Genomic DNA, 144179 nt, shown 5'->3' on the forward strand with positions numbered 1-144179 from the left:
GTCTTCTAGTCTTAGTCAATTATCACATGGATGTTTGCCCAAAATATTGTCATCTTCTGTTATTGTGCCGAAATTCTCCTAGTTATATAAGTATTCATATCCATTGGCTGCTCAGTTGGTGGATGTTTTAGTTAGCTTTTCATCACTGTGCAAAATACTGACAAGAAGAACTCAGGAGAGGAAAATTTTATTTGAGGCTGACGGTTTCAGAAGTATCAGTCATAGATAGCCAACTCCATTGCTCTGTGCCCAGGATAAGGCAGCACATCTTGGGGTAAGGACCAGTGGAGGAAAGTTGCTCAGCTCATGGTGGTATCAGGAAGTGAAGAGAAAAAGAGAGAGAGGAAGAGAAGGGGCTGCAGGAAAAGCCACCCTTCCAGGGAACATCCCCAGTGACCCATCTCCTTTGGCCATGCCCTGCCTGCCTACAGTAACCACATAGTCACTGCATTCAAACTAGACTGGACTGATTAGGTTGCAGCTCTCATAATCTAATCATTTACTTCTGAATCTGCCTATATTAACAGGAGCTTTTGGGGGACACCTTATATACAAACCATAATATTCTACCCGGGTAACCCAAAACTCATGTCTGTATCAAAATGCAAAATGATTTCAGTTCATCAATGTAAGTTTCATAGTCATAACCATTTCAACATTACCCAAAAATCCAACTTTAGTCTTCTCTGAGACCCAAAGAAAAATCTTAGCTGTGAGCCCCTGTAAAATATCAAAAGGAAATAATGTATATCCAGTAGAGAGTGGCACAGAGTAAACATTTCTATTCTGAAAGGGAGAAATGTGGCATAGAAAGTAGGGATGGGGCCAAAGAAGACTGAAACCTCGCTGGGCAAGCAGGTTCCCAAACTCCACCTATTATGCCACATTCAGCATCTATAGGACACGGCATCATAATGTGACCTCCAAAGGACTTGTATAGCTCCACCACTGGGACCTCTCTCTTGGCCTGGCTTTCTCTACAGCCAGCATTCTCAGCAGAAAGTCCATGTTACTGGCATCTCTTAATTTCTCAAAGCCTCCACTCTAGCTTTATCTTCACCTTCACAGCTTCATGCAGTGTCCTCTCAAGAGCAGCCTGCAGGGACTTCAACCCACAGCTTTGGCTAGTCTCCCAGACCTTTCTTTGAAATCACAGTGGAAGTCTCCATGACACCATAACTCCAGCATCCTGCATTCTTGCTGAACACTATGTAGATGATGCCAAGGTCTGCTGTAGCTCACCCAATACCTAGCCTGCTGGAATCTCGGCTGCAGTGGCCTCTGAATGCCTTCATGATTCAGTACAATAGAACAACTTCCTAGGCCCCCTGGTGTGACTAGGACACCCCCATGGTCTCTTCCCAAAGGAATTTTCTCTTCTCTTTCCCTTGACCCTATAGTTGGTGCAGTCTTACATATTCCTGAGATGCTATCCAGGAATCTTTACTATTGTCTCCATGCAAAGTGTTTAATATGTATAAGGCTGTAATTTCTTCAACAAGCACCTCTTCCTTGGCCCCAGGTTTACATATACTTTTCTGGACAAACTGCAAGTTTTTAAGATCCTTTAGCTCTGTTTTCTCCTCCCAATTCTCGTAGTAAATCTGGCTAAAAGCTTCCAGGAATATCTAAGCCCCTGCCTTAATGCTCTCCTGACTTAAATTATTTTCCTCCACAAGACTAATTAGTCCATCACTTTTAAATTCACATGAAGTCTCAGAATGTGGGGGAAATGTAGCCAGGTTCATTGCAAGAATGTGAGTGGCCTCTAGTCCATTTCCCAGTAGGGTCTTACTTCCCTCTGAAACCTCATGAGCACCATCCATATTTTGCCCACTTTCTGGTCTTCTGAGCTCCTGCCAGATTCACCCAGTCAGCTCAGCTTGCAACATTCTAAAGCTTTTCCAGATTGCATATTAAACTTTTCCAAATTCCTCCTGCCAGCCAACTCCAAAGGTTAGTCACCCCTGTACTCCTGGTACCAACTTCTATTGTAGTTAGCTTTTTATCACTGTGACTGGAACACCTGACAACAAACACTTAGAGAAGAAAATTTTTATTTTGGGTTTATGTTTTTAGAGATCTCAGTCCATACACAATTAACTCTATTGTTCTGGACCCAAGATGGGGTGGTACATCATGGGGTAAGGGCCCAATAGAGGTGAATTGCTCAGTTTAAAGAGTGTCAGGAAGAGTGGGGGGGGGAGGAGAGAGAGATAGAGATCAGGGGAGGGAGGAAAAAGAAGCCATTGAACACTGAAAGATCAACCATTCCAGGGTACACTCCCAGTGATCCACCTTCTCCAGTCATGCCCCCACTGCCTACATTTAAATTAGGATGGACTTAAGAGGTTATAGCTCTCATAATATACCTGAGAATATTCCTGTATTAACAAAAGCTTTTGGGGGATATCTTATACCCAAATCATAACAGTGACATTGGGCAAATACCCATTTCTTTTAATTGGTATCTAAGGAGTCATACATAGAAATAAGAGGCTTTATAACTAACGCATTCTGTATTTTCATTGCTCATTGAGCATTTCTCCATATATGCATAAGGAAAAGCAATATGGTAATCATTTTAATAGTGAATGTTTTCTGATAAACCTAGGTAACCATTAGAGTTCCCCAGAGATAGATGTCATTCTTTAAATGAATTTTCTTTTTTATATTAATAAAATGGTTTATTTGTCCATTCTTCAGTTGAGGTCAGTTGTGGGCTATTTAAAATCAAGCTGCTTTCAAATCTTGTTGCACATGTCTTAACATTGTCTTTTGGGAGACCAAAAACATTCATTCTTGTTGGGAGGGATCCTGGGTCCTAGGTACTTGCATGTTTAGGTTTAGATGTCTTTGCCACCATTACAAGGTGGTTGTCCCACCAGCAATGTATGAGAGTTACAGTTAATCCATAAATTCAAAAACTACTGTCTGTCCACGGAATGTCAGCCATCTGAGTATACACCTGGATGTATGTGGTATTTATAACTACTCTGCTATGTAATGGTGTTTACCATGTTTTCTTATGTTTCTTGGCCATTAGAATGTTCATTTTTGAGAAACATCTATTGAAGTCTTGACCATTTTTGGATATAAGTTTCTAGAAATACAGCTCTTGGGTAAGAGAACTTTCTTGATAAGCAACAGTATCTCTTACCTGAGTCTTCCCTAAATGCCTCTGCTTTAGTTTGGATCCTGAATGACCCTCAAAGGCTCATGTGTTCATGGCTTGGTCATCAGGGTGGCACTATCAGGAGGTAGTGGAACCTTAGGAGACAGGGCCTAGTAAGAGGTACTCAGGTCATTGGGGACTGGCCCTCAAAAGGGATCATGGGATTCTATCTCCAGAAGGACAGACAGCAACTCCCTGGTGTAGGGTGCTATAACTTAGAGCAGGACAGCACCTAGGGGCTGGACGACAGGTAGAGCCAGGACAGGTTTACAGAATTTCACGCCAGTTTTTCTACCAATTGTATACTGCCCTCATGTAACTATTTGCGGGCAAGGGCATGGGTCACTGACATGGGCTAAGGACATGTGCTAAGGACACAAAGGCTCGTGGGTGTTTTGGAGTTTCTTTTGAGACTCGTTCAGTCTTTCTTTTTCTGTATCTCCAAATTCCCATCTCAGGATTAGAGGGAGAAAGGAGGGCCAATAAGGCCGTGGGTATGATAGGGGGATGGACAGAAGAGAAAAAAATGAGAAGATGGTGCCAGAGCTGCAGGGGGTCTGGCCCTTTCCCAGGGCCCTAGCAGCAGGAAGAGAACAGGCTCCTCACTCCCTGATCCTATCCTTTCAAGGCCCTACTTGTTGCCCCGTGTAGCCACCTTTGGTACAGAGGTTTGGGGAGGAAGCAGCTGGACTTTATGTAGGCAGAGATCTTCTTCAAGCCCTCAAAGCGGGATACGAAGTCCTTCAGGTTTGAAAATTCATCCAGGCACTTAGGGTGAAATATTCGGTGCAGGTCAAGTATATCATAAGCAAGGAAATCCACAAAGGTGATCTTATCACCAGCAAACCATGGCTTCTTCCCGAGGAACTGTGAAAAGAGCTTCAGTACCTCTGGGAGGCGCTCCAAGTACTCTGGCTTCAGTTTCTCATTGGGAAAGTCCAGGCCCAGCTTGAATTTCTCATCCAGCCACTGGCTTCTGTCATAATCCGGAGCATCCCCCATCGTGTATCTCTTCTCCTCACAGCTTGAGTCTGTGTATTCCAGGAGCAGGCGGATGGCATGAGCCAGGCCGCGGATGTCCCAATAACCCAGTATCACGGGCATGGTGCGTGTGTTGTGGGGGAGCCCACTGGCCTCGGTGGGGCTGAGCTGTAACTTTTTGCTGGCGCCCAGCAAGGGAGGGGACGGGCCCTGGTGGCCGGTCCCGCCCCGCCCCTCCTAAAAGAATTTTCAATGCAGTTGAGCGGACAGAATTTAGGTAAGAGTATTTAATAACAGAAGAGAGAAGATAATAAATCTCAGATTTATGCTATAGATAGTAAGTGTTTAAAAATGTTGAGAAGGAAGATAAAATAGTCAGACACAAATAAATTATTAGGATGGCAGTCCTTTTAGACAGTATGGTACATGGAAGAGAAGGAATTATACCAACAGTCAACTAATAATAAAATTGTTTAATGTGCATGCTTTTGTCTAGAATTCACCAATTTTACTAGTTGTAATTTTATATTCTAAAGTGGAATAGTATAAACCTAGGCCAAACTTTGGTCATAAATTTATATAAAACACTGTGTGAGTTTGCATCGGCTAATTCTCAGCTTAGGTTCTACTGATATTAAACCATTCTGTGTTCGCCAAAAAGAACATGTTAGTTTTCAGTTTTGCTTATGTGATTCAAGCATCATCCATCCTGCTCCAGAGTCACCTTCTCTTTCTTTATTTGAGAACAGGGAATCTGGCTCACATCCATGCCTGAGCCATCTGCCTCTCAGCTGATTGGCGGTGCCATGTGCTTCTCTCCATTCCCTTCTCCCTCACAGACTATGGTTTGTTTGCTTTGCTCCTGACCTATTGGAACTGCTGCCTTGCACAGAATCTCAGTGGCAGGGCGAGAGGGCATAGGTAGCAGGACCTCTTCATTCTATTGCCTTCAACTTTTATTCCTACTGAATACAAATAGACAGTTCTTTAAGTATATCAAGTTTTACTGAGAAGTTGACACTTTATAAAAAGAGTGATCCAGCATACAAAGCAAAAATTTACTATTTTGGATCAAACATGATATCCCCCATTATTCTAGGGAAAAGCATTAAGAGTTGAACATTTCCCAAGTTCTCCCTCTGAATGTGCACCACTTCCTATCTTTCCTGTTTTTCCTTTGTTCTCTTCCTCCCTGTCCTCTGATCAGACTACAGGGTCAGCCATTTCCTTTAAACCTCCATAGTGCCAACCTTAATCCTTTTGTTGGGGCTGCACCTCTCACTGTAGGGTGTGATCCTAATCAGGACTCATTCTCTCTCTCCTTATTTTTGCAGTCTCAGAAACATAAATACCAACAGCAGAACATACATTATTGTAGAGCACACCCAGAGAAGCTTTGGTAGCACATTTCAGAGTGGAATTTGATGCTATAGTTTTTCAGTCTTTTTTAAAGCATTAAGTGCACACATATATTCTCATTCTTTCTATCTTCCAGCAATTTTTTTGTTTCTGTATTTGTTTGTTTGTTTCATTTTTGTTCTTTAGATAGAATCTTGCTATGTAATTCAGTATGTAAGTTTCAAACTACTGGGTTTAACCAATCTTCCTGCCTCCCTAGTAGCTGGGACTACAGACACACTGCCTTGCTTGGCTTTCCATCAGTTTTTCAAATAATATACACATATGTACACAGATCCCTTGCAAAATAAGTATTATTAATTTTCTGACACAGTTTTCCGGAACCATATTCATCACTTTTTCATGAATATTTATATATATGTATAGATTTTTTTAAAATAATAAAACCATTTACTCTTTGTGGACCATTTTCATCTACACCAGGACCTGGCTGAAAATTTGAAATTGCTGCTCAATTCTTCTTGTTATTGTTTTTGCTTATTTGTTTTTTACCCATGGGCCAGATCAGATTCTTAGTGACAATGTGTATTTACACTAAGCTCCATTTTCACAGAGGGTAAAATGAAGATTTAGCATCCCTGTGGCCAAAAAGTTTGAGGGGCTAAGTTCTAACTTTAACTCTTGAGCATTGTCAGGACTTTGCCTAACATGGTATTGTGACTGAATATCCGCAGATCATCTACAAATTTGAAATCTAGAGGAGGAAGTTTTTAATCTTTAAGGAATTATTGGATCAACCAAGCACACAATTATAACTTCCTAAGTAAAATGAAAATTTAAATGAAGCTTAACAAAGTTAGGCAGCCAGAGGGAAAGGTTTTAAAGAAATTGCTCTATAACTCCCTTCCACCAAAAGCATGACTGTATCCATGTTATGCTAGAAGGCATCACATGTGAGCTCTTATTACATGAGAACTAACAAGTGCATTTTATTATATTTCTTATTTGTAATAGAACTCATATCTTCTTTGGTTAGTTTCATTTCTCTTTGGATTTAAAGCATTTATTATATGGCTTCAATAGATCAACAATCCTTGAAGGGTCAAAATATTATAAAAGAGAAATCCCCTCTTTGTCTATAAAAGGAAAGTTTTAAATTAAAAACGTTAAGTAGAAAAAGGTTATGTCAGCAAATAGGTTATTTTTATGTCTATTTATTATAGATATGCCAATATGTACATAACAATGTTTAGAGAAGCTCTTTATTTGGATTAAAATTATAGTCTCCTCCCTCCCACACAATGTATTGCACCATCTTTAAAGCCAGAGAATATGTCTGCTACTCCTTCACATTCTGTTTAGCACTGGACAAAATACAAGACATGTTTTAGGTACTCCATAAATGGATATATTGATAGCCCATGAGCACCCAGATGTTGAATGATGTTATATATGGAAAAAATAGCTGATATGATTAGATGGGGAAAAGTTAGGTGGTATTTTGGAATTATTCATGAGTGACAAATTTTTAAATGTCTGATTACATATAAAACTGGAAGTCAGCATGATATTCCTTGTGGCAATAGTACTAGATAAATCAACAATGAGGATAAGGCGTGGAATGGCAAGGAATAATGTTATACTGTGCATTTTATTATCACACTTGGTTGCTATTTTTTTTCCTGCTTGGGCCTTAGGAATAGAAGTAGAGGTTGACTTATGAGTTGAGAGTCAGTGCAGAGTGTCAGATTTCTATAATGAGATTATATATTAAATCTAATGAAGGGAAAATATGCTTACCCAAACCAAATGACAGCACTATGATTAAACGACTCAAGATCCCTTGATGGATTTGTTTAGACAACACAGCAGGTAAAGTGACCTCCTCTTTGCTTAGGTTTATGATCAATTCCATGAAATGAAGATTTATGTCTTTTATTATTCTGATGACACAACAATATGATCACAGAATCAAACTTGAACAAGATGGAACTCGTAATCAAGTGATATGGTATGAAAACCATGGAGGTTTGTTTAGATTAATCATGTGTGTTATATTTTATGGTGGCTTCTGTCCTACAGCAACTCAGTTATGCTCCTTCATTTATTTTTTAACTTGAAATTTCATGTTGCAAGCATGTGTCTTGCACACACACCCACATGCATATGCAGCAGCAGAGGCATGAGCTCATGCTGCATCTGGAAAGTGACAGCATCTCAAATGGGTTGTGCCCCATGCATGTTCAATGAGAATGGCATCTAAATGGCATCTCCATATGGCTGAGGTCATTGCAGAAGCTATGGAGATTGCATGTGGAAGAGTGTGGGTAGTAACCAAAGTTTTCCAGGGTAAATAGTTAAAAGGCTTGATATATGTACTTTATGAGTAGCCCCACTTCCCCCAGTCAACAGCATCCATTCTCAGAGAGGAAAGAGACTTAGAGTTGGATTAGCCTTGCAGAAGAGAACTGCATGAATAAAGAAAACCATATGTAGGTACTTTTTAAAGATTTTTATAAACCAAAACTTCACCTAGTCTTCATTTTCTCATTTTTACCTGAAATTCCACTGTTGAAGAGTCTCTACTTACATTAAATCTTTTTTTCCCAATTAAAATGCAAATAACCAGCATCACTTTCATACACATACACTTAAAGTAATTATTGTCAGATCTTTTCACTGTTGGAAGAACATGATGATAGAAATGGAATGATTAAGGAGCCTGAGAAGGGTGAAAAGGTATGATGATGAATCTTAAAGAGAAGGTTTTATCTATCATGGTTTTACCTGGAACTGGCCCGATAAAGGAGACAACAAAAGTGATTTTTCCAGTAGCTTCTTGCACTCACTTTTGGTTGCTTTGCTGCTGTTTTCTTCTTTAATATTCATGTATTTGAGGTCTGTGATCTGTAACCGAGACTTCATGATATTTAGCATTACCCCATGCAGATACTTTTAAGAGCATCTCCATTAAAGATCGTTTTCTCCTGGAGCATTCTGTGCTCTCCAGTGGTGTTTATCACCCAAGCATTTAGTAGTGATCCCTGTCATGTATGCAGGACTGAAGATCCTCCTTCATCACTCTGATTCTGCTGGGAGTTGGTTTGTGTTGTAATACAAGGGAAATGGGAAGGAAGGGAGCCAGAAGGGAGCCAGGTTGCACATGTGTGGTAATCCAGCTAGATAAAATCATACCATGAGACTAGTCAGCTAGGGAGGAGGTGTGAGAATAAATGGAACCCTCCCCTTGGGACTATCTATTTATAGCAAACTCTAGATGACAACAGCCAACCCCCAGTGGCCCACTCTTCTGGCTTCTAATTTTTCTTTCTCCATTATCCGGGCTTAGAGCAAACCTCCATTCCCACCCCACCCCCACAAGTCTCTAGGCCTAAAGTGAGTATTTAGGACTAATCACTAGGTGATGGTCCTAGGTAAATAGGAACAGCAGCAAAATGACTAGTAAATTCCTCTGCCATTCCTTTTAACCTAAATACTGCAAGGCACAGTGCTGCCTGTCCCTCAAACAAGAGTCACCTCAAACAAGAAATGTTTATGAGATTCATGGGTGTAGAGAAAGGCTACTGACATAGGAGATCCATTGCTCATTTCTTATGGTTGAAGTGATGAGACCTTCTTTTGTGAGAATAGAGAATATCCAGGATGACTTTGAATCCATGTTTTGGATTAGGCAAGTTGATGCTGATGTCTTAGTTGCTTCTGGTTTCATTTAGGTTGGTATTCTTCAGAGGAACTTAGAGAGGAATGGGACCCATGTTAGTAGTGTTTGAAGGAAAGAAATTGCAGAAAAAGAGAAATCCATTGGTTTTACATTTACCTATGCAATGATTAGCTTTCATTCCCGACCTTCTACCATTTAGACTTACTACTCAGGTTCCTTTGCCCCCTCTTCTAGATTGATCTATCTGCCAAATGATCCCATACAGAACAGGGGACATCTGAAGAGCCCTGGATCAATCTGCACAATACATCAGATTTCATGTCAGCCCAGAGACCAGCTGAAATCCAACAACCTGTCCCTGGCTCACAACATTTCACCAGTTTCCTACTCAGTCATGGGTGAAGTACAGATTACTTAATAATTGAAATAAAATATATGTAGTTAGTTATTTTCTAATTTTCTCACTATACAGGTTGCTTTTCTAGGGATCCTAAATGGACCCCCATCAATGAATCGTGAGACTATCCTGACCAAGCTGGTACATTCCACTGATTTCCTGTTTCATGGTACCACTCTGGCCCCTCCAGATTCTGTGGCTGTGGACATAGCGTCATTTTGCCAATATCATTTTCTCATAAGAAAAAAGATAATGGGTTGCAAAACACATTTTCTGCTGCCAAAGCTGATTACTCTTATGAGCATGTTTCAATTCCAGCATTTTCCCTGTATGAAGCAAACACATTGGAAGTATGTGTCTTCACATCTCTTTTGTCTAAAAGAATCAAAAGGGAACAAAACAAAAGCTTTTGAAAAAACTGTGCACAGTCTTTTAGACTGATTTAAGGGAAATCTGGTTCTATAATAAGATGCGGTCTGGCAGCCCATCTGTAGTTAGACTTACAAACTAGACTGGAATAGTACAGGCAGGCCTGTGCTTTATTGAAGTTGCAGTAGTTCATAAAGCAGGTGATTCCCTCTGGTGATATTGCATTACTGCCAAGGTTGATAGGGATTGCAATGTGTGGATGAGAAAGTGAGCAACAACTCTCACTCTGTGGTTTGTGTAAAAAATATGAGCTTGAAGAGATGAGTCTTTGTTTAAAGCAAAATCAATATTTACAGGGGAAGGAAAAGGGTCACAGAGCTCCAGGATCCGAAAGGGAAGAGAAAGATGCAGAACCCAGAGCAGGAAATACCAAGTCCTCCCTTGGTAAATTCATCACACCCCTACTAATATTTTTATGTAAGAAAATATAGGCTGTATATGAACAGCTCTAAAATGGGAAAGAAGTCACAAACAGGCAATCTGCAGTTGCAAGTTTGCAGCAGATGCAAGGCTTTTTCCATGCATTTCCTTTAGGGCATCATGAAAGAGAGTTGCTTATTACTGGCCAGTGTGAGCAGATCCACCAAAAATGAGGCACGAACTGCAGGAGCTACTGATACATGACAGATACATTGCTCAAACTGAAGGAATAGAGATGACATGTCCCTAGTCTTTAGGCAGCCAAAGCCAGGTAGAAAATGTTTATCCAATCTTTTTAGCACTTCCTGGTCAAGCATCCTTTCTATCCTTATTCTAATTTGTTGAACCTTAAAAACAGACCCAGTGAGCTAACATTCCTTCTGGTCTCAGGCACCAGGCAGAGCTATTCCATTGATTGCAGTGGTGTTGTGGCACATTGGATGATCATAGCCTTTTGTCCTAAAGGTAATGTGAATGTTCATAACAAAATAAAAAAATCTATAGGAAGATAAGGAAGGTACCTTGGAACCTTGTTTGTAAGTCTGACACACTGGAGTGCTGGTTATGGTATTGTTGATCAGAGAGGTGTGCAGTGGTCACAGTGTGGATTGTTTAAGTGCAGGAGAGAGAAACTACAGGAGAGAAAGGCAGAAGGAGAGAATGTTTTACAATATAGGAGAAAGAATTTGATGATAATTATCTCCAAACATGATGCCCTAATTTCTATCCCAAGTACCATGTACTTCATAAAATGATTAAAAGCAACATTGAGAGGCTGTTTATTTTGATGTGCCCTTTTTGCATCAGAAAATGCAGATGAAAGGTGGTGGGTTTGAAAATACAAAGTAAAAAGCCTCTTACAAATTTTAATATTTAACAAAAGCATGGCTTATAAACTGAAAAGAATAGGATATAAACAAATAACTTGTGACCGCCAGCCAGAAGTTGACCTTTTTTTTTTTTCAATATTAAGCAGGTACAGTTTTATCTTGCATCCAGAGATGATTGATTGCTCTTGTGCAGGAGTGCAGACATTCTGGATGGGATGCTTGTGATGTTTGTGTACTCCACTTATTGACCACAATGGAAAATCAGATCTTCCTAAAGGACAAAATATCCTCATCCTAACTCAAGAACTACAAAGTTATTTTGTAGTTTGACCTATAAAATCATCACCACCCACCTGAAGCTCACAAACAAGCACTGTTGTCATTGATGATTCCCCTCCTGGTGTAAAGTGTGCTTTATTCTCAAACCAGAGACATTGTTGGCTGTGCCTTGCTTGAGTGTCTATTTTAGGTTGGGTGAGTCCACTCATCTAAGTCAATGGTCAATTCTTTGAAATGATCCCCCCTGCTTCAACAAGAACATGTATACAAAAGGCATTTGACCTTGAAAATCTGGATCCCTTTTTAAATCATTTTTTTGTATTTTTGATTTTGATTTTTTATATATGACATCAGAATGCATTGCAATTTATTTACACAATTCTTCATATTTCTGGTTGTACACAAAGTAGAGTCACATCTTTTGTGTCTTCACACATATACCTAGGATAATGATGACTATCGCATTCCACCGTCTTTCCTACCCCCATGCCTCCTCCCTTCCCCTCTCTCCCCTTTTCCCCTTTGCCCTATCTAGAGTTCATTTAATTCTCCCATACACCCCCACCCCAATAGCATATTATAGATCAGCATCCTTAAATCAGAGAAATTATTTGGCATTTGTTTTTTGGGATTAACTAATTTCACTTAGAATTCTATTCTCCAGCTCCATCCATCTACTTGCAAATGCCATGATTTTATTCTCTTTTAATGCTGAATAATATTCCATTGTGTATATATGCGACATTTTCTTTATCCATTCATCTACTGAAGGACATCTAGATTGTTTCCACAGTTTAGCTATTGTGAATTGTTCTGATATAAACATTGATGTGGGTATGTCCCTGTAGTATGCTGTTTTGAAGTCCTTTGGGTCTAGACCAAGGGGTAGGATAGCTGGGTCAAATGGTAGTTCCATTCCCAGTTTTCCAAGGATTCTCCATACTGCTTTCCATATTGGTTGCATGAATTTGCAGTCCCACCAGCAATGTATGAGTGTGCCTTTTTCCCCACATCCTCGCCAACACTTATTGTTGTTTGTCTTCATAATAGCTGCCATTCTGACTGGAGTGAGATGAAATCTTAGAGTAGTTTTGATTTGCACTTCTCTAATTACTAGAGATGTTGAACATTTTTCATATATTTGTTGATTGATTATATATCCTCTTCTGAGAAGTGTCTGTTCAGTTCCTTGGTCCATTTATAGATTGGGTTATTTCTTGTTGTTGGGTTTTTTTTTTTTTTTGGTGTTTAGATTTTTGAGTTCTTTATATATTACAGATTACTGCTGTATCTGATGTGTGTGGTAAGAATTTGTTCCCAATTAGTAGGCTCTGTATTCACATCACTGATTTTTTCTTTTGCTGAGAAGAAACTTTTTAGTTTGAATCCATCCCATTTATTGATTCTTAATCTTAATTCTTATGCTATAGAAGTCTTATTAAGGAAGTTGGGGTCTAATTCAACTTGAGGGAGATTTGGGCTTACTTTTTCTTCTAATAGATGTAGTGTCTCTGGTTCAATTTCTAAGTCCTTGATCCACTTTGAGTTGAGTTTTGCACATACTGAGAGACAGAGGTTTAATTTCATTTTGTTGTATATGGATTTCTAATTTTCCCAGCACCATTTGTTGAAGAGACTATCTTTTCTTCAATGTATATTTTTGGCAACTTTGTCAATTATAAAATATATTTGTCCTCTATTCTGTACCATTAGTCTACAAGTCTATTTTGGTGCCAATACCATGCTAATTTTGTTACTAATGCTCTGTAGTATACTTTAAGGTCTGGTATTGCTTTAGCTATTCAGGGTATTAAAAATAAGAGTATTTTTCCAGATAAATTTCATGTCTGCTTTTTCTATTTCTATGAAGAATGTCATTGGAATTGCACTGGGTTTGACTCTCACCACCACAACAAAATAAAATAAAGGTATTTGTCCACCTAGAATTAAGTGTGTGTGTGTGTGTGTGTGTGTGTGTGTGTGTGTGTGTGTGAATACAAGTGACAATAAATGTTGGCGAGGAAATGGGGGAAAGGGTACACTCATACATTGCTGACGGGACTGCAAATTGATGCAACTACACTGGACCAATTGAAGATTCCTTAAAAAACTAGGAATGGAAACACATTTGACCCAGTTATCCCACTCCTTAGTATATATCCACAGGATAAAATCAGTCTACTGCAGTGACATAACCACATCAATGTTCACAGAAGCTCAATTCACAATAGCTAAGCTATGGAACCAACCTAGGTACCCATCAACAGATGAATGGATAAAGAAAATGTGTTATATATACACAATGGAATGTTACTCAGCACAAAGAAGAATGACTTTATAATATTTGCTGGTAAATGAATGGATCTGGAGACTATCATACTAACTGAAATAAGCCAATCCCAAAAAACCACAGGTTGAATATTCTAACATGTGGATGCTAACACACAATGGGTAGGTGGGGGTGGGCCATGAAAGTTTAGTGGATTAGACAAAGGAGAATGAAAGGCAGGGAGAGGGGATAGGAATAGGAAAGACAAGGAATGAATCTGACATAACTTTCCTTGTACATAGAATATACCACAGTGAATCTCAGCATCATGTACATCCACAAGACTGGGATTAAAATGCAATATATTCTGTGTTTGTACAAATACATCAAATAGGTTCTACTGCCATGTATAGCTAAAAAAATGATTTTTTTTAAGAAGAGAGAAAGAAAGAAAGAAAGAAAACCCAAATTCCTTTTCCTAGCATGTTAATGGAGTTGTGGTTGGATGTGAAGATTTTCTCAATCTGCCATATTTCACTTTTGGTTCAGCTCCTGTGACTATACCTTTACCAGAGATTTCCCCAGCAGACTTTCCCTTTCATCTCAACCCTCAGAACTAAGTCCCACTCCCAATCTCAAACTGACCCAAACAAGGAGAACAGCACTGACACGCTGATTTGGGGGTGGAGTGAATGTTTGAGACCACCACAGCAGTCCCTTCTGAAGTTTGGATGTGGTTGTCCTCCTAGGTCCATGTGTTGGTATCCTCAGGGGGGCAGGATTGAGAAAAGGTGGATCCTGTAAGAGGTGAGGCCAAGAGGGAGGCCTGAGGTCATTAGGAGAGTAACCTTAGAAGCACACTCTGAGCACAGAAAAACCCTGGTTTCTGTCTGATGATGGGATTTTTTTCTTCACCTTCTCACATCAAATCACAGGATGTGGCAGAGCCAAGAGGGCCCTGACAAAAGCCATGCCTTTGAGCTTCCAAAACTATGAACTAAATAAAACTCTTTTTTTTTATTGTTGGTCGTTCAAAACATTACACAGTTCTTAATACATCATCTTTCACAGTTTGATTCAAGTGGGTTATGAACTCCCAACTTTACCCCGTATACCAATTGCTGTATCACATCAGTTACCCTTCCATTGATTGACATATTGCCTTTCTAGTGTCTGATGTATTCTGCTGTCTGTCCTATTCTCTACTATCCCCCCTCCCCTCCCCTCCCCTCCCCTTTTCTCATCCCTGTTTAATGTAAATCTTCTTCTCAAGCTCTTCGTCCTTACCCTGTCCTTGTTAACTCCCCTTATATCAAAGGGGTCATTTGGTATTTGTTTTTTAACGATTGACTAGCTTCACTTAGCATAATCTGCTCTAATGCCATCCATTTCCCTCCAAATTCTATGATTTTGTCGTTCCTTAATGCAGAGTAATACTCCATTGTGTATAAATGCCACATTTTTTTTATCCATTCATCTATTGAAGGGCATCTAGGCTGATTCCATAATCTTGCTATAGTGAATTGTGCTGCTATGAACATCGTTGTAGCAGTGTCTCTGTAACATGCTCTTATTAGGTCTTTAGGGAATAGACCGAGAAGGGGAATAGCTGGGTCAAATGGTGGTTCCATTCCCAGCTTTCTAAGAAATCTCCATACTGCTTTCCAAATTGGCTGCACCAATTTGCAGTCCCACCAGCAATGAACAAGAGTGCCCTTTTCCCCGCATCCTCTCCAGCACTTATTGTTGTTTGACTTCCTAATGGCTGCCAATCTTACTGGAGTGAGGTGGTATCTTAGGGTAGTTTTGATTTGCATTTCTCTAACTGCTAGCGATGGTGAGCATTTTTTCATGTACTTATTGATTGATTGTATGTCCTCCTCTGAGAACTGTCTGTTCAGGTCCTTGGCCCATTTATTGATTGGGTTATTTGTTATCTTATTGTCTAATTTTTTGAGTTCTTTGTATATTCTGGTTATTAGGGCTCTATCTGAAGTGTGTGGATTAAAGATTTGTTCCCAGGATGTAGGCTCCCTGTTTATCTCTCTTATTGTTTCTTTTGCTGAGAAAAAACTTTTTAGTTTGAGTAAGTCCCATTTGTTGATTCTAGTTGTTAACTCTTGCGCTATGGGTGTCCTATTGAGGAATTTGGGGCCCGATCCCACAGTATGTAGATCATAACCAACTTTTTCTTCTATCAGATGCCGTGTCTCTGATTTAATATCAAGCTCCTTAATCCATTTTGAGTTAACTTTTGTGCATGGCGAGAGATAGGGGTTCAGATTCATTTTGATGCAAATGGATTTCCAGTTTTCCCAGCACCATTTGTTGAAGATGCTATCCTTCCTCCATTGCATGCTTTTAGCCCCTTTATCAAATATAAGATAGTTGTAGTTTTGTGGATTGGTTTCTGTGTCCTCTATTCTGTACCATTGGTCCACCCGCCTGTTTTGGTACCAGTACCATGCTGTTTTTGTTACTATTGCTCTGTAGTATAGTTTGAAGTCTGGTATCGCTATACCGCCTGATTCATACTTCCTGCTTAGGATTGTTTTTGCTATTCTGGGTCTTTTATTATTCCATATGAATTTCATGATTCTTTTATCTATTTCTACAAGAAATTCCATTGGGATTTTGATTGGCATTGCATTGAACTTATAGAGAACTTTTGGTAATATCGCCATTTTGATGATGTTAGTTCTACCTATCCATGAGCAGGGTATATTTTCCCATCTTCTAAGGTCTTCTTCTATATCTTTCTTTAGGGTTCTATAATTTTCATTATATAAATCTTTCACCTCTTTTGTTAGGTTGATTCCCAAGTATTTTATTTTTTGGGGGGATATTGTGAATGGAGTAGTTGTCCTCATTTCCGTTTCAGAGGATTTGTCACTGATATACAGGAATGCCTTTGATTTATGCGTGTTGATCTTATATCCTGCCACTTTGCTGAATTCATTTATTAGCTCTAATAGCTTCTTTGTAGACCCTTTTGGGTCTGCTAGGTATAGGATCATATCATCTGCAAATAGTGATAATTTAAGTTCTTCTTTTCCTATTTTTATGCCTTTAATTTCTTTCGTCTGTCTAATTGCTCTGGCCAGTGTTTCGAGGACTATGTTGAACAGAAGTGGTGAGAGAGGGCATCCCTGTCTTGTACCAGATCTTAGAGGGAATGCCTTCAATTTTTCTCCATTCAGAATGATGCTGGCCTGTGGCTTATCGTAGATTGCTTTTACAATGTTGAGGTATGTTCCAGTTATCCCTAATTTTTCTAGAGTTTTGAACATAAAGGGATGCTGTACTTTGTCGAATGCTTTTTCTGCATCTATCGAGATGATCATATGGTTCTTATTTTTAAGTCTATTGATGTGGTGAATAACATTTATTGATTTCCGTATATTGAACCAGCCTTGCATCCCAGGGATGAATCCTACTTGATCATGATGTATAATTTTTTTGATATGTATTTGAATCCGATTCGCCAGAATTTTATTGAGGATTTTTGCGTCAAGGTTCATTAGAGATATTGGTCTGTAGTTTTCTTTCTTTGAAGTGTCTTTGTCTGGTTTCGGAACCAGGGTGATGTTGGCCTCGTAGAATGAATTTGGAAGTTCTCCCTCTTTTTCTATTTCCTGAAATAGCTTGAAAAGTATTGGTGTTAGTTCCTCTTTAAAGGTTTTGTAAAACTCTGCTGTATACCCATCCGGTCCTGGGCTTTTCTTAGTTGGTAATCTTTTGATGGTTTCTTCTATTTCCTCTATTGTTATTGGTCTGTTTAGGTTGTCTATATCCTCCTGACTCAATCTGGGCAGGTCATAAGACTTAAGGAATTTATCGATGCCTTCACTATCTTCTATTTTATTGGAGTATAAGGATTCAAAATAATTTCTGATTATCTTCTGTATTTCTGAAGTGTCTGTTGTGATATTACCTTTTTCATCCCATATGTTAGTAATTTGAGTTCTCTCTCTTCTTCTCTTCGTTAGCATGGCTAAGGGTCTGTCAATTTTATTTATTTTTTCAAAGAACCAACTTTTAGTCTTGTCAATTTTTTCAATTGTTTCTTTTGTTTCAATTTCATTTATTTCAGCTCTGATTTTAATTATTTCTTGCCTTCTACTTCTTTTGCTGTTGTTTTGCTCTTCTTTTTCTAGGATTTTGAGATGAAGTATGAGATCATTTAAAAAAAAAAAAGAAGTTAGACTGCCTCAGGTATTCCATTATAGCCATGCAAAAGTGACTATGTAGTCACCTTCAAAAACCTTAATTGGGGCTAAAAGAGTCAAACTCCAAACCACTACTCAAATGAGAAAGTAACCTCTTAAAGACAATGGTCATATCTCTTAATGGTTTCTATCTTTTGCAATGGCTGTGGGTGTTTGACTGAGAGATAATCTATTTCATAGATACAAGATATGGAGAACATACTTATGCATAAATGGTGAAGTGATAAAGGCAAAATGAAACTGAGATAAGAATAGCAATAGTGGGGAAAGGAAAGTTAAAGTCTGTGTTTATACTGTCTGATTTGCAATGGGCTAACCAGGAAGAGTGACCCTTTCTTTTTGTGTGAAGAGGCATATTAAATGTCAAGAAGCTAAAAGACAGGATGAAGGTAGCTCTCAAGTTAAGACTAAATCAAATTACTTCAAGGCCTGTTCTCTTAAGGTCATGTTGATATAACAATGGCCAAATTGCACTAGGCTAAAAAGTTTGGGCTGTTCTCTTTACTGTGGTCTTGTATTTACACCTGAGACATTCATTTGGAAATCCCAGTTCTATTCTGCAAGACAGTAAAAGAGCTTCTAAAAAATTGAATCAAGCGATGTTTGAGAATGAAATTAAAATTGGACACAATCATAACATTGGCTTAATATGTGATATTAGAGAGAATATCAATTCACTAAATAGAATAAGTCATAAACATTGTATTTGAAGAGGAAAGAATTGGACACAATGAGCCTCCCTGCCATCCCAACCCCCTTCTAGTGTTCAATCCAGGGGCTTTTGCATGCTAGGCAAGCACTGTACTACTGAGCTGCATCCCCAGCTACAGAACGTATTTTTCCCCCTTTCCTTTACAGTGTTTTATTGACAGTATTGAAAGTACTTTTACAATTTTATCCCTTTATTTTGTATTTTAGAAACATTTAAAAATCGACACAAAATAATTCTACATATATATTACATATAGTGAGATGTTTCAATATATGTCCTCAGTTTATCAATTTTTGTGTTGTGAACATTCATTTAATGTATTCTTTATAAAAATATTATTTTTTAGTTGTAGTTGGACACAATACCTTTATTTCATTTATTTTTATGTGATACGGAGGATCGAACCCAAGACCTTGCACTAGCTAGGTGAGTGCTCTACTGCTAAGCCACAACCCCAGCCCCATGAAATGTACTCTTAAATGCATATGTTGGCATAGATTTGGAGTGTAAGTATCTGAATTTATCTAAAACTGTTATTTGAACTTGGCGTTCATGCAGAATGCCAGAAAGTCACCAGCCACTTGGAATAGCCAAAGATACTGAGCCACAAATTTTTGAAAAATTAAGATATATAAAATCATGGACTTCTTTTAAAGAAAATTGAACAATTGATTGCTTTAAAAATTATTTTTTATTTTTTAGTTGTAGTTGGACACAATACCTTTATTTTATTCATTTATTTTTATGTGGTGCTGAGGATCGAACCCAGGGCCTCACCTGTGCTAGGCAAGTGCTCCACCACTGAGCCAAAACTCCAGCCTTGCTTTAAAATTACACAAAAATAAATAGTGCAAGTACTTTAGTGCTTTTTGTCTGTTTTGTCCTGTATGATACATTGATGAGACAATTGACTTTCCTGTCCATGCCACAATTTTAAAAGTGGGGGTGGGGGTCTCTTCACCCTGGAGCCTTCCTTTGACCAACCGCCTTGGCCCAAGTCCTTTCTGCGTCACAGGTTCCATCCACACGTCACAAAGGCTAAACTCCAGTTCAGCCTTTGGTCCAAGGAGGAGCTGGCTTCTCAGCCAAGCTGCTCTGTGCTGACCAGCGTTGGACTAGTGTGGACTTCTGCCTGGTGACGAGCCCCCGTGCCCTCCATGGGCAGTCTTCTCACCAAGTGCGGTCGCAGGCTGCGCCGCAGGGCCCTGGTGGCCCGTCAAACTCCCCTGCGCCTCGCCCGGGAGGCTCCCTCTCCTCACAGGGCCCACCCGGCTGCACCTGCCGCTCCCCCCAGCCCTGCCAGCAGGCGCTTCCTCCAGGATCCCCGACCTCCACCTCGGGGGCCTCCTGCTACTGGCAGGGACAGAGGCCCGCTCCTCTGTCGGGGGATCCTGCTGCCCGCGTCCTGGGGGCCGTTCCCCAAAAAGCAGGTGCTATCGAGGAACAACTCCCGGATGTTCGGCCCCTGGACAGCAGTAAGGGTCCCCCCTCCTGGGCGCTGGCCACTCCTCCTGCCTCCAGTAACTCAGCTCCTCCACCAAGCTGAGGGGCCCATGACAGCTGCTCGCTGCCCTCTTGGTGCGGCTAAGGAAGCTGAGCTCAGGGCCCAGGAACATCCAGAAAACACCAAGATCCATCAGGAGGAGGAGCAGGAGGAGGAGGAGGAAAAGGAGGAGGAGGGGGACAAGGAGGAAGAGCAGAAGGAGGAGAAGGAGGAGGAGGAGGAGGAAGAGGAGAAGGAGGAGGAGGAGGAGGAGGAGAAGCTGAAGGAGGAGGAGAAGGACGAGGAGGAGAAGAAGAGGGAGGAGGTCACTCGGGGAGACCTCAGTGCCCTGGAGGCCAGTTCTTGGCCCCCAGAGGGAAATAGTGTTCTCGAGAGGCCCCCCGTGTCGCCCAAGAAGTGGATCTGCCTGTCTGCCTCCCCATCCATCCAGGGAGAGCAGGGCCTGAAGCCCACCTGTGTTCTATCCCAGGGTTGGCCCTCACTAACTGCTGCTTCCAGGAGGCCGCATAAAAGAAAGCTGCTCATACCAGTGGCCCTGCCATCACTAATTGCCTGGCATGAGGATGGGCTGCCCCCACCTGCAAAGCGGCCACTTTTATGTTCAAAAGGCACCCTGAGGAGGGTTCAGAGTGCCAGAAGTAAGCACGTGAAGCCTGAGACACAGGTCGCCCAGGGCGGAAGAGAGGCTCTGGAGGACTGCACCACCACTGTCCATTCACCCTCCCCACCTGCAGGCCCTACCTGGAATGCAGGCCCCCTCCCCCCACCCACTGACCCCTCCCCCATCCCAATGGAATTCGAGCCTGCTGGGCCCCTGAACCTACCCATCCCTCCACCTTCCCCCTCATCTAATATTCCACTGCCTCTTCCCAGGAAACTTCCTTCTCCCTTCACCCCCAGTCCCCATGTTGGAATTACCCCTAATGTGTTTCACCTTCCCACACCTCCTACCCAGGTCCCTTTCCCCTCCAATCCTACCTCTTCCAGAATGGAATCCCCAACCCCCATGTGCATAGATCCTCCTCCTCCTCCTCCTCCTCCTTCTCCTTTTCCTCTTCCTCCCCCTCCCCCTCCTTCTCCTTGTGCTCCTCCTCCTCCTCTTCCATTTCCTTCTCCTCTTCCTTCACTTTTTTCTCCTGCTCCTCCTCCCCCTCCTCCTCCCCCCCTCCTCCTTCTCCTCATCCTACTCCCTCTCTTCCTCCTCATTCCCCTTCTTTTTCTCCTCCTCCTCCCCCTCCTCCTCCTCCTCCTAGTTCTTTTCCCTCTCCCCCTTCTCCATTTCCACTTCCTCCTGCTCCTATTCCTCCTCCTCCTCCCCCCCTTCCTGCTCCTCCTCCTAGTGTTCCCTCTCCTTTGGCTGCTCCTCCTGCTGCTCCTCTTCCTCCTCCTCCTCATTCCTTCCCAAGACCCACTCCTGTCCCTTCCACCCCAAACCCCAATACCCAGGGCCAGCACTCCACTAGGAGTGTCCCTCCCACCCTAATAGCCATGTCATCGGCTCACCTCTCCCAGAATCCCGCTGTGCTGCCTGAGGACACGGCCATGGACACCACTCCCCCTTCCATGGCGGTCATTTTGTCCTCTCCTGCATCCAGTGACAGCAATGTCCATGGCCATAGGCAGCCCAGGCAGCCAGCAAAGGGACCAGTCCTCCCCAGCCCTGCTGCTCCTCTTCCTCCTCCTCCTCATTCCTTCCCAAGACCCACTCCTGTCCCTTCCACCCCAAACCCCAATACCCAGTGCCAGCACTCCACTAGGAGTGTCCCTCCCACCCTAATAGCCATGTCATCGGCTCACCTTTCCCAGAATCCCGCTGTGCAGCCTGAGGACATGGCCATGGACACTACTCCCCCTTCTACGGCAGTCATTTTGTCCTCTCCTGCATCCAATGACAGCAATGTCCATGGCCATAGGCAGCACAGGCAGCCAGCAAAGGGACCAGTCCTCCCCAGCCCCCCAACCCTTCAGTTCTCCCAACCCAACCCCAATCTGTCCCATTCCATTGTCCCACCACCCACCCCTCAGCCTGCTTCTAGGAACCCTGCTGGACAGCAAAGAGCCTCTCTTCCCAATGCCCCCACCATTACCACGCTGCCAGTGCAGGACCACTCACCGGCCTCCACCCTGGCACAGAGGGCATCAGCACCACCAACCTCCCAGGCTGCCAGTGAAGAGCCCATGGATACGACCCCTCCTTCGAAGGCTGTCAAGTTCTAGTCACCTCCTGCCTGCCAAGTTTTTAGACTGACTCAATTTGGTAAGCAGGGCAGACACGTCGACAGCTATTTCTATATTGTAGGCCTGGTGCCACATATTTGCGATCTGTTGGCTTTTCACATAATAGCTGAAGACAATCACCAATGAAGCAGTGCATATGTGAACGTGCACACACACACACACATACACAGAAATGCCACAGTCTTCGTCTCTAAGTTTCAGAAGTAGGCAAACTTGAAAATTTTCTGAAACTATAAAGGTGACTAAAGAGATGTGATAAGTGTATGAACTGTGGGAGCCTGGACTTAAATCAAGCATGGAGGATGACAACAGGACAACTAAGAAATTGGGCTATATACTAGAGGAATGTATTGTGTTAATGTTAGTTTCCTGAATGTAGGAATTTTCCAGGGTTATGGGAGAGAATGTGCTGTCCTGGACAAGTCACAGCAGAGTAAAGGCATTAAGTGCACAGGGGTAGGAGACACAAATACTCTTCTCAAACTGTTCAGAAAGGTTGAATTAGGGAAAGAGGCAAGATAAAGTACATGTGGCAAAATGTGAAAAGTCTGTGACTCCTCCTAGACATTCCAAAGAACTCTCATGGAGAGACAGGAAACAAAGTTTGTCTAGGCAGTTTCAGTGGTCTTCCCTCCCCCACTAGGAAGAAAAGTTTGGCATTCATTTGCAAACACACTTCAATATTTCACATGTATAGATGAATCTTTCAACTATTATAATATAAACCTGTCTCCCTCAATGATGTGTTAAAAATCTGTAAAAGCTGTTTGCTCAACAAGATTAGTTCAACAAGATTGATTAGATCAATTAGGAAAGAATTCCCATATGGAATTCTCTTAACAGTATTTCTAAAGTTTGAAAATCCTGCAGAGTAGAAAATATCTAAAATTACTATAAAGAGTAAATAACAATGGATTGGAACTGATGTAACAATGACTGCAGATTGTGTTTACATAGAAAAACACAATTGGGCTTTACAGGAGGAAATGTGAGCAGGCCAGAAACAGGGCAGCAATGAAGTTACGTAAGTTGTCAAGAGTTTGATAGCACCATGACGTTGATCATAAAACTGTTCCATGATGTGTGTCCTCATGAGAACCCTGAGGTGCCCGTTTCCATGACTCTGTACACTATGCTTTGCTTTGCTTCACATTCTCTATATTGAAGAAGCTGGAGTAGAGCAGCTTTCTATTTCTCAAAAACATTAAATTTAATCTCAATCAGAGGAAGACCTTTCTAACATGTGGGGCATGAGAAGTCACACTTGGTCTGGCCTTGTGATCCTCAGGTGGGGTGTTTGTCATCAAATATAGCAGTTGTCCTTGGCAAGGATCAATACCAAGCAGCACAGAACTCAGCCCATCTCAGGTTGAAAGCAGAGCACTGCAGCACCAAGGGAATAAGGACATTGCTCTTTTACATCCACTCTCCAACAGTTTTCATTTTCAATCAGAGTACTTAAGTAGGATTGATTATTCTTCTAATGGTAATGTCCAGTTCTTTGTTCTTGCAAGAGCAATATGTACATATTGTAGCATAAAAATAACTATGTTGCCAAGAGTTTTCTTATTACATTGAGCCTTTATAGTGTTATACACTCTGTGCAAAACATCACATCATGTTATGTAAGTTTCACAATTCTCCGAACTAGATATTAGGAGTCCCATTTTACAGGTTCATAAACTGAGCTTTATGGAGGGAAGCTTCTTTACTTTTCTTCCAAAGACACTCAGTGGTAAGAAAGAGCAGAGGTGATTTCAAATCTGATTCCAAGTCCATAATGATTAACGTGTATACTCAACAAACTTTACAACATGGACTTGCTGAAAAGAGGCTTATAAACTGCTTTATGCAGAGTTTGTAATTAGGCATTCAAAATATGCTACCATCCATTTGGTAACCATGTGTGCCAACTGTCTTGTAGGACCCTGACAATGAAATAACTAGTTGAAATTAATCATGGCATAAACATAGAGCAAAAAATGCAAAGAAGAGATATTTTCACCGATTATTTAAAATTAGTATGAAAAGTACATTTTAAAAGGAACTAACAAATTGTAATACAATTCAAAATGCAAGATTTGAGTCCTGTTTGTGCTTAGCAATGACGAAAAAACTATATGAATACCTTCTTTCCAAGTTCTATGACTTTTCTGAGGATAAATTTAAATTTATTATTGTGAATGTTATTCAAACTATAGCTCCATTAGGCATCAGATATTTCAAAATATCTGATTTCCTCTTAAACACTAACCCTGTGCCTTTCATTTCTGATTTCATCTTCAGCACTAACCCTGTCCCTTCATTTAAAGGAAGTTCAGTGAAGTTCAATTCCCCCTAAATTACTGAAAAATATCAAATTCAATTTTTGAAAAGGTCTGAAAGAAACAAGGGTTTAATAAGATGCTGACTTTGGTTTCTGTTCCTCTCATCATCTCCTTGAAGGATCTTGACTCAGCTAACCATTTTTAATTTGGCTAAGGCTTGTGAGTATTTGTTGATACTTGCCGTCAACTAGCTTTGAACTATGAATAAATACCTGAGCAGCTAGCTCTGACAGAGGACAAGATGGAATCACTAAATAGGAAATATTAGGAACAAAATGTTTTTTTCCCTGGAAGTGTCTTTCTTACTCTGATTTTTCTACTCCTTCCCATTTGCAGGCCCCACATCCTTTGCCAAAGGAATGAACTCACCACCTAGACTGGCCCATCAGGGAACTCCAACTTCCCCAAAGTACCAAAGGATTCAAGGTGGAAATGTGTTCCACATGGAGACCACCCAAGTCCTGCAGTGGATGACTGCTGTGAAAAAGAAATGTCTCTCCATCTGACATCAAGAACTAAACAAGCCAGATATATGTGCCACCCTGTGTGGCTTCTGTGAATGGGAACACGAGGATGCAACATGGCTGCATTTTCCTCTCATGGTGGTGCTAGTCACCTTCTAGACTGCTCTTAGTAAGACCAGACAATCTCTCCACCTCAGCTGCTTCCTTCTTGTTCAGTAAACAAAGACCATGCCTGCTCAGGGAAAGGAGGGTGGGTATGGAGTTTTCACTCTGATCCAACCCTTGTTACAGCCTCCATTACCATGGCCAAGAAGGTGACTGAACATTCAAGAGCCAGACTGGATTTCCACACAACCTTGTTCTGACTTTTGTTCTATCAAGCACTGATGCACGAGTTAGTTCCATGTCACAAAGTTGGATGACATCTACCATTAAGCATTAATTTTGACAGACAAAATGTGTCAGTTGGGCAAAGGCTTTCCTACAATGCCATTGGCAGGCCAGATCTTTTCTTACTTGATGGAATACACCGCTTAGAATCTCTATCCCAATTCCTGAAATTTAGTACTCATAGGAAAATATTTCTCCTTTACTTAATTTTTTAAGCATACAAAATATTTCAATTGTTAACTAGTTATAGGAATTCTTCTGGTTTCTCCCTGTAATTAATTTAAATTTCTACAATAGGTGCTTCGGTCAACTCAGTGACAGTGCCATCATAGCTTTTAAACCAGATCACCCTGTAGGTGAGTGGGCTATGCCTTCAAGTTGCAGATGCACGAAGTAGACTGAGGACAATGATGAAAACTGCAGGTACTGAACCCAAATGTCCTCTGAGTAATCGACTGACTAAGAGCTTTTAATGCACTGCAGATCCATGCTATGCATCCTGCCAACTCTGGAATGGAGGAGTCAAGGTTTCTAGTGCCTACAGTGCTGGGCAACCTCTGTACAAGACAGACAAGAGTTGGGTGATATTTTATGATACAGGAAGAACAGCACAGATCATCAGGATGAGCAGCACAATTCATGTGCTTCAGTATTTATGCACAGAGTTGGTCCATCATCGTTTTACTATTTTTTTAAATGTGTGTGTCATATGTGAAGAAATGACAGATGCGACAATCACAGGGATCTTTGGACAATGACAAGGAGTTGAAGGTGCTCATGGAATGGTTTCATTTTGCATTACTACTAGTCCACATCTGAACCACTCCCAATTCATCTACAATTACATTTTTCACTTTGGGACAGCTTCTCAATGTGTTAGGGATGATGTTCAGATAAAGTTGTACCCTACCTCTTTTTATTGGCATGAACCTTGGTTATAGGTTTATGACTCTATTTATCTCAACTGTCTTGTATCAAAGTTCCTCAGGCACATTCCCACTGTGCAAACATCACCACCACCTACCACGCACTACTTTTTATTGCTACTCTATTTCCTTCCTGTGACATGATGCTTCTCCCAGGAGGTGGTGTTCAACTGTACTTCGAGTTCTGGGGACTTGCACACAGGTCAAGCCTTCATTATCCACTAAAGAAATAATTGAATAATTCACATGGACTTTCTTCAGTGAATTTAACTGACCTCATCATGTTCTACTCAGGAGTAGGGACAATTACTATGAATTTACATACTGAGCCTAGACCTCGTATGAGTCTTAAAAAGAAATATCCACACACAAATTGGAAAATTTAAATTAAAATAATTTCTCTACAAGAAAAAAATGACTGGTTATCAATGAAGCCTCTGAAACCGAGAGACATGAATTATTTTTGCCAGGCACTAAACCAGGTAGAAAGGTCAGAATGCTAGACTGTTTTATGCACTGTAGAGACTGTACATTTGGAAGTCCCATCAGCAGTGTATGAGTGTGCCTTTCCTCCCCACATCCTTGCAAATAGTTATTGATTTTGTTCTTAATAGTTGTCATTCTGACTGGAGTCAGATGAAATCATAGAGTAGTTTTGATTTGCATTTTTCTAATTGGTAGAGATGTTGAACATTTTTCCATATATTTGTTGATTGTGTATAATTTTCTGAGAGGTGTCTTGGTTCATAGCAACCTTTTCTTTCTGTATGTCTATTTCTCCCTTTGGAATGGAAATACTTACTCTCTGCCACTGAATATTGGATATACTGCAGTTGATTTTGATTTCCACAAAGGCTGACAATAAAGAGTTTAATTTGAGTCCCAGAAGAGACTTTGGACTTGAAGTTTGGGGAAATGCTGGAACTGTTCAGATTTGTATCTCCAGTGTGTTCTGGAGATACACTGAATGTATTTTCCATGGTGAGATGTTCATAGCATTTTGGGGATCCTGCTCGGCATGTGAAATTTTAGAATTAGGAGTAATCTCAAAAGCTGAAGTGAGGTAATGCAGGAATGTTCAGAGGTGAAATTATTACATTATGAGACTGGTAACTTAATCTATGAACAAATCCATTGGGTGGATGAATAATTTGAAAGTACTGGGTAGTAAATGGAGAAGTTTGGGCATGTCTGGAAGAAGTAGGTCACTGGGGGCATGTCCATAGAGATTATATTTTGTCACATGGTCCTCTTTTTTTTCTGCTTCATAGCAGCCATGGGTTTAGAGTCTTCCTAAAAAATGCCCTTCTTTTTTTTTTTTCCTTAAGAACAGGGAAGTAAGCACATCCCCAATTTTATTCCTTTTGTGCCACAGTCCTGAGAGAGAAGGGGCACAAGAGTTAGAGTTGCCCCTTTAACAATCAAATACGGATTCTTAAGCTGATCAGCTGGGGCTGAGACCCCACCCCTTCTTTGTGGTTCCAGTTTGACACAGTGTATGGGGATGGGGTCAGTAAGCTTTTCAAAGGGAACTCTAGTCTTCTCATGGTTCATCAGGGTATCTTTCCAAAGTGCTTCTCAGCAAAAAGTCTGCTTTTCTCAGAGTTAAATACAGGAAAGGGCAGTCCCGTTGAGAGCCAGGGGTAGATGTGTTCTCAGAGGTGAAGGAGGAGAAGGGTCTCAGGCTCTTTGTCCATGACAGAGGGAAGGGGGCGTCTGGGCTCCCCATGACTCTGGGTAAGTAGATCTCCGAACAACACTGTTCAGCCTCCCAGGCCACCCCAAGGGGATGAGGGGACTGACCTGTCACCATGTTTTGGGCAAGGTTGGACATCTCTCACCGTCCATCACAGGGCTCTCTACGCCCACGTCGCCAGGAGAGCTGTTACCAAATCTGGAGCTAGTTTCTCAAGACCTCTCATCTTCCGTCAGATGGGTTCTCGAGCCCCTTCAAGGAGCCTGGCGGGCCCCTCTGCAGCACTGAGAGAGCTCTTCTGCCTGTCATCGTCCGTTGGGTGGGATCTCCGGTGCCCAGGTGTCGTTGAGAGGGCTCTTTGGACCATCATCATCTTCAGGCGGGGTTCCCAGGGCCGCCGCGCCACCAGGCTCCTCCTTTGGGCCCTGCGGGCGCACAAAAGCACCCAAGGCCTTGGCGTGGTCTGAGCAGAGCAGCTGCAGTTGGCGCTGTCCGCGGCGGTACTGGTACTGGTACTGGATGCGCAGCACATCAGCGCGCGGTAGGCTGGCGTTCTGCGGGAACTGGGCCCGCACCGGCGCATTGGCACCCGGCTTCCCGCGCTCAGCGCGCAGAAGCTCGTGGTAAAGACTGAGAACTTGCCTCTGCAGCTGGCTGGGCCGGCTCATGAGAGAGGCAGGGAGGCAGCAGCAGCAAAGGCCGGGTGGACAGCAGCCAAACAGCTGCCCAAGCCAAAGGCAAAAATGCCCTTCTTCCATGATGTTCAGACTCACCTCATGACCAGAGCAATGGAGCTGGCTTCCCATAGTTGAGACCTTTGAAACATGAGGTGTTCTGCATCACCTTGGGCCACAGCACAGCAGCCAGCCCAACACAGACTGAGATCTCTGAGAAATGTGGTCCTAGGCAACAGCAAGAATATTGGGTCCCCTAAAGATGATTCAGAAATAAAGACATATGTATTAAGTTTTAGAATAAAAGGGACTTCATCCCAATCAAAATGTCCTTATTTTGCCTGAAGCTAATATCAAAAAGTTAGGCACCATGACTGGTCCTGATTTCTGTTGGACTGTTCCTTCCACACACCATTCTATTGGTTTTCTAAAATTATAATATGCTGCAAATTATTGAGAAAACCTGAGTTGAGCAGTTCAGGAGTAATCGGTGTCAGTTTTGATTGGGTAATTGATAAATCCAGATGACTACCTCATGTCAAACAGAAGCCATACAGATATTATTAGGAGTCATGTGGTATAAACATCTAAATAACCAATAAGAAAGCAGCCCCAGAATAACACTCTGAAGAGATGAGAATCATTTGGTGGAAAAAGAAGCAATGCAGAGTCCTAAGGAGCTCTATACTCAGACTAGCAGTGGACATTGGGCCTTGCTCCCTTTCCTGGGGGCTTTCCTCTGACCAACCAGGCTTGTCCCCAAGCCCTTTCTCCATCATACTTTCCAGCCAGAAGTCACAATAGGTGAACTCAATAGTGCGCCTTTGGTCTCCAGAGGAGTAGTTGTCCCAGCCGAGCTCCTTTGGTCTTGTCACTAGTGTCCAGTCAGATCTCACCAGCTGACCTGAATGGTCAGTCTTCTTAGGAAGCATGGTTAGGGCCATGCCACCTGGCCCTTTTGGACCATCAAGCATGCCTGACCCACAATGCTTTGGCTCCATGGCAGGATCACCAAGCTGCTCCAGGAGCTGCCATCATATCTGTCCCCAGGTTGTTCCACCAGGATCACCATCCTCCCAGGCCTGGTTCAGCTGCCTCACAGGCCTTCTCCTGCAGGTGCTGCCCTCCTTTTGGGATCCTGCCGCTGGTGTCCTGGGGTACCTCCCTCATAAAGCCAGTGCTGTCCTACACCAACTCGCAGATGTTTGGACCACCCAGAACAGTAAGGGTCCCTTCCTGCTTGCTGCAGACCAGTACTCCCACCTTTACCAGTTGAGCAAGTCCATCAGGCTGTGCAGACCATTATATCCACCCAACCCCCTATCCTTCATTCAGAGGAAACAGAGCTGACAATCAAAGAGCAGCCTGAAGAATTAGTGGTCCACCAGGAGGAGGAGGAGATTTCCCGAAGGAAGAGACAGGCAGGAGGATCTGGAACTGGGTGCCCTGAGAATAGAAGAAGAAACATTAGTAAGGCCTCAGGAGACCCAGGGAGAACTCAGTTCTCTGGAACCCAATCCTGTGCCTGGGGAAGGAAACACTTTTCAAGAGAAGGCCCAGGACATTTCCAAGATCTTCCGTGTGGGGGACATGTCATCTGCATCTCCCACAGACCAGTTGCAGGAGGGCTGACCATGGCTCAGGCTGATGCAGAGGCAGCAGTGCTGCCAGAGCCAGACCCCAGCTGCTCCTCACTTTCAGACAAGGGGGCCAAAGAAAGGCTGGAGAAACACCATCTGCCCAGTTCTCCCAGCTCCCAGGGCTCAAGCAAGGTAATGCATGGACAGAAGCATTTCTGTGGTCCATCAGAGAGCTGTCCTCCAGCCAGAGCTTCTTCTTGGAGGTCCAAGAAGAAGAAGCCAATGTCTATGGCCCTGCCAATGTGGCCACCTGCTAAGAGGCCTCTCCAGTGCCTAGAGAAAGACACAGGCACCCTGCTGACAGAGGTTCCAGGTGCAAAGAAGAAGAAGTTGTAGGTAAAATGAAGAACTTGGAGGGTAGAAAAGAAGCTATGGAGGACTCTACCACCAGACTGCCTGTTTATTCTTGTGCCCTACCTGCGGCCCATAGTGAGACTACTAACACAATGACACCACACACAGAACCCTCCCACACCCCAAATATCCAGCCAGCAATCACTGGCAATTGCAGCCTGGTGGATACCTAAACCTCTCTGTGCATCCTCGTTTCCCCCTCACTAAGTAATGATCAGTGGGGAATCCCTTGTTCTATTCCCCTGCTTCATCCCACTAACCCTGATCTCCCATGAGGCCCAGTCCCAATGAGGGAGTTACCCTACATTGTTTCATGTCCCTCCTCACCTGAGATGGGGTCTGGCACCTTCTATTTTCCACCTTCCCACACCTCATATCTTGTTCCCTTTCAACTCCAAGCCTACACACTGCAGAATGGAATCCCCATCACTCATGGGCCTTGATCCTCCTCCTCTGCTTCCTCCTCATCCATCTCTTCCATCTCCCATTGGTCCTCTTCTTGCCCCTCCTCCTGATCCTTCTCCATTTCCTCTTCCTCTTCCTCCTCCTCCTTTTACTCCTCTGTTGCTTCTCATCTTCCTCCTCCTCCTGCTCCTCCTCCCCTTCATTCCTTTCCAAGGCCCACACTAGTCCTTTCCAACTGCACCCCAATAGCCTTGGCCAGAACTTAACTGCTACAAGAGTCTCCCCCACCCACACAGCCAAGTCCTCTGCTCACCTGACTCACCATCCACTGTGCTGAGGCCATGGCCATGGACACTACTCCCTCTTCTCTGGCAGTAATATTTCCAGCTGCACCTGCCTCCAATGACAGCTCCTGCCCATGCCCCAGGTCCATGGCCCTAGGCAGCACAGGCAGCCCACTGGCTCCCCAACATCTCAGGTCTCCCTCCTCAATCCCCATTTGAACCAGTCCTTTGTCCCACTAACCACACCTCAGCCCTCATCTGGGAGCCCCCCTGGGTTCCATGGAGAACCTGCCTTCGAAATGCTGCCCTGCTTATAGCAATCCCAGTTAGGGTCCATGCACTGCCTCCCACGTAGTACACAGTGTTTCTGCCACCATCCTCCTAGCCTGCAGCACCAGAGGAACCTTTGGATACTACCCCGCCTCCCTAGGCTGTCTTAGCACAATCCCTCCTGCCTCCTACTAAAATTTTGGAACATAATATGGGCTGCTTCCTGGTTCTGGGAACATCCTCATAATGGCAGATGATTCCAGATCCCCAGCAGTTCTAGAGCCACCTCTCAGTCATGTAGGAGCCCTGGTGGGCAGTGGTAGCATAACACATTCATTTAAGGTAACCCACCCAGGAAGCTCAGCCCAGGCTATTAGCTTAAACTCATACCCTTCAACCCTGAATAGCAGCAATGGGCTGCTTGGTTCTTGTGGATACGATGTCAACCCAGATGCCCTTGTGCACATCACTCAACAGCTGGCCAGGCTTTCCTATAGTGCAGTGTAAGGGTTTAGAGTCTCCATGATAGGCTTGGAGTTTGTCACAGGTGGGCTAGATATGGGACATCATATCCAGACTTCCCATTTGCCACTCCCCTCTCAGGCCTGCAGTGGTCTTGAAACCTGCACTGCTGGGACTGGAGGGAAAGCTGGTTTTGAAGTGCCCATTCCAGACCTGGGGTCCAAGCTGCAGCCCAGTGTTAAACACTGTGGATCTAAAACACTCACTGTGGAGCATAGAGATCTGCATGTATGCCTGACCTGACACCATCACAAAACCCACACTCTGGTTTGATGTTATCCTGTTTGATCTGAGCTGGGCAATTTTCCTGGCCATCAACCTGGCTAAGAAGTTTATTGCTAGCTGAAGGGGCTTCCTATTCCCTCATGTATTTGCCTCCAAGGCCTTCCTTTTGCCCCCAAATGTGCTTAAATTCTTATTGTTTTTTTCTCACTCTGTTTATGCGTCTCCATTGCTTTCTGATTAGATCATGGTAATGTGTGGAGCCTGACATTATGCAAATTTGAGGTAACATATTTTGTGTGTCCAGTACATAGATCCAAAGGTGATCTTCCATTGAGGTTTACAGAATGCTTTTTATTTTTCATTTTGAGATGGGGACTCACTCTTTGAGATTCTGCCTCAGCCCCTGAATGACTGGGATTACAGGAATGCACCACCACACTGGATTGCCTAATAATTTTTAAGTCCCTTTCCCTTATTTCTTAAATTTGAACCACATTTTTTAGAGGAAAGCCTCATCTTCACCATGGTATGGAATGTATTCTCCCATCAAACAGCATGAGCCTGTGCTGTCTGAGAAACTGGGCTATACACTGTGTGTCCTGGGCTCACTAGGTCACTTCTGGTCATCATTACTGGGGGGTGAATATGGGAACATGTATAGATTTGGACTGGAAAATAACATAACTTTCCATCTCTGTTTAAGACAAGTGAGTGGCCAATGAGCCAGGAGGCCCTTGTGACCCTCAAGATCCTACCTCTGTGGTTAGGGCATTTATCATCCTTTGTGCTCTGTCTATCCCATCAGCAGCCAGCATAGCATCAGCATGTGGAAGAGAACCTGTTGCTACCCAGGAGCCCTTGCCTCTCCCCTTGAACCCTCCCATCTAGTGCCCCAGGACAGTGCTCAGACAAGCCATTGACCTTCCCTCTCCACAGCCTTTGTAGCACTACTCAGTGCTTAAAATCACCTACTACATCACTGCTCAAACTCTTTCCTCCTCTGTGGTTTCAGAACTCCAGGTTCATCTATCCAAATGTGATGGATGAATCCGTTCCCTTCAAGGCAGGTGTCCCTTCTAGAACATCTGGCTGGTTTAGAGAGCAAATACAAAGATAAGTCCCATCCTTCTGTAGCCTCTCAGAACAAAGCTGCCCCTTCTGCATATAGAGGATGTGCCCACCCTTTCCATACTTGTCTTTGCAGCTTCCTTTTTCCCCTGGGCTCCATCAATGGAATGTGAGAGAGGAAGGTGATTCTGGTACCAGGGGGTCAGCCCATATGAGAAGACAGAGAGCCTGATAATGACTTGTCTTCAGACACAAGGAAATGGTAACTGCAAAGTGGGAGAGGTCCTGGGTGTGTGGGAGAAAGAATGCTATGAAAACCATGGCTGCCTCTCCCTGAAATCTGAAAAGTTAGAACAGCAGAGCATCTCCACACCAGATATATACAGGTTGGCCCCAGGTAACTCCCCTATTTAAGGGATATTCAGTTCCTTAGGTGACCCAAAGCCTGAAACTCATGGACACAATACCATCAAACCCGGGATTTGCTGATAGTGCCAAAAAATGACTGGCACAGGAGGGTAGATGTGCTTTGATCCTGGGACAGGTGCCAGTGGTCCCCACACACAGAGCACCATCCCCCAACCCAGCAGGGCTGCTGATGTATCAGCTAGATTCGAGGGCCCCGCTGCCCCTTCTAGTCATACCAGCCCCTGATTTCGCCAACACAATTGTATCATCCCCACTTCAGCAATCCTGTGTACCAAGTGCCCACTGGGATACTGCCAGCCAAGTGGATCCACCCTTCTCCTTTTCACTGCAAAAGGAGCCTATATCCCTAGAGATACACAGTTTAGAGGCATAATTGGAGGGTCCTGGAGTCAAGGGGTCTCCTGGCCCTCCAGTTCTGACTACCATGTCCTGTGGGGAACTCCTAGCACACTGCTGTATAAGATCACCTCAGAACCACAATAGTCTGGTTCTTATAGTCTCAGCCCCAGACCCTGCCCTAAGACCCATTGCCCTCTTGCTATCAGATTGGCCTTGGCAACACCATCAGGTCTAGCCATCCCCATGATGACTGGCTTTTCCCGGTTACAGACACATAGGGAGGGAGATAGTCCAGCCCCCAGGCCAGCCACATCTGGTAGATGGCAGCCTGGGTGGAGTGGAAGGGAGGAGGAGAGAGTAAGCAGAGAGGCAGGGAGGGAAGCAGGAAGGAAAACAGACCCTGCATTTGTCTGACCCAAGACCTTGGAACTCAAGTTGCCCACTAGGTGCCAGCAGAGGACAGGGTTCCTGAGACCTCAAGTAATGACAGCAGTCTCTGCCTCCTGAGATCCCATGCCAGGTCCCAGGTGAGCAATCCTATGTACCAGGCAATGGTGTCAGGGAAGAGGACATCAAGGGAAGGAGAGTATGAGACTGGACATACCTGGGTACTGAGAGAGCCAGGATCAGGCTTGCATTTGGGACATGCTGGTGGGCTGAAAGAGCAGAGTCCTCTCATGCAACAGCCACAGGTTACACAATGCAGGTTACACTGGAGAGAGCTGCATCTACCATCAAGGAGGTAGCCCAGGCTTTCCTGCTCTAGGTGGAGTCCAGCACCCAGTAGCTCGCAGACAGAACTGAGACCTCTTGGTGGCCCATATGGGGATCGAACCCGTGACCTTGGCGTTATCAGCACCAAGCTCCACGATGTGCCCATACACTGCTCCCACAAAGATGCATTTATTACTTGGTCTCCAAAGGGGGGTTCTACTGACACCCACCCAGACAGTGGAGTTCACAGAGGTCAGAGAATGCCCCTCACATTACCCTTTTTTCCATCTGCCAACACCTGCCCCTTCCAATGTTGTGCTCACACCACAGGGTGCTGAGCTCTCCTTGGCAATGTATGCCAAGAACTGCCGACTGAAGGGGCAGAACTGAAGCCCAATAGGTTATGCCTCTTGGAGGTGCTGCACTGGGCCCAGGGTCTCCCTGTCTCTGCCACTCACTGACCATGTGCCTCAATTTACCCCTCTTTGGCACAAGTTGAAATTCCACCCTACATGTCTGGTGGTGACGTAAGTCTAGGACAAACAGTTCTGTGGCTGAAGCACATGCAAGTAGGACAAAAAGGCTCCTGTCCTCTCTTGTCTAGGAATGACATCCATCAGGCCATAGGCAGGCCAGCCAGATATGGAGGGCCACTTCTTGGGCTGGAATGGAGAGCCTTGTTCTCAGTTCATGTCATCATACATGAGGTCCTCAATGCCCTGGAAATCTGGGTTGGAATGCAAGTAGACCAGCCCTTCATTGTCAAGCCCTCACAGGTTATCCCAAGGTAGAAGAATCAAATTTGGACTCATTTCTAAAGCTGGTTACCACCTGGAATTTAGGCTTTGGAATAAAATGAAGTCTTGTGGTTACCATCTCCAAACACCTGGTTTTGCCCACTGAAGCTGGTTGTATCTGGAGTGTGCGAAGTGTTGTCTGGTATTAATGTCATCTATGAAGTAGAGGAACCCCATATGACTCTGAAACCAAATAAACTCTCCCCACCCAACATCTTAAACATAGACACTATGCAAATGCTTTCTGTTTTTTGTTTATTTGTTTGTTTTGTACCAGATATTGACTCAATAGGCCCTTCAACACTAAGCCACATCCCCAGTCTGTTTTTTATTTTTTATTTTATGACAGGTCTCTCTACATTGCTTATGGCATCTCAGTTGCTTAGGCTGGCATGTGATTCTCCAGCCTGAGTTTCTCAAGACACTAGTATTGCAGGCATGCTTCCTGCAAATTCTTAACAATGTTAGAAAAGTTGTGAGGTCAGTTGGAACCAGACTGTGGAAGATTAATGAGGCCTTACCAGGATTATCCCAATTAATCCTGGAAAGAAATCTGCCATTATTGAAACTATTGGACAGGTAAAGATAGTGGGGTTGGAGTAAGGCATCCTGAGCTTAGATAGGAAGCAAGATGCAGCCCTCCAAGTCCAGCCAAGGTCAGCAAACAGAGGTGGTACAGCTCACACTACATTCCACTGTAGATCTTTCAGACTTTCTGGGTAGCTGCCCTCTACCACCTCAGCCTCCTGCATGTAGCTGCAAGGTAGGTCATGGGGGTGCAAGTCTGGGAGATGTCTGTTGACAGGGACAAGGCTCCTCAATGTGCAGGTGCTAGGAGGACAAGGGGCACCCACTGAGTAGCCCACTATGGGAAAATTCCCCCACTCAATTCCATGATGTTCTAGTAGTTAGGGTCCAGCTCTCCAATAATGTCTCTGATGACTTTTGTAGCTGGGCAGGGACATAGCCTCTTGCCAAGGAGGTGCACAGATTTTGCAGTCTCCTGGAGGGTTGGACAGTAGCCAAGCAGTGCATGATGAGAGGGGAGTTGTGATTCTTCCCCTGTGCTGGCCCCAGTGGCTCTCCTTCTTGTCCCTCTAGTACTTAGGTCAATGAACATGGGAGACAGTGAGAACAATGTTGGGATTGAAAGGTGTCACCTGGTCATGGAGGTGGGGCTCCATGACCCAGGAGCTGGGGTCATGAGATGGGGCTCTCCAAAAGGGTCAGGTTCCATCTTCTAAGTCCATATTGTGGCTTTTGCCAAAGTTGCCATGAACTCAACCCCTGGAGTTGGGAGTCTGAAATAAAAGGAGCTTTCCTTCTGCTCAGGACCCCAGAATGAACACTGGGAAATGTAGAAACAGCCCACCATGCCCTTTGAGAGCCCTGCAGCTTGTCCAGGAGATGTACTAAAAGTTGCTTGCTGTGGCTATTATGCCAGGTGCATGGGTCAAGGAGAGGTTTTGTGTTGGGGACAGGAACAGAATTCAGGTGCTACTCTTTGGTTTCCTTTCCCCACCAAGCATCAGTTTCCATTCCTAACTCTTCCTTCCATGCACAGGCTCATCTCCAGTGCTGGTTAGATCCTTTCCTACCTGCAGCTCTCAGCAGCAAGCGCTCATCTGTGCCTGTGGAGGTGAGAGGGCCCCTAAGCTTTGGGAGCCACAAAGGCCACTGCCTGGCTGAGTGGTAGTGTTCAGGCTTGTAGGCCTGGGTGGGATCCATAGCTTCCTTGGGAGGCAAGCTCTGGCTTCTGCCCTCCAGGATATTGGGCACCAAAGTGATGAGGGTGACTCTAAGGTCTGCAGAGGAGGAGGCCAGCTCCTTACCTGGGTGACCAGGTCCACCACTGGGCAGAAAAGATCACTGTGGCCAGGCTCCTGTACTCTGACCTCTCAGACTAATAGATGCCACCACAGCTATCCAACCCTCTAGGAGACTGCAAAGTCTGCTCACCTCCTCAGCAAGAGGGTATGTTCCTGCCCTCCTGCAAAGGTCATCAGGGACATTATTGGAGAACTGGATTCTAACTATTAGAGGGACATGGGATTGAGTGGGGGAATTTTCCCATAGCAAACAAGGAACCTACCCAGAGTGTGGTTCTGTGCCTGGCCCACAGCTGAATTCAGAGCTGTTTAAGCAGTGCCAACTCTGGTCAGCTCTCTCTACATCCCTACTCTGTGTGTTTTAATCATGGAAATAGCATGTAAACATAAATCACACCCTTATCATTATTTTAAGATGAATAAGCTCTGAGTTTGTATCCCATAATTGATATTCAAAGGAAAAAAAATATTAGGTAGGTTAAATTCAGTGGAATTTATCTGAGCAAGAGGGAAATACAAAAATTAAAAAACAGTGTGTGAAAACATGGCCTGCTCCTTTGGGCCAGGGCCACTTCCACCTAGTCCACCAAGGGTTGGCTCCTGAAATGCTTGCAGAAACTGGGACTAGGAACAGGGCCAATTGCCTGCTAAGGAAGATGGAGAGATTCTTTCCAACAAGGTTCTATGTGTATTGACCCAAATAATGTGTTTCCTCTGAACGATTTTTGTTATTCCGGAATTTCTGCACACCTCTTTCACATGCATATTTCATAAGCATTCATGGAGAAGATCATTGGAGGCCATTTGGCACACATCTTGGAGACTGAGTGAGTTCCTGGCTCTCTTGTCAAGAGACTGAGTAGTGACTCCAACCGACACTGTAACTAGTGTTTCTCAAAGGTCATCTTCCCTGACTGATCTGAGGACAGTTGGAATTTGTACACAGGTGGCAAACAAGATATTATTGTTCCATGTATACAATACATTTTTTAAATGTTCAATTTGCATTGCAGCAATCAGGGTTAAATCATTTGCATAAAATTAAACAAGATTTTTATAATGAATGTAAACCTTTATCTTAATGTTACTTAAAATAATTTAAAAGAGAAAAATGTGAACTTAAACCTTTTTATGCTTCTCTTACATTTACATTGGATTTCTATATTCCCAATTCTTTAAGAGAGCTATATCAAGAAAAATCTTTTTTTCAGAAAAATTGCCTTTTTCCATTTGTTAAGAATATTTATATAAGGGGGGAAGAACATGGCTGCCAGCGAAGAGGCAGCACATACAATGCCTCCGTGGTAAGGGGATCAGAGAGACTCATTAATACACCCACATGCGTCCTGCTGGGAAACTTCAAGCAAATTTCCTCTGAAAGGAGACCTTCCTGGAACTAGTAAGTTTAATAGGAGGTGTCAGATTGTCACAAAATACTAAATCTCGGCAACCCAGAGCGGGGCACAGTCCCGCCGGGGGCCGCCGAATGGCCGCTGCCTACACATTGCAGTGAGCATAGGAGCGGACACTAACCGCCTGGACCCCCGCAGGCGGGCTCTGTGAACCCAAGCCGACCGCTGCCCACACGCTGCAGCATTCGTGGGAACGGTCGTTGCCTGCCTGGGTCCCCGCGAGCTGGCTCTGTGAATCGCAGCCGGCGCAGGCCACACGCTGCATTGTTCTTGGGAACCATTGCTGCCTGCCTGGACCCCCGCGGGTGGGCCCTGTGAACCCAAGCCGACCGCCGCCCACACGCTGCAGCGAGTTTAGGAGCAGGAGCTGCCTGCCTGGGTCCCCGCAGCCCGGCTTTGTGAACCGCCCACACGTAACATCGAACTTGGGAGCAGTTGCTGGCTGTCTGCCTGTCCCCCCCCCTCCCCCGGGCTGGCTTGGTGAACCTCAACCAGCCGCTGCTCACACGGCGCAGTGAACTTGGGAGCCGGCGCTGCCTGCTTGGCTGCTTGGGCTCCCGCAGACCAGCTCTGTGAACCACCGCTGGCTACCGCCAAGCGACCGCTGCCTACACCCTTGCAGTGAGTGGGGGAGCAGGCGCTGCCTGCCCGGCCCCGAGGGCCCGACTCTGTGAACCTCCTCTGGCGTTTTGGAGCTGCAGACGACCACCCTCCACCTGCCAACCCAGTGCTGCAAATGACCCCTGACCAGCTCTGCAAAAGGCCCCGCCCACACAGCAAACAGCAGGAATGGAGTCCCGCCCAATCTGGGAGGAAGTACCGCTGCACAGTGATTGACTCCCGCCTACTGAGAGGAGAAACTTGGCCCAGTGGGCATAGCTCCACCCACTGGAAGAGCAGTTAATCGAACTCTAGGACTGCATTTATAAATTTTTTTTATTGTCTTTTTAAATGTTTTTTAATCCATCTTATTTTATTTTATTCTATTTTTTAAATCTCATTTTCCATTTCTACTATTATTATTTTTCTTTAAATCCCTTTTAATCTTCTATTTTTTTCTATCCTTCTTTTCTCCTGTCTTTACATCTCTTTTTAATTTTCTTATTCCCCCTTCCTTGAATTCTACCTGCTTACTCTTATTCTCTTTAGTGACTTCTACCCATCCCTTCTAATACCTTTCCTCCCAAGCTTCAAATATATTTATAGGAGTAAACAGTAACTCAGCAGTCAAACAGAACAAGAAACAATATGAACAGCATGAAAAAGCAAGGAAGAAAAGGAGTGCAAACAATGCAGGGCAGCCTAAATATTCAGGAGGATATAGAACCACCAGAAAAATGGTCATATAAAGAACTCATGGAACACCTGAGACAGATGGAACGGAACCTTAAAGAGGATACAAGACAGCAAATTCAAGCAGCGAAAGAACACATTGAGAATGTATTACATAAACAGATAAAGGAAGAAGTTAAGCATCTTTATCAGGAGATAGAGACTATAAAAAAGAATCAAACCATAATCTTAGAAATGAAGGAAACTATAAACCAAATTAAAAACTCAAATGAGAGTATCATTAATAGAGTGGAGCAAGTAGAAGCTAGAACATCAGATAATGAAGACAAAATATATCATCTGGAAAAGAGGCTAGCCATCTCAGATAGGCTGGTTAAAAATCATGAGAGAAGCATACAAGAGATATGTGATAATATAAAAAAACCAAATTTAAGAGTCATTGGGATAGAGGAAGGGATAGAGATTCAAACAAGAGGAATGAGTAATCTACTAGATGATATAATCACAGAAAACTTTCCAGAATTAAAAAAGGAAACAGATATTCAAATTGTAGATGCATACAGGACACCGAACATACAAAATCACAGTAGACCAATGCCAAGACACATTGTTATGAAGATATCCAATATACAGAACAAAGAGAAAATATTAAAAGCTACAAGAGAAAAGAGAAAGATTACATTCAGGGGTAAACCAATAAGGTTAACAACGGACTTCTCAACTCAGACGCTGAAAGCGAGAAGATCCTGGAATAACGTATTTCAAACACTGAAAGACAATGGATGCCAACCAAGAATTCTGTACCCAGCAAAATTCAGCTTCAGATATGACAACGAAATAAAAATCTTTCACGATAAACAAAAACTAAAAGAATTTGCAGCCAGAAAACCAGCGTTGCAAAGCATCTTGAGCAAAACACTTCACGAGGAAGAAACGGAAAACAATAACCAAAGCCAACAGTGGGAAGTACCTCAGTAAAGACAGACATAGGGGGGAAAACTAATCATGGTGAAACAAACGCAATTAAAAAAAAAAAAACGAGATAAATAATCAAATATGGCTGGAAGTACAAACCATATATCAATAGTAACTCTAAACATTAATGGTTTAAACACTCCAATAAAGTGACATAGGCTGGTAACATGGATCAAAAAAACAAATCCAACAATATGCTGTCTCCAGGAGACTCACCTGACTGGAAAAGACATACACAGGCTGAAGGTGAAAGGTTGGGAAAAAATATACCACGCACACGCTCCTCGCAAGCAAGCAGGGGTGGCCATCCTCATATCGAATAAAATCGACTTCAAGACTAAGTTAATCCAAAGGGATAAGGAAGGACATTATATACTGTTAAAAGGAACCATTAAACAACAAGACATAACAATTATCAATATTTATGCACTAAATAATGGCGCTTCGAAGTTTATAAAACAAATTCTCCTCAAGTTCAAGAATCAAATAGACCACGACACAATAATTATGGGTGACTTCAACACACCTCTCTCACCATTGGACAGATCCTCCAAGCAAAAGTTGAATAAAGAAACTACAGACCTCAATACCACAATCAATAACCTAGACTTAACTGACATATATAGAATATACCAACCATCATCGAATGGATATACTTTTTCCTCAGCAGCACATGGATCCTTCTCAAAAATAGACCATATATTATGCCATAGGGCAACCCTCAATAAATATAAAGGGGTAGAGATTATACCATGCATTTTATCTGATCATAATGGATTGAAACTGGAAATTAATGATAAAAGAAGGAAGGGAAAATCCAATAACACATGGAAAATGAACAATATGTTACTGAATGATCAAAGGGTTACAGAAGACATAAAGGAGGAAATCAAAAAATTCTTAGAGATAAATGAAAATGCAGACACAACCTATCGGAATCTATGGGACACAATGAAAGCAGTTTTAAGAGGGAAATTCATCGCCTGGAGGTCATTCCTCAAAAAGAGGAAAAACCAACAAATAAATGAGCTCACACTTCATCTCAAAGCCCTAGAAAAGGAAGAGCAAAACAATAGCAAATGCAGCAGAAAGCAAGAAATAATTAAAATCAGAGCGGAAATCAATGAAATTGAAAAAAAAAGAAACTATCGAAAAAATTAACAAAACTAAAAGTTGGTTCTTTGAAAAAATAAACAATATTGACAAACCTTTAGCCATGCTAACGAAGAGGAGAGAGAACTCAAATTACTAACATAAGGGATGAAAAAGGCAATATCACAACAGACGCCACAGAAATACAGAAGACAATTAGAAACTATTTTGAAAACCTATATTCCAATAAAATAGAAGATAGTGAAGACATCAATAAATTTCTTAAGACATATAATTTGCCCAGACTGAGTCAGGAGGACACACACGATTTGAACAGACCAATATCAATGGATGAAATTGAAGAAGTAATCAAAAGACTACCAACCAAGAAAAGCCCAGGACCGGATGGGTATACAGCGGAGTTTTACAAAACCTTTAAAGAAGAATTAATACCAATACTTTTCAAGTTATTCCAGGAAATAGAAAAAGAGGGAGTCCTTCCAAATTCATTCTATGAGGCCAACATCACATTGATTCCGAAACCAGACAAAGACACAGCAAAGAAAGAAAACTACAGACCAATATCTCTGATGAACCTAGATGCAAAAATCCTCAATAAAATTCTGGCGAATCGGATACAAAGACACATCAAAAAAATTGTGCACCATGATCAAGTAGGATTCATCCCTGGGATGCAGGGATGGTTCAATATATGGAAATCAATAAATGTAATTCACCATATCAATAGACTTAAAGATAAGAACCATATGATCATCTCGATAGACGCAGAAAAAGCATTCGACAAAGTACAGCATCCCTTTATGTTCAAAACATTAGAAAAACTAGGGATAACAGGAACTTACCTTGATATTGTAAAAGCTATTTATGCTAAGCCCCAGGCTAGCATCATTCTGAATGGAGAAAAATTGAAGGCATTCCCCTTAAAATCAGGAACAAGACAGGGATGCCCTCTATCACCACTTCTATTCAATATAGTTCTCGAAACACTGGCCAGAGCAATTAGACAAACGAAAGAAATTAAAGGCATAAAAATTGGAAAGGAAGAACTTAAATTATCACTATTTGCAGATGACATGATTCTATACCTAGAAGACCCAAAATGGTCTACAAAAAAACTACTAGAACTAATAAATGAATTCAGCAAAGTGGCAGGATATAAAATCAACACGCACAAATCAAAGGCATTTCTGTATATCAGCAACAAAACCTCTGAAATGGAAATAAGGAAAACCACTCCATTCACAATATCCTCAAAAAAAATAAAATACTTGGGAATCAACCTAACAAAAGAGGTGAAAGATTTATACAATGAAAACTACAGATCCCTAAAAAGAGAAGTAGAAGAAGATCTTAGAAGGTGGAAAGATATACCCTGTTCATGGATAGGCAGAACTAACATCATCAAAATGGCGATATTACCAAAAGTCCTCTATAGGTTTAATGCAATGCCAATCAAAATTCCAATAGCATTGCTTGTAGAAATAGATAAAGCAATCATGAAATTCATATGGAAAAATAAAAGACCCAGAATAGCAAAAGCAATTCTAAGCAGGAAGTGTGAATCAGGTGGTATAGCAATACCAGATTTCAAACTATACTACAGAGCAATAGTAACAAAAACAGCATGATACTGGTACCAAAACAGGCGGGTAGGCCAATGGTACAGAATAGAGGATACAGAGACTAATCCACAAAGTTACAACTATCTTATATTCGATAAAGGGGCTAAAAGCATGCAATGGAGGAAGGATAGCATTTTCAACAAATGGTGTTGGGAAAACTGGAAATCCATATGCAACAAAATGAAACTGAATCCCCTCCTCTCACCATGCACAAAAATTAGCTCAAAATGGATCAAGGACCTTGATATCAAATCAGAGACTCTGCGTATGATAGAAGAAAAAGTTGGCTACGATCTACATATTGTGGGATCAGGCTCCAAATTCCTTAACAGGACACCCATAGCACAAGAGTTAATAGCAAGAATCAACAAATGGGACTTACTTAAACTAAAAAGTTTTTTCTCAGCAAGAGAAACAATAAGAGAAGTAAATCGGGAGCCTACATCATGGGAACAAATTTTTACCCCCCACACTTCAGATAGAGCCTTAATATCCAGAGTTTACAAAGAACTCAAAAAATTAGACAATAAGACAACAAATAACCCAATCAACAAATGGGCCAAGGACCTGAACAGACACTTCTCAGAGGAGGACATACAATCAATCAACAGATACATGAAAAAATGCTCACCATCTCTAGCAGTCAGAGAAATGCAAATCAAAACTACCCTAAGATACCATCTCACTCCAGTAAGATTGGCAGCCATTATGAAGTCAAATAATAACAAGTGCTGGCGAGGATGTGGGGAAAAGGGTACTCTTATACATTGCTGGTGGGACTGCAAATTGGTTCGGCCAATTTGGAAAGCAGTATGGAGATTCCTGGGAAAGCTAGGAATGGAACCACCATTTGACCCAGTTATTGCCCTTCTTGGTCTATTCCCTGAAGACCTTAAAAGAGCGTACTACAGGGATACTGCCACATCGATGTTCACAGCAGCACAATTCACAATAGCTAGACTGTGGAACCAACCCAGATGCCCTTCAATGGATGAATGGATTTTAAAAAAATGTGGCATTTATACACTATGGAGTATTACACAGCACTAAAAAATGACAAAATCATGGAATTTGCAGGGAAATGGATGGCATTAGAGCAGATTATGCTCAGTGAAGCTAGCCAATCCCTAAAAAACAAATACCAAATGTCTTCTTTGATATAATGAGAGCAACTAAGAATAGAGTAGGGAGGAAGAGCAGGAAGAAAAGATTGACATTAAACAGAGGCACGAGATGGGAGGGAAAGAGAGAGAAAAGTGGAATTGCATGGAAATGGAAAGAGACCCTCATTGTTATAAAAAACTACATAAAAGAGGTTGTGAGGGGAATTGGAAGAAAAATAAGGAGAGAAATGAATTACAGTAGATGGGATAGAAAGAGAAGATGGGGGGAGGGGGATAGTAGAGGATAGGAAAGGTAGCAGAATACATCAGTCACTAGTATGGCATTATGTAAAAATGTGAATGTGTAACCTATGTGATTCTGCAATCTGTATTTAGGGTAAAAATGGGAGTTCATAACTCACTTGAAACTATTGTTCGAAGTATGATATGTCAAGAGCTTTGTAATGTTGTGAACAACCAATAAAAAAAATAAAAAATAAAAAAATAAAATAAGAATATTTATATAAGAACAACAATATATGCCCTTTCTTGTACTGTGGAATATGTGCTGGAAAAATAGCAACAAAACTTTACTACCTAATGAAGGGTATTTGTAAATATTCTAAACATCTGTAAACACTCTGATAAAGCCTGGAGATGATGCAGACAGAACTTCCCGCCCATGTGTGATTTCCCCAGGAGGCTTGCTAAGAGAAAAAGAAGATGACGCTCCTCTAGGAAAGTGTGATTACCCCCACGGGCTGGTTAACATTAATTTGTTTTAAAATGTGATGTCATATGGAAAACTATTTTGATAGAATTTTAAAACTTAAAGGATATAGTTTTGTCTTCTGTAAAAATGATATGAAATTTTTCTGTGGTGGTCACTTTTTTGTCACTGTGACCAAAATACCTAACAAGAACATCTTAGAGGAGGAAAAGATATTTTCACAATATCAGAGGTTTCTGTCCATGATCAGCTGGCACCGTTGTTCTGGGGCTGAGCAAAGGCAGAATTTCATGGCCAAAGCCCATGAAGGAGGAAAGCTATTCTGTCCCATGGCAGCAGGAATACAGAGGGACAGAGAAAGCTCCTGGGGACAAATTATAACCTATACGAGCGGGCTCCCATGACCTCCTTCCTGTTGACTCACATCACCTGCTGGCAGTTACCACCCAGTACCTAGTCCTCTCAAATAACCCTCTCAAAGCCATCAGGGTCTTTTAGGTCAACTGTGAGGTCACAGCACTTGTAATCTAATCACTTCACTGTGAGCATTCCTGCATTGTCTCCCATGAGCCTTGGGGGACAACTCATACCCAAAGCATAACACATATTAATTGCCAAACAGGAAATAGTTTTTGCTTAGTATACAAGTAGGTTGATCATCACCAAAACATAGATGCTGTAATTCTGTCCATTCTGTGGCCTGGTGAAACCACTTTCCAGGACTTCTATGGGAGTTCCATCAGATCCATGCAGCACACCAACACGTTGGCTAATATCTACACCCAATTATGTCCCATCTCAAGTTCCACTTCCAAGGCAGTAGCATCAGGCACTACTACTTACAATGCAGCAGTTTTTTCTATACCTACTGGAGTCTTTGAAGCACAGCTGCATTTTAGATGATGCTTTGTTCAAAGCCCCACACTGCTTTTGTCTTAGAGATGGTGCTACATCTTCATACTTCCCTCCACCTTCAATTAATGCTAAAGCTACCAGCACTGGAGCCCTCCCAAGGCGCACAATGCCACAGACAGCAATGAAACAGCCAGATATGATTTGAGGGTGATACAACATCAGTCAAAGCCAATCAAGCACATGCATGCCTTCTTTCTCCACAAGAAGAGTGTCTAGAGTGGCTTCACATACTCTTACTCTTGGTGTAACTTCAAATCTCTTAAATTCTTCTTCCAATTGACCTACATTTTCATTGAATAGATCCTGTGTAGGAAGGAATCTTACTTCATACACATGACATTAATTGGAGAAAAGATAGCCTCTTCAGGGGCTGGGGTTGTGCCTCAGCAGTAGAGCACTCCCCTAGTACATGCGAGGGCCTGGGTTCGATCCTTAGCATCACATAAAAATAAATTAAATAAAGACATTGTGTCCAATTACAACTAAAAAAAATATTTTTTGAAAAGATAGCCCCTTCAAAAAATGGGCCTGGGAAAACTGGAAATCCATATGTAAAAAAATGTAATTAAACCTTTATCTCTTACCCTGATCAAAACTCAACTCAAGTGCACCAAAGACTGAGGCAATGGAACACAGAGCCTGGATCTAACAGAAGAAAAAGTAGTCCCATGTTGGCTGAGGAACTGACTCCATTAAGAAGACACCTGATGCACAAGAAGTAAAATCAAGAATCAATAAATGGGATGGATTCAAACTGAAACTTTTCCTCAGTAAAGGAAACAATCAGTAACATGAAGATAGAGCCTACATAATGGGAGAAAATCTTTACCACATGCACCTCAGATAGAGCATTAATCTCCAGAATATATAAAAAACTCAACACCAAAAAAACAAAAACAAAAACAAAAACAAAAAACACCCAATGGCACAATCAATAAATGGCTAAGGAACAGAACGCAGCTGCCCTGTTCTGTTTTTATTAGAAAGAGGAGAGTAAAGGGAAGGAAGGGGGTATGGTTGGAATAAGGATAATAGAATGAGTCAGATATTTTTACCCTATGTGCTTATATAATTACATGACCAGCATGATTCTACATCATGTACAACAACACTTCATGGAAGAAGAATAGAATCAATCAACAACTATATGAAAAATGTTTAACATCTCTAGCAATTAGAAAAATGTATACCAAAATTAAAATTTCATCTTCCTCCAGTCAGAATGGCAATTATCAAGAACATAAGCAACTGTAAATGTTTGTGATGATGTGGGAACAAGGTACACTCAAACATTCCTGGTGACACTGCAGATTGGTGCAACCATTATGGAAAGCAGTATGGAGATTCCTCAGAAAACTTGGAATGGAACCAACATTTGACCCAGCTATCCCACTCCTTAATATACACCCAAAGGACTTAAAATCAGCATACTACAGTGATGCAGCTATATCAATGTTTATAGCAGCTCAATTCACATAGCTAAACTATGGAACCAACATTCTTTATCATTAATCTATTGAAGTGCCCTTCAATAGATTAATGGATAAAGAAAATGTGATATATTTTTAAAAAGGCATATAACTCAGCCATAAAAAAGAATGAAATTATGGCTTACGCTGATAAATGGATGGAGCTGGAGAACATCACACTAAGCAAAATAAGCCAATCCCAAAGAATCAAAGGCCAAAGGTTTCTCTGATATGCAGATGATAATCCATATTGGGGGGTACCTTGGATTAGACAGAGGGAAGTGAAGGGAGAGGAGAGGTTATGAGTATAGGAAAGATAATAGAATGAATCAAACATTATTACCCTATGTGCATATATGATTATAAGAGCAGTGTGATTCTACATCATGTTCAACCTGAGGAATGAGAAGTTATATTCCATTTATGTATCATGTGTCAAAATGCATTCTAGTCTCACATATAACTCATTGTAACAAATCAGAAAAAGAAAAACTGACTATATTATTTGATTCTCAGTCACAAAGGGGAAAAAAAGGAAGATAAGTAGCATACAATCCTAATCTTTTAACTCTTCCACATGAGCACTGCATTAAACAGAATAGGTATTGGACTTGGTTGAATGTGGCATATGTGCAAAAAGTGATATATTATATATCTTGACACACCATGTCCTTCAATCCTCAGATTGAGAAATGTGACCCTAGGAGGCTTCACAGCAGCTGAGGGGTTCCAGGACTTGGATGTGTCCCAGCTTATCCCTGAAGCCACAGTATCCTTGCTTGAGGCCAGGCCTGCTTGCCCAGAGGGCTGCAAATCTGGGTGCAGTGGGTGGTCCTGCCTGCATGAGGAGGTTGGGTGACTCTAAAGGCCATGTTTCCTCAGTCTTTCCACACCTAGTGATTCACTGACCATGGCCCTGATGAGTTAGGGATTGGACAGGTGGAGTGGTTGTCAGTCCCTGCAGAGTAAGAGATTAAACCCCTCCAGTGGCATCTCCATCAGGGACACAGTGGGCAGCCCCCACTTAGTCACACACCCTGGTGCCAGTAGCACCTGCAGCCTCTGCATCTGGGTAAAGGAGATATGGAGCCTCAGCCTGGCAGCAGGAGGAGCAGCTATGGAGTGGTGATGGATTCCCTGGGAGAGTGTTCTGGGGCTGCTTAAATGAATTATGTAAATTGTCCCATCCTCTTGTCTCCACTTGTGAGCTCACACAGTAGCAGCCTCTGCAGAGCTACCCTCTGTCTGGTTTCTTCCTACGTCATCTGCCAAAAAAGTGAGCTGCGCACTTTAGTGTGGGAGGCCAACCTTATGGGTGACTGAGTTACACTCCCCAGCTGGGTGCTGAGGCGCTCAGTCACAGAAATGGGTGTGTCTTGCTACAGCCCTATGGGTGAAGCTATGCTCACCTGTTCCTTTGTAATATAACCCCTTGCCCTGTTTAGGATAGATTCTTCCATGGAAGTGCCTTGTGTGTGTCCCCTCCTCTTACTGTGCCTTGGGTGTAGCCTACTCAGGTGTCAGTCAACCTGCTGACAGTGGACATCATGAAGATAGACTCAGCCCCTGAAACCTGACCCCTTGCCTCATTTGAATAGCTTCTCCTCAATAAAAGGGGTCATCGCGTGCTCTCGCTCTCTCTCTTTATGCGGACCCTTAAGGTCAAAGGAGCCATCACAGCAACCCAAAGAAAAAGGTATTTGTGTCTCTTGTGTGGTTATTTTGTACAGCCCAGTTAGCCCAGTTTAATTAGAGTGACCCCTGAGCCTTTTAGTCTCCAGAACAGAAACCTGGCAATTGGCGCCCAACGTGGGGCGAAAGGTCTTTAAGCCGCTGGGACAAAAGCGACAAATGCTGGCTCCTAAGAGGACTCCAATTTAAATATTAAGGAAAGTTAGTAAAGTTGAAGTTTTCTCCAGAAGTTAAGAAGCTTAGGATTGCAGAGTATTGTGGGTAAAATTGTAGAAAGTAAGTGAATTAAACAAAAGGAAAATCTGTGACATTAAAATTTTTAATATTGGGGTATAATTGTAGAGACTCTAAATAAATATAGTTATTAAGATGATTGATGGGGTATGTTGTTAAGTTGAGTCCTCTCCATGGAAAGCGTGCTTTTGTGGATTTTTTTAAAAATTGTTTTTATAAATCTTTATAAAAGATTTTTTGAGGGCTAAGATTGTTGCTCAGCGGTAAAATGCTTGCCTAGCATGGGCGGAACCTGAGTTCGATCCTCAGCATTACATAAAAAAAAAGCTTAAAAAAAAGATTTTTTGGCCTTTATGTTCTAGAAGTTTGCGCTAGGAGTGTGAGAAAAAGGGAGAGAAAATGTGATGTTTACCTGGAGAGAAATAAATTGCAATTTTTTATTGTTTTTGTCAATACTCAGAAAGTATGTATGGACCTTTTTACTACATGATTGTCCTATGAATCAAAATGGCTGTAACTCAGCCACTGGGGACAAGAGACTTTAGCTGCTTCTGCTTGCTGCTCGCTATGGGGTCCTAGCCCCTGCGGCCAACAGTGCTTTTAACCCTTTAATTACTTGACCTAAATGCCAAACACAGACTAACTTAAGATCTGATGGTAATGATAGTGTTTGCTGCTAAAAAAAAAAAAAAAACCTTTGGAGCACCCACGTGCCACAGAAAAAGGTGCAAGATATACATGAGCTGCAATAGCAGGTCACAGAGACAGAACAAGCTGCTACTGCAGTAAGATCTTGGCCAGGTGGGGGAAAATGCAGACAAAATCAAACAAAATGCAATCAGCTAGGAAAACTTGGGGAACTTTTGCCCCCACAATGGGCAGCGGACTCCATGTTGTTTGCATCACCATGGTAACAACTGGGTGCCTGGCCAGAAGAGCAGGCTTCCTGGTCCCACCTCCCACACTTTCACAGGCTTCTGATTGGTTCTTCCACAGTCACTCAGACAGGACTTTTAGTCCTGGCTTCCAGCCACTAACTTGTGCTACTGTGTTTCAGATTTCTACCAGAGCTATTCAGAGCCTGCATTTTTAAGATTGCCTACCTGTAAATGCTAATGAAAGATATCTTTTTCACACAAAATTTAATTCCACAGGTTTCTATGTTGCAGTCCTAAATTTAAGTTAGTTCTGAGTTAAATAACCTGACTTTTCTCTATAGTTGTGTTACTAAATAATGTTCTATTGATGACAGATATCAAACATGCTTCTTTATATTTTACTTTTAATTTTGGAGGTTATGAGGATGCAATTGCTCGATACAGGAACAAAGCCGGCAATGTTCCTGTGATGACCAAAAAATCCTTATTCTCATTCCTAACTATAAAAAATAAATATGTATACTCAAGGATTTGATTTCAGTTACATCAAGTGACATCACATAGAAGAGTGCACTCCTAGTTAAAAATAAATTAAAATGGATCCAAATATTTTAAGACCACATGGTTACATAAAGTTCATACAATTATAAGTTATGTTCTTATTCTTAATATATATATTTTTAGATATTTAGATAACCTATATTTGTTAATCTATAAAATAATTAGCACATGCCTAATTGATTAGTTAATATATATTTGCCTAATTGTTTTTCTTCAACAGAAAACCCATAATTTATGTTTTATATTTACATTTATCAGATACTCTGCCTTTTCAGTTACAGATATTTGAGATAAATGTGTTTACTATAAATTTGCTTTTGAGTGAAAATACAATCTTCAAGTAGTTTCTAATTCTCAAAGTTACTGTTCAAACTCATAAGATGATAAATAATTTTAATTATGTCTACAAAATATCTAAGGATTTTAACTATATTTTCATTGATATATCTTATCAAAGTACAATAATTTTTTATAGATTCTAAGGTTTTCAGAAATTGTTCCAAAGTACAACCAAAAAAATTTTTTGTAAAAGAAAAAAATTCTTCAACAAAGAAAAGCACACATGGATCCTAAAAAGAAGAAAGAAATCATCTTTGGGTAAAACAAGGTCTTTATATTCATATTTCAATGATAAAAGTATTTTTCCTAAGTAAAAAAAGATTTTTATATTATTATCTAAACAAATGATGTAAAAAGTTAGAATGATTAAAAAAGAGATTTATATATTCTAAACTGACTATACTTAATTTAAGGGTATTTCAGGCTATTTTCCTAATTTAACTATACTAATGTGAGCTAAAGATTTTGTCCATATTTTGACATGATAACCACCTATTAAAATGTAAGTTTATTTCTTTAAAGTAAGATCCTTATTGCCTAATAATTCTTACTGTTTAAGACAAATATTAGTTTTGGTAAATAAATTTACATTGTTGATTAAACATTAAGTATATTGAACTACTAACTTAAATCCCGATTTTAACAATTGTCCTTAGAGACTAAAATTGATTGATTCTAAGACACTGAGATACTAATTTTTACATATTTTGTTTGTTAGATAATTATAGAGTTTTTTAAAAAACATTTTATTAAGACTGATGTTCTCCAAATTAAAGTTATATATTAATTTTAAACAATAAAGGTTACAAACTTAAAAAAATTCATTGATATTATATAAGTTCTCTAACTAGATCTATTGTCCATAAAAATACAGTAAGTTTTATACATAGCTCCCTACACAGAAAATAACCTTCATCATATTTTTTAAAGGCAATTAAGAGATACCTATTTAAAGGATAATATTCTAAAATATAGAGATTTTGAGACCTTCTTTCAAAAAGATTGAGGATTTTTTCTAAATTGTTAGGATGGATCGACTAGTCTATATTAAAAATTTTAATAATCAATAAAAGGTAAATCTATTCTTAGTCATTTAAATACTTGTACTATTATCCATAACTTAAACTAATAATACTATGACTTATGCCAAGCCTTTACTCAATTTTATTAAATAAAGAAAAGGGGGAATACAGGATCCCAGAGAGACACTAGATTTTACAAAATACTTTAAAAGTTTTTTCTTAAATTGTAATATTGAGAGTCTTAATGTTACTGAACATGATTCAGTAAATTAAATCTGATATCAAAGGAGAGTTTAAACCAGTCATCATTATAATGACTGAGAAATCTGGCACAGGAAAGTAAATTTCCAGCTACAGAATTTATAGCCATGCAGCTTCATGAGCTTGTCAGGTAAATAAAAATTATAAAAAGACTTGTATGGACCCATTTCCCAGGTCCACCTTTAATGTGTCTTGCAGTGTGGACTGGGAAGTCCACCCATGAAAGATTAATTGTCCTGACTGTAATGGTCAGTTATACCTATATATTGATTCTATAGTAAGCAGACTGTCTGGAAGTATCTTTTCAGAAAAAGACAGTGTTGAAATAACGGATTGTTCCGCATCCCTATGGATGGCGGCTATGGACCAGATGTGAGTAACACCAATTAAGGGCCAGTTCTGTATGAGGGATCTCCTCTTTATCTGTCTCTCTCAGCTTTGTCACTATATTACTGTTTGTCTGTCTATGGCCTTTCTCCTTCCTTCCAAAACGCATCCCCACCAGCCCAGTGCTGTGAGCTTGGAGAAGAAACCTGAGTTTGCTGATCCTAGGGTAAATGCTGGCATGGAGGCCACAGGGGCATTATCTATCAAGGAGACAGAGAGCCCTCTTGGGGACGATGCCATGCACACTCCACATCACCCTGTTTGGCCCCGGAGAATGGCTGGTTAGCCAATGACGGGTAAGATTCCTCAAGGGAGGGACAACCTAAGACAGGCACAGTCGCAGAGGGGCCATCAGGAGAAAATTTGGGGGCCAACAGAGGTAAGGCAAAGAACCTCACCCCCCCCACATACTGGTACAAAGGCCTAATTCTTCTCCCCTTCTGAGAGGTCTCCTGCCCCATGGCTGCTTTGCTCCCCACATCCAGCTCAGATCAGAACCCTAGTGACAGAGACCTAGTCAACAGTGATTGCCTGCTCACTACAGCAGGAGACAAATGCAGCTACAGGAATGGGCCATGTCTGGATGCTTTTCTCTTTCTTGGTTCTCATTTTTTTTCTATGCCTTTCCTTTTCCTTTCTTTTCTCATCAGGGTTCTCCTTTGACAATAAATTTAATAGAAGAGGAGAAAATGTTAGAATAGCCTTCAGTTGCAACTAACAGCTACAGGCATATAGAGTTTTCTCACAGTATGGTTACACTAGGCAGAAGATGATTGGCTTATGGATATTATCTTGCTTATGTAGATTGACAGGCATGCCCCACTCAAACCCTATAATAGTTGTGTACATTCCAAAAAGAAACTGAGCTACTGGACATTGACTTGAGGTTTGTCACCAGCCAGTTATCACAAGCTCCCGGGACTGAGGTAGCCAAATAGTGAAGCAACAAATTGACCACACCAGTGACAGAAACTTAGACAGCAGATAAAAACTCAAGCCAGCCAATTTTGCTGGACTTTAGTGACTAAGACTACATTTACCTTTATGGACAATTGTTGGAAAGATTATTAAAATAAATTTTCCAAGTGTATTTGTATTACTGACAGACCTAATTAACTCCTTAAATATGAGAGTGAAGAAAAAATTATAAATATCCTGTAGCCTATAAGAATACAACTTATTGCCTCATTAATTCTTGCCAGCTAATATTTCAGAACTATAATATGCTGAAGTTAATATTCAGGCTTTAAAACAGGTGTATGTCTATTAACCAGACCTAGACAAACTGCTGGTCTCATAATCCCTAAAGTGACTACTTTAAATATTATTCCTTGCTTATTCAATTTTGGCCTTTGTGGCTATGTCTTAAAACTTACATTGTATGGATTTTCTTAATGTTTGACTTAAATTACATTCAACTTCCTTCATGGTCAGATAAGTGCTGATGGAAGGATGAGAACTAAGTAATGATGTTCTAGAAGACAATGTAATGAATAATGTGAGTGAGCCCTTTGCTCTATGGTTTATGGAGAGGCCTAAATGCTATGGCAATGAAAATGTCTGTTACTATGGCCAAAAACAATGCGTCCCAATAAAATTGGGAAAAGATTAAAAATCTTCTGATGAGTGTTTGGCAAGGTAATAATAATCCAGATTATTGTGTTGACTGTTATGAAGATAATATGTTTTCTACTAATTCTTTTTGTGTTTCAATAGCAGATTGTGATGACCTTGGACCAAGAGCCAAGTGACTGAAAGAAAATTTCCCAGTTACATTCTTTTTTTATATTAAGAAAGGGGGAATATGTGGGAGGCCAACCTTATGGGTGACTGAGTTACACTCCCCAGCTGGGTGCTGAGGTGCTCAGTCACAGAAATGGGTGTGTCTTGCTACAGCCCCATGGGTGAAGCTATGCTCACCTGTTCCTTTGTAATATAACCCCTTGCCCTGTTTAGGATAGACTCTTCCATGGAAGTGCCTTGTGTGTGTCCCCTCCTCTTACTGTGCCCTTGGGTGTGGCCTACCCAGGTGTCAGTCAACCTGCTGACAGTGGACATCATGAAGATAGACTCAGCCCCTGAAACCTGACCCCTTGCCTCATTTGAATAGCTTCTCCTCAATAAAAGGGGTCATCACGTGCTCTCGCTCTCTCTCTTTATGCGGACCCTTAAGGTTAGAGGAGCCATCACAGCAACCCCAAAGAAAAAGGTATTTGTGTCTCTTGTGTGGTTATTTCGTGCAGCCCAGTTAGCCCAGTTTAATTAGAGTGACCCCTGAGCCTTTTAGTTGTGAGAACAGAAACCCAGCACTTTAGAACATTGTCACCTGTTTGTCTTACTCTGCATCCACCACCCAAATCTCACACTTCCCCTCTTCCTCTAAGTTTCCTCTATTCTCCTTCTTCCTATAAACTGGATTCTGGTGAAGGAGGTTCTCATTCCCCCGTCATCTCCCCACAATGGTGGGGCACATACTCATCCCAGACAAAACACTCCTGAACTATCAGTCCTCGCTGTGCCCTGTTATCCAGATGTTGACAGTGAGGAAGAAAAGGTGATGCTGCTGCACATCCTGAACCTGCAGAGAGTGGGTGCACTGCCCTCCCTCCACCTGGTAGATGACAGAAGAACTTTGTCTCCTGCCTCCAGGTTGTGCCTGTGAGAGTTCCACCCCTGAAGTCCATGCCCTGTCCTCCTGCCTTCTGCCATGTGCAGACACAGCAAGAATGCCCTCAGCAGTCCAAAGCTCAGCACCTGGATCTGGGACTCTATGGTATCCAGGGCTCTGAGAAAAGAATTTCTCTTTCTCTTAGATGACCATCCCCAGGTAATTTGTTGCAGAGGAGAAAAAGTCTAGGCAGAAATAAACACTAATTCCAAATAAGATCTCCTGGGCTTGTTGCCCAAGAGGACATCACCAATCATAGCCCAAGTCTAGATGTTTAGGTGACAATAGGAGAATGAGCTCATCTCCTGGCAAAGGTCAACTTTCCATGTAAGGCTAGAAAACGTGGTTACAAACACAGCACACCCCAAGTCATGGCATCAGATCTCTTGACACAAGGTCATTAAGATATGAAAAATATAAAGATCCTTCCACTCAGACTCCATCCCCAGGTTCAAAAGCAGCAGTGTCCTCCAGCTGTTATACAGACCTGCTTCTATAGTGTCCTACCTTCAGTGTGACTGTCTAGTGGGTCATCCAATTCACTGCTGAAAACAAAGATGCTCTTCGGGATCCAACCATACAAAACAGAGACATAAACACAGGGTGGCTACAGAGTGGCTCTGACATTGCTCCTACCTCTGAGTCCATGCTGTGTGGACAGCATCTTCTTGTTCTGACTTCCTGTTGCCAGGCCCTGACTGGGTTCTGGGCAATCGGAGGCCTTCCAACAAGACAGTGCAATCAGAACAAAGCCTCTTCCACTTGGAGTTTCAGGAATGTATGCCTCTAATTTGGAAGCTCTTCAGCGAGATCCACAGGATGTTCTAAAAGAACACAGAGTAAGTGTCAGTACATGGGTCTGGCTGAAGATTTTCTCAGGCAGCAGTGTATGGACACAGGGCTGGAGTGGTTGGAGGTGGTTGAAAAATAGCCAGAGATAGAGGTGCTGCTGGGACATGATCTATGGTGGACAAAGAAAGGTAAAGGCATGGATCAGTAGTGCATGAGAAGCAGAGCCTTGGCTTCTCCAGCTAAAGCCCTGCAACGTGGGATGGTGAATTTACCAATGGGTTAAAACATAATAAATGCACTGTACAATTTGATGGCAGCATCTTACCACTCCTCCTGCGGGGGTGAGGTTTTGGCTCAGAAGTAGAGCACTTGCCTAGCAGTATGAGGCCCTGGCTTCTATCCTCAGCACACAAAAATAAATAAAAATAAAAATATCATATCCAAATAAAAAGTAAATATTTAAAAAAGAAGAAAAAGTCAACATATAAATGACTTAACATTACATCTCAAAGCCCTAGAAAAAGAAGAACAAATCTACACCAAAGCAGTAGAAGATAAAAAATAATTGAAATTAGAGCTGAAATCAATGAAATTGAAACAAAAGAAACAATTGAAAAATTGACAAAACAAAATTGATTCTTTGAAAAAAATGAATAAAATTGACAGACCCTTAGCCATGCTAACAAAGAGAAGGAGAGAATAAACTTAAATTACTAACATACAGGATAAAAAAGCAGATATCACAACAGACACCACAGAAATACAGAAGATACTTACAAATTATTTTGAAAACTTGTAATCCAATAAAATAGAAAATATCAAACGCATTGAAAATTTCTAGAGTCGTATGATTTGCCCAAATTGAATCACGATGATATACACAATTTAAACAGATCAATTTCAAGTGACGAGATAGTAGAGAACATCAGAAGTCTACCATCCAAGAAAAACCTTGGACTGGATGGATACACAGCCGAGTTCTACAAGACCTTTAAGAAGAACTAGCACCAATACTCTCCAATTTATTTCAGAAAATAGAAGACAAGGCAGTACTTCCAAACTCATTCTATGAGGCCAATATTACCCTGATTCCAATACCAGGCAAAGACACATCAAAAAAATAGAAAACTTCAGACCAATATCTCTAATGAACATAGATGCAAAAATTCTCAAATAAAATTCTGGCAAATCAATTACAAAAACATATCCAAAAAAATCATGCACCATAATCTAGTGGGATTCATCCTAGGGATGATAGGTTGGTTCACCACACAGAAATCAATAAATGTAATTCATCACATATGATGGAGCAAAACCACTTGTTTTAAGGTTGGGAAGTAAAAAAGGGAGAGACGAGGGGTCTGGATTCCCACATTCCTTCAAGGGCATCAAACCAAAATGGAGTGGTTTGTGCTTAATTTCCATGCAACCACAGCAAAACAAAATTGTGTCTGTGACTTCCCAAAACAGGCTAGGGTTATCTGGCAAGGTAAGGAAGTCTCCTCTACTTTAACCTTTACAAGAAAAATAATTAGGGCCTGGAGATGTGGCTCAAGTGGTAGCGTGCTTGCCTGGCATGTGCGGGGCACTGGGTTCAATCCTCAGAACCACATAAAAATAAAATAAAGAGATTGTGTCCACCTAAATAAATAAATAAGAAAAATAACTAAAATTAAAAAAATCTAATTTTTGTTACTCATTTTTGCTTTCTTCAGCCTTTTTCTGCCTAAAAAGTCAAACTTCTCTGCTTAATTCATTGGAACACTCTTTCTATTTTATAGAATGAGGTATTGAGAATCACAAATAAAAAACAAAAATATCTTTAAATTTATCATAATTTTTTAAAAAACCAAAGGAAATTGCTGAACTTCAACTCTTTTGACCTGCAAAAATGGTGATTTCTTATGATCCAGGTGAATGTATTGTATGTTTTGTAGTATATACTTAATATTCTGGTTTTGATTAAATTTTTTTTCAAGGTACATATTACATGTAAGAGATTGGAGCAGAGGAAAAATGTTACTAAGACAAAAACTGGTGAAGTTTAGCCTATATATTTTAAAATCTAGAAGAGTCTCAAGCTCACAGGAGTATAACATTCATCCAGGGCTTCCCCCCACCTCCTAATGCTCAGGCCAGGATATCAAAGACTGTAATTTTTACCAAACACGTTAAGCAGGAGTTTTCTGACTACTCTCTAAAAACAACTTTAAGCAGAAAAGTACCCTAATTATGAACATGTCTGTAAGGTAAGGTAGGTAGACATCATAGGAGAGTCATTTTCTCTCTCTGATGCTCCAAGAAGTTCCCAGGATATACGAAGCTGTTATCTACTCCAGGTCTTCCCAGAAACAATCAGGGAAGGGGCGACCTTTTAAAAAAAGTATTACGTTAAAAAAAATCAACTTCAAATTATTGATAAGAATTTCCTTGGCAGTTGAGTCATATTCTTTATTTCCTCCAACTTGAGTTATATTGTTTTTTTCAAAAGTGATCCAGAAACTATATCACTAGCCTAAGAAAGTTCAGATAACTTCTAATTCATCCTAGTACCAAGCTTTCTGTAAAAAGCACCAGCTTGTCTTAAGACTAGTTATTTCAGAACTTAATACATTGTCTTTTTTCCTACTGTCCTTCATCTTCTTGGTGTTTACTTCACAGTGTTAGTCAGATTTCTGTTACTGTAATGAAATACCTGAGATAATAACTTTAAAAAAGGGTTTATTTTGGTTCAAGTTCTAGAGATATTAGTCCATGACCAATTTTTTTCTCATTGTTTTGGGCCTTTGGCAAGACAAATACACATGGTGTAAGCCTGTGGCAGTGTTGCAAGCTGCTCAGCTCAGGGCAGCTGGGAAGCAAATAAAAAGCAGAAGAGACCAGTGTTCTACATTCTCTTTGGAGGTCATGTCTCCAGTGACCTACCACTTCCTACTAAGCCCTACTTCGGAATGACTTCACCATCTTCTAACAGCACCAAGCTAAAGATCAAGCCTTTAATTCAAGGATCTTAAAAGAACATTTGACATGGAAAGCGTAGCACTCACCTTCATTTCACAACCAGCATCAGCACAGCTGTATCCTGGGCATAACAAAATCAACCCACTACACTCTCCAAATGAGCTCCTGCCTGGAACATGGCTTCCTTTCTAGGAAGTCAGTATAGAAGTTGAAAATCAACCTGTTCATCTCACTGAGACATGCTTTCAGTAAGGCCAGATGTCTTTTGGGTAAGAAGACCTTGAGCAGAGGACTTGGATCTGAGGAATCAGACAAAAGATTATTCTTAATAAAAGTTAATCAGGAGATTAACACTGTTGCTTTTCAATGTGTGACCATAGATTAAAAAATGATGATAAAATAAGATAAAAATTGGAACTTTTTTTGTATCTATATGACACACTGGAAGTTTAAGAAAACATTTGAAAGCAGGGGGGAAAGAGGAAGAAAGAAAAATTTCAAGGGCAAAAAACAGTAAATTAAACATAAAACGTAAAGATCCCAAATACAGATAGTAAGCAGGTAATGAAGCTACCATTTGCTCTGTTGATCCTGGTCCAAGAATAATAGAGAGAAATCTTGCAGACCTCTCACTCAAACACACATACTATAGTCAGTCTCGAATCGCAAGCCCACCAAAACTATCTTTCAAAAACAGGATGAAGCAGGGTGTTATAGCACACACCTATCATCCCAGAGACTTGGGAGACTGAGGCAGGAGGATCACAAGTTCAAAGGTAGCCTCAGCAACTTATTGAGGCCCTAAGCAACTTAGTGAGACCATCTCAAAAGCAAAAGTAAAAAGAGGTGGGGTTATAGCTCAGTAGTTAAGTGCCCCTGGGTTCAATCCCCAGTACCCCTAAACAAACAAAAAGCCCAGATGAAATAAAGACATTTTTAAAAAAGACATAACAAAACCCAGGAGGATAACTAAATGACCCACACTATGAGATATATATATATATATATATATATATATATAGAGAGAGAGAGAGAGAGAGAGAGAGAGAAAGAATATAGGGGTTGGGGTTGTGGCTCAGTGGTAGAGCACTCACCAAGCATGCAGGAGGCACTGGGTTTGACTCTCAGCACCACAACAAAATAAAATAAAGGTATTTGCCCACCTAGAACTAAGTGTGTGTGTGTGTGTGTGTGTGTGTGTGTGTGTGTAAATACAAGTGACAATAAATGTTGGCGAGGAAATGGGGGAAAGGGTACACTCATACATTGCTGATGGGACTGCAAATTGATGCAACTACACTGGACCAATTGAAGATTCCTTAAAAAACTAGGAATGGAAACACATTTGACCCAGTTATCCCACTCCTTAGTATATATCCACAGGATAAAATCAGTCTACCTCAGTGACATAGCCACATCAATGTTCACAGAAGCTCAATTCACAATAGCTAAGCTATGGAACCAACCTAGGTATCCATCAACAGATGAATGGATAAAGAAAATGTGTTATATATACACAATGGAATATTACTCAGCACAAAGAAGAATGACTTTAAAACATTTGCTGGTAAATGAATGGATGTGGAGACTATCATACTAACTGAAATAAGCCAAACCCAAAAAACCAGACGTTGAATATTCTAACATGTGGATGCTAACACACAATGTTGTAGGTGGGGTTGGGCCATGAAAGTTCAGTGGATTAGACAAAGGAGAATGAAAGACAGGGAGAGGGGATAGGAATAGGAAAGACAGTGGAATGAATCTGACATAACTTTCCTTGTACATATGTGAATATACCCCAGTGAATCTCAGCATCATGTACATCCACAAGACTGGGATTAAAATGCAATATATTCTGTGTTTGTACAAATACATCAAATAGGTTCTACTGCCATGTATAGCTAAAAATAACAAATGAATTTTTTTTTAGGAAGAGAGAAAGAAAGAAAGAAAGAAAGAAAGAAAGAAAGAAAGAAAGAAAGAAAGAAAGAAAGAAAGAAAGAAAGAAGGAAAGAAAACCCAAATTCCTTTTCCTAGCATGTTAATGGAGTTGTGGTTGGATGTGAAGATTTTCTCAATCTGCCATATTTCACTTTTGGTTCAGCTCCTGTGACTATACCTTTACCAGAGATTTCCCCAGCAGACTTTCCCTTTCATCTCAACCCTCAGAACTAAGTCCCACTCCCAAGCTCAAACTGACCCAAACAAGGAGAATCGACTGTCGTGCTGATTTGGGGGTGGAGTGAATGTTTGAGACCCACCACAGCAGTCCCTTCTGAGGTTTGGATGTGGTTGTCCTCCTAGGTCCATGTGTTGGGATCCTCAGGGGGGCAGGATTGAGAAGGGGTGGATCCTGTAAGAGGTGAGGCCAAGAGGGAGGCCTGAGGTCATTAGGAGAGTGACCTCAGAAGCACACTCTGAGCACAGAAAAACCCTGGTTTCTGTCTGATGATGGGATTTTTTTCTTCACCTTCTCACATCAAATCACAGGATGTGGCAGAGCCAAGAGGGCCCTGACAAAAGCCATGCCTTTGAGCTTCCAAAATAAAACTCTTTTTTTTTTTAAGAAGTTAGACTGCCTCAGGTATTCCATTATAGCCATGCAAAAGTGACTATGTAGTCACCTTCAAAAACCTTAATTGGGGCTTAGAGAGTCAAACTCCAAACCATTACTCAAATGAGGAAGTAACCTCTTAAAGACAATGGTCATATCTCTTAATGGTTTCCATCTTTAGCAACGGCTGTGGGTGTTTGACTGAGGGATAATCTATTTCATAAATACAAGATATGGAGAACATACTTATGCATAAATGGTGAAGTGATAAAGGCAAAATGAAACTGAGATAAGAATAGCAATAGTGGGGAAAGGAAAGTTAAAGTCTGTGTTTATACTGTCTGATTTGCAATGGGCTAACCAGGAAGAGTGACCCTTTCTTTTTGTGTGAAGAGGCATATTAAATGTCAAGAAGCTAAAAGACAGGATGAAGGTAGCTCTCAAGTTAAGACTAAATCAAATTACTTCAAGGCCTGTTCTCTTAAGGTCATGTTGATATAACAATGGCCAAATTGCACTAGGCTAAAAAGTTTGGGCTGTTCTCTTTACTGTGGTCTTGTATTTATACCTGAGACATTCATTTGGAAATCCCAGTTCTATTCTGCAAGACAGTAAAAGAGCTTCTAAAAAATTGAATCAAGCGATGTTTGAGAATGAAATTAAAATTGGACACAATCATAACGTTGGCTTAATATGTGATATTAGAGAGAATATCAATTCACTAAATAGAATAAGTCATAAACATTGTATTTGAAGAGGAAAGAATTGGAGACAATGAGCCCCCCTGCCATCCCAACCCCCTTCTAGTGTTCAATCCAGGGGCTTTTGCATGCTAGGCAAGCACTGTACTACTGAGCTGCATCCCCAGCTACAGAACGTATTTTTCCCCCTTTCCTTTACAGTGTTTTGTTGAGAGTATTGAAAGTACTTTTACAATTTTATCCCTTTATTTTGTATTTTGGAAACATTTAAAAATCGACACAAAATAATTCTACATATATATTACATATAGTGAGATGTTTCAATACATATACTTGGTTTATCAATTTTTGTGTTGTGAACATTCATTTAATGTATTCTTTATAAAAATATTATTTTTTAGTTGTAGTTGGACACAATACCTTTATTTCATTTATTTTTATGTGATACTGAGGATGGAACCCAAGACCTTGCACTAGCTAGGTGAGTGCTCTACTGCTAAGCCACAACCCCAGCCCCATGAAATGTACTCTTAAATGCATATGTTGGCATAGATTTTGAGTTTAAGTATCTGAATTTATCTAAAACTGTTATTTGAACTTGGCGTTCATGCAGAATGCCAGAAAGTCACCAGCCACTTGGAATAGCCAAAGATACTGAGCCACAAATTTTTGAAAAATTAAGATATATAAAATCATGGACTTCTTTTAAAGAAAATTGAACAATTGATTGCTTTAAAAATTATTTTTTATTTTTTAGTTGTAGTTGGACACAATACCTTTATTTTATTCATTTATTTTTATGTGGTGCTGAGGATCGAACCCAGGGCCTCACCTGTGCTAGGCAAGTGCTCCACCACTGAGCCAAAACTCCAGCCTTGCTTTAAAATTACACAAAAATAAATAGTGCAAGTACTTTAGTGCTTTTTGTCTGTTTTGTCCTGTATGATACATTGATGAGACAATTGACTTTCCTGTCCATGCCACAATTTTAAAAGTGGGGGTGGGGGTCTCTTCACCCTGGAGCCTTCCTTTGACCAACCGCCTTGGCCCAAGTCCTTTCTGCGTCACAGGTTCCATCCACACGTCACAAAGGCTAAACTCCAGTTCAGCCTTTGGTCCAAGGAGGAGCTGGCTTCTCAGCCAAGCTGCTCTGTGCTGACCAGCGTTGGACTAGTGTGGACTTGTGCCTGGTGACGAGCCCCCGTGCCCTCCATGGGCAGTCTTCTCACCAAGTGCGGTCGCAGGCTGCGCCGCAGGGCCCTGGTGGCCCACCAAACTCCCCTGCGCCTCGCCCGCAAGGCTCCCTCTCCTCACAGGGCCCACCCGGCTGCACCTGCCGCTCCCCCCAGCCCTGCCAGCAGGCGCTTCCTCCAGGATCCCCGACCTCCACCTCGGGGGCCTCCTGCTGCTGGCAGGGACAGAGGCCCGCTCCTCTGTCGGGGGATCCTGCTGCCCGCGTCCTGGGGGCCATTCCCCAAAAAGCCGGTGCTATCGAAGAACAACTCCCGGATGTTCGGCCCCTGGACAGCAGTAAGGGTCCCCCCTCCTGGGCGCTGGCCACTCCTCCTGCCTCCAGTTCCTCAGCTCCTCCACCAAGCTGAGGGGCCCATGACAGCTGCTCGCTGCCCTATTGGTGCGGCTAAGGAAGCTGAGCTCAGGGCCCAGGAACATCCAGAAAACACCAAGATCCATCAGGAGGAGGAGCAGGAGGAGGAGAAGGAGGAGGAGGAGGAGGAGGAGGAGGAGGAGGAGGAGGAGGAGGAGGAGGAGGAGGAGGAGGAGGAGAAGCTGAAGGAGGACAAAGAAGAGAAGCTGGAGGAGGAGAAGGACAAGGAGGAAGAGGAGAAGGAGGAGGAGGAGGAGGAGGAGGAGGAGGAGAAGCTGAAGGAGGAGGAGAAGGACGAGGAGGAGGAGGAGGAAAAGCTGAAGGAGGAGGAGAAGGACGAGGAGGAGAAGAAGACAGAGGAGGTCACTCGGGGAGACCTCAGTGCCCTGGAGGCCAGTTCTAGGCCCCCAGAGGGAAAGAGTGTTCTCGAGAGGCCCCCCGTGTCGCCCAAGAAGTGGATCTGCCTGTCTGCCTCCCCATCCATCCAGGGAGAGCAGGGCCTGAAGCCCACCTGTGCTCTATCCCAGGGTTGGCCCTCACTAACTGCTGCTTCCAGGAGGCCGCATAAAAGAAAGCTGCTCATGCCAGTGGCCCTGCCATCACTGATTGCCTGGCATCAGGATGGGCTGCCCCCACCTGCAAAGCGGCCACTTTTATGTTCAAAAGGCACCCTGAGGAGGGTTCAGAGTGCCAGAAGTAAGCACGTGAAGCCTGAGACACAGGTCGCCCAGGGCGGAAGAGAGGCTCTGGAGGACTGCACCACCACTGTCCATTCATCCTCCCCACCTGCAGGCCCTACCTGGAATGCAGGCCCCCTCTCCCCACCCACTGACCCCTCCCCCATCCCAATGGAATTCGAGCCTGCTGGGCCCCTGAACCTACCCATCCCTCCACCTTCCCCCTCATCTAATATTCCACTGCCTCTTCCCAGGAAACCTCCTTCTCCCTTCAGCCCCAGTCCCCATGTTGGAATTACCCCTAATGTGTTTCACCTTCCCACACCTCCTACCCAGGTCCCTTTCCCCTCCAATCCTACCTCTTCCAGAATGGAATCCCCAACCCCCATGTGCATAGATCCTCCTCCTCCTCCTCCTCCTCCTTCTCCTTTTCCTCTTCCTCCCCCTCCCCCTCCTTCTCCTTGTCCTCCTCCTCCTCCTCTTCCATTTCCTTCTCCTCTTCCTTCATTTTTTTCTCCTGCTCCTCCTCCCCCTCCTCCTCCTCCCCCTCCTCCTTCTCCTCGTCCTACTCCCTCTCTTCCTCCTCATTCCCCTTCTCATTTTCCTCCTCCTCCTCCTCCTCCTCCTCCTCCTCCTCCTCCTCCTTTTCCCTCTCCCCCTTCTCCATTTCCACTTCCTCCTGTTCCTATTCCTCTTCCTCCTCCTCCCCTTCCTGCTCCTCCTCCTAGTGTTCCCTCTCCTTTGGCTGCTCCTCCTGCTGCTCCTCTTCCTCCTCCTCCTCATTCCTTCCCAAGACCCACTCCTGTCCCTTCCACCCCAAACCCCAATACCCAGGGCCAGCACTCCACTAGGAGTGTCCCTCCCACCCTAATAGCCATGTCATCGGCTCACCTCTCCCAGAATCCCGCTGTGCTGCCTGAGGACATGGCCATGGACACCACTCCCCATTCCATGGTGGTCATTTTGTCCTCTCGTGCATCCAGTGACAGCAATGTCCATGGCCATAGGCAGCCCAGGCAGCCAGCAAAGGGACCAGTCCTCCCCAGCCCTGCTGCTCCTCTTCCTCTCCTCCTCATTCCTTCCCAAGACCCACTCCTGTCCCTTCCACCCCAAACCCCAATACCCAGGGCCAGCACTCCAATTAGGAGTGTCCCTCCCACCCTAATAGCCATGTCTCGGCTCACCTCTCCAGAATCCCGCTGTGCTGCCTGAGGACATGGCCATGGACACCACTCCCCCTTCATGGCGGTCATTTTGTCCTCTCGTGCATCCAGTGACAGCAATGTCCATGGCCATAGGCAGCCCAGGCAGCCAGCAAAGGGACCAGTCCTCCCCAGCCCTGCTGCTCCTCTTCCTCCTCCTCCTCATTCCTTCCCAAGACCCACTCCTGTCCCTTCCACCCCAAACCCCAATACCCAGGGCCAGCACTCCAATAGGAGTGTCCCTCCCACCCTAATAGCCATGTCCATCGGCTCACCTCTCCCAGAATCCGCCTGTGCTGCCTGAGGACACGGCCATGGACACCACTCCCCCTTCCATGGCCGTCATTTTGTCCTCTCGTGCATCCAGTGACAGCAATGTCCATGGCCATAGGCAGCCCAGGCAGCCAGCAAAGGGACCAGTCCTCCCCAGCCCTGCTGCTCCTCTTCCTCCTCCTCCTCATTCCTTCCCAAGACCCACTCCTGTCCCTTCCACCCCAAACCCCAATACCCAGGGCCAGCACTCCAATAGGAGTGTCCCTCCCACCCTAATAGCCATGTCATCGGCTCACCTCTCCCAGAATCCCGCTGTGCTGCCTGAGGACATGGCCATGGACACCACTCCCCCTTCCATGGCGGTCATTTTGTCCTCTCGTGCATCCAGTGACAGCAATGTCCATGGCCATAGGCAGCCCAGGCAGCCAGCAAAGGGACCAGTCCTCCCCAGCCCTGCTGCTCCTCTTCCTCCTCCTCCTCATTCCTTCCCAAGACCCACTCCTGTCCCTTCCACCCCAAACCCCAATACCCAGGGCCAGCACTCCAATAGGAGTGTCCCTCCCACCCTAATAGCCATGTCATCGGCTCACCTCTCCCAGAATCCCGCTGTGCTGCCTGAGGACACGGCCATGGACACCACTCCCCCTTCCATGGCGGTCATTTTGTCCTCTCGTGCATCCAGTGACAGCAATGTCCATGGCCATAGGCAGCCCAGGCAGCCAGCAAAGGGACCAGTCCTCCCCAGCCCCCCAACCCTTCAGTTCTCCCAACCCAACCCCAATCTGTCCCATTCCATTGTCCCACCACCCACCCCTCAGCCTGCTTCTAGGAACCCTGCTGGACAGCAAAGAGCCTCTCTTCCCAATGCCCCCACCGTTACCACGCTGCCAGTGCAGGACCACTCACCGGCCTCCACCCTGGCACAGAGGGCATCAGCACCACCAACCTCCCAGGCTGCCAGTGAAGAGCCCATGGATACGACCCCTCCTTCGAAGGCTGTCAAGTTCTAGTCACCTCCTGCCTGCCAAGTTCTTACACTGACTCAATTTGGTAAGCAGGGCAGACACGTCGACAGCTATTTCTATATTGTAGGCCTGGTGCCACATATTTGCGATTTGTTGGCTTTTCACATAATTGCTGAAGACATAATCACCAATGAAGCAGTGCATATGTGTACGTGCACACACACACACACACACACACACACACACACACACACACTCACACACACACATACACAGAAATGCCACAGCCTTTGTCTCTAAGTTTCAGAAGTAGGCACACTTGAAAATTTTCTGAAACTATAAAGGAGACTAAAGAGATGTGATAAGTGTATGAACTGTGGGAGCCTGGACTTAAATCAAGCATGGAGGATGACAACAGGACAACTAAGAAATTGGGCTATAGACTAGAGGAAAGTGTTGTGTCAATGTTAGTTTCCTGAATGTAGGAATTTTCCAGGGTTATGGGAGAGAATGTGCTGTCCTGGACAAGTCACAGCAGAGTAAAGGCATTAAGTGCACAGGGGTAGGAGACACAAATACTTCTCAAACTGTTCAGAAAGGTTGAATTAGGGAAAGAGGCAAGATAAAGTACATGTGGCAAAATGTGAAAAGTCTGTGACTCCTCCTAGACATTCCAAAGAACTCTCATGGAGAGACAGGAAATAAAGTTTGTCCAGGCAGTTTCAGTGGTCTTCCCTCCCCCACTGGGAAGAAAAGTTTGGCATTCATTTGCAAACACACTTCAATATTTCACATGTATAGATGAATCTTTCAACTATTATAATATAGACCTGTCTCCCTCATTAATGATGTGTTAAAAATCTGTAAAAGCTGTTTGCTCAACAAGATGAGTTCAACAAGATTGATTAGATCAATTAGGAAAGAATTCCCATATGGAATTCTCTTAACAGTATTTCTAAAGTTTGAAAATCCTACAGAGTAAAAAATATCTAAAATTACTATAAAGAGTAAATAACAATGGATTGGAACTGATGTAACAATGACTGCAGATTGTGTTTACATAGAAAAACACAATTGGGCTTTACAGGAGGAAATGTGAGCAGGCCAGAAACAGGGCAGCAATGAAGTTACGTAAGTTGTCAAGAGTTTGATAGCACCATGACGTTGATCATAAAACTGTTCCATGATGTGTGTCCTCATGAGAACCCTGAGGTGCCCGTTTCCATGACTCTGTACACTATGCTTTGCTTTGCTTCACGTTCTCTATATTGAAGAAGCTGGAGTAGAGCAGCTTTCTATTTCTCAAAAAGATTAAATTTAATCTCAATTAAAGGAAGACCTTTCTAACATATGGGACTTGAGTAGTCACATTGGGTCTGGCCTTGTGATCCTCAGGTGGCGTATTTGTCATCAAATATAGCAGTTGACCTTGTGGGGAGGATCAGTCTTCAGGGTCAGTACCAAGCAGCAGAGAACTCAGCCCATCACAGGTTGAAAGCAGAGCACTGCAGCACCAAGGGAATGAGGTTCTTGACTCAGCTAACCATTGGTGAATTAGGCTAAGGCTTGTTGAATATTTGTTGGTACTTGCCCTCAACTAGCTTTGAACTATGAATAGATATATCTGAGCAGCTGGCTCCGACAGAGGGCAAGATGGAAGCACCCAATAGAGAATACTATGAACCAATGTTCTATTCCCTGGAAGTGTCTTTCTTACTCTGAATTTTCTACTCCTTCCCATTTGCAGGCCCCAAGTCTTTGGCCATAGGACTGAAGTCACCACCAGGACTGGCCCATCAGGAAACTCAAACTTCCCCAAAGAAACAGAGCATTCAAGGAGGAGAGGTGTTCCATATGGAGACCACCCAAGTGGAGGAAGGGGAAAAGAAAATCAGACACACTGGCGTGAGAACTGGTCCACACTGTTTATTTTTTGCATTAGCTTCAACCAAAGGAGGAACGGTAGTTTTATTGTCCCAGTGAGACCCTCGATATCATTCATTGTCTTCTGAAGAGACTACTGGTCACTGCGGAATAGAAGAAAAGATACTCATGCTCCAATTCCATTCCACTGTAAAGTGCACAAAAAGAGTACTACCACATAAAAAATTCATGTGTCAGGAAAAAGAATTCTTGAAAGAATGATCACAATTTTTATTAGATGTTTTGGCCATGAGTCATTTATTCCCTTTATGATTTTTTTTTTATTTCTGGGGAACTAAAGCAGAACTTGCAAATGAGAAAAGTTAACATTCTTCACTTTTAATAAAATATGGGTGTGTTTTATAAACTAATTCATAGATCTTACATCTTATTAGCTTCATCTCTTTAATTCCAGTCTGACAACAAGAATAACTGCTCCATAAACTTAAGATAATACTACTACACTGAATAAAAAACAGATTAATAATAAGATTTCATCAGTTCATCTGTCAAATCAATACTTAGGAATTAATTGTGGATTGTAAATTTCATTTTAGTTTATTTAGTACTATATATTTGGGTGCTTCCCTATGATTTTGACCTAAATATATAAGGAAATCATATTTTTAGATTGCTATAATAAAATCTGTCAAAGTTATGTTTATTTTTATGGTAATGTCTCTCTCTTCCATTTCAAAGTGTGAGGGAAAAGAAATTTATCTGTTCAAATTCTATTTTATGTTTTGTATTAACAATTACCAAAAGTCTTTCTTGAATATATCATTTCTGGAAGAGGATGATTATGATAAAATGTGAGGATACAACTAGAGTAGTAGTTACAACACTAACTCCATATGCAATGTGAAGGTCAAGAGTAATTACTCATTCATAAGTATTGATTGAGTATATTCTCTGCATGGTACTACTTATAAATTGGTGATGAGCAAAATAAATATGGCCATTACTTTCAAGTAATTTCAGACTAATGGGAGGGTAATGCTTCTAGGAAACAAAAGTCTGAAAGAATTGCAGTGTTTAAGCACTCTATCATAATTCCCTTGGTGACAGGGACAGAGACTGGAGACAATAAAGATCTTTTTTGTCTTAGTTTGGAGGAAGTAACTAATTGTCATATATAAAAGTGTGGTTATGTTAGGATTCATCAGAGGACAATAAGGTAATAAAGGATATAGAAATACTGTGGTTTTCCTAACTAATGGGGTGATTTCCATCAGGAAGGATAGAAACTATGTAAAGTTTGAGGTGTAACCTAAAAACTTAAGCTGCAGTTATAAAGAATGCTCTGGGAGAGCAGTAAATTGAATGTAACTAAAAGAGATCACTTTAAGGAAAAATACTAGACAATACAAGAAAAGAAAATGCTACAAGGGAGAAAGGAATATAAACAGACATACAAATATCTGAAAACTTCCAAAAGATCACAAATCATGCCTGTGGACCTTGGGAACCTAAAACTTAGAAAGAATTCAGAAAGAACTTGTTAACACAATTATGGGATGTTAAGAGCGTATAACGAAAGTAGTTCTCACTGTATATATGTTATAGTCTCTTAAGTTAACTCCTCCTAAGTGGAGTAACACTGCATTGTCTATGTTGAGTTTGTGTGTATAAATACAATCCAAACAAAGTGACATAACACATTCAATTAGTGTAACCCACCCAGGAAGCTCAGCCCAGGCTGTGGGTTTGAACTCACCAACCCTTCAACCCTGACTAGCAGCAATGGGCTGCTTGGTCTTGTGGATATGATGTCAACCCAGATGCCCTTGTGCACATCACTCCACAGCTGGCTAGGCTTTCCTATAGTGCAGTGCAGGGGTTTAGAGTCTCCAGGACAGGCTTGGACTTTGTCACAGGTGGGCTGGATATGGGGCATCATATCCAGACTTCCCATTTGCCAGCTTCCCTCTCAGGCATGAAGTGGTCTTGAAACCTGCACTGCTGGGCCTGGAGGGAAAGCTGGTTTTGAAGTGCTCATTCAAGTCCTGGGGTCCACACTGAAGCCCAGGGTTAACCACTGTGCATCTAAAACACTCACTGTGGAGCATAGAGGAGATCTGCATGTATGCCTGACCTGACGCCATCACGAAACCCACACTCTGGTTTGGTGGTAACCTGCTTGATCTGAGCTGGGCAATTTTCCTGACCTTCAACCTGGCTAAGATATTCATTGCTAGCTAAAGGGGCTTCCTAAAAACTCACGTGTTTGCCTCCATGGCCTTGCTCTTGCCCCACAAATGTATGTAAATTTTATTGTTTCTAGTTTTTCTGACTCTTTTTATGCATCTATCTTGCTTTCTGATTGGATGTCAAAGAAAGATGTGACATATGTTCATGGTAATGTGTGGAGCTAGACATTATGCAAATTTGGAATAACAACATGTTTTGTGTGTGCAGAAGATTGAGCCAAAGGTGCTCTTCCATTGGGCTTTACAAAACTCTTTTACTTTTTATTCTAAGACAGGGTCTCACTACTTTTGGGATACTAGCCTAGAACTCAACAACTTCTTGCCTCAGCCCCTGAATTACTGGGATTATAGGAATGCACCACCACACCTGGATTGACTAATAATTTTTAAGTCCCTTTCCCTTATTTCTTAAATTTGAACCACATATTTTAGAGGAAAGCCTCATCTTCACCACGGTATGGAATGTAATCTCCCATCGAGCAGCATGGTCCAGTGCTGCCTGAGAATCTGGGCTAAGCACTGTGTGTCCTGGGCTCACTAGGTCACTTCTGGTCATCATTACTGGGGGGTGGATATGGGAACATGTATAGATTGGGACCTGGAAGATAATGTAGCTTTTCATCTCTGTTTAAGACAAGCGAGTGGCCAATGAGCCAGGAGGCCCTTGTGACTCTCAAGATCCTACCTCTGCGGTTAGGTCACTTATCATCCTTTGTGCTCTTGTCTATCCCTCCAGTTGCCAGCATAGCACCAGCCCGTGGAGGAGAACCAGTTGCTACCCAGGAGCCCTGCCTTTCACCTTGAACCCTCCCATCAAGTGCCCCAGGACAGTGTTCAGACAAGCCATTGACCTTCCCTCTCCACAGCCTTTGTAGCACTACTCAGTGGTGAAAATCACCTACTACAGCACTGGTCAATCTCTTTCCTCCTCTGTGGCTCCAGAACTCCAGGTTCACAGGCAGGTTTCTATCCAAATGTGACAGATGAATCCCTTCCCTTCAAGGCAATGGAATGTGTGAGAGGAAGGTGATTCTGGTACCAGGGGGTCAGCCCATATGAGAAGACAGAGAGCCTGATAGTGACTTGTCTTCAGACACAAGGAAATGGTAACTGAAACCGTGGGAGAGGTCCTGGGTGTGTGGGAGAAAGAATGCTATGAAACCATGGCTGCCTCTCCCTGAAATCTGAAAAGTTAGAACAGCAGAGCATCTCCATGCCCAGATAAATAAAGGTTGACCCCAGGTACTTCCCCTATTTAAGGGATACTGGGCTCCTTAGGTGACCCAAAGCCTGAAACCAAGGGACATACAATCCAATTCATGAACCATCACACATGGAACTCCCTGACAGTGCCCAAAAATGACTAGCATAGGAGGGTAGAGGTGCTTTGATCCTCAGACAAGGGCCAGTGGTCCCCCCAAACAGGCCACTATCCCCCAACCCAGCAGGACTGACAATGTATCAGCTAGATTCGAGGAGCCCACTGCCCCTTCTAGCCACACCAGCCCATGATTTCCCAAACACATTCGTACCATCCCCACTACAGCAATCCTATGTACCAAGTGCCCACTGGGATACTGCCAGCTAAGTGGACCCACCCTCCCTTTCACTGTGACAGGAGCCTGCATCCTTGGAGATACACAGCTCAAAGGCGTAATTGCCATTATTGAATCTCTCGGACAGATGAAGATAGTGGGGTTGGAGGTTTGCTAGGAAACAACCTGCAGCCCTCCAAGTCCAGACAAGACCAGCAAAGAGACGGACTGCAGCTCACAATACAATCCCTTGTAGATCTTTCAGGCTTTCAGGGTAGCCTGCCCTCCACCACTTCAGCCTCCTATGGTAGGGCATGGGGGTGCAGGTCTGGGAGATGTCTTTGGAGGGACCAGCCTCCTCCATGTGCAGGTTCTCACTAGGCCACCCCTCTCTGCCCTGCCACCAATAGCCAGGCAGTTCATGACAGGGGAGTTGCGATTCTGGTTCTCTTCCTTGTCCCTCCATATCTGATCAGGCTTTGGGCACTAGATGGGGTCACCAGCCTCTTGACCCTGAGACATCTACCTCCTAGTCCAGGTGAGTTCAGTTTGCACCCCCCTGGAGGGCAGATTACTTGGCCAGTGAGGACAGTGTTTGGGTAAGAGGGTGTCACCTGGTCATGCAGGTGACTAGCATACATGGGATGGGGCTCTCCAACAAGGTCATGTTCCATCTTCTACATCCGGCTTGTGGCTTTTGCCAAAGTTGCCATGAATTTAGGCACTGGAGTTGGGTTTTCAAAATAAAAGGAGCTTTCTGTCTGCTCAGGACCCCAGAATGAACAAGGGGAAATGTAGAAATAGCTCACCATGCCCTTTGAGAGCCCTGCATTTTGTCCAGGAGATGTTCTATAAGCTGCTTGCTGTGGCCATTATGCCAGGTGCATGGGGCATGGAGAGGTATGGGGTTGGGGACAGGAACAGAATTCAGGTGCTACCCAGTGGGTGTCCCTTCCCCACCAAGCACCAGTTTCCAATCCTGATGCCTCTTCCTTCCATGCACAGGCTCATCTCCAGGGCTGGTTAGATCCTTTCCTACCTGCAGTTCTCAGCAGCAAGTGCTCATCTGTGCCTGTGGAGGTGAGAGGGCCCCTAGGCTTCGGGAGCCACAAAGGCCACTGCCTGGCTGAGTGGTAGTGTTCAGGCCTGTAGGCCTGGAGGGGTCCACAGCTTCCTTGGGAGGCAAGTTCTGGCTTCTGCCCTCCAGGATCCTTGGGCACCGAAGCGATGAGAGTGACTCTAAAGTCTGCAGAGGAGGAGTCCAGCTCCTTACCTGGGTGACCAGGTCCACCACTGGGCAGAAAAGATCACTGTGGCCAGGCTCTTGTACTCTGACTTCTCAGACTAAGAGATGCCACCGCAGCTGTCCAACCCTCCAGGAGATTGCAAAGTCTGCACACTTCCTTGGCAAGAGGGTATGTCCCTGCCCTGCTGCAAAGGTCATCAGGGACATTATTGGAGAGCTGGATCCTAACTACTAGAGGGGCATGGGCCTGAGTGGGGAAATTTTCCCAAACCAGGAACCTACCCAGAGCGTGGGTACCCAGCCCACAGATGAATTCAGAGTTTAAGCACAGCCAACCCTGGTCAGCAGTCCCTGAACCTCTAGTTGTATGTTTTAATGATGAAAATAGAATATAAACATTAATAACACCCTCATCCTTAAGATGAATAAGCTCTAACTTGATATTCAAAGGAAAAAATAACTTTAGAGAAGTTCAATTCCATAGAATTTATCTGAGCAAGCAGAAATACAAAAATCAACAACTGGAATGACTGGATTCTCTGAAAGCCCTCACAATCACAAAATGTCCATGGCACTAATGTGTGCAGTGCCATGTGGCAGTATTTACGAACTAAAAAGTGAGGCACAAAATCCTTTCCTTGCTTACAACAATAGTACTACTCTGCATTGGCCAAGTTCAGCTGCTGTACTTGCCTGAGCCAAGGCTATTCAAGAAACGAGGCTGTCAGTCAGTCAAACTACTAAATTGTATTGCAGTTTTCAAAAGGACTCAGTTTGAGTCCCTACATAGGTTTGCCACTGATGTCTGCCTGGACAGCTGGACCCTTGGAGACTCTACTGCTGCACAGTCTGAACAGCCAAGCCTGAGCCTTGCTTGCAGTGCCTCTGGGCCCCACTGCAAACCTACTGGAGGACCTGCCAGAGAGCGCACCAAATGCATAAACTGTGGCTCCATCTAGACACTACTTGGTGGTAGGAGGGAACTGGCCCCTACCTGTGCAAAGCCTGCAGCCTCTACACTAAGATGAATGACCTCAGTCTGCCCCTCATCAAGCAGCAGAAGCACGTGCCTTCATCTTGGTGGCTAGGACTATCCCATGACAACTGGCACACCACCATCATGACCTTATGCTGCAGAAACGCTGAAGGCAAACCTGCGTGCAATGCCTGTGGACTCTATCAGAAACTCCATGCAGTGCCTCAACCTCTTCCTACAAAAAAACAGGGAATTCAAACCAGAAAACCAAAACCTAAAAACAATGAAGTCAAAGACTTGTTCTCCTAACAGCAATAATTTGGTTCTTGTGACTCCAACTTCTCTATCTTCTAACTCAGAGGATTACAGCAGAACTACTTCCCCTCCAACAGTTCCAATAGCCTCAGGGACAGGAGCCCCTGTGAGGTCTGCTGCAGGAGAGGGCACCAACCCTGAATATAGCAAGCTCCATTATTCAGGTCAAATGGGCTCCACATAGGCTTCAGTCTGGCCTTGCCAGCTGAAGTCACGTCCTCAGTGGGACAGGATTCCTATTGTGCTCTGGCCCTGGCCTCAGCCCTTGTGACAACGAGGTGGGGAGGGATCCACCCAAGAAGGCCTTGCACCTCTTGTGTCTGAATTTGTCCAGCAGCCCAGACTGTGGGGACCGTGTAGACAGTGCATCCCACCCATGTGTGATTTCCCCAGGAGGCTTGCTAAAGAGAAAAAGAAGATGAAGCTCCTCTAGGAAAGGGCCAGCGTGTGAAAACATGGCCTGCTCCATTGGGCCAGGGACACTTCCAGCCAGTCTGCCACAGGTTGGCTCCTAAACTGCTTGCAGAAACTGGGACTAGGAACAGGGCCAATTGCCTGCTAAGGAAAATGCAGAGATTCTTTCCAATAAAGTTCTATGTGAATTGCCCCCAAATCATGTGTTTCTTCTGATCAATTATTTTGATCAATCAATATTGGTTATTCCAGAATTTCTGCACACCTCTTCCACATGCATATTTCACAAGCATTCGTGGAGAAGATCATTGGAGGCTGTTTGGCACAGTCTTGAAGACTCAGTGAGTTCCTGGCTCTCTTGTCAAAATATTGTTCAGTTTGCAAGACTGAGTAGTGACTCCAACAGACTCTGCGACTGATGTTTCTCAAAGGTCATCTTGCCTGACTAGTCTGAGGTCAGCTGGAATTTGTGCATAGGTAGCAAGCAAGATATTATTCTTCCATGCATATATTTTTTTAAATAAGTGAAATTTCCATTGCAGCAATCAGAGTTAAATCATTTGCAGAAGGTGGGACAACATTTTTATAATGAACGTAAAAATTTACCTCAATGTTACTTTAAATAATTTAAAAGAACAATATGAACTTAAACCTTCTTATTCTTCTTTACATTTATTTTGCATTTCTATATTCCTGATTGTTTAAGAGAACTATTTCAAGAAAGATCTTTTTTCAGAAAATTTTGCTTTTTTCCATTTGTTAAGAATTTTTAAACAAGAATTCCAACATATGCCCTTTCTTTTACTGTGGAAGATGTACTGGAAAAATAGCAACAGAACTTTACCACCTAGTGAACAACACTTGTAAATATTCTAAGCATCTATGAATGCTCTGATGAAGTCTGTATAGTCTGCTAACCCACAGGCTGGTTAACATTAATTTTTTTAAAAATGCAGTGTCATATGGAAACCTATTTTGATAGAATTTTTAAAATAAAAGGATATTGTTTTTTTCTGTAGAAAATGATATAAATTTTTTTATTGTGGTCCCTTATTTATTTATTTATTTATTTATTTATTTATTTATTTGTTACTGTGACCCAAATCCCTAACAAGAACATCCATTGTAGAAGGAGAAAAGATATTTTCACAATATCAGAGGTTTCAGTCCATGATCAGTTGGCACCATTGCTTTGGGCCAGAGCAGAGGCAGAATATCATGGTGAAAGCCCATGACAGAGGAAAACTACCCTGTCCCATGGCAGCAGGAATGCAGAGAGACAGAGCAAGCTCCCAGGGAGAAAATGTAACCCACAAGGGCGGGCGCCCACGACCTCCTTCCTGCTGACTCACATCACCTGCTGGCAGTTACCACCAAATACCTAGTCCTCTCAAATCATCCACTCAAAATCATCAAGATTTGGAGATCTGGGGTTATGGCTCAGTGGTTGTGCACTTGCCTGGCATGTGTGAGGCACTGGGTTCGAATCTCAACACCACATATAATAAAAATAAATATCTATCAACAATTTAAAAAATTAATAAATAAAATTAATAAATAAAAGTATTTAAAAAACTCAGGATTTGTTAGGTCAACTGTTAGGCCAGAGCACTCACAATCTAATCACTTCACTGTGAGCATTTCTGCATTGTCACCCGTGAGCTTTGGGGGACAACTCACACCCAAAGCATAACGCATTTTAATTACCAAACAGAAAGTAGTTTTTGCTCAGTGTCTACGTAGGTTGATCATCACCAGATCATTGATGATGTAATTCTGTCTACCTTGTGGCCTGGTGAAACTCCTTTCCAGTATTCCCATGGAAGTTCCATCAGACCCATCCAGCACACCAACACACTAGCTAATATCTACACCCAATTAGGTCCCATCACACGTCCCATTTCCAAGGCAGCAGCATCAGGCACCACGACTTACGGAACGCAGGAGTTGTTCCTGTGCCCCCTGGAACCTTTGAAGCACAGCTGCATTTTTGGATGATGCTTCTCTAAATACAAGAGTTGTTTGCTGTTCAAAGCCCCACACTGTTTTTGTCTTAGGGACTGTGGTGCATCTTCATGCCACAGCGCCCCTTCAACTAATGCTAGAGCAACCCACACTGGAGCCTCCCAAGGCCTTCAGGGCCACAGACAGCAATGAAACAACCAGGTGCTGCATGAAAGGTAATTTTCCAAAGACTTAAGAGCCAAAAAAATCTGTTGGAGGGTGGTGCAACATCAGTAAAAGGCCAATTGAGCACATGGTTGCCTTCTTTCTCCACAAGAGGAGTGTCTAGAGTGGCTTCACATACTCTTACCCTTGGTGTAACTCCAAACCTCTTAAATTCTTCTGCCAATTTGTCTGCATTTGCATTGGCTAGATCCTGTGTAGGAAGGAATCTTCTTTCATACACGTGACATTCATTGGAGAAAAGATAGTTTCTTCAACAAATGATGCTGAGAAAACTGGAAATCCATATGTAGAAAAATAAAATGAAACCTCTATCTCTCACCCTGGTTGAAATTCAACTCAAAGTACATCGAAGACTTAGGCACTAGAACAGAGACCCTGGGTCTAGTAGAAGAAAAAGTAGTCCCATGTTGGCCGAGGAACTGACTTCCTTAACAAGACTCCTAATGCACAAGAAGTAAAATCCAGAATCAATAAATGGGATATATTCAAACTAAACTGTCTCCTCAGTAAAGAAAACAATCCATAATGTGAAGATAGAGCCTACAGAATGGGATGAAATCTTTACCACATGCACCTCAGATAGAGAATTTCCAGAATATATAAAGAACTCAAAAAACTCAACACCAAAAAAACAAATAACTCAATTAATAAATGGGCTAAGGAACAGAACAGACACTTAACTAAGAAGATATACAATCAACCAACAAATATATGAAAAAATGTTTAACACCTCTAGTGGTTATAAAAATGCAAGTCAAAACTACTCTAATATTTTATCTCACTCCATTCAGAATGACAATTATCAAGAATACAAGCAGTATTAAATGTTGATGAGGCTGTGGGAGAAAAGGTACAGTCATACATTGCCCGTGGCCTTGCAGATTGGTGCAAACATTATAGAAAGTGGTATTGAGATTCCTCAGAAAACTGGGAATGAAACCACCATTTGACCCAGCTATCCCACTCTTTGGTTTATACTCAAAGCACTTAATATCAGCAGACTACAGTAATGTAATCACATCAAAGTTTATCAATATTTATCAATTCACAATAGATAAACTATTTAACAAACCTAGGTTCCCTTCAACAGATGAATGGATAAGAACATGAGGCATGTGCACACAATGAAATATTACTCAGCTTTAAAGAAGAATGAAATTATGGCTTATGATTTCATGACCACGATGATTCTACATCACATACAAACCAAAGAATGAGAGGCTATACTCCATGTATGAGTCATGTGTCAAAATGCATTCTATTCTCATGCGTAACTAATTAGAAAAAAATTAGAAAAAGTAAAACAAAGAAAAAAACTGACTCTATTTATATTATTTGATTCTCAGTCACAAAAGGGGAAAAAAGGAAGATAAGTAACCACAATCCTGATCTTCCACATGAGTACTGCATTGAAATGAATAGGTATTGGACTTGGTTGAATGTGGCACATGTGCAAAAAGTGATATATATCTTGACACACCACGTCCTTCAATCCTCAGATTGAGAAATGTGTCCCAAGTCCTAGGAGGCTTCACAGCAGCTGAGGGATTCCAGGACTGGGATGTGTCCCACTCGTCCTTGAAGCCATACTGTCCCTGCTTGAGGCCAGGACTGCTTGCCCACAGGGCTGCAAATCTGAGTGCAGTGGGTGGTCCTGCCTGCATGAGGAGCCTGGGAGACTCTGAAGGCCAGGTTTTCCCAGTCCTTCCACACCTAGTGATTCACTGACCATGGCCCTGATGAGTTGGGGTTGGACAGGCAGAGTGGTTGTCAGTCCCTGCAGAGTAAGAGATTGAACCTCTCTAGTGGCATCTCCATCAGGGACATAGTGGGCAGCCCCCCACCCCAGTCACACACCCTGGCGCCAGCAGCACCTGCAGCCTCTGCGTCTGGATAAAGGAGACACGGAGCCTCATCCTGGCAGCAGGAGGAGCAGCTATGGAGTGGTGATGGATTCCCTGGGAGAGTGTTCTGGGGCTGCTTCAATGAAATACGTGGATTGTCCCATGGGACAATTGTCCAATGGGTTAAAACATAATAAACGCACTGTACAATTCAAAGGCAGCATCTCCATCTCGCCACTCCTCCTGCCCATTGTGGAGTCCTGTCAAGTCCCCACTGTTCTTTCTCAATATTTTATGATCATTTGGCTTCCTTGTATCTCCATGTGCTTCTAGAGGGCTTTAAAATTCTTTTTTTTTTTTTGTAGTTTGCTGATTTATTTTTAAATTAAGTAATTAATTTTAATTAGGTGTATATGACAGCAGAATGCATTGTGATTTATCGTTCACAATTGCAGCACAACTTTTCATTTTTCTGGTTGTACACGATGCACCATTTGTGCATTCATACATGGACCTAGGGTAATGATGTCCATCTCATCCCACCATCTTTCCAGCCTCCATTTCCCCCTTCCCACTCCTCCCTCCCTTTGCCCCATCAAAGTTCCTCCATCCCCCCTTCTCCAATTATGGATCAGCATCCACTTATCAGAGAGAACATTCAGCCTTTGATTTGAAATAGCTGCAGAGTCCTGCGCTTTCCTTGGCGGCTTGGCGGCCGAGTGGCCGACCAGCCAGCAGGGGGCGCACTGTCCGCCGCGCTCCCTCCCAGCGCCCGCTTCCGCTAACGGAAGCCTGGACGGCTGGAGGCTGCGGGATGGCGGTGCCGCTCAGGTCCCGCTCTGGTCGCTACCTGCGCTGCCCGGGCACGGCATCCACTGGCCCGGCCTCACGCTCCGCCCGTCGCCGGCAGGTGTGCAAAGCCGGACCGGCCGAGGCGGCCATTTCCGCGGCCTGAGACCCGCGGCCCGCGGCAGCTGAACCAGAACTTCGGGCGCCTCTTTCCCGCTAGGACGCTGCCTGCCCCGCGCGCCAGGGCGGCCGGCGGGCAGGTGTCCTCCGGGAGGAGCCTCTGGGACCCGCGGCGGGCGGGGATGGCGCGCAGCAACCCCAGTCTCTCTTACCTCTGTCCCTGTGGTGCCCGCTGATGGGGACTGGGTGCCGCCTGGGGCGCCCTGGAGCTGGGGAGGGGCGGCGGTTGAGCGCCTGAGGGAACCCGCACCCACCTGTCCGCCGGCGCGGGGTGGGGGCCAGGTGAGTGGTCAGTGAGCATGCGTGGGCTTCAGGTGGTGCAGAGGGAACACCGCGGGCTGTGCCAGTTGTGCCTCCAGGCAGGAGCACCAGAGGATGAACCACAGGCCTTGCTTGGCTGCCTCCTAGCTTTCCCTGAGGATGACCGCTCACTCTGAAAGCTCCTTTTTCCACTGCTTCCTTTTGTACCTGGGCAAACACTTTGTCATGAGCCATGCTCTGTGATTTGTGTTTCTAAGTTTGATTATTCACTTTCTATAGATCAATTATGAATCTCTCCAATTAGGACTTTAATGTTTTTCTCAAAACTCAGTTTTTGTTTTTGACCTACAAGCAACCAAAAACTTAGCCTTTAATGCATGCCTTTTTCTTCATGAAATCAGCTAAGAAATATGTATGGAACACCCACTGTGTGCATTGTGCTGGGCACTGTACTGGACACCCTCCATGCATATTTGATTAAGGCATAGGCTTTTGCATCACATGTCCTTTCAGTTTGGTGGAAAAGAGAAGAGAATCAATTGCTCATTATCTTTCTTGCTTGGCATGATCTCAGCCAATACTCTCAAATTTCACTTTTGTTCAAGGATTCTGATTCTTGCAAGAACATTTTAATTTCTTTGGGGAGTTCATTTAGTATCTGAAATTTTGTGTGTATTTCATGCTGCCTTTCTATAATATGCCTTTACTGGCTTTTTAAAGTGCACATATGTAACTTTTCTGGAGACAAAAATGAGGCCTTTACCTATAATGGGGGTCCTGTTTGGTTTTTAACACAGTATGCAGTGTGGTTACTGCTGAAGCTGAAAACCTGGTATTCTTTCTCAGTAGTGGTAATGTTTTTCTGGCAATTGCCATACTAGGCCTTTCACATTCTTGGAGTATATTGGAACTTTATGAATATAGAAATGTTTAACAGGCTTCTGACTTTATCCCATGTAACACTTGAATTGAGAGTCTCTTGTTTTCTTTGTATATACTCATACCCCAAATTCACAACTTAATTTTGAAGTTTATCTTTCATTTGATGAACTTTTCCCCCTCACAAAGATTCCAAGTTTTTCTCAACTCATGAAGCCGATGATACATAAACAACTGTAAAGAGAACCACAAACTGAGATGTGTTTCTTTGCTATCTTCATCTAGACACAGTTATGTCTGTCTCCTATCCTACCCCACCTTGGCCTTATGATAAAAATTCATAACCCAGCAGAATTACAAAGTGTTAAGTCCACAAATAATTGCCAAGTCCTGTTCAAAGTCATTCTTTCTCACCTGCCTTTACCTGTGCTTTGATTTTGAATAGCTTGTGCTGTTTTGGAGCCTTCATTTCTTAAAAGTTAAAATGGACTGGTAGAGAATAAATACAGCACAGGAGGAGTGATTTCAGTGACTTAGTCACAAACCAACACAAAATATTTTAATGAGTGAATGGGATTCAATTGTCATTTTGTAAATGATCATCTTTCTTCCTTTTCTGGTAGGGTTTTTAGACCCTGAGGAGGAATTGGAGCTGATCCACATTATGGGAATGGAAACCACCGAACCTGAGCCAGACAGTGCAGTGCAGCCTGCCTCTTGCTCTGATGACCTTTCATGCCAAATGAGACTCTGAGAAGATCACTCCATTGAAGACTGTCCTAAGAAAAAGCAGGATCAGAAGAGACTGGGAACTCAAAGAGGTCTTGAGACCAATGTTAAACACTTTGCTAGAATCTGGATCAGTTCATGGGGATTTTAGATCTAGAGACGAGAGTGGTGATGAGAGCAGTTTAGTTTCCATGAACCTATGGAAATGAAACCTCTGGAAATTAATCCATCATGTCCAACAGAAGAAAATGATGTATCTGTCCTGATTCCTGTGGGGGACCAACTACCAGAAGCCCATCTTTCCACTGATGTTCCAGAAAAAAACGGTTCCAATCCAAATCACAGCTTTCCACCAGAAACCACGGGTGAGACAGTGGTCCATTCGACCGCAGGGCACTTCCAGACTGAACTTTTTAAAAAATTTATTTATTTGTTCTAATTCTAATTAGAACAATTCTAATTAGTCATACATGAGAGCAGAATTCATTTTGATTCATAGTACACAAATGGAGCACAACTTTTTATTTCTCTGGTTGTACACAAAGTAGAGTCACATCATTCGTGTCTTCCTATATGTATCTAGGGTAATGATGTCCATCTCATTCCACCATCTTTCCTACCCCCATGGCCCTCCCTTTCCATCCCTCCCCTTTGCCCTATCCAAAGTTCATCCATTCCTCCCTTGCCCCCTCCCCCATTATGGATCAGTATCTACTTATCAGAGAAAATATTCACATTCAGTTTCAAGTGATATTCCTACTAGCCCCGACTGCATATACATTGTAATGGATTGATTATATTCCAGGGATTTTTCAAGACAACAGATTTGGACATTTGGACATCAGTGATCAATTGAGTACTGAGCTCTTCCAGGACAAAAGTGAGGAGGCTTCCCTTGACCTAGTGTTTGAGCTGGTAAGTCAGCTACAGTGTCACACTCAAAAGAGAATGGAATTGAAATTTGCATGGAGTTTCTGCAAGGCACTTGTATTTATGGCAGGAATTATTATTCATGCTTAGAGCACTGTATATTATTTTTCCTATTTCAAGAAAATTTACCATTTGTCAAAGAAACCAACTTCCCATTTAAAATTGTCTGTTAACTATGAAAGCTGTATACTTGAGTCATTTGCATATCTCTTCATACTGTAGTGGTCTTTCCTTTGTTATTGACTGATACAGTACCCTGATTACAAGGTTATTTTGTACTTGTCTTAATACACTAGTATAATAACAACTGCTTAAAAATAAACTAAAATAAAGTACCATGTGAAATTGATGATTACTGTAATCAAGCTAATTAACATATCCACCCACTCACGTGTGTGTGTGTGTCTGTGTGTGTTTGTGTTTGTGTGTGTGTGTAGTGAGAACACTTTCAAGCAGAACAATTAAAAAATTTTTTTAGTTGTAGTTGGACACAATACCTTTCTTTTATTTATTTTTGTGTGGTGCTAAGGATTGAGCCCAGGACCTCACATGTGCCAAGCAAGTGCTCTGCAACTGAACCATAACCCCAGCTCACAGAGCAGCAAATTTAAGCATACAACAGAGTGTTATTCACTGTGGGGACCCAGTTGTAGGACAGATGTCCAGAATTGGCTCATGCTGCATCACTGAAGTTTTGTACTCTTTGGGTAAACCCCGAGCTCCTGGGAACCACCATCCTGCTCTCTGCTTTTACAGAGCAACTGGTTTTGATTCCACACTTCATTGAGGTCATAGAGCACGACCTTCTACATTTGCTTTTTTCACTTAGAATAATGTCTCCTAAAGCTCATTAGGGTTTCAAATAACAAGATTTCCTGCATTTTGAAGGCAGAATATTGTTCTGGGTGTCAAATGGTTGACATGTTTTTGTATGTGGACATAATCTTAAAACACCAGTTAAGAAAATTAACGAGATTTTTTTCAGAAGTGATTTATGAAACATTACTTTTATTTGTTTTAGTACCAGGAATTGAACTCATGGGGGGTTAACACTGAGCCATATCCCAGCGCTTTTTGTTTGTTTGTTTGTTTGTTTGTTTGTTTGTTTGTTTGTTTTCAAAGTTTGAGACAGAGTCTTGTAAACTTGTTTAAGGCCTTGCTAAATTGCTGAGACTGGATTTGAACTTGCAATTCTCCTGCTTCAACCTCCCAAGCTCTGGAAAGTAGTATAGAAATCCCTCAGAAATCTTGCAATGAAACAAGCATTTGAACTAGTTATCCCACTCTTTGGCATATACCCAAAGTACTTAAAATTGGCATACCATAAGGATGCACCCACATCAATATTTTTTGCACCTTAATTCACAATAGCTAAGCTCTGGAACCAAACTAGGTGACATTCAACAGATGAATGGAAAAAAATACACACACATACACATACATACACACAAACATACACACACACAGCAATATTACTCAGCCATAAAGGATGAAATTATGACATTTGCTGGTAAGCAGATGGAACTGGAGATGGAGACTATCATGCTAAATGAAATAAGCCAATCCCAAAAAACAAAGATTGAATGTTCTCTGATATGTGGTTGCCAATGCACAACAAAGGGGTGGGGAGGGAAGAATAGACGTTCATTGCATAAGACAAACGGGAATGAAGGGAAGGGAAAAGGGATGAGAAAAGGAAAGATAGTAGAATGAACCAGATGTAACTTTCCTATGTTCACGTATGGATTCATGGCCAGTGTAAATCCTCATCATGTACAGTCAAAATATGGGGAGTTATACTCCATGTACCTATAATGTGTCAAAATGCATTCCACTGGCATGTATAACTAAAAAGAACATAAAACATTTAAAATCCATCTGCCAGAGGCTTTACCGGGGCCTATTCTGGATCACAGGGTGGGCAGTACATGGAACAGTGGTGTCAGAATGGCCCAATGAGCGCAGGAGGAATTGTGTGGTCCATGACAGGAGGGTGGGTCTGTGCACATAGTCAGTTGCCTGCCTGCTGGACCCCATTTTGCACTGTTGCAGTGGTCAAGCAGAGTCTTCTGGGCAACCAAGACACCTGCAGGGACCGAATGAGGGGGTGACAGAAGCAGCATTGGGTGGTGGGGTGGGACATGGTTTCCACAGATAATCTTACTTCCAATAGTCCCAAAGGTGTGGACAAGTGTCCCAGCAAGGATGCAGGGTGGTGGCAGCTGCCACATCTAAGCCCTGTCAAGGTTCCACAGGATGGTAGCAGCTGGCTACCTGGTTGTGTGACAGGGTGTTGGCCGCTGTAAGTCCAGCATGTGGACCACTGTACCCGACAGGAGAAGATGGGGAGCGTGTTGTGGCAGTGACAAACAGACACCTGTCTCTTTGTTTTCCGCCTTTCCAGAGGGAATGGGGTGTGTGCCCTCTGATCCTTAGCCTGCCTTCTCCATTTCCTGATCCCAAGGTGGAAGCAATATGGGTCTTTGCAGTGCAGGGTCCAGCAGAGGTCACAGCTGGGTGTGGTCACAGTGATGCAATAGGCAGCAGGGACAGCAGACTACCATGCACCATGGGGCACCTAGAAGAGCATGTCCCTACACTGGTCCACAGTGGAAGCAGCCAATGTGAGTGTCAAAGTCAGAATTGTGCCTTTTCCGCTGTTTCTTAATTAGAAAACACAAGGATGTTGGACTTGCTTTATGTTTGGATATGGAGTGACCAGGAGAGAACAGCAAACACAAAACCATCAATTGCAAAATGAAACACACCTATCCCACTCCTCGAGTTATGCCTGAATGACTTAATGTGACACAGCCACATTAATGTTTATAGCAGCTCAACTCACAATAGCTAAACTAGGGAAGAAACCTAGGTGCCCTTTAGCAGATGAAATGGAAAAGAAAATGTGGTATATATACACAATGGACTATTACTCAGTCATAAAAAAGAACAAAGTTATGACATTGGCAAAATAAGCTAATCCCAAAGAACCAGAGGCTGAATGTTTTCTCTGATTTGTGGATGCTAATTCACAAAAACGGGGGAGGGTGCCTAAGGAAGAATAGAAGGGCTTTGGATTAGACAAAGGGAGGGGAGGTGGCATGGGAGTAGGAGGGATAGTAGAGTGAATCAGACATTATGAGCTTATGTGCATATATGATTACATGACCAGTGTAATTCTACAACACGTACAGCTGGAAGAATGAGAAGTTATACTCCATTTATGTATGATGTATCCAAATACCATCTACTGTCATATAAAACTAATCGACTCTGGATGGGTACAGTCATGTCCAATAGAACCGTGGAGAGATTTTTGGAGCCAGGTGGAATGACTGCCTAAGTAACCCAGAGGAAAGCAGCCTCAGAATGACCCTCTGGAGGGTGAGAATAACTGTGCGGTGGGTGTGGGAGAAGAAGCAGCGCAGAGTCAGGAGGAGCCTGAGCTCAGACCAAGTGGGGGTGGGGGTCTCTTCACCCTGGAGCCTTCCTGTGACCAACCGCCTTGGCCCAAGTCCTTTCTGCGTCACAGGTTCCATCCACACGTCACAAAGGCTAAACTCCAGTTCAGCCTTTGGTCCAAGGAGGAGCTGGCTTCTCAGCCAAGCTGCTCTGTGCTGACCAGCGTTGGACTAGTGTGGACTTGTGCCTGGTGACGAGCCCCCGTGCCCTCCATGGGCAGTCTTCTCACCAAGTGCGGTGGCAGGCTGCGCCGCAGGGCCCTGGTGGCCCACCAAACTCCCCTGCGCCTCGCCCGGGGGGCTCCCTCTCCTCACAGGGCCCACCCGGCTGCACCTGCCGCTCCCCCCAGCCCTGCCAGCAGGCGCTTCCTCCAGGATCCCCGACCTCCACCTCGGGGGCCTCCTGCTGCTGGCAGGGACAGAGGCCCGCTCCTCTGTCGGGGGATCCTGCTGCCCGCGTCCTGGGGGCCGTTCCCCAAAAAGCCGGTGCTATCGAGGAACAACTCCCGGATGTTCGGCCCCTGGACAGCAGTAAGGGTCCCCCCTCCTGGGCGCTGGCCACTCCTCCTGCCTCCAGTTCCTCAGCTCATCCACCAAGCTGAGGGGCCCATGACAGCTGCTCCCTGCCCTCTTGGTGCGGCTAAGGAAGCTGAGCTCAGGGCCCAGGAACATCCAGAAAACACCAAGATCCATCAGGAGGAGGAGCAGGAGGAGGAGAAGGAGGAGGAGGAGGAGGAGGAGGAGGAGGAGGAGGAGGAGGAGGAGGAGGAGAAGCTGAAGGAGGAGAAAGAAGAGAAGCTGGAGGAGGAGAAGGACAAGGAGGAAGAGGAGAAGGAGGAGGAGGAGGAGGAGGAGGAGAAGCTGAAGGAGGAGGAGAAGGACGAGGAGGAGAAGAAGACGGAGGAGGTCACTCGGGGAGACCTCAGTGCCCTGGAGGCCAGTTCTAGGCCCCCAGAGGGAAAGAGTGTTCTCGAGAGGCCCCCCGTGTCGCCCAAGAAGTGGATCTGCCTGTCTGCCTCCCCATCCATCCAGGGAGAGCAGGGCCTGAAGCCCACCTGTGCTCTATCCCAGGGTTGGCCCTCACTAACTGCTGCTTCCAGGAGGCCGCATAAAAGAAAGCTGCTCATGCCAGTGGCCCTGCCATCACTGATTGCCTGGCATCAGGATGGGCTGCCCCCACCTGCAAAGCGGCCACTTTTATGTTCAAAAGGCACCCTGAGGAGGGTTCAGAGTGCCAGAAGTAAGCACGTGAAGCCTGAGACACAGGTCGCCCAGGGCGGAAGAGAGGCTCTGGAGGACTGCACCACCACTGTCCATTCATCCTCCCCACCTGCAGGCCCTACCTGGAATGCAGGCCCCCTCTCCCCACCCACTGACCCCTCCCCCATCCCAATGGAATTCGAGCCTGCTGGGCCCCTGAACCTACCCATCCCTCCACCTTCCCCCTCATCTAATATTCCACTGCCTCTTCCCAGGAAACCTCCTTCTCCCTTCAGCCCCAGTCCCCATGTTGGAATTACCCCTAATGTGTTTCACCTTCCCACACCTCCTACCCAGGTCCCTTTCCCCTCCAATCCTACCTCTTCCAGAATGGAATCCCCAACCCCCATGTGCATAGATCCTCCTCCTCCTCCTCCTCCTCCTTCTCCTTTTCCTCTTCCTCCCCCTCCCCCTCCTTCTCCTTGTCCTCCTCCTCCTCCTCTTCCATTTCCTTCTCCTCTTCCTTCATTTTTTTCTCCTGCTCCTCCTCCCCCTCCTCCTCCTCCCCCTCCTCCTTCTCCTCGTCCTACTCCCTCTCTTCCTCCTCATTCCCCTTCTCATTTTCCTCCTCCTCCTCCTCCTCCTCCTCCTCCTCCTCCTCCTCCTTTTCCCTCTCCCCCTTCTCCATTTCCACTTCCTCCTGTTCCTATTCCTCTTCCTCCTCCTCCCCTTCCTGCTCCTCCTCCTAGTGTTCCCTCTCCTTTGGCTGCTCCTCCTGCTGCTCCTCTTCCTCCTCCTCCTCATTCCTTCCCAAGACCCACTCCTGTCCCTTCCACCCCAAACCCCAATACCCAGGGCCAGCACTCCACTAGGAGTGTCCCTCCCACCCTAATAGCCATGTCATCGGCTCACCTCTCCCAGAATCCCGCTGTGCTGCCTGAGGACATGGCCATGGACACCACTCCCCCTTCCATGGCGGTCATTTTGTCCTCTCGTGCATCCAGTGACAGCAATGTCCATGGCCATAGGCAGCCCAGGCAGCCAGCAAAGGGACCAGTCCTCCCCAGCCCTGCTGCTCCTCTTCCTCCTCCTCCTCATTCCTTCCCAAGACCCACTCCTGTCCCTTCCACCCCAAACCCCAATACCCAGGGCCAGCACTCCAATAGGAGTGTCCCTCCCACCCTAATAGCCATGTCATCGGCTCACCTCTCCCAGAATCCCGCTGTGCTGCCTGAGGACACGGCCATGGACACCACTCCCCCTTCCATGGCGGTCATTTTGTCCTCTCGTGCATCCAGTGACAGCAATGTCCATGGCCATAGGCAGCCCAGGCAGCCAGCAAAGGGACCAGTCCTCCCCAGCCCCCCAACCCTTCAGTTCTCCCAACCCAACCCCAATCTGTCCCATTCCATTGTCCCACCACCCACCCCTCAGCCTGCTTCTAGGAACCCTGCTGGACAGCAAAGAGCCTCTCTTCCCAATGCCCCCACCGTTACCACGCTGCCAGTGCAGGACCACTCACCGGCCTCCACCCTGGCACAGAGGGCATCAGCACCACCAACCTCCCAGGCTGCCAGTGAAGAGCCCATGGATACGACCCCTCCTTCGAAGGCTGTCAAGTTCTAGTCACCTCCTGCCTGCCAAGTTCTTACACTGACTCAATTTGGTAAGCAGGGCAGACACGTCGACAGCTATTTCTATATTGTAGGCCTGGTGCCACATATTTGCGATCTGTTGGCTTTTCACATAATTGCTGAAGACATAATCACCAATGAAGCAGTGCATATGTGTACGTGCACACACACACACACACACACACACACACACACACTCACACACACACATACACAGAAATGCCACAGCCTTTGTCTCTAAGTTTTAGAAGTAGGCACACTTGAAAATTTTCTGAAACTATAAAGGTGACTAAAGAGATGTGATAAGTGTATGAACTGTGGGAGCCTGGACTTAAATCAAGCATGGAGGATGACAACAGGACAACTAAGAAATTGGGCTATAGACTAGAGGAAAGTGTTGTGTCAATGTTAGTTTCCTGAATGTAGGAATTTTCCAGGGTTATGGGAGAGAATGTGCTGTCCTGGACAAGTCACAGCAGAGTAAAGGCATTAAGTGCACAGGGGTAGGAGACACAAATACTTCTCAAACTGTTCAGAAAGGTTGAATTAGGGAAAGAGGCAAGATAAAGTACATGTGGCAAAATGTGAAAAGTCTGTGACTCCTCCTAGACATTCCAAAGAACTCTCATGGAGAGACAGGAAATAAAGTTTGTCCAGGCAGTTTCAGTGGTCTTCCCTCCCCCACTGGGAAGAAAAGTTTGGCATTCATTTGCAAACACACTTCAATATTTCACATGTATAGATGAATCTTTCAACTATTATAATATAGACCTGTCTCCCTCATTAATGATGTGTTAAAAATCTGTAAAAGCTGTTTGCTCAACAAGATGAGTTCAACAAGATTGATTAGATCAATTAGGAAAGAATTCCCATATGGAATTCTCTTAACAGTATTTCTAAAGTTTGAAAATCCTACAGAGTAAAAAATATCTAAAATTACTATAAAGAGTAAATAACAATGGATTGGAACTGATGTAACAATGACTGCAGATTGTGTTTACATAGAAAAACACAATTGGGCTTTACAGGAGGAAATGTGAGCAGGCCAGAAACAGGGCAGCAATGAAGTTACGTAAGTTGTCAAGAGTTTGATAGCACCATGACGTTGATCATAAAACTGTTCCATGATGTGTGTCCTCATGAGAACCCTGAGGTGCCCGTTTCCATGACTCTGTACACTATGCTTTGCTTTGCTTCACGTTCTCTATATTGAAGAAGCTGGAGTAGAGCAGCTTTCTATTTCTCAAAAAGATTAAATTTAATCTCAATTAAAGGAAGACCTTTCTAACATATGGGACTTGAGTAGTCACATTGGGTCTGGCCTTGTGATCCTCAGGTGGCGTATTTGTCATCAAATATAGCAGTTGACCTTGTGGGGAGGATCAGTCTTCAGGGTCAGTACCAAGCAGCAGAGAACTCAGCCCATCACAGGTTGAAAGCAGAGCACTGCAGCACCAAGGGAATGAGGTTCTTGACTCAGCTAACCATTGGTGAATTAGGCTAAGGCTTGTTGAATATTTGTTGGTACTTGCCCTCAACTAGCTTTGAACTATGAATAGATATATCTGAGCAGCTGGCTCCGACAGAGGGCAAGATGGAAGCACCCAATAGAGAATACTATGAACCAATGTTCTATTCCCTGGAAGTGTCTTTCTTACTCTGAATTTTCTACTCCTTCCCATTTGCAGGCCCCAAGTCTTTGGCCATAGGACTGAAGTCACCACCAGGACTGGCCCATCAGGAAACTCAAACTTCCCCAAAGAAACAGAGCATTCAAGGAGGAGAGGTGTTCCATATGGAGACCACCCAAGTGGAGGAAGGGGAAAAGAAAATCAGACACACTGGCGTGAGAACTGGTCCACACTGTTTATTTTTTGCATTAGCTTCAACCAAAGGAGGAACGGTAGTTTTATTGTCCCAGTGAGACCCTCGATATCATTCATTGTCTTCTGAAGAGACTACTGGTCACTGCGGAATAGAAGAAAAGATACTCATGCTCCAATTCCATTCCACTGTAAAGTGCACAAAAAGAGTACTACCACATGAAAAATTCATGTGTCAGGAAAAAGAATTCTTGAAAGAATGATCACAATTTTTATTAGATGTTTTGGCCATGAGTCATTTATTCCCTTTATGATTTTTTTTTTTATTTCTGGGGAACTAAAGCAGAACTTGCAAATGAGAAAAGTTAACATTCTTCACTTTTAATAAAATATGGGTGTGTTTTATAAACTAATTCATAGATCTTACATCTTATTAGCTTCATCTCTTTAATTCCAGTCTGACAACAAGAATAACTGCTCCATAAACTTAAGATAATACTACTACACTGAATAAAAAACAGATTAATAATAAGATTTCATCAGTTCATCTGTCAAATCAATACTTAGGAATTAATTGTGGATTGTAAATTTCATTTTAGTTTATTTAGTACTATATATTTGGGTGCTTCCCTATGATTTTGACCTAAATATATAAGGAAATCATATTTTTAGATTGCTATAATAAAATCTGTCAAAGTTATGTTTATTTTTATGGTAATGTCTCTCTCTTCCATTTCAAAGTGTGAGGGAAAAGAAATTTATCTGTTCAAATTCTATTTTATGTTTTGTATTAACAATTACCAAAAGTCTTTCTTGAATATATCATTTCTGGAAGAGGATGATTATGATAAAATGTGAGGATACAACTAGAGTAGTAGTTACAACACTAACTCCATATGCAATGTGAAGGTCAAGAGTAATTACTCATTCATAAGTATTGATTGAGTATATTCTCTGCATGGTACTACTTATAAATTGGTGATGAGCAAAATAAATATGGCCATTACTTTCAAGTAATTTCAGACTAATGGGAGGGTAATGCTTCTAGGAAACAAAAGTCTGAAAGAATTGCAGTGTTTAAGCACTCTATCATAATTCCCTTGGTGACAGGGACAGAGACTGGAGACAATAAAGATCTTTTTTGTCTTAGTTTGGAGGAAGTAACTAATTGTCATATATAAAAGTGTGGTTATGTTAGGATTCATCAGAGGACAATAAGGTAATAAAGGATATAGAAATACTGTGGTTTTCCTAACTAATGGGGTGATTTCCATCAGGAAGGATAGAAACTATGTAAAGTTTGAGGTGTAACCTAAAAACTTAAGCTGCAGTTATAAAGAATGCTCTGGGAGAGCAGTAAATTGAATGTAACTAAAAGAGATCACTTTAAGGAAAAATACTAGACAATACAAGAAAAGAAAATGCTACAAGGGAGAAAGGAATATAAACAGACATACAAATATCTGAAAACTTCCAAAAGATCACAAATCATGCCTGTGGACCTTGGGAACCTAAAACTTAGAAAGAATTCAGAAAGAACTTGTTAACACAATTATGGGATGTTAAGAGCGTATAACGAAAGTAGTTCTCACTGTATATATGTTATAGTCTCTTAAGTTAACTCCTCCTAAGTGGAGTAACACTGCATTGTCTATGTTGAGTTTGTGTGTATAAATACAATCCAAACAAAGTGACATAACACATTCAATTAGTGTAACCCACCCAGGAAGCTCAGCCCAGGCTGTGGGCTTGAACTCACCAACCCTTCAACCCTGACTAGCAGCAATGGGCTGCTTGGTCTTGTGGATATGATGTCAACCCAGATGCCCTTGTGCACATCACTCAACAGCTGGCTAGGCTTTCCTATAGTGCAGTGCAGGGGTTTAGAGTCTCCAGGACAGGCTTGGACTTTGTCACAGGTGGGCTGGATATGGGGCATCATATCCAGACTTCCCATTTGCCAGCTTCCCTCTCAGGCATGAAGTGGTCTTGAAACCTGCACTGCTGGGCCTGGAGGGAAAGCTGGTTTTGAAGTGCTCATTCAAGTCCTGGGGTCCACACTGAAGCCCAGGGTTAACCACTGTGCATCTAAAACACTCACTGTGGAGCATAGAGGAGATCTGCATGTATGCCTGACCTGACACCATCACGAAACCCACACTCTGGTTTGGTGGTAACCTGCTTGATCTGAGCTGGGCAATTTTCCTGACCTTCAACCTGGCTAAGATATTCATTGCTAGCTAAAGGGGCTTCCTAAAAACTCACGTGTTTGCCTCCATGGCCTTGCTCTTGCCCCACAAATGTATGTAAATTTTATTGTTTCTAGTTTTTCTGACTCTTTTTATGCATCTATCTTGCTTTCTGATTGGATGTCAAAGAAAGATGTGACATATGTTCATGGTAATGTGTGGAGCTAGACATTATGCAAATTTGGAATAACAACATGTTTTGTGTGTGCAGAAGATTGAGCCAAAGGTGCTCTTCCATTGGGCTTTACAAAACTCTTTTACTTTTTATTCTAAGACAGGGTCTCACTACTTTTGGGATACTAGCCTAGAACTCAACAACTTCTTGCCTCAGCCCCTGAATTACTGGGATTATAGGAATGCACCACCACACCTGGATTGACTAATAATTTTTAAGTCCCTTTCCCTTATTTCTTAAATTTGAACCACATATTTTAGAGGAAAGCCTCATCTTCACCACGGTATGGAATGTAATCTCCCATCGAGCAGCATGGTCCAGTGCTGCCTGAGAATCTGGGCTAAGCACTGTGTGTCCTGGGCTCACTAGGTCACTTCTGGTCATCATTACTGGGGGGTGGATATGGGAACATGTATAGATTGGGACCTGGAAGATAATGTAGCTTTTCATCTCTGTTTAAGACAAGCGAGTGGCCAATGAGCCAGGAGGCCCTTGTGACTCTCAAGATCCTACCTCTGCGGTTAGGTCACTTATCATCCTTTGTGCTCTTGTCTATCCCTCCAGTTGCCAGCATAGCACCAGCCCGTGGAGGAGAACCAGTTGCTACCCAGGAGCCCTGCCTTTCACCTTGAACCCTCCCATCAAGTGCCCCAGGACAGTGTTCAGACAAGCCATTGACCTTCCCTCTCCACAGCCTTTGTAGCACTACTCAGTGGTGAAAATCACCTACTACAGCACTGGTCAATCTCTTTCCTCCTCTGTGGCTCCAGAACTCCAGGTTCACAGGCAGGTTTCTATCCAAATGTGACAGATGAATCCCTTCCCTTCAAGGCAATGGAATGTGTGAGAGGAAGGTGATTCTGGTACCAGGGGGTCAGCCCATATGAGAAGACAGAGAGCCTGATAGTGACTTGTCTTCAGACACAAGGAAATGGTAACTGAAACCGTGGGAGAGGTCCTGGGTGTGTGGGAGAAAGAATGCTATGAAACCATGGCTGCCTCTCCCTGAAATCTGAAAAGTTAGAACAGCAGAGCATCTCCATGCCCAGATAAATAAAGGTTGACCCCAGGTACTTCCCCTATTTAAGGGATACTGGGCTCCTTAGGTGACCCAAAGCCTGAAACCAAGGGACATACAATCCAATTCATGAACCATCACACATGGAACTCCCTGACAGTGCCCAAAAATGACTAGCATAGGAGGGTAGAGGTGCTTTGATCCTCAGACAAGGGCCAGTGGTCCCCCCAAACAGGCCACTATCCCCCAACCCAGCAGGACTGACAATGTATCAGCTAGATTCGAGGAGCCCACTGCCCCTTCTAGCCACACCAGCCCATGATTTCCCAAACACATTCGTACCATCCCCACTACAGCAATCCTATGTACCAAGTGCCCACTGGGATACTGCCAGCTAAGTGGACCCACCCTCCCTTTCACTGTGACAGGAGCCTGCATCCTTGGAGATACACAGCTCAAAGGCATAATTGCCATTATTGAATCTCTCGGACAGATGAAGATAGTGGGGTTGGAGGTTTGCTAGGAAACAACCTGCAGCCCTCCAAGTCCAGACAAGACCAGCAAAGAGACGGACTGCAGCTCACAATACAATCCCTTGTAGATCTTTCAGGCTTTCAGGGTAGCCTGCCCTCCACCACTTCAGCCTCCTATGGTAGGGCATGGGGGTGCAGGTCTGGGAGATGTCTTTGGAGGGACCAGCCTCCTCCATGTGCAGGTTCTCACTAGGCCACCCCTCTCTGCCCTGCCACCAATAGCCAGGCAGTTCATGACAGGGGAGTTGCGATTCTGGTTCTCTTCCTTGTCCCTCCATATCTGATCAGGCTTTGGGCACTAGATGGGGTCACCAGCCTCTTGACCCTGAGACATCTACCTCCTAGTCCAGGTGAGTTCAGTTTGCACCCCCCTGGAGGGCAGATTACTTGGCCAGTGAGGACAGTGTTTGGGTAAGAGGGTGTCACCTGGTCATGCAGGTGACTAGCATACATGGGATGGGGCTCTCCAACAGGGTCATGTTCCATCTTCTACATCCGGCTTGTGGCTTTTGCCAAAGTTGCCATGAATTTAGGCACTGGAGTTGGGTTTTCAAAATAAAAGGAGCTTTCTGTCTGCTCAGGACCCCAGAATGAACAAGGGGAAATGTAGAAATAGCTCACCATGCCCTTTGAGAGCCCTGCATTTTGTCCAGGAGATGTTCTATAAGCTGCTTGCTGTGGCCATTATGCCAGGTGCATGGGGCATGGAGAGGTATGGGGTTGGGGACAGGAACAGAATTCAGGTGCTACCCAGTGGGTGTCCCTTCCCCACCAAGCACCAGTTTCCAATCCTGATGCCTCTTCCTTCCATGCACAGGCTCATCTCCAGGGCTGGTTAGATCCTTTCCTACCTGCAGTTCTCAGCAGCAAGTGCTCATCTGTGCCTGTGGAGGTGAGAGGGCCCCTAGGCTTCGGGAGCCACAAAGGCCACTGCCTGGCTGAGTGGTAGTGTTCAGGCCTGTAGGCCTGGAGGGGTCCACAGCTTCCTTGGGAGGCAAGTTCTGGCTTCTGCCCTCCAGGATCCTTGGGCACCGAAGCGATGAGAGTGACTCTAAAGTCTGCAGAGGAGGAGTCCAGCTCCTTACCTGGGTGACCAGGTCCACCACTGGGCAGAAAAGATCACTGTGGCCAGGCTCTTGTACTCTGACTTCTCAGACTAAGAGATGCCACCGCAGCTGTCCAACCCTCCAGGAGATTGCAAAGTCTGCACACTTCCTTGGCAAGAGGGTATGTCCCTGCCCTGCTGCAAAGGTCATCAGGGACATTATTGGAGAGCTGGATCCTAACTACTAGAGGGGCATGGGCCTGAGTGGGGAAATTTTCCCAAACCAGGAACCTACCCAGAGCGTGGGTACCCAGCCCACAGATGAATTCAGAGTTTAAGCACAGCCAACCCTGGTCAGCAGTCCCTGAACCTCTAGTTGTATGTTTTAATGATGAAAATAGAATATAAACATTAATAACACCCTCATCCTTAAGATGAATAAGCTCTAACTTGATATTCAAAGGAAAAAATAACTTTAGAGAAGTTCAATTCCATAGAATTTATCTGAGCAAGCAGAAATACAAAAATCAACAACTGGAATGACTGGATTCTCTGAAAGCCCTCACAATCACAAAATGTCCATGGCACTAATGTGTGCAGTGCCATGTGGCAGTATTTACGAACTAAAAAGTGAGGCACAAAATCCTTTCCTTGCTTACAACAATAGTACTACTCTGCATTGGCCAAGTTCAGCTGCTGTACTTGCCTGAGCCAAGGCTATTCAAGAAACGAGGCTGTCAGTCAGTCAAACTACTAAATTGTATTGCAGTTTTCAAAAGGACTCAGTTTGAGTCCCTACATAGGTTTGCCACTGATGTCTGCCTGGACAGCTGGACCCTTGGAGACTCTACTGCTGCACAGTCTGAACAGCCAAGCCTGAGCCTTGCTTGCAGTGCCTCTGGGCCCCACTGCAAACCTACTGGAGGACCTGCCAGAGAGCGCACCAAATGCATAAACTGTGGCTCCATCTAGACACTACTTGGTGGTAGGAGGGAACTGGCCCCTACCTGTGCAAAGCCTGCAGCCTCTACACTAAGATGAATGACCTCAGTCTGCCCCTCATCAAGCAGCAGAAGCACGTGCCTTCATCTTGGTGGCTAGGACTATCCCATGACAACTGGCACACCACCATCATGACCTTATGCTGCAGAAACGCTGAAGGCAAACCTGCGTGCAATGCCTGTGGACTCTATCAGAAACTCCATGCAGTGCCTCAACCTCTTCCTACAAAAAAACAGGGAATTCAAACCAGAAAACCAAAACCTAAAAACAATGAAGTCAAAGACTTGTTCTCCTAACAGCAATAATTTGGTTCTTGTGACTCCAACTTCTCTATCTTCTAACTCAGAGGATTACAGCAGAACTACTTCCCCTCCAACAGTTCCAATAGCCTCAGGGACAGGAGCCCCTGTGAGGTCTGCTGCAGGAGAGGGCACCAACCCTGAATATAGCAAGCTCCATTATTCAGGTCAAATGGGCTCCACATAGGCTTCAGTCTGGCCTTGCCAGCTGAAGTCACGTCCTCAGTGGGACAGGATTCCTATTGTGCTCTGGCCCTGGCCTCAGCCCTTGTGACAACGAGGTGGGGAGGGATCCACCCAAGAAGGCCTTGCACCTCTTGTGTCTGAATTTGTCCAGCAGCCCAGACTGTGGGGACCGTGTAGACAGTGCATCCCACCCATGTGTGATTTCCCCAGGAGGCTTGCTAAAGAGAAAAAGAAGATGAAGCTCCTCTAGGAAAGGGCCAGCGTGTGAAAACATGGCCTGCTCCATTGGGCCAGGGACACTTCCAGCCAGTCTGCCACAGGTTGGCTCCTAAACTGCTTGCAGAAACTGGGACTAGGAACAGGGCCAATTGCCTGCTAAGGAAAATGCAGAGATTCTTTCCAATAAAGTTCTATGTGAATTGCCCCCAAATCATGTGTTTCTTCTGATCAATTATTTTGATCAATCAATATTGGTTATTCCAGAATTTCTGCACACCTCTTCCACATGCATATTTCACAAGCATTCGTGGAGAAGATCATTGGAGGCTGTTTGGCACAGTCTTGAAGACTCAGTGAGTTCCTGGCTCTCTTGTCAAAATATTGTTCAGTTTGCAAGACTGAGTAGTGACTCCAACAGACTCTGCGACTGATGTTTCTCAAAGGTCATCTTGCCTGACTAGTCTGAGGTCAGCTGGAATTTGTGCATAGGTAGCAAGCAAGATATTATTCTTCCATGCATATATTTTTTTAAATAAGTGAAATTTCCATTGCAGCAATCAGAGTTAAATCATTTGCAGAAGGTGGGACAACATTTTTATAATGAACGTAAAAATTTACCTCAATGTTACTTTAAATAATTTAAAAGAACAATATGAACTTAAACCTTCTTATTCTTCTTTACATTTATTTTGCATTTCTATATTCCTGATTGTTTAAGAGAACTATTTCAAGAAAGATCTTTTTTCAGAAAATTTTGCTTTTTTCCATTTGTTAAGAATTTTTAAACAAGAATTCCAACATATGCCCTTTCTTTTACTGTGGAATATGTACTGGAAAAATAGCAACAGAACTTTACCACCTAGTGAACAACACTTGTAAATATTCTAAGCATCTATGAATGCTCTGATGAAGTCTGTATAGTCTGCTAACCCACAGGCTGGTTAACATTAATTTTTTTAAAAATGCAGTGTCATATGGAAACCTATTTTGATAGAATTTTTAAAATAAAAGGATATTGTTTTTTTCTGTAGAAAATGATATAAATTTTTTTATTGTGGTCCCTTATTTATTTATTTATTTATTTGTTTGTTACTGTGACCCAAATCCCTAACAAGAACATCCATTGTAGAAGGAGAAAAGATATTTTCACAATATCAGAGGTTTCAGTCCATGATCAGTTGGCACCATTGCTTTGGGCCAGAGCAGAGGCAGAATATCATGGTGAAAGCCCATGACAGAGGAAAACTACCCTGTCCCATGGCAGCAGGAATGCAGAGAGACAGAGCAAGCTCCCAGGGAGAAAATGTAACCCACAAGGGCGGGCGCCCACGACCTCCTTCCTGCTGACTCACATCACCTGCTGGCAGTTACCACCAAATACCTAGTCCTCTCAAATCATCCACTCAAAATCATCAAGATTTGGAGATCTGGGGTTATGGCTCAGTGGTTGTGCACTTGCCTGGCATGTGTGAGGCACTGGGTTCGAATCTCAACACCACATATAATAAAAATAAATATCTATCAACAATTTAAAAAATTAATAAATAAAATTAATAAATAAAAGTATTTAAAAAACTCAGGATTTGTTAGGTCAACTGTTAGGCCAGAGCACTCACAATCTAATCACTTCACTGTGAGCATTTCTGCATTGTCACCCGTGAGCTTTGGGGGACAACTCACACCCAAAGCATAACACATTTTAATTACCAAACAGAAAGTAGTTTTTGCTCAGTGTCTACGTAGGTTGATCATCACCAGATCATTGATGATGTAATTCTGTCTACCTTGTGGCCTGGTGAAACTCCTTTCCAGTATTCCCATGGAAGTTCCATCAGACCCATCCAGCACACCAACACACTAGCTAATATCTACACCCAATTAGGTCCCATCACACGTCCCATTTCCAAGGCAGCAGCATCAGGCACCACGACTTACGGAACGCAGGAGTTGTTCCTGTGCCCCCTGGAACCTTTGAAGCACAGCTGCATTTTTGGATGATGCTTCTCTAAATACAAGAGTTGTTTGCTGTTCAAAGCCCCACACTGTTTTTGTCTTAGGGACTGTGGTGCATCTTCATGCCACAGCGCCCCTTCAACTAATGCTAGAGCAACCCACACTGGAGCCTCCCAAGGCCTTCAGGGCCACAGACAGCAATGAAACAACCAGGTGCTGCATGAAAGGTAATTTTCCAAAGACTTAAGAGCCAAAAAAATCTGTTGGAGGGTGGTGCAACATCAGTAAAAGGCCAATTGAGCACATGGTTGCCTTCTTTCTCCACAAGAGGAGTGTCTAGAGTGGCTTCACATACTCTTACCCTTGGTGTAACTCCAAACCTCTTAAATTCTTCTGCCAATTTGTCTGCATTTGCATTGGCTAGATCCTGTGTAGGAAGGAATCTTCTTTCATACATGTGACATTCATTGGAGAAAAGATAGTTTCTTCAACAAATGATGCTGAGAAAACTGGAAATCCATATGTAGAAAAATAAAATGAAACCTCTATCTCTCACCCTGGTTGAAATTCAACTCAAAGTACATCGAAGACTTAGGCACTAGAACAGAGACCCTGGGTCTAGTAGAAGAAAAAGTAGTCCCATGTTGGCCGAGGAACTGACTTCCTTAACAAGACTCCTAATGCACAAGAAGTAAAATCCAGAATCAATAAATGGGATATATTCAAACTAAACTGTCTCCTCAGTAAAGAAAACAATCCATAATGTGAAGATAGAGCCTACAGAATGGGATGAAATCTTTACCACATGCACCTCAGATAGAGAATTTCCAGAATATATAAAGAACTCAAAAAACTCAACACCAAAAAAACAAATAACTCAATTAATAAATGGGCTAAGGAACAGAACAGACACTTAACTAAGAAGATATACAATCAACCAACAAATATATGAAAAAATGTTTAACACCTCTAGTGGTTATAAAAATGCAAGTCAAAACTACTCTAATATTTTATCTCACTCCATTCAGAATGACAATTATCAAGAATACAATCAATATTAAATATTGATGAGGCTGTGGGAGAAAAGGTACAGTCATACATTGCCCGTGGCCTTGCAGATTGGTGCAAACATTATAGAAAGTGGTATTGAGATTCCTCAGAAAACTGGGAATGAATGAGAACCCTGAGGTGCCCGTTTCCATGAGTCTGTACACTATGCTTTGCTTTGCTTCACATTCTCTACATTGAAGAACCTGGAGTAGAGCAGCTTTCTATTTCTCAAAAACATCCCATTTAATTTTAATTGGAGGAAGACCTTTCTAACATGTGGGACCTGAGTAGTCACATTGGGTTTGGCCTTCTGATCTTCAGGTGGGGTGTTTGTTATCACATATAGCAGTTGTCCTTGGAGAGGATCAGTCTTCAGGGTCAGTACCAAGCAGCAGAGAACTCAGCCCATCACAGGTTGAAAGTAGAGCACTGCAGCACCAAGGGAATAAGGACGCTGCTCTTTTACATCCACTCTCCAACAGTTTTCATTTTCAATCAGAGTACTTAAGTAGGATTGATTGTTCTTCCAATGGTAATGTCCAGTTCTTTGTTCTCTCAAGAGCAATGCATCCCAATTGTAGCATAAAATATTTTGCTTAGAGTTTTTCTATTACATTGAGCCTTTATAGTGTCATACACTCTGTGCAAAACATCACATCATTTCATGTAAATTTCACAATTCTCTGAACTAGACATTATGAGTCCCATTTTACATGTTCATAAAATGAGCTTTACAGAGGGAAGCTTCGTTACTTTTCTTCCAAAGACACTCAGTGGTAAGAAAGAGCAGAGGTGATTACAAATCTGATTCCAAATCCATAATGATTAACCTGTATACTCAACAAACTTTACAACATGGACTTGCTGAAAAGAGGCTTATAAACTGCTTTATGAAGAGTTTGTAATTAGGCATTCAAAATATGCTACCATCCATTCAGTAACCATGTGTGCCAACTGTCTTGTAGGACCATGACAATGAAATAACTTGTTGAAATTAATCATGGAATAAATATAGAGCAAAAAATGCAAAGAAGAGATATTTTCACCGATTATTTAAAATTAGTATAAAAAGTACATTTTAAAAGGAACTAACAAACTGTAATAATATTCAAAATGCAATATTTGAGTCCTATTTGTGCTTAGCAAAAAACTAAATCAACACTGTTTCCAAATCCTACGACTTCTCTGAGGATAAATTTAAATTTATTATTGTGAATGTTATTCAAACCATAGGTCCATTAGGCATCAGATATTTCAAAATATCTGATTTCCTCTTAAACACTAACCCTGTGCCTTCCATTTCTGATTTCATCTTCAGCATTAACCCTGTCCCTTCAGTTAAAGGAAGTTCAGTGAAGTTCAATGCCCCCCAAATTACTGAAAAATATCAAATTCAATTTTTTAAAGGTCTGAAAGAAGAGTTTAGTAAGATGCCGACCTTGGTTTCTGTCCCTCTCATCATTTCCTTGAAGGATCTTAACTCAGCTAACCATTTTTAATTAGGCAAAAGTTTGTTGAATTTTGTTGATATTTTCCCTGAACTAGCTTTGAACTATGAATAAATATACCTGAGCAGCTAGCTATGACAGAGGGCAAGATGGAAGCCCCCAACAGAGAATAATATGAACCAATGTTCTTTTTCCTGGAAGTGTCTTACTCTGATTTTTCTACTCCTTCTCATTTGCAGGCCCCACCTCCTTGGCCATAGGACTGAACTCACCACCTGGACTGGCCCATCAGGGAACTCAAACTTCCCCAAAGTACCAAAGGATTCAAGGTGGAGACTTGTTTCATATGGGGACCACCCAAGTCCTGCAGTGGCTGACTGCTGTGAAAGAGAAGTGTCTCTCCATCTGACATCAAGAACTAAACAAGTCAGGTGTATATGTCAAATGTCTTCTTTGATATAAGGAGGGCAACAAAGAACAGAACAGGGAGGAAGAGCATGAGAAGAAGACCACCATTAAATAGGGATGAGAGGGGGGAGGGAAAGGGGGAGAGAAGGGAAATTGCATGGAAATGGAAGGAGACCCTCATTGTTATACAAAATTACATATAAGAGGAAGTGAGGGGAAAGGGAAAAAAAACAAGGAAGAGAAATGAGTTACAGTAGATGGGTTGGAGAGAGAAGATGGGAGGGGAGGGAAGTGGGGATAGCAGAGGATAGGAAAGGCAACCCATATAATCCCTTGGTGCATGGATGGCAAGTGCTCATAAATGGAGTGACCATGGTTCTGGAAGATGATACTTTCAGTACAGGCTGCCATCCTGCTTCATGAGCACCAAGTGAAAATGCCGTTGCCTAGTCTGTGCACATTTGTGGAGGAAAGGGAATTTTGTATTGTCATTCTCTAAATAAATACATTACCTTGCCAAATTGTCTGACCACCTTGTTTACTTTTGACCAAGGATCTCATGAAACTAATGATGTAGAAAAGAATCCTTTGGTAGCTGCTACTATCCCTATATTCCTTGTGATGATACACCTCATATGCATACTATGTGGCTTTCACCTGCAGTGTCTTAGGCATATCTGTTCTTGAACAATATATCTGGTGCTGCAGAAAGGGAAACAATGAGACTGTTAATGCCCTGGGGTGCAGCTCAGTGGTAGAGCACCTGCCTGCCTTGCACAAGGCCCAGGTTTCAGTTCCCAGCCCCATGAAATAGAATGTTATTCTTATTGTAGACTAAGAACTTGAAAATATATTTTCAAAGAGTAGATGGAAGTCTGATCAGGGCCAATCACTCACCCCTGCCCACCCCAACTTCCTTCTTCAACTGTGCCCATTCTTCAACTGTGGACTGTGTCATATGTATATACTTTTTTTTCCCCCAGGGCTGGGGATGGAACCCAAGACCTCCAGCATGCTAGGCAAGCACTCTGTCACTGAGCTACATCCCCTGCCCTGTACGTACTTTTATTATCAAGCATTCTCCACATCTGTGCTACCTAATTCTAGGAAATACTTTTCATTTCGTTGCTTCACATGAGCTCAGAGAGTCTTTCAAGAATAACCAAAACTTAAGTTTCAATAGGTGAGGGCTTGGTAGACTTGGGCATATAATTCTTGAAGTCTCCAAGGAAACATCAGTTCCCAACTCTTTGCAGACATGGGATCATTCTGCAGTCCCACTTCTTGCCTGAAGACCATAAACAAGAACATAGTTCCTAAGCTATAGAACTCAATGTGGTTCTGTTACAAAACACAGAGACTTGACTGGCCTTTGTCTTGGCACAGTAGCTCCAAGCTTAGAAGAAATACACCACAAGGAGACATTAGATCTTGCAGCATTATTTCATCTCATTTGTACATTTTCTCTGTGATTTTGCAATCTTAGAGCATCTGAATAAGAGGTGGTAAAAGTCAGGGTTATAGATTTCCTGCTGGCATTGTTACAGATTATGAAAATGGAAAAACAATAGAGGCTCATACAATATGGCCTAGAATTGCAACATTTTCAAAAATACCATACTTTAAACATTTCTGTCAGGCCCCAAAGGAAAATTGTTTAATATGGTTTGGGTTTCAATTTGAGATGTCACATTGATCGACTGATATGGGTGGGAGGTTTGGGACTGAGGGTTATTTTATTATTTACTAATAAATGAGATTACTTCATCACAAAAATATATCACAGCATTTCATTTTAATATTTGGCTTAGAAAAAATTTGGTGCTTCCCAACAGATGACAAAGTCCAATTTCTCATGCTATTGTAAAGATTGTTTTTTTTTTTTTTCATTTGTTTTCAGACAGAAAGGAGACTCTTCTGAGCTGCTCCCCACATAGAATCTGAGTTGCTTTTTGTTTCCATATGGAGTATTGTTTTCCTCTCGGTGACATATGCAATGTTCAAGTGAATTGGCTACTGAGACATGAAGTGATTCATGAGGTCCCCTGAACCATTTGCTCTGAGGACACATTATGTCCTCCTGCAGATCCAGAAAGTGCCCAGAAATCCACAAAAAATATGCTGAAACCAAGCAGCTTCATTATAAATGGCACTACCTAGTCACCAAGCTGTGTCATCTCTTGCCATTTAAAATGAACAGATGTTATTTTTGCTCTGAACTGGATTACAAAACATCTAATTTTTTTTAGCTCTTTTTTGCCAGTTAAAATCACATGAACAACAATACCTGAGCTACTTGCCAGAATGCCAGAAATATTTGTTCTCAAAATCAAGCATGTAAGGATCTCAGAAGGTGAAGGATTTAGTCTGGCAGCATTGAAAGAATGGACTGGAAGGAGGGCCAGAGTTTCAAGGTGTTGGTCACTAAGAACCAACCTGTTGTGGCCACTCTGCTTTGTCAGGGTGGGCCTGCAGTTAGAGAAGGCAGCTGTAAAAGGGTAATGGAGGTGTCGTAGGTTCTGAGTGACAGATCACTATATATATATATATATTTTTTACCCAGGTAACTCCCTGCTCCTGAATTCTGCCATGCAACCAGACCTGACAGTGAGCCGAACATACAGTGGTCCCATCTGTCTACAGGACCTGCTGGACAAGGAACTCCTGACACAGTCCTCCCTCTTCAACCCTTTGTCGGACATCAATTCAAAGTGCAGAGCTCAATCATGGTTTCTCTGGGAGTGTCTGAGAGAGCCGAGTGCCACGGCAAGAATCACTCTGGGACATTTCCCCATGGAAACAATCGCAGCTTTAGTACAATGCATCCCCGAAATAAAACGCCATACATCCAAAATCTGGCATCACTCCCCACAAGGACAGAACTGAGGACAACTGGTGTCTTTGGCCATTTAGGAGGGTACTTAGTAATGCCAAATACAGGGGGGTGATAAGTGTACTTTCCAGAGTTTGTTTAAATACTTCATATAATTATATCCTGTCAAAGTCATTTTAGGATGTTTATCATCCCTTTGTCAGAACAGAAATGCCACCACTCTACCGGTCTATTGTATTTACACAGCACACCAGGACCAAGGCTAAGATTAGGCTTTGTGGTTGTTATCTCAGAAAGTTTTAAATGCCTGTTACAGTTGGTAGCCATATTAGCTGAAACTGTCTAGGTAGTCCCCTGGGTTTAAGCCCCTTTGAAATATGTTACCTAGGGCATGATCAGGTAGCCCCAAAATCATTCTTTGGCATGACCACACCAAGTACCATGTTTATAGCTTTGCATGGCTTATATGCAAGTAGATAATTTCATGCAATGACAGTCTCATTTCATCAGTAAATGACCTAATAAACACACTCAGTATTCATAGACCTTGCTAAGGGTGTTCCTTCATGATGAGCGATGATGAATAGTCATTGCAAAGCTGCTCCTTTGAATTACCACTTCAGTTACTGGGCTGTGTTGTAAGCACAATTAAGTTCCAAGTATTTTCTTTCTTTCTTTGGGTTGGAAGAGAGGAGATTTTCTTGATGTTTTGCAGGACACATAAGGTGCCCAGCTCGGCTCACTTTTAAAATGACGTCCTAACTGTGGATTAGTTTTTGGAGTGGCAGCCTGGGACTTAAGTGGGTGGCAGAATTTCACTTTGTCCCCTGAGTCCTAAGCAATGAGAATTGGGTAGTGTGCTGAGTCACAGGGTGTTTGGCTGAGAGGGATGGGGCCATTGGATCTGCAAGCATCGTTAGATTAGCACAGATTCAAGGCTGTGGCAGGTTTCTCTCTAAAGTAAAGCTAACTAAAATTTTATCTCATAAAATAAAATCTGTAATAGGACTAGTCCAGTATTATTGTTCTAGCCAACTGAACTCTCTAACAGTTTACTAACTTGAAACTCAACTTTTCCTTAAGTTGATGAATGTTGACTTGTTCATTCTCTCCCAAATTAATTACTTTCTTTAAACATCATTTCAAAATCTGTTTTACTTCTTTTAAATAACCCTCTAATGCCACCCTAATGATTATATTTGGATAAAATTCCAATCCTTCATACCTCTCTTGGTTAGCATTTTAGGACGTGAAAGGATCTTGGTTGAAATATGTGTGAGCATCAGTGTATAAATGTTTGCATATGATGTCACTCTTCTTTTGATGACTCAATGTAGAGTGAATCAGTCAACCATATTTACCAAGTACTCTCCCTGTAAGGTTTCATAAGTTACAAGGGTGTGTTCTGGATGAAGAAATGTAAAAGACACATCCCCTACTCTCTCAAAGAACAAGATACACACATCATAACTCATACAAAGTCATGCATTGAATCATTGTGCTTTCACCTTATGTCCTCTTCCTAGCTCATGATTGGCATTGTCTCAGTAGTAATGAATTGAATAGGTTGGCAAGTACTCCTCCTTTCTCTTCCCTTTGTCATTTTATAATGTGTATGTGTGTGTGTGTGTGTGTGTGTGTGTGTGTATGTACAAGTGTATCTTCTACACATATCGAAGGAATGCCAAGACCAACCCACTCATCAGCTATATTTATTTTATGTTCATTAAAGAGAGTGAGGAGATTAAATCATAACGAACCCAAAGAGCTTTCTTTTCCTCCCCCTCTGACTTAACAAAGACCCAAGTTGAAAACAAAGAACTCTGATAGCTCTGTCAATGATTCCCACACACCTACTCTGTGAAAGGGGAATTTTCAAAGTTCTTGACAAGGAGCACTGAACAAGAGTCTATGAATGTGTTTGGGGAAAAATAAATGTGGGGAGTTGAAACATATCTCCTGTTATTTGCAGGATATAAATGCAAAATATGCCCTGGGGACAAAGAAAGCAACACATAGAAATCAGATTGCTCTAATGCCATCCATCCCAAATTGTCATATGGCACATGCTAGAAATCATGTACATTATGCAAAATATAAAACAGGAAACTCAGACAGGTGGTTCTGTTGTCATATTAAATAAAAGGCTGTCAGAGTAGCAGGTGGATTTGTGGGGGAATATATTTTTCTTTGATCAGAGTTAACTAGTGAATGACATACTGAAAATGAATACTTCTTTAAGAACCATAGGCATAATACTTTCCCACAGTGCCTCTCATTCTTCATAATATAACTTGCCAACAATACCCCCTCCCTCTACAACCTTTGCCTTGATTGACTGTCTTCAGACTCTGCATACAATTTTTATGTTGGGGTAGGAGGAAGGAAGTATGTTTGACAGATAATAATAATAATAATCTAATTTCTGATTGAAGAAGAGGAAAAAATAGTTTAAAGCTCCAATTATCCTGTAGATTCTGGTTGAGTTTTGGAGTATCATAAATAATGTTTCAATCTAAGCCCAGGGAATAAAGCTGACTTGAAAGAAAAAAGACTTGATGTGCTGCCTAATAGCCCCTTTTCAGATAGCTTCATTCACATTCCTTCTCTTTGGATCTGGAAGTAGATCATTAAGCCATGATGATCTACACCAGACAACAAGATTTACAGCCTGGTGTTTTTACTAGGAATTTTTAATTCTCTTCATTTATACATATGTGTATGATCTGTTTAGTGTGTTGCTGCTCTGTGCAAGGCATTCTGCTAAGTGTTGTTGATGTGATGTGGCATTATGAAGAGTAGGGGTTGCCTGTGTCTTTGTCATCATGGGCTAGAGAGCCTGAAGGGAAGGTAACAGCAGAGAAAGTGATATGTCAAACTAAGACAAGGCACAGTAACTAGGGCATGTTCAGGTTGACAACCAAACACACCGAATATCCTCTGCATTGCAACTTGTGTTCAACAGCAGGAAAGGATATCATGGAGGCCCCTTCTTTTGGCAACTCTGTTTAAGGAAAACTAGAAAATGCAAGGAGGCACCTTCCTGATTGGAGGTCCCTAAGTATGTTGGTTAGAGTTCTCCTACAACTGAAGTTAAGGTCCAGAATATAAATGGGTCTCCTTGCTGTAAGGCTGTGAGCAAGATTTAAATGTGCCTCATTCTTAGTGCTATTGAAAGATACAAATGATAACTAGCATGTTACTAAATATTGTTCATACATGTGAATCACAAATAACTTGTTTTGCAATGAGTCTTGCATTCCTCTACTGTATAGCTGCTAATATAGGCACATAGAAGGCTAACAAAAAACAAAACAACAATAAAAATTAAACTTGCAATCTCTAGATTTAAATTAGCAGCAGCAGCCTGAAAGATTTTTGTGTGATTAACTCTAATGAAAGAGATTTAAAAAAAAAGATGAGGAGATGCATTATTCAAAAAATAGCATTCCCTGAGATTTAATTATGTAAAGATTATATTATTACTCCATTTCATTTCTTTTTATAAACAAGAAACTACATTAAAAAGATTCTCAGCTCTTCCTAGACATCTCTCTTGGCCAATGTGAAATATTTTCCTCACTGAATTCAAGAGAAGAGAGGGGACATTTAAAATGCAGTGTGATGTGACTTCCTATGCCTTTCCTCCTTGCATTATGTGATTTCGCTCATAACACTGCTGGGTTTTTTGCAATTTCACATTAATATGAATGTGGCTAAGGCACTTTTAGCTTAACTCTTTTAGCTTCTGTTTGGAAATTTAGGACCATATTGGTTACACAATAACCTAAAAGGTTCCTCAGCTTATCAGATGGTTTCATTTTTCCTAGTTTTCTTGGCAAACTGTGTAGGCCTCTGAGTACCACCTCATCTTGCTTTCTCATAACAGATTCACGCAAATCTTAGCTCACCCATCATCCCAGGTACATTTCTAGAAGTGAGGGGATACAAACAAGATAAATACATTTTAAAATTTGGGAGCAGATAAACTTATGTATCAATATTCTCAGATATGTTTTAAATTATATATATATTATATTATATTATATATATATAATTCCCAGATATGTGTGTGTGTGTGTGTATGAATACAAGTGATAATAAATGGGACTGCAAATTGATGCAACTACACTGGACCAATTGAAGATTCCTTTAAAAACTAGAAATGGAAAAACTATTTGACCCAGTTATCCCACTCCTTAGTATATATCCACAGGATAAAATCAGTCTACTACAGTGACATAGCCACATCAATGTTCACAGAAGCTCAATTCACAATAGCTAAGCTATGGAACCAACCTAGGTATCCATCAACAGATGAATGGATAAAGAAAATGTGTTATATATACACAATGGAATATTACTCAGCACAAAGAAGAATGACTTTATAACATTTGCTGGTAAATGAATGGATCTGGAGACTATCATACTAACTGAAATAAGCCAAACCCAAAAAACCAGAGGTTGAATATTCTAACATGTGGATGCTAACACACAATGTTTGTAGGTGGGGGTGGGCCATGAAAGTTCAGTGGATTAGACAAAGGAGAATGAAAGGCAGGGAGAGGGGATAAGAATAGGAAAGACAGTGGAATGAATCTGACATAACTTTCCTTGTACATATATGAATATACCACAGTGAATCTCAGCATCATGTACATCCACAAGACTGGGATTAAAATGGAATATATTCTGTGTTTGTACAAATACATCAAATAGGTTCTACTGCCATGTATAGCTAAAAAAAATGAATTTTTTTAAGAAGAGAGAAAGAAGATAGAAAAACAAAATTCCTTTTCCTAGCATGTTAATGGAGTTGTGGTTGGATGTGAAGATTTTCTCAATCTGCCATATTTCACTTTTGGTTCAGCTCCTGTGACTATACCTTTATCAGAGATTTCCCCAGCAGACTTTCCCTTTCATCTCAACCCTCAGAACTAAGTCCCACTCCCAATCTCAAACTGACCCAAACAAGGGGAACAGCACTGTCATGCTGATTTGGGGGTGGAGTGAATGTTTGAGACCACCACAACAGTCCCTTCTGAGGTTTGGATTTGGTTGTCTTCCTAGGTCCATGTGTTGGGATCCTCAGGGGGGCAGGATTGAGAAGGGGTGGATCCTGTAAGAGGTGAGGCCAAGAGGGAGGCCTAAGGTCATTGGGAGAGTGACCTCAGAAAGACACTCTGAGCACAGAAAAACCCTGGTTTTTGTCTGGCTTTCTGTCTGATGATGAGATTTCTTCTTCACTATGTCACATCAAGTCACAGGATGTTTAGGTGATAAGGAGAGAATGAGCTCTTCTCCTGACAATGGTCAACTTTCCATGTAAGGCTAGAAAAGTTGGTTACAAACACAGCACACCCCAAGTCATGGCATCAGATCTCTTGACACAAGGTCATTAAGATATGAAAAATATAAAGATACTTCCACTCAGACTCCATCCCCAGGTTCAAAAGCAGCAGTGCCCTCCAGCTGTTATACACACCTGCTTCTATAGTGTCCTACCTTTAGTGTGACTGTCTAGTGGGTCATGCAATTCACTCTGAAAGCAAAGATGCTCTTCGGGATCCAACCATACAAAACAGAGATATAAACACAGGGTGGCTACAGAGTGGCTCTGACATTGCTCCTACCTCTGAGTCCATGCTGTGTGGACAGCATCTTCTTGCTCTGACTTCTGTTGCCAGGCTCTGACTGGGTTCTGTGCAATCGGAGGCCTTCCAACAAGACAGTGCAATCAGAACAAAGCCTCTTCCACTTGGAGTTTCAGGAATGTATGCCTCTAATTTGGAAGCTCTTCAGCAGAATCCACAGGATGTTCTAAAAGAACATAGAGTAAGCGTCAGTACATGGGTCTGGCTGAAGATTTCTCAGGCAGCAGTGTATGGACACAGGGCTGGAGTGGTTGGAGGTGGTTGAAATTCACCCAGAGATAGAGTTGCTGCTGGGACATGATCTATGGTGGACAAAGAAAGGTAAAGGCATGGATCAGTATTGCATGAGAAGCAGAGCCTCGGCTTCTCCAGATAAAGCCCTGCAACATGGGATGGTGAATTTACCAATTGGTTAAAACTTAATAAATGCACTGTACAATTTGATGGCAGCATGTTACCACTCCTCCTGCGGGGGCTGGGGTTTTGGCTCAGTAGTGGAGCACTTGCCTAGGAGTGCGAGGCCCTGGGTTCTATCCTCAGCACACAAAAATAAATAAAAAGAAAAATATTGTATCCAACTCAAAAATAAATATTTAAAAAAGAAGAAAAAGCCAACATATAAATGACTTAACATTACATCTCAAAGCCCTAGAAAAAGAAGAACAAATCTACACCCAAAGCAGTAGAATATAGGAAATAATTAAACTCAGAGCTGAAATCAATGATATTGAAAGAAAAGGAACAATTGAAAAAATTTACAGAACAAAAAGTTGATTCTTTGAAAAAATAAATAAAATTGACAGATCCCTAGCCATGCTAACAAAGAGAAGGAGAGAATAAACTTAAATTACCAATAAACAGCATGAAAAAGAAATATCACAACAGACATTACAGAAATACAGAAGAAAATTAGAAATTATTTTGAAAACTTGTACTCCAATAAAATAGAAAATATCAAAGTCATTGACAAATTTTTGAGTTGTAGGATTTGCCCAAATTGAATCAGGATGATATACACAATTTAAACAGATCAATTTCAAGATAGAAGAGAACATCAGAAGTCTACAATCCAGGAAAAACCCCGGACTGGATGGGTACACCACCGAGTTCTACAAGACATTTAAAGAAGAACTATCACCAATATCTTCAATTTATTTCAGAAAATAGAAGAAGAGGCAGCACTTCCAAACTCATTCTATCAGGCCAATATCACCCTGATTCCAAAACCAGGCAAAGACACATCAAAAAAAAAAAAAGAAATAAAAAGTAAAAAGAAAAAGAAAACTTCAGACCAACATCTCTAATGAACATAGATGCAAAAATTCTCAATAAAATTCTGGCAAATCGATTACAAAAACATAACAAAAAGTCATGCACCACAATTTCATGGGGATTCATCCTAGAAATGCTAGGTTGGGTCAACATACAGAAATCAATAAATCTAATTCATCACATCAATAAACTTAAAGATAAGAATCATATGATCACCTTGATAGATGCACAAAAAGCATTTGACAAAATACACCACCCCTTCATGCTCAAAACACTAGAAAAATTAGGGATAACAGAAAACCTCATCACCATAAAAGCTATTTATGTTAATCCCCAGGCCAACATCATTCTAAATGGAGAAAAATTGAAGGCATTCTCTCTAAAACCTGGAAAAAGACAGGGATGCCCTCTTTCACCACTTCCACTTAACATAGTTCTTGAAACACTGGCCAAAGCAATTAGATGAAAGAAATTAAAGGGATAAACATAGGGAAAGAAGAACTAAAATTAGCATTATTTGCTTATGATATGATTCTATACCTAGAAGACCCAAAAAAAATCCACTAGAAAATTCTACAATCAGTAAATGAATTCAGCAATATAGCGGGATATAAAATCAACACCCATAAATCAAATGCTTTTCTGTATATCAGTGACAAATCCTCAGAAAGGGAAATGGGGAAAACTATCTCATTTACAATAGCCTTTAAAAATACTTGGGAATCAACTTAACAAAAGAGATGAAAGATCTATATAATGAAAACTACAGAACCCTCAAGAAAGAAATCAAAGAAGACCTTAGAAGATGGAAAGCTCTACCTTGCTTTTGGACAGGCAGAATTAATATTATCAAAATGACCATACTACCAAAAGCACTATACAGATTCAATACAATTCCAATCAAAATCCCAATGCCATTCTGCATAGAAATCGAAAAAGCAGTCATAAAATTCATCTGGAAATATAAAAGACTCAGAATAGCTAAAGCAGTCCTTAGCAGGAAGAGTGAAGAAGGTGGCATCACTATACTAGACCTTAAACTATGTTACAGAGCAATAGTAACAAAACAGCATGGTATTGGCACCAAAACAGACTGGTAGAACAATGGTACAGAATAAAAGAACACAGAGGCTATCCCATGAAATTCTAATTACCTTATATTAGACAAAGTTGCCAAAAACATACATTGGAGAAAAGATAGCCTCTTCAACAAATTGTGCTGGGAAAACAGGTAATCCATATGCAACTAAATGAAATTAAACCTCTAGCTCTCACCATGCACAAAAGTCAACTTGAAATTGATTAAGGACCTAGGAATAAAACCAGAGACACCGCATCTCATAGAAGAAAAAGTAAGCCTTAATCTCCATCATGTGAGATGAGGCCCCAACTTCCTTAATTAGACTCCTATAATGTAAGAATTAAAATCAAGAATCAATAAATGGGATGAATTCAAACTAAAAAGTTTCTTCTCAGCAAAAGAAACAATTTGTGAGGTGAACAGAGAGCCTACATCCTGGGAGCAAATTTTTACCCCTCACACATCAGAGCACTAATCTCTCGGGTATGTAAAGAACTCAAAAAGCTACACTCCAGGGCTGGGGATGTACCTCAAGTTGTAGCGTGCTCACCTAGCATGCGTGAGGCACTGGGTTCGATTCTCAGCACCACATCAAAAACAAAATAAAGATATTGTGTCCACTTAAAGAAAAGCTGAAAAAAAAGTATTTTAAAAAAGCTAAACTCCAAAAAAAAAAAAACCAAATAACCCAATAAAAAAAATGGGCCAAAGACCTGAACAGACACTTCTCAGAAGAGGATATACAATCAATGAACAAATATATGAAAAAATATTCATCATCTCTAGCAACTGGAGAAATGCAAATCAAAACTACTCTAAGATTTCCTCTCACTCCAGTCAGAATGGCAGCTATTAGGAAACAGGTGCTGCGTCCTGTGCTCTCTCTGGCTGGATGCCTGCACGCGACCCACTGCATCGCCTACAGACCCAAGGCCCCAGATGCAGGTGCAGATCCCGCCGGCAGGGCGCCTACTGTCTGCCCTGCTCCTCGGCAGCGCCCGCTCCCGCTGAGGGAGCTTGAGGCAGTACCTGGCGGGAGAGCGGCGCCACTCAGGTCGCGCTCTAGTGGTGCCCGGGCTGCCCCTGGGTGGCGTCCGCGGGCCTGGCCGTGCGCTCCGCCCGTGGCAGGCAGCTGTGCAGAAGCGGACGCGCCGATCCGCCCTTTCCGCGGCCGCCCCCAGAACTTCGGTCGCCTCCGGCTTCCCGGGACGCGGCGCGGGCTCTGGGCCATCCTGAGGGCAGCAGGAGAGTTGCTTATTGGAGGCGCCCTTCGGGCCCACTGATGGTGGGGATGGCGCGCGGCGACTGTGACCAACTGACAGTTGGTCCCTGTGGTGCGGGCTGCTGGGAGCCGGGTGCCCCGCCCACCCAGGCCGGCCTACCGCCAGGGGGCGCTCTCCAGCTGGGTAGGGGCGGCGGTTGGGCGGTTGGGCGCGTGAGTGAGTGTGGCCCCACAGGTCCCTGGGATGGGCTGTGGTCCTGGTCCTAGCAGTAGCCGCGCACCAGCCGCGCACCAGCCGCCAGCAGCGGAGAGCAGTGGAGAGCGCGGCGGCCGCCATGGCCCGGCTCGCGGCACCCTGATGTTGATTCATTATATCAATAAAATAAAATTCTTCAGAATATACATTGAAAAACCATAATTTTAAAATTCATATAAAAAAATTCGAATCTTATAATTTCTCAAGATACTACATGAATGAAGTGCTTGGCATGGTGGCACATGCCTGTAATCCTAGCTACTCAGGAAAAAGGACCGTGAGTTCAAGACCAGCCTTGGTAAATTAGTGAGGCCCTGTTTCAAAATTAAAAAAGGATTGAAGTAGGACTTTCCAAAATTTTAGAGATGCAAGATGGAGAAGAATTGAACATTGCCACTGGAACTGGTGTGGCTCTGGTGGAGGCTCAGAAGACCAGAATGGTGGTAGTATTGTACATAAAAAAAGGCTGTGCTCATGAGATTGCAGCAGAAGAGGACACCATTGGAATTGCAAATACAGGCCATTCCTGTTACATTATGGCATAGAAATGATCTATATTTTCAACAAGTTCTGTCACTGTGTGGCTGAATTTAGAGGTACTCATTACTCTGCTGAAGGAAATTTCAAGGCAGCCCAGCATTCAGCTGCTGTATGAATATGACTAGCAGCTTTTCTCCAGGTTTATTGTGATAATGAGGAATAGAAATGAGAGGGTAAATGGAATTTGAAAAGAAAAGTCAGAGTAAAATTGGGTCTCAGTAAGATGTGGTTGTCAAAGCATTACAGTCACTATAGAGATGCTAAACAATTTACTCTGAGACAATAGGAGATATGGCTTGGGAACATCCCAGGAATTGGCAAGACCACCCTGGCCACTGCTTCACTGCTCTAGGACAAGGGCTTGAATTCCTCTGGATGTCTTTGTCTTGCAGATTTTGGATTTCTTTCTCTGGCTTATATTTTTGACAGTTGGGTGAATTACCCTGGTGAATAGATCTTCAGGCAATGTTTTGGGGTCTCATAAGCTTCCTGTAGATGGATGTCCACATCTTTCCCAAGATGAGGAGAGTTTCTGCTATGACTTCAATGAATGGGCTTTCTATCTCCTCACCTCGATTCTCCTTACATTCAGATGTCCTGTGGACATCTGTGCATTTAATGGTGTCCAAAGAGCTCAGATGCTCCCCTGGTGTTTTCTACTTGGTTTCCCTTCTACGTTGTCTCAGGAGAGCTGCCTTCAAGGTCTGATATTTCTTTGTTTTGCTCGATATACTCTGTTGTTTGGGATTTCTAATGCCTTTGTGTGTGTTGGTTCAGATCAACACTGCACATGCCCTTTATGCCAACAATGGTTTTTAGGATACATTGACGTGAAATTTGTTGAGCTTATTTGGCTGTATAATATGCAAGTTTTATATGTTAACATTTAAAATGTCTATGGAAGTAATCCCAGTTAGACCCATGCTGCTGTTAAACCACAATGCAAAGAAAAGACCACCAACTCCAATTTTAAATCAAATTAAAGCAAGCTTGTAATTCCAACTAGACTGGCTGCGATAGTCTTTCCCGAAATCTGTGGGTTAGAAGACTGCCCTCCAGCTCTCTAGAAGTGCAGTTTTATAGCACAAAAATTTGAGAATTAACAGATAACAGGATTTTGACAAGCATAATACAAAGGCAGGTAGTAGTTTAATGGTCTAAATGGTTCAGCACTGAAGGAGTAAATTTACCTCCCAATATCAGAATTTATGAGGCACCATTAGGGTTTCAGAGAGGGTTTATCTGGTCAGGGAAAACCAGAATTTGTGATAAGCCACTAAGGTTTCAGAGGAACTAGGGAAAACCAGGCATGTGTGAGCTCAAGGCATGGGCAGGCATTCCAAGCAAGTTTACAAATCACAGTAATTTACAGGAAAACAGAAATTAACTTTTCATATCTTTGTGATGAAATGTCTCCCAATCTTAAGATGGAATTAGGCTGGGTTCATCAGCTGCATGATTTGGTAGATACAGGTAGCCATTTGTTATAAGCCAATGTCCATGAGTAACTGAACTGCAGTCAGGGAGAGAATTCATTACAATTTAGAATCATTCATAATAGATCAGAGGGAGAAAATAGATACTTACAGAGTCAAACATAGAGGGACAATTGATTTTGAAGAATGGTACAAAGGAAATTCAGTGGAGGAAGAGGAGAGTTTTTGAGAAGTGTTTCTGTACACAGGTAGTATATGGTACGTACAGAACCCTTCCCAACATATAGGAATTTTTCTCCTACTTGATAGGTCAAGAGTCCAAATTCAAACATACATCTATTAAATTTCTATGAGTCTAAACGAGGGACAAAGTCCTTTTGCTCTTGGGTGAGATGAAGATTACCTACAGACAGTATCATCCCAAGAACAAGAAAGGAGCAAAAATGACATCTGAGATGAAGAAGAGATATTTGGAAGATATCTCTGTAAGAATAAAAGAGCAGAACAGAGATTGATAGAAATGTTTGCAAATCATATAAAAACATTTGTTATATGCCATTTGAAAAAAATCTAAGCCTAAATATTAGAAATTAAAATAAAGTCAAAAGCACTGGCAAAATGCTTTGAAAAGAGATATCATTAAGACAGTCATATACACAGGAAACAATCACATGAAAATTTACTTATCATAATCAACAGCTTTGTAAAAACTTAGATCACAAGAGGATACAACTGCACAACAGTTGAAGACCTAAAACTTAAATGTCTGGCTACACAAAATATTGGTGAGAAAGTGTAGGGAGCAGAACTCTTCGGCACTTAGTGGCTTGGTACCATTCCTTCCAAGATTAGAAAGTCTAGCCACTTAAAATTGAAACCTGCTTCTAGCATATGGCATAGCCCTTCTCTTTTGCCTATTCTTATAAGATCTTTCAAGAAACATTCATACTAGCTTTACTTTTAATAACTGTACTCTACAACATAGATATTCGCCAATGGTTGGGTTGTCCCATGATACACTCACACAATGGACTACTATACAGTAAACCACAGGGATGGGTCACTGACATAAACAAAATCATGTCTTCCCCTCAAAATCATTATGGGGGTCTGGGTATAGCTCAGTGGTAGAGTGCTTGCCTAGCATGTGTGAGGCACTGGGTTTGATCCTCAGCATCATTAAAATAAATTAATAAAATAAAGTACTGTGTCCATCTACAATTATAAAAACTAAAAAAAGAAAACATTTTTTAAAAATCATTGTTTTATGAAAGAAGCTAAACAGGCAACTTTGTATACTCATTTACATACATTTATAAAATATATTGACACACCTGTAAGGATGGAGATCATAGCCACACCACCCTGGGGATGTACAGGTGTAGTATGGACAAGGGTGGAAGGCAGGACACAGGAAGGAGCATGAGGAATCATTTTTAGGTTTCACTTGACACAACTACACAATCATGGAATATAATTTGCTCAAATTCAGCTCGAAGTTTCTCTGCTTTTCCTATACTCCTTCTCTCCCATGAACCCTCACCTGTACTCTACTGATGTTTCTTTTATTAATCATTTTAGTACCTTGTGGATATCAACAAAAGTTAAATACATATTCATATATACACACAGGTACGTACAGAACCCTTCTCAAAACCCTTCTCACCATTCTTCCCTTTTCTCATTCCTCGTTCCTCCCCCTCAATCCCCATCCTCCGTTCCACTGACATCTCTTCTAGTTTCATGGAATTCCTCCCCCCAAAAAAACATACTTTTTCTTCTGTGTTTTTCTTACTCTGGTTCAGCCTCTGAATATCAGAGAAAGCATTTGATCTTTTGCTTTTTGGGTCAGGTTAATTTTATTTAGCAAGATGGTCTCCAGTTCCAAACATTGACTGCCAATGGCATAGTTCCATTCTTCTTTATGGCAGAGTAATAATCTATTGTATGTATAATGTATGTGTGAATATCTATATATCTACACACACACACACACACACACACACACACACACATCACATTTTCCTTATCAATTCCTGTGTTCACAGATACCTAGGTTGGCTCCATAGCTAAATAATGTGAGTTGTCCTATAAATATTGTTGTGGCTGCACCCTGTAGTATGCTGATTTTAGCTCTTTTGGTTATACACCAAAGAGTGTAACCCCTGGATGATATGGTGAGTTCCTTCCAGTTATTTTTAGGAACCTCTATACTGCCTTCTAGAAAAGTTGCACTAATTAGCAATCCTACAAACAATTTATGTATGTATTTCTTTTCCATATCTGGCAGGTGGGTCAAGCTGAGTGTCCACAAAGTTCTCCTCTGTGCTTCACACTGGTTTGAATTAGATCCATCCTGATTGAGGGTGGGCTGTGGAATGGGACCTCCATCCTGGTGTGGGTATGCTACACCCAAAGTTCCCTCCACCCCTGGGAGCCCCAGTTCTCATGAACTCCACTGGGCCAGAAATTGTGCTAGCAAAGATTGAAGTTCTGTCTCTGGAGCTTGTCACCCTGCTGGCATGTCCCAGTTCAGACCTTGTGGCTATGCCTGTGTACATACCATCTGGGTTCTTGGGAAAGGCTGTCAGGTTGTGGAGTTGTGTGCAAAATGGTGTTCATGGTGATGTGATACCCACAGGCCCTGGCTGCACTGTGCTACCACTCAGCTGTTGAGCTGTGAGAAAGCTTAAGTCCATAGCTGGGCTGGGCTTCCTGGATTACCCAAAGAGAAAGAGTTGTGCATTATGTTGCATCCCTAGATGTGGGCTGATGGGTTGTTTCAGCACTGCTAGGATGCTGGAGAGTAGAGCTGGGTCCCTGCACAGGCTGTACACACCAACTTGTGGATAAAAGGAGGGAGGCGATATTGCCACTGGGTAGGAGGTTCCCATAACCAGGAAGCAACCCGTAGTATGGGCTGAAGTTGTTCTTGACAACAAGAGAGGATTGGAAGATGACAGCCTTGGATAAAGGGGTGGTATCCATAGCACCATCGTTGGTATACTTGCAGGTTTATGGCATTCTATATGGTATGTCATCTAGAAAGGAGGCCACTGCATGATCCATGACTGGGAATAAGATGATTAGAGGAGTGTTGTGAAGAAGGGCTCTCCCTGTTGCCCATGAGGGTTCTCAGATGTGGGCTGAGGAGTGGTTTATGGAACAAAGAGATGGTTCCATAGGAGTTGGAGCAGGAGACCCTAAAAATGGTCCACACTGGTCCATTTTCCATCTCCCTGTAATGCCTAGGAGTATAGACGTGGGGGAATGGGTAGGAGCTGCTATTCAAGCCAGGGACAATTATGACAATTACTGCCATAAAATAGGGAGTAGTGTCCATGGCAATGACCTCATACTACCCTCTGGACAGTTGGCTGCTGGATCGGGTGCTCAGAGGCATTGGCTCTAGAGGTGGCAGATTCACTTTCCAGAGTTAGGGGCTGACCAATGCTAACATGTTTGCTGGTGAAAGGGTTCAAAGGAGAACTGGGAAAGAAAGAGAGGAGGAGGAGGAAAATCCACACACTTGAGGGTTGGGGATTCCATTCTGCAGGAGGCAGGCTGAAGGGGAAAGGCCCCAGGATATGAGGTGTGGGGAGGAGGGAAATGGGGGGTGCAGCAGCTCTTGCCAAGTGAGTAGGGTGATGATACTTACCAGCAAGAATATCCACACTGGGACTGGGCCTCAAAGAAGGAAGAGGTTAGCAGGAGGAGGGAGAGGAAGACAACTAGGGAGGCCCACATCAACACTACTTGGTATGGGGGAAGGTAAAGGTACAGACAGGATCAGGGGCAATCAGCCTGATTTGCCAATACAGTGGTGGCAAGAATAGCTGGATATTATGGGATGTATCAGTGGGTGGAGTCATGGGTCTGCAGTCCTTGCAGGATCCACAGTTGGGGAGAAAGAATTCAGGGTCCTGGTGCTGGCCGCTGCAGTCTGTTTTACCCTCCAAGGTCTCCATGTCATCCTCCATGATCCGGCTCTTCTTTGGAGACAGATCCTTCTTCTGCAGGGTCCTAAGTCTTCCTCCATAAGAACCACAGTGTGCTTAGGAGGTGTGGCAGCTCACCTCAATGCCACGAAAGTCGTATCTACAGGGTCACTGGCATGTGGCTTTCTGTTACAGGGCCTCTGGCTAGCAGGTATGAGTGGAAGAGCACTCCTTAACGGGTTAGTTGAAGACTTCCCACTGTACCCCATCTGGAGATTCCCAGGAGTTGGGAGAACTGGGCAGAATGTCTTCAATGTCTTCATCCAACCCTTGCTTTACCCATTTTGTGGCAGCATGGAGCAGGCCAGGAGCACTGCTGCCTCTGCCTCAGGCTGCACCAGTCAGGCTGTCAGAGAAGATCACTGGAGACACCTGGACCCTCTCTGGTACAGTGTGTGTTTCTTAGAGCCTAGGAGTAGGCTGCACACAGCGAGGTCTTCCTTGGTGTGCAGAGGCTTCAAGGGTGATACCCCCCATTGCTAAGGGCATCCATTTCCAAAACGTCCTACATATCTCTGTGCTCTCCTCCTCCTCCTCTTCCTCCTCCTTTATTCTCCTCTTCCTCTTCCACATCCCTGTCCTGTGCCACCACAGCCACTTCCACTGTTGCTGCCATCAGATCCCCTGGTTGCTCTTGGGCCGTCACCTCTGTTTGCTTTTCCAAGGAAGAGAGGTATGTGACTAGGTGTCCTGGGCTCCAGATCTCCGTGGACCTGCTTTGGTAGTGGAGGCAGTACAATTGATCTGGGCTCGGAAGGAGGATCCTGGGATTCTGGAGGGTCACAATGTTCCTGAGTTATCAGAGGACAGTGCCTGCTTTTCCCTGTGGTCCCTCCAGGAGGGCGGCAGGAGGATCCACCGAGAGCAGAGCGCCACCTACAGGAGAGGGCCTCTGTAGCAGCCAGCCAGGCAAGGCACAGCCAAGCAAGGCACAAAGGACAGGTTTCTTGGTGGAAGTGTCTGCAGGCAGAGCTGATGGCAGAAGCTGGGGCTGCAGGGTGATCCCGCCCAGGAGTTGGAGGCTGGCAGGTCAGGCCACTGGGCGGGCGATAGGCGGTGAGGGCCTGCTGGTCGGCGACCTCGCTTGCCGAGATGACTGTCCATTCAGAGCAAGTGGTGGAGGCCAATCAAGAGGAGAGACCAAGGGAGCTGCGCTAGCACACCGCCAACTTCTGTTGTCCAAACACACACTGTTGAGTCCAGTTTCTGTGACAGATGGCTGGAACAGGTGACCTGGAAAGGGCGTGCAGGGATCTCTCGGGGAAGAACGGTTGGTGAAAGGGCAAAGGGCAAGGCCCACTGTCCACTGCTGAGCTGCACTTCGCAGCTCCTGGGGACCCCCCACTTTCCTCACAGATGTGTGACCTGCTGACTGTGGGCCTGCAGCCTGATCCCACATTGATCATGGGTTTTGGGTACTGTTTCTCCGTGGTGCCTGGCCAGGGTGCTATTTGGGTCACATACTGCATGTTTGTCCCCAGCCCTCTCCTCAGGGACATGGTGGGGGGTAGGAAAGGGATTTGGGGAATGCTAGACGTGGAGGGGCCTTGCAGAAGGTGCTGAAAGTCCAACCTCAGGACAACTCAGATCCTGCCACGTCCCTCCAGCGGCATCTCCAGTTCTTGTATTTTACATTGCTTCTAGGGCCATGTTCCCTCAAGGCTAGTGCCTCACCTGCTGCCCCTGGCTTCTGAGGAGAGGGAGTGGTGCCCACCCAAGTTAGGGGCATGCTGCCACCCACCCACTCCCTTCCTGCTAGGCCAATTCCATTTACTTCCTTGAAGTCATTCCCTTAAGAGCACAGCGAAGCCTTACACCCTTTATGAGGTCAGTCAGCCTGTAGTGGCCATAGTGGCCCTGCTGGGCCTTGAAGAAACCAGAATGCTTTTTTTTTTTTGGGGGGGTGGGGAGAGTGGTTACTGGGGACTGAACTCAAGTACACTCAACCACTGAGCCACATCCCCAGCCCTATTTTGTATTTTATTTAGAGACAGGGTCTCACTGAGTTGCTTAGCGCCTCGCTTTTGCTGAGGCTGGCTTTGGTTACTGGATCCTCTTGCCTTAGCCTCCCAAGCCACTGGCATTATAGGCTTGGGCCACTGCCCCTAACCTGGAATGCTTTTTGTGATCTGCAATATTCTCCCACTTGTCATTTCAAGGCAAAGTAAGGTTCAGTTCATGACAGACGATTCTTCTGAGATAGTTGGGCTTTGTAGACATAATCATGTTGAGGCCAAATTTGGCAAGGCAAAATATTTCCAAAAGCCACCTTGAATACTAATTTGGAAAAGTATTTTATTAATGAGAATTTATACCTGGCAAGCTAGTTTGGTTGGTGGGTGGCTGCTCTGCTACTGAAAAGTTAAGAGAGTTGCTCTTGGTCCCTGCACCCACTGTGCCCACCATGTGAAAGTCAAGGGTGCAATGTAAATTGTAGATGACAGATTCCTGCTGGGGTCCAGCCCCAGCATGGTTCTAGGGGTCCTGAAGGAGGAGTGGCCTCCACAAAAGAAGAAGAGACTGGATGGCAGGTTGCAAGTTACAAGCAGCCTCCAGAAAAAATCTGCTGCCCCTAGAGAGGCCTTTATTTTTATACCTTTTTACAGGTGATTTTTTCAGGTAGTGAATGAATAGCCTCAAAACCCAAAACTTCTTTGATTTACATGATTTTCAAGAGTTACAATCTTTTCTGACATATATTGATTACCTAAGATATTGAGTACATTGTTTAAAATATTTTCCTATAACCTTAGCCAATCATGATTAAGCTTTTACGTTTTTCACCTCAACCACTAGGCGCTAGGCTATGCTACTCGAGTACATGTCTCCAGACCCATTATTAACTTCTAACTTTAAAGCATACCTATAATCATTTCAGTTACCTTTAACTTTAAATCGTACCTCAGATTACTGGTAAGCTTTCTTTCTTCTAAACTAAAGTCCCAGTAAAACTCATTTAAAATAGTGAAAGTAATTACTTAAAAGCCTACTACTCTGAAGTGTCTCTAAAATATATCTATATTAATTTTAAATTATTTTATTTTTAATTTCCAAAGTAATTTTCTTTTTTCATATGACCTATTTAATTGCTGTCTTAGAGTTTCCTTGATCCTTGGTCAAAGCACACCGATTCTTATGTATTTGTATGAAGTCAAATAACAACAAGTGCTGGCGAGGATGTGGGGAAAAGGGTACTCTTGTACATTGCTGGTGGGACTGCAAACTGGTGCGGCCAATTTGAAAAGCAGTATGGAGATTCCTGGGACAGCTGGGAATGGAACCACCATTTGACCCAGCTATTGCCCTTCTCCGACTATTCCCTGAAGACCTTAAAAGAGCGTACTACAGGGATACTGCCACATCGATGTTCATAGCACCACAATTCACAATTGCTAGACTGTGGAACCAACCCAGATGCCCTTCAATAGATGAATGGATTTTAAAAAAATGTGGCATTTATACACCATGGAGTATTATGCAGCACTAAAAAATGATAAAATCATGGAATTTGCAGGGAAATGGATGGCACTAGAGCAGATTATGCTTAGTGAAGCTAGCCAATCCCTAAAAAACAAATACCAAATGTCTTCTTTGATATAATGAGAGCAACTAAGAACAGAGCAGGGAGGAAGAGCAGGAAGAAAAGATTAACATTAAATAGAGACATGAGGTGGGAGGGAAAGGGAGAGAAAAGGGAAATTGCATGGAAATGGAGGGAGACCCTCATTGTTATACAAAATTACATATAAGAGGTTGTGAGGGGAATGGGAAAATAAACAAGGAGAGAAATAAATTACAGTAGATGGGGTAGAGAGAGAAGATGGGAGGGGAGAGGAGGGAGGATAGTAGAGGATAGGAAACTTAGCAGAATACAACAGTTACTAATAGGGCATTATGTAAACAAAAATGTGGATGTGTAACTGATGTGATTCTGCAATCTGTATACGGGGTAAAAATGGGAGTTCATAACCCACTTGAATCTAATGTATGAAATTTGATATGTCAAGAGCTTTGTAATGTTTTGAACAACCAATAAAAAAAGAAAAAAATCCATGCTTGTGTTAGAAGTAAAAATATGACTAAATACTCATGTGTTTACTTTGAGGACTAGATCAAGAAGAATAATCTATTAAGGAGATGGTTCTTATTCATTTGTTGGCATCATTTGCGAAACAGACAATTTTTCAGTGGCACTATTTCACTAGCAACCTATTTCTGGCAGGGGTATTCTATGTGCATCTCACATATGATCCTCCACTAACAAACCATTAATTTCACCTCCCTTTACTCTATTACTCACATATGCAAAGTCAACTGTGGATATGGAAAATCTACAGAAAGCTATCTTTAAATATGGTGGCCCACTGGTTTACCATCAAACCAGCTTCTACATTCTTAATTGCTTGTTAACAAAGTCCCAGAAGCAGCACTGGAGAGTAACAATCCAACAATTAAATTCTATCACAGGGAAATTATTGCCCCAGTCAGTCAAATATTAATCAGTAAACTGAGTCAGAGATCAGCAAATTTCAATAATAGAAATTATGTTCTTCTTATTTCCAGAAATAAGGAATGAATCATGATGTATATGTAGCAATGTCTACATAGGAAGTATATGGAATTCTTTCCTTTACAAGAATTTACATACTGTATTATGAATTGAATTAGAAATGGATGCTTAATCTAAAAATAAAACATTATATGAAATAGAAAAAAAAGAAAGAAAAAAATTCAAGAAGTGATAGAGTATTTCAATAAGGAGATAGAGATCCTAAAGAAAAATGAGTCAGAAATCTTCAAAATGAATGAATCGATCAAACAAATTAAAAACTCAATGGAAAGCATCACCAACATACTAGACCTCTTGACAGATGGAGATTCAGGCAATGAAGACCTTGTCCCTCTCTTGAAAGGTATTCACTTCTGAGTCTCAGGACTTGGTTTCATGGTAATTGGGTCTCCCTGTGTCTCCAGAGGCTTGGAAGGTAATGCTTCACCCTGGCTAGGGGCAACACTTTCCTCTTCACCCAGCCCATCTGTCTCTCTGTGACCCTCCTCCTGCTCCTCACCCACCATGATTCCTCTGGCTTCACCTGGACCCTCTCCTCTATTTTCTTTAGTCCAGGGAAAAGGAGGTAACTGGGTATCATACATTCTACAGCTTGGAATACCTGTTCAGGACTGGACCTCCATAAATGGGATCCTTGTGAATCTGGTATTGTTGAAGAAGCAGACTGGATGAGCCAATTTAGGTGCCAGGGCCAAGAGACAGATGGGTCATAACTCAAAAGGTAAAAAAGTGGGAGAAGAGGTTGAAATTTACCCTCTCCCTTCCAGCATGTGCATATGTCCATGAGAGATGACACTCTGCTTGGTAAAACTGGAGAGTATGCACAAGAAGAAAGCCAAGGAAATTACAATAGAATGGCTATTTTGGATTTGGGACACTGGAGCTGAAGATATACTCATATTAGAGTAAAATGAGGAAGAGCACATTAGTCACCACCTACTCTACATTACAACAATGTATATATGTAGCTAAAAATGAGGAAAATGAGGACACTGCCATCTCTTTATTGTCCTGGCTGATAGCGTCCTGAAATTAGGATTGGCACAATATGTTGAAGTCACCCATGGCACCCTGTGATGGCAGTCCATGGAAGAACTCCAAGACCTTCTGAGGGAGTTAGGGTGCAGCAGGCCCTTCATGCAGCAATCTGCACTGGTCCTGATAATGAACCATTCACAGAAGAACTGAAGGACCATTCTTCTAGCATCTACGAGGCAGTGTCATGGAAGTGTGGGGTCATTCCTGATCTGTTGATTGGCATTTGATGTTTCTCAAGCCACACAGGTTGTGGTTGTATGGGATAAACTAAAAAGATGAGGAAGTGAGGTTACAGAGAATATATCTTAGAAGTGGGGAGAACTAAAGGGGAAAGAAAATACAAGAGATCCAATGAGGAAAAGCAAGGACGATATGCCTTTGTGTTGGAGGGCAATGAAGGTCTTTGTTCTTTCACAAGGATATTTGCCTAGTCTACTCTATGTTATGGGATGATGTTGCCACCTCCGTGCTGGACATAACCTGAATAAGTACCAACGTTTTATTATTATATTGATGATGTGGCTTTAATATCTGTATCTTTACTCCATCTAGAGACTGCAGCTCAAAGAGTGTTGGCACACCTCCAAGACAGATGATGGGGTGTAAACTCCTCCAAGGTGGAAAGACCTGGGGTGTCTGTCAGGTGTTCAGAGTTATTTGGTTGTATCCTGCTATTGCATATAAAAAGCAAATTTTACCAATTCCCAGACACAGACCTTTCTGGATGTTGAGATGTTTTCATCTCTGTACTCCATAATTTAGGATTAATGTTAAAGACTTTGTATGTTTCAGTAAAAGCTTGGCCTGGTAGGACTGGGAATTGGAACATCTCAAGTACTTTTCTAAACAAAAATCATTGTAGAGGAATTACAAGCCTTGGGTATATTAGCCCAAGCACACCCCTATAAATATATTTTCCTGCCCTGATGGTTTTAATGGGTCAATAGGAAATATCAAGGCAACAAATGAGTTCAACTTTGGCCTTGGTGACATCCTTGGAAGAGGCAAAGATAATGAAAGACATTTGGGATCAACCAGTGCAGACTGTGCTTTCCTGTGGGAAGAGCAACAATGGACTTTGTTTTCCACATGGCATTTACATAGCTTGATAATAGGTTATGGGATGGTTGTGGCAGCTCTGATCTTGTGGACAAAAACACAGGAGCTGCCAGAGGGGACCAATTGAATCTATTGGCCATGGGAATGGCAAAAGGGCCTCAATGATGTCGGTTGCTAGTCCATAGGCAAAGGGACTAGACCAAGAAATACAAATAGGGGGGGAAAAAACCTACCAGTAGAGAATTTTTCATCTCTGCGTGAGTTTCTCATTTCATTGTGGTCTGTAACAACTTCATCGTTGACATAGTTTTCTTTGCATAAGGACAACTTGAACAAGAAATATGGTATTGTAAATGTGGTGATGGAACACAGGCTGGTACTATTCTCACTTAGATTCATCAGGTTGCTTATGTGTTGCTGAATAATCCAATTTGGTTTTTTTTTGAGAATTTTAATATTTATTTTTTAGTTTTTGGCAGACACAACATCTTTGTTGGTATGTGGTGCTGAGGATCGAACCCGAGCCGCACGCATGCCAGGTGAGCATGCTGCCGCTTGAGCCACAACCCCAGCCCTCCAATTTGTATGTATTCACTCCTGTGGCAGTTTACCCTTAGTGCTAAGGTATTTATATAACAGACAAATATCATAATAAATGTGCAGAATAAAATGATTCCTGGTTGTACATTGAGGTGCCTCTGTCCTCCTCTTCTCCTCTCCCGTGGCATCTTCAGTCAGCCACTTTGGTGTAGAGGGAGCAAATGTGAAAACTAGAGCCACAGCTGCAGCTCATGGACACAGCTGGACAACTGCCCTATGGAACTGAAGGAAAATGTATCTTCCTTTAAGGAAACCAAATAGCATGACTTTCATTATCTGTGGAAATAACTAACTATGACAAAGCTTTTTCTGGGGTCCACTGTGTTTCACAGCTTGTGGTGGCTGGGTACAACACGGGTGGAAATGACAAGGAAATTTCCTCCCTGTATAGAAAGACACAATGACAATATCTCCCTCACCTGGTAAGTTTGGGCTGGCTCCCTATCCATCAATGTAATTTAACTACTGTGCCCACAGACCCTGACTGGTTGGTGACTGTCAATTGAGCATGTGGACCCCTGTAGCTGACATTTGAACAGTTGGGAGTATATTGTGACAGAGATCAACAGACACCTTTCACTTACTTCTGCATATTTCCAGACATACTGGGGCTTATTCCTGTATTGCCAGCACTGTGTCCCCAACTCTCATCCTTAGCCTGCTCCCTCCCTTTTAATATGTCAGTGTAGTGCAGGGTCCAGCAGAGATCATAGCTGGGTGGTGGTGGCAGTGATGCAACAGGCAACAGGGGCACAAGACCACCATACACCGTGTGGCCAGTAGGAGGTCAAGTTCCACAGTGGAAGTAGCCATTTTGAGTGTCAGGATCCAAATTGCTTCTTTTCCAGTTTATCTTAGTTGCCAACACATGGAGACTGGACTCTGGGTTTGGACATGGAGTAACCAGGGAATACAGCAAGAAGCAAATACAAAACCGACAGTTACAAAATCAAACACAGTTCATGCTAACACTTTCCATTACTCTGAGCACTTATAGTTTTACTCCAGAGACCATTTGCTCTCTGCTGGGTTCCATGGAGTCTTTGCATCACAGGACAAATCATATTTGAACAGGACCACTATAAGGTGTTACAGTTTTCAATATGAGGTGTCCACAGAAGCTCATGCATGAGACAATGCAAGAAAGATTTAAGATGAAATGATGGGGTCATACCACCCTAAATGGAGCAGTTCTTTAATGCACTAGGATGATTAAATGGTAGATAAGTGTAGGCAGGTAGGTGTTGGCTAGAAGAAATGAGTCCATGGGAACATGCCTTTGAGTTTTCTATTTTTTGCCTGGTGAGTTGCTGTCTTTGTGCTTTTTAGTTGCCATGCCTGAGCTGCTTTCTTCCATCTTGGGCCCAGGGTTATGAACAGAGCTGACAATGGACTACCACTGAAGCCATGAGAAATAAATTTTTTCTCCTCTAACCATTCTTGTCATGTCTTTGGTCATGGAGACAAAAAAAAAAAAAAAAGATGAATAGAACAGAAATAGGTACCAACAAGTGAGTTGCTTGCATTGACTTGCTGAATATGTGGTTCAGGAACTTGTGGAAACTGGTATTTGGGATAGAAATTTTGAATAGTTTAGAGATGTAAGCTGGACAAGCTTTGAACATTGTAAGCGAAGCTTATCTTGTGATACTGGTGGAAGCTTTGAAGATCAAAATGCTGATAGGACTGTTGATAGGAAAGACTGTGTACCTGAGGTTGCAAAAAAAGGAGGACTCTATTGGAAAAGGGACTAGAAGATATTTATGTTACATTCTGGCAATATATTGTCTACATTGTGCACATCGTGTGACCCTTTTAGGGGCTAAATTTAGATATGATGTACAAATTAATCTGGTGGAGGATTAATTAATAAACACAGCATTCAGGCAGTGGTATGGATATTTCTAGAAGGTTTATCCAGATTTACTGTGATAATGTGGAGCTGAAGGAAGGGTGCAAACTTGCATTATAGTAGAAATGTTGAAGTAAAACTGGATTTCCAGAAGTTGTGTTTGTGAATGCATTACTGTGATGCTAAACAAATTACACAGAGGCAATAGGGGAAAAATCTTCAGGGTATTTCAGGAATTGGCAAGATTGTATGTGCAATTCTTATTCATATGATATAAAATTAAAATTCCCTTGAGAAGAGGAACCACTAGGACTGGGTTTCACCATGCTCAGTCAATCAGACCCTCAAAGGCTGCCACAGCCATGGTTTCAAAAGACTTAGCTACTGCTTCACATGGAGATATACCCTGGCTTCAACCACTTGGTGCTGGCTCTGCAGGAATGCAGGATGCTGTCCTGAGGTGGTCATGAAGGCTTCCAGCAAGATTTCAAAGGAAGGCCTAGCAGGTCAAAGTATAATGAAGCTAGAATCCCTGTAGGTAGTCCCTGAGAAGGTAATTCGTGCAGCTGTGAGAAGAAAGCTGAAGCTTCAGAAGAGAATCCTTGGATTAAAAGATGCTGGTAATGTGCAATATATGTCAGGCAATGTTACTAGCTGAGCACAGAGCTAGCCTACGTGAGACGCCAAGGGTCAAGGCTGCCCAAGTCCTTTGGAGCCCACTGTGACATCATGTGCTCCAGATGCTGAGCATGGGGATAGAGGACTTGTTGGCCCAGCTGGGTTTTTGTCTTGACTTCTATCCATTTCTTCTTTTTATGTGCCCATTTCTCCCTTTTGTAATTGAAATATTTATTCTGTGCTACTATACATAGATATACATAAGTTCATTTTGACTCCTACACAAGACACAACCAAGAGTTTGATTTGAGTCCCAAAGGAAACTTTGGACTTGGGCTTCAAGTATGGGGCAAGGCCAAAACAGTTGAGAATTGGGAATCTCCTGGAGAGTCACTGAATGGATTTTCCATGGTGAAAAGTTTATAGTGTTTTGGAGACCAGGGGTCCTGTCAGTTATTGAGATTAGGTGTATTTCAAAAGCTCAAGTGAGGCCTTCAAAATGCTAAGAGGTAAAATGGTTAGATGATGACATTGCTGCCATAATGTATAAGTAAATCCATTGGGTGAATTAATAATTTAAAACAACTACTGCAGTTGGTCATAAATTGGGAAGATGGGGCATGGCTGGAAGAAGTAGATCACTTGGGGCATGTCCTTGGAGATTATATTTTATCACTTGGTTCTCTATTCTTTCTGCTTCATGGTTGTCATAAATTGAGAAAACTTCCTGCAAAATGCCCTTCTTCCAGGATGTTCTGTCTTACCTCAGACCCAGAGAAATGGTTGCTCCTGGCTTAAGACCTCTGAAATGTGAGGAGTTCTGCATCACTTTGGGCCCAGAGCAATTTGGGCCCAAAGTGATGCATTCAGCCAAACATGAACAGAGTACCTTGAGAAATGTGGTGCTAGGCAACAGCAAGAATATTGGATCCTGGGCTGGGGATGCAGCTTAGTTGGTAGAGTGCTTGCCTCGTATGCACAAGGCCCTGGGTTTAATATCCAGCAGCAAAATGAAAAAAAAAAATATTGGATCCCTTGGTATGGTTCTCAAAGAAATATATGTATATACACTGGTTGGAATAAAAGGGAATTCACCCCAATTAAAATGTACATATTTTGCCTGAAGTTAATAACGAAGAGTCGGGCACCATTACTGACTCCATAATCCTGCTGGACAGTTCCAGGAACTAAATTTCTAGTATGCCTGGAAATTATGGAAGAAAAACTACCTACAGCTATTCTGGGGCAATTTATGGCCATTTTGAGTAGGTAATTGATGACTCTAGATGACCACCATCATCTAGAATCCATACAGATATATGGAGTCATGTAGTATGAATGTTTAAATAACCAACAGGAAAACAGCTCCAGAATAACACTGAAGAGGTAAAAATAATTTTGTGGTACATGTGGGGGAAAAAAGCTGTTCAGAGTCCCAGAGAACTCTAAGCTCAGACCAGCAGTGAACATTTGGCCTTACTCCTTACCCTGGGGACCTTTTTTTGACAAACATGGCATAGCCCCAGGCTCTTTCTACATCATGCATTCCAGTCACATATCATGAGAGATGAACTCAACAGTGGGCCTTTGTCCTCCACAGGAGCTGGTGACCCAGCTCAGCTCCTTTGGTCATTTTGGTGGTATCCTGTCAGACTGCACCAGGTGATCTGAATGGGCAGTTTTCTCAGCATGGTCACAGGTCATGCTGCCTGGCCCTATTGGTCCATCAGGCACCCATCCACCTGACCTGCAGTGCTCCGGCTTCTTGGCAGGATCACCCTGCTGCTCCAGCAATACCATCAGCACTGCCTGCAGAGATGCCCACCAAGATACCGGTCCTCAAGTGCCTTCCTCAGCAGACTGCCACAGAGGCCCTCTCCTACAGGTGATGCCTTCCCCTCTGGGGATCCTGCCACCAGGATCTTGGAGGTCCCCCCTCTGAAAAAGCTGGTGCTGTCATCCATCAGCTCACAAGGGATTGTACCATCCCCAATTGTAAGTCCTTCCTCCTCTTCAGAGATCAGTCTTCCCTCCTATAAACCTTGAAGTCCATTGAGTAATGAAGCCCATGAACCCGATCAACTCCCTGTTCCTCAGAGGAAGAAGAGCTGATAGCCCAAGAGCAGCTTGAAAAGTCAGTTGTCCTCCAGGAGGCAGAGGAATGTCCCCAATGGAGGATACGGAAAAGGCTGCCTTAACAAAAGGGGAAGAAACACCAGCAAAGTCTCCCCCTGGAGACTCAGGGAGACCTCAGTGCCCTGGGGTCCAGTCTTGAGCTCTGGGAGGGAAACACCTTTCAATAGAGGGCACAAGAGCCTCTCAAGAATTTCTCTGTGGTACCTACCATCTGCAGCTCCCACAGACTTGCAGCAGGAGTGCTGACCATGGATCAGGCTGATGCAGAAGCTGCACTGCTCCAGGAGAAGACCTGGGCAGCTTCTCACATTGAGAGAGTAGGCCAATGAAAGGCTGGACAAACACCATCTGCCTACTTCTCCAGTCTCCCAGGGCTCAACCAAGGAGTTGTAGGACCAAAAACTTTCCTGTGGTCCATCAGAGAGCTGTCCTCTACCCAGAGCTGATTCCTGGAGACCCCAAAGGATAAAGAAGCCCATGCCAATGGCTCTGCTGCTGTCCCTACCCTGGCATGGAGGTTGGCTGCCCCCACCTGCAAGAAGACTCTTCTGTGTCTGAAGGAAGACGTAGGCACACAGCTGAGGGAGGTTCCAGGTGCAAAGAAGAAGGTGGAAGAATGATATCAAGGTCTTGGAGGGTAGAAGAGAAGGTGTGGAGGCCTGCACCACCACTCTGCCTGTCCATTCTTGCTTCCCAGCTGGGCACATAGTTGAACTTCAGATTCACTGACTCTCCCCATGGACCCCTCCCAGAACCCTGCTGTTCCTGCAAGCAAGCAGTGGGAATTGCAGGCTGTCATGCCCCTTAACCTGCCTGTCCATATACCTCCCCACTCACCAAATAATGATGAAGGGGAAAACCCTAGTTCCCCTCCTCTGCCTCATCCCACTAACTCTCTTCTCCATTGAGGCCAAGACCCAATGTGGGAGTTATGCTTACTTGGTTTCACCACCCTGTTCTCCTTACAAGAGCTGTGGTATCTCCCATTTTTCACCTTCCCATTCATCATAACCAGGTCCCTTTTCCCTCCAAGACTACCCCCGCGGAATGAAATCCCCAACCCCCATGGGCGTTGATTCTTCTCCTCCTCATGCTCCTCCTCCATTTGCTTCTCCTCCTGCTGCTCCTCTTACTCCTCCTCCTCATTCCATTCCAAGCCCCACTCTGGTCCCTTCCAACTGCAACCCCAATAGCCATGGCCAGAACTTAATTACTGCATGTATCTCTCCCACCAACACAGCCAAAGACTCTGCTCACCTGACTCATCATCCCACTGTGCAGCCTGAGGACACAGCCATGGATACTACTCCCCCTTCTATAGCAGTGATATTTCCATCTCCCACTACCTCCAAAGACAGCTCCTATCCAGGCCCCCAGGTTCACGGCCCGAGGCAGCAGAGCAGCCAACAAATGGATGAGTCTCAACTGGATCCCCAACTCCTCAGCTCTCCTGCCCCAAATCATATCTGAACAATTCCTATATCCCACCCACCACTCCTCAGTCTGTATCTAGGAGCCATCCTGGGCAGCAACGGAGAGTCTTGTTTTGTGATGCCCTCCTGTTCGTAGTGATCCCAGTTTTGAACCCGCACTGGCCTCCCTGCTGCCAAACAGAGCCAGTGCATCATCAAATACAAAGTTTGAATTACATGAGCCCATGGATACCACCTCTCCTCCCAAGGTCCTTACAATCTCCTCCTGCCTCCCAGAACCTCTTTGGGCCACAGTATGGGGTGTTTACAGGTTCTAGGAACCTCCATCTGACTCGTAGCATTAGCACAGCTCCCTTATCCACAAGTTGAGGTACACATCAGGCTCAGGGACCACGTGCCAGTGTCCACAATACATGAGGTTCTGGAGCCACCTGTCAGCCCCCATCTAGGGCCACTGGTGGGCAGCAACTGCACAACACATTTTTGGGGGTTAACCCAGGAAGGAAGCCCAGTCCAGGCTATGGGCTTAACTTTTAAACATTTCAATTGCTGAGTAGCAGCAAAGGGCAATCAGTACTTGTGGGTATGACATCACCCAGGCCCCTTGGGTACACTACTCAACGGCTGGTCAGCCTTTCCCAAGGTGCAGTGCAGGGAGTCATAGCCTCCAGGACTGGTTTGGACTTGCCCATGGGTAGGCTGGATCTGGGACAGGGCTTCATAATTAGCCAGCTCCACTCTCAGGCCTGCAGTGTTCTTGGGACCTGCAACTGGATGGAAGGCTGGTTTTCCAGACATTCCAGTGTCCAAGCCTGCAGCCAGCATTGAACACAGTTGATCTAAAACATCTAAAACTGTCAAGCATGAGGAGATCTTCATGGACACCTGGCTTGACACCCCTTCAAAACACACACACTGGCTTGAGGCGAACCTGTTTGATCTGAGCTCTGGGCCTTTTCCCTGGCTTTGGATCTGACTAGGATGTTTATTGCTAGCTAGAGGGCCTCCCTTTCCCCTCAACTTTTTGCTTCAATGGTCTTCTTTCCCCAAAATATACATAAATTCTTGTTATTTCAAGTTCTTCTATCTCTGCTCATGTATCTTCCTTACTGTGTTAATGATGTAATAAGGTGATCATTTTGATGTAATCCAATGGATTTCATGAATTCCTAATTGATGAAGATACAAGACTTAATATAAATACAGGTGGTCCCTGACTTGCAATGCTTTGAGTTAAGATCACTCAACATTACTGTAGTGCCAAAGCCCTAAGCATGCAGTGGAAACCTCATCCTTTGAATGATGGATGAACTGATCTTTTCTCAGGTTAGCCCTCCGGGGGTCCTCATGGTCCAACAATGCTGGGCAGCAGCAGTGAGCCAAGCTCCAGGCCAGCACCTGAATCAAAAGGGCAAGAGATGGTAGTCTACTGTGCTCAGCTGTGCTGCTCAGCTGTACTGCTGAAAAGTTTAGGTACAGTGAATTTACATTAACCTTAGGATTTTCTCACATCTGGTGAGCTTATCAGGAAACAGCCCCTCTGGTGGTCTTGGAGAATGAGTGGTAAAAATGTATGTGCTTTGCATCCAATTGAGAAGTGGTTAAATCTGGTACAATATGCATACAGAAGATGGGTCTTCATCATTACAACCAAGTTTCTGAAACCAGCGGTTTTCTCTTACAATGAAAGTAAAATTTAGTCTCCAGTTTAGGTTAGTTGTGCTCCTGGTCACAGATGATCTGCTCACACTTCCTGCCTTTTTGACTACCACAGGTTCCCACTACCTTTCTCACTGTTTCCTAAAGATTATTAAGGAAACTCTAGAAAAATTTGCCAAGATAGATTATCAAGAATCAGCATGGGAGCTGGTGACGTAGTACAGGGGTAGAATGTTTGCTTAGCATGTGTGTGACCTGGGTCACAATCTCAAACACTGCACAAACACACACACACACACACACACACACACACACACACACACACACACAATAGAAACTACACATCAGAACTTCAGATGGGACAAAAAAAATCACAGGAAATTATATATATATGTATATATATGTATATATATATACATATATATATATATATATAGAGAGAGAGAGAGAGAGATGATCGTTCTAAAATAAAGATAATTATACAATAGAAATGTAAAGACCAACCTAATTTTGCATGTAAAGAGGTGGAAGTTGCTGGATAGAGTGAGCAAGATAATGGAGGTGTACATGACCGTTGCACAGTGGGAAACATCCAAGGAACTTATTTTATCAGGTCAGCCTTATCCAAAACCGAAGCCAAACAAAGGTAAATACTACAAAAAAAGGGGAAAAATAAAACATGGACAACACAGATTAATACACTGTGTGTATTATATAATGTATAGATTATATGTATACATTATATAATATATACATATAGAATATGCACATGCATATATGCATACATGCATATATCATGTATGTATATGCATATATGTGTGTATTATATATGTATATTATACATACTATAATGTATATATATACATCTGTATTTATACATATATCTAGCATGAATTGAACCGAACTTTGATTTGTACAGCGGTGACTGGAGGTTTTACAGGGAAATTAAAGGACTAAGGAGTGGGTGCGTGGGGACTCAGTACAGCCAGGCAAATGAAAAAATTACAAAAAACAAGGATGTGAGACTTGAAGGTCCTGCTCTCTCACAGAAACTGGGACATGGGGCCCTATGTGCAGGTGTTGGCTGGAAGGAAGAATAAATTCTTTTGACATCCTTGAACTTTCTCTGGCAGGAACTTTTAAGGGGTCTATAGTCAGTCTGAGGATATGGCCTTGAGCTGTTAGAAGCTGTTAGTATTTTGTTCAAGTCATTATAGGCCAAAGTTGAGAAGCTGGGCTAGAGTTTATTTGTGGTGAGAAAATATTTATTAGAGCCAAACAAGTAATAACCAAGGGAGAAGGGCTGGGTGGGTTGATGTGTGTATGTCCCTTCCAGAGATAGCAGCCACTCTGCTCTGCAGGGCCCATTGGGTCACATGGAATGGTATTAGTAAAACATCTGATTTTTCAAGAGAAATCTAAAATCTTAATGTTATGCTATCTTCTGATTTTTAATTTTTAGCAATTAAAAATATTTCAAATAGTGGTGGCTTGACAAAATATATCTGCTGGCCGAATTCAGGACATGGCCTTTAATTTTCTCTCTCTTCTCTAGAAGAAAAGTAAACTATTACTTATGGAGAGGAATGCTCTTTTACTCAGAAAAGCACTAGACTTACCATTTTTAAAAAAAAAAAAAAAAGAGAGAGAATTTTTAATATTTATTTTTTAGTTTTCAGTGGACACAACATCTTTGTTTGTATGTGTTGCTGAGGATCGAACCTGGGCCGCATGCATGCCAGGCGAGCGCCATACAGCTTGAGCCACATCCCCAGTCCCTAGGTTTGCCTTTTTTGATGAGCTAGTTTGTATTGCTTAGTTGCTATCCAAGACAAAGTAAGGTAAATGTTTAATCTCTGTGGCATTTGGGGCCAATAGGAAAAAAAAAAAAAAAGGAAAGACAGAACTGAAGCCAGAGTTAAAGACAGGCAGATGTAGATAAGTAATCAAGTCAAATCTAGAGAAAGGGGACCAGTTTGGATCTGGGAAGCTGGAGACTGCCCCTGAGGAATTGAAATGTTAAAGCCTTCAGAGCCCTTCCACCACCCTTATCAGGATAACCTGCCTTGCTCCAACCTGTTGCTAAGGTAACCTGTCCCAGGAATTGCCCCTCCCTACAGGAGTTGTAAAAGTTGTTCCTTAAAGTCTCCAGGGCTGCTTCCTGCCTGGATCACTCCACCTTGGTCCCTCCAGCCCATCAGCTTCTCACCTTTTGGCCATCCCACCTAGGCCTAGGCAGGAAGGAGAGAAATATGGGGGGAAAGGCAGAAATATAAAGAAAGTCTAGGATGTATAAAAAAGGCAAGATACTCCCATTTCTTGGAATAAGGATACAAGCTATGGCCTCCTTCTCCCTCCTGGGGAGAAGTCTGTTACTACTTTTTAAATAAACCCTGCTTTATATACTTGACTTGGCATACTTCTCTAATGTTCAGACTTCAACATGTGAGGAAGCAGAACTCCTTCAGGATAACCTGTGGTATCAGAAGAAAGTCCTTCGGATCAAGTGTGAAAGTTATGTGTGCCTAAGGAGAGGAAGGTGGTTAAGGAGCTCACAACAATGAAGCTTGTGTGTACGTGACCTGCTCTCACTCATGCACAATAAGGCACACTGCAATAATCTTATGTTATCACAAAACTTTGGTGGGGTTATTTTTTGATGGTGTTACCAAAAGCTTGGTCCTTTGTCCCTGATGCCAATTCACTTACAAGGATGTAGTTTTGAGAAAAAGGAAAAAGAAGGTTTATTGCTTTGCTAGCTAGGGAGAAGCACAGGGAACTTCCAAAAGCTGTGATTCTTCCCATAAGGGAGAATAGAGTGTTTTTAAAGAAGCCATTCACAGGCTGCATACATTCTGGGTATTTCATGTAAGGGGATTATGATTCACTTGTTAATTTAGGAAAGGGAGAAGAGGAAAAATTTAATTTTAAGACAAGCCTCAGGGGTCCTGCAGCAAGGGCTACATTCAAAGCATGAAGTGGGCCACTGTTACATTGGGTGGGGGTCGGGTTGCTGGGAATCCAGTCCAGGCCTTCACACATGCTGAGCACAAGCTCTACCACCAAGCCACAGCCCCACCCATGAAAACCTGCTTCACAGAAGCATTTAGAGCCATGGCAGTAGGAGAATAAATGCCAGGGCTGCTCTATTGGAAAGTTAGTAATGATGTTGTTTTTAGGGACAACAGGTACTAGAAAGCAAACATGAGTTAACAAGTTTTTAGCTGATTCATTTTACTTTGGAGAGTACCACCTGTTCAGTGACTTTAAAAGAGGTATTATCTTTATCTGATTAAGGGAAAAAAAAAAATCCATACTTTCAAAAACTGTAAATACCAAGTCTTTTCTGCCACCTACTGGCTATTGGTTGCAATTTAAAAATTTTTTTTGAAGACCTGAAATATAAAGAACACCACAAACATCAATACACACACCATACAGTTTAAGAAGTAAAATATATCAATAAAGTTCAAAATCTCTTGTATACCCCCTCCCTTTCTGAATCTCCCTCCTCTGCAGAAATATTCATTACGAATAGGATACGTTTATCATCCCAATGTGTTTGTTTCTTCATAATTTTTCTACATATGTATATCTCTCTAAACAATATGAGCATTGTTTTGCATGTTTTTAAAGTTTATCTCAATTATATTGTTCTGTGTGGGATCTTCAGCGTGAAATCTGCTGTAGGTAACTTTTTAGACCAACATTATGAAATTCATCCATGTTAACCAGTGGAGTCATTTTCATTGTCATTTAGAATATTGTTTAATGAATATGCCTTAATTTATTTGCCCATATTTCTTCTTATGGACATTTAAGTACCTTCTAATTTTTTTACTAATATAAATACTGCTTCTCTATATTCTAGAATATGTCCCCCTGTGTAACTGTTGAATGTCTTAGTTAGCAACAATGTAATTGCTTTGTCATAATGTTCACTTTTCTCCAGTGTTTCTTGTCATTGCCAAATTATGCTCCAAAATGATTGTAACGATTTATGCTCTGACCATAAATGCATAAAGTTTCCTATTATTCCATATCCTCATTCCCACTTGATATTGTCAGCTTTCTAAATGTTTGCAGTTCTGATGGGGATGCAATTGTATTGCCAAGGTTTTTAGGTCCTGGTGGACTTTTTGGATGGAATCTATGAATCAACTGGAGGAGAACCTTTTTTATGAAGGCTTTCTATGCACAAACATATTTTATTTAGGTCATCTTGACTAAAGTTTTGTAATTTTCTCTTTTAATATCTTGCACACATTTTGTTGGACTCATTTTTTAGGTATTTTATATTTTTATATATTTTTATATATTGTTTTAAAATAATATTTCCTGGTTTTTGATATTCTAACAGAACTAAATTAATGCAACTGATTTTTATATTGATTAAATTGTTTATATTGATTAAATTGTTAAATTCTTTTATTGACCTCTAATGCTTTATTTGTAGGTACTTTAGAATTTTCTATGAAGATAGCATATTTTCTATGAATTTTGACCCTTTTTTCAAATTCTAAGCTAAGTTAGGGTATTTGAAAGACAGGTACTAGAATATAATGGCTATATTAAATACAAATCAGTTTAATACCCTACAAGGTGATAAAACTGTAACTTTGGGGTTATCTCTTCTCCTGGACAGAAATCTTATGCATTTATAACCCAAAAATCTGCAAGTTAGCATGCAACTTCAAAGACTGTTAGTTCTCATCAGTAATAACCAGTAATCAAACAAAAGGCAGAGTTTCTCAGGCAATTAATCTTTCAATGGGCCTGTCATATAATGCTCTGATATGACATGAAAAGGACTTTCTGTCATATTTGCCTTATTTCCATGTTTTGGATAATTTTTCTTAACAATTCCTCTAACTGCTGAATGCCTTTGTGTGCTAAGCACCCTTCTATGGAACTGAGATGGTCTTTACTTTCAGATATCTTGCAGTGTAATAGAGAGAGACAGCCAGGTGAACACCACATTCAATAATGTTCTATAGGTACTATAATCGAGTTTTCACAGGGGACACACAAAGGCAGAGGTAGTCCTACCTACTAGGAGACCAAAAATGTCAAAAGTATTTCCATGGTGCTGGGTAGAGGTCATTCCAAGTACGCAGAATGATGGATCGAAGGCAAGAAGTATAACACAGTCATTTTACTTGTCATAAACACTGCTTATGGCCTTTCATTACAAGTGGCCCTGAATTGTCACTTAGCTGGGGTTTTTTATATCAACATGTCAGCAACATTATTTGCTTACAGTGGGGAAGTCCTAGGCAGAGATTGCCTTATACTTTTTTGCAAGATGTTAAGAGGTAGCCAATGGTATTTTGTAAAAATCAGAAATATTGACATTTGAAACCCAGGTTCATATTCCAGGTTCATATCCCATTTGTGAACTTTTAGACCTTGAGTAAGTTAATAAGCCTCTCTCTGTAAGTCTTTGTGTGAAAGGGTCACAAGTCCATCCATCACTAGTACCATGAAGAGTCATATTTATTTGGAAACTCAAAGGAAGAAAGCAGAATCCAGAGATCTCCTGTCCTTTTGTGTTGTACAGATAAGTGAGCTAGGTTGGATGAGAGATGGCTGCACGTACCATAAAATTGTCCCAGTAGAAAGATTCCAGTCCCATAATAACACCCCATGTGGGGGAGGAACAGAAGGATTATTTATGGGGAAGCCATAATTATAGGAGCTTTCTAGATGAGGAAATGACCTTTTTAGAATGAGGGACTTCCAGATTAACCCATGGTTTCAGCCTGTCAGACCTGCTGGGTCAGCTTCTGGGGAAGCAAACTGATACATCGCAGAGCCATGTGGATTTGACTCTCTCGACCTCATCTATGATATCAGAGCATTAACATTCAAGCCTACTTTATGAAGTTATTCTGAGGCTTAAGTGTAGTGTAGGTACTTCATAAATGGCAGTTGTGTGACCCATTTTACCTGAGTAAGATTCAATAAGGCCATGTCACTTTTATTTCTCAAAGGAATCACACAAATTCACCAAGTGCAGATGAACCAATTATTTCTTTCTTGGCTCTTCCTTGTAAAGCAGGAAACTGGATGCAGGCAGGCCTTCTGAATCTAAGGCAAACTGCAACCTGCCATTGTTACAGAGCTGGGGACTTCCAGGAAAACTAAAGCACCCCCTTCATACCCTATTCTTGCAACCAAGTTAGAAAGATTTCAGACATGTCACTCAGAGTAATAGGCATGAGTTTATTAAAGGGAAAGGGGACACTCTTAAGGGAGAGAGTGGATCCTCTCAGAGAGGAAGAGGGACAGTGTGCCTCTCCTGCACTCCAGTTTTATTGGGGATTCCAGAAAAGTTTCCAGAGAGTCCTGACCAGGTCCACCTCTTGACTTTTGACTGACAGCAAGATGACATCAGACTTTCAAGTCCCCATTGCATGGCAACTTTAGGTCACTTTGGCCCATGTTGACCAGTTCTAATTGGATTCTTTTGTTGTTGTTGTTATTGTTGTTGTTGTTGTTGCTGCTGCTGCTGCTGCTGCTGCCAGGGATTG

At 42.8% G+C, this 144179-nt stretch overlaps 1 protein-coding gene, 1 long non-coding RNA gene and 1 pseudogene across 2 annotated transcripts; 1 reads left to right on the forward strand and 2 right to left on the reverse strand.

Moving 5' to 3' along the window:
- Nucleotides 1-2660: 2660 nt before the first annotated feature.
- On the reverse strand, nucleotides 2661-4321 carry LOC101969871 (glutathione S-transferase Mu 1 pseudogene; annotated as a pseudogene).
- A 23596-nt stretch (nucleotides 4322-27917) lies between these two features.
- On the reverse strand, nucleotides 27918-116579 carry LOC144370486 (succinate dehydrogenase assembly factor 1, mitochondrial-like). The gene is made up of 4 exons (XM_078031287.1): nucleotides 116259-116579; nucleotides 112856-113042; nucleotides 57168-57355; nucleotides 27918-30427 (listed from the first exon to the last, which is right to left on the reverse strand). Exon 4 carries the CDS (start codon nucleotides 29111-29113, stop codon nucleotides 28613-28615), a length of 501 nt encoding a protein of 166 aa, XP_077887413.1. The 5' UTR covers nucleotides 29114-30427; nucleotides 57168-57355; nucleotides 112856-113042; nucleotides 116259-116579; the 3' UTR covers nucleotides 27918-28612.
- On the forward strand, nucleotides 81514-85036 carry LOC144370485 (uncharacterized). Its single transcript, XR_013430464.1, has 2 exons — nucleotides 81514-84121; nucleotides 84562-85036. It is a non-coding gene; the product is annotated as an uncharacterized LOC144370485 (long non-coding RNA).
- Nucleotides 116580-144179: the final 27600 nt, after the last annotated feature.

This window comes from Ictidomys tridecemlineatus, chromosome 14 (assembly GCF_052094955.1).
Source record: "Ictidomys tridecemlineatus isolate mIctTri1 chromosome 14, mIctTri1.hap1, whole genome shotgun sequence".
NCBI lineage: Eukaryota > Metazoa > Chordata > Mammalia > Rodentia > Sciuridae > Ictidomys > Ictidomys tridecemlineatus.

Bases quoted from the DNA above. Each gene is read 5' to 3' on its own strand.
- LOC144370486 (XM_078031287.1), bottom strand. From the start codon at position 29,113: ATGGGAAGCCAGCTCCATTGCTCTGGTCATGAGGTGAGTCTGAACATC.